Source organism: Rhincodon typus, chromosome 29 (genome assembly GCF_021869965.1).
Source record: "Rhincodon typus isolate 14 chromosome 29, sRhiTyp1.1, whole genome shotgun sequence".
NCBI lineage: Eukaryota > Metazoa > Chordata > Chondrichthyes > Orectolobiformes > Rhincodontidae > Rhincodon > Rhincodon typus.
The window spans coordinates 19,584,718-19,689,732 of record NC_063360.1 but is presented as its reverse complement, the minus strand read 5'-3'; the positions used below and the strand labels follow the sequence as shown (position 1 = coordinate 19,689,732).

Genomic DNA, 105,015 nt, shown 5'->3' with positions numbered 1-105,015 from the left:
CTGATATAACAAGGTGTGGAGCTGGATGAGCACAGCAGGCCAAGTAGCATCAGAGGAGTAGGAAGGCTGATGTTTCGGGCCTAGACCCTTCTTCAGAAAATCTGAAGAAGGGTCTAGGCCCGAAACGTCAGCCTTCCTGCTCCTCTGATGCTGCTTGGCCTGCTGTGTTCATCCAGCTCCACACCTTGTTATATCAGATTCTCCAGCATCTGCAGTTCCTACTATCTCTGATACAGATTCCCCTGATTCTTGAACTGCTGAGTAAAACAGATAACGTCTCAGAATTAGAGGAGGTTTGAGGTCATAATATTCTTTAACAAAATCCATCAACTCTTGAAAGGTTTTTAGTATCTGGTGCCTCAGGAAATTTTAGGCTCCGAATAACTGAAAATGCTGCAGGTCTACAAGCTGTCAGGAGAATTACTTGTTGCTTTTCATCTGCCCTAATGTCGTTTCCCAGAAAAAAATAATACATTCTTTCCACATTCAGGGCCCAGTGTTCAATGGCAAGATTGAACTAGTCAAGCTTCCCAAATAACAGCATAAGCCAGAAATGCATACCCCAAAGTCAACTGTTGCGTGCAAATTTCTTCAGTAGTATTTTTTTTTCTCTCATTGCCACTGAAATAACTCCAGAGAGGCTGGTACCCTGTTGCCAAGTCACTTTTTTTAAACATATGCATAGTACTTGATGCTGGTTCGGCTTCCTCAGAGCCAGCTCTCAGAATGAAACAGAACCTCTGACACTCCTGTTTATATCTGTCAGGCAGGGCTTCCTGATTGAACCAGGTTAATAGCCCTGACTAGGGAACTCATATTCTATGAGGTCCACTTGGCTAACCTCATTACAATCGCTAAATATCCCAGATGTTAAATTCCACTTGTAAAAGAATGTAACATGATCAGTGTGTCATGATGATTTAAATATGGACTATAGATTTTCAAATTCCATACTCTGACTTTGATGCCAAAGACTCTCATGGACTCAGGTGGTTTTAAAAAAGGACAAAATACTGACTTAATCTATTTACAGCAAGCACAAGGCCTTGCAATTAGCCAAGCTTTATGAAATCAATGTGGAATAAATAAAGCCATCTGAACTGAAATTAATATTTTTATCAAAAAACATAGAGACAAGTCAACCCTGTCACGTTTGTAAAGGCCCTCATCTCTTATTTTGATTTTCACTGATGTAAGAATTTTCACAGATTGGAGACAAGAAACGCCATCTGCAATTTTGGAGACAATTCAGACATGAACTACACAAACCTGCCTGTATTTCAGTGAGTTGCTTTTGGCAAAGCAAGAGAGGTGGATTTTAGACGGTAGAACAAGTACCACCTGGAGAAAGTGCTCTCTCAACTTCTCAAGGTGGGAAGGTGCCCATGGCAATATGGTTAGAAAGAAACATCAAAATACTCACAAAACTCAAAGACAACTGAAACATTCACTAACAAATGATGATTCATAGCACCAGTTAAACTGTAGTCTCAAGTTCAAGTTCAGCATAATGAAGTTCAACTATATATTCTTGTCCATTTCCTGTCATACTGGACACTCGACTTTTTTTTCCCCAAAAGAAAAGTTCGATCAACGTGCTATGCTCCTTCTCCTATCTACCTGTATGTAGCCTTGAAGGTTTTCTTTCTTGGTGTTGAAAACTTTGTAACTGTCACAACATTTTTAATTCCAGAGACATATAACAGGGTGCTAACATGAACATACGTCTTAGTTTGGTACGTTGGAAAGGGGGAGCTGATTGACCCCTTCCTCACCTGGTTGTAAACGGTGTAATAATATGGATTGAAAGCGGGTGTTAAAAATCTGTAAACTAAATAAAGAGATTGGTTACTTAATGGCACCATCAATAAGCCAAGATAGCCTGACTCATAATTCTTCTGGGGATCACAGATACCAAGAAAGGAACTGAAAACAAAAGAAACAACCTGCATTTGCAGTTTTCCAGGAGTCCCAAACAACTTCATAGCACTCACAAAAGAAAGCAGATCCTGTTTCATCAATTGTTGCCAAACTCAAAATTTTATTTCTACCTGGTGTGATTTGTCAGAAATTTTTACCTCTTTTCTACTCAATGGATTTTCCCAAAAAATTTGGTGGAGATTGAGAAATGTGTTCTATATGGAGCATTAGTTTCATATTAAATTGCCTCAGGCTATTGCATCTGAGCATTTTGGCTATTATTAGAAACTATCTTTATGAATATTTGAGACACATTTCAGTCTTTCTAAGTTATTTTATTGAGAAATCTGTGGAGAACAACAGAAGAAGAATAGGCTTATTCTATTTACTCATAGCGTAGCTGATGCCACCACCAAAAGTTCCAAACGATTACACATGCTTAACTCCCTTACATTTACCATCTCTCTGATCTTTCAGTGGCATTTGGCAGCCATGAGATTACTCACAAACTATGTAGCGAGTAATAGGTGATACCAGTTATTTTGACTAGAGGACAGCATGAAAAAAACTAATGTCACTTTTTTAACAAATTTGCCATGGAAAGTAAAAGAGCATTTGACAAGGCTTTGAACTGAAATTAGCATACAGCAAAGTTGGTAGAATATACTTGCACTATTTTTTGTGTGGAGAAAGCATTTGCAACTACTATGAGTGACGTAAACAGAATATATTTCTTTTCGTGTTGACAGGTTTGAACTTCAATTGATGTTTTCAATATGGATTTGTAAATTTTGGCAGCCTGCCATGCTTTTGGAATTATTCCCTCATTTGTTTGCTTGGTTTATTTTGGAGTAAGTTAAGAGCTGTTTGCACAGATCTGGATCATTTCCACAATCATAGTGAAACTATTTTCACAAGAACTGATTGATTTATAAAATATAGAATTACATAATAATTACAACATGGAAAAATGCCATTCAGTCCATCCAGTTCATGTTAATGTTTATCCTCCAATTGAGTAGTTGCTTGAATGCAAAAGTTTTGCCCTCCTTGTTTTATCCATCCATTCCTTCAACCATCTAATCTACACCAGCCAAGAGTGTACTTACTTATAACTTAGTGCAACTGAGTTTTTGATCATTTAAATCAGAGGTTTCAATCTAAAATTGGTTCCTGTGCCATCTGGAAAGATCAGGATTTGCCAGATTTAGAACACACGTTGGCGTTTAAAATTAGGAAATGCAACAGAGATAGCATTTTGTTAACCAAATGTTCCGATGCAAAACAAATCTCTATAAACAAAGGCGCATTGTAAACTTTCAAGAGTGCTCATGTACAATGTAACATTTATCTACTTACATAAGACATTTCATTAAAAGCAATCCCAATTTATATTTTTCAATCCAGTTTGGATCAGGATTTACTTTTTTCTTGTCTAAGTAGCTTAAAACTGTACCTGTGTATGTAACTGAGCCTAAAGAAAAGGTTTGAGTCTGCAGAATAAAAATTGGTGCACTTGATGCCAAGCGTCAATAGGCATTGGTCTTCAAGCCTCATCTGTGTACTTTGGACAAGCTGCCACCACAGGCAGTTTGCCAACAAGAGATATAGCCATAGCCCTGAGAGAAATCACATGCGAGTTGGGCATGTGAAATGGGCCATAGAGAAGAGTAGGAAAGCAATGCTTGCAGAGTTATGAGATCACTCGTGCACCACCTTAACCCACAGGAAAGGTGTTATAATAGAAAAGATTCAAGGCAGGAGATGCCTTGATGGTTGACATTTGCTCTACCCTCCAGAGGAGCTCATTTCTCCCTGAGTTTCTCAAGGAGTTAGATCCTAAGTAACGTATTCAGAGGGCCTAATGTCTGTTGCAGGTGTCCACCCAAGTGCCACTAATTTATTATTGGGACCCAATCCCACTCAATAACATGCAGGTCATCTAACTCCTATGCTGTTATGCTTTGCATCAGATTGATGCCAAAAATTGGGTACAATAGATACCAATTTTTAGCCTTATGTCTCTTCTATTCATGTCAAGTTTTCACAATCAATTACTATGGACAGTTAAAAAAAGGTTTTCGTATGAAAACTGAAAGATGTCATTTGCATACAAATTAAGCTCAACCCTGATCAGTTATTTTGAGCTCAGAAAGGAAGTATTCTATCTGTATAAACTTTGCAGATTATTTCTATTAGTGGGCAAAAATACAACCGTACCAAAGGCCATATGCAAATAGCAATTCAGTGCTTTATATACTCCTGTATTTCTCAGCCTCTTTCTCGTAAGACTATTTCCATCTTCCTCACTTTGCTTTATTGTCTTGAAGAACTGAAAATGTCAAAAAGTTCTGTCAATTTCTATACTCTACCCAACAGTATCATCCACATCGCATATTAGCCTGCATGCTTTTTTTACATGGGACAGGTGATGTGTTGGCTTCCTGCTTGCAAGTTGATTTCACAGACACTTCTGAAGTTTTCCAAGAAAAATAAAAATGTCTGATATCAGGTATGTGGTACTGCATTGTGAGATGCAGCATGAATCATGTACTTTTGGATAACGTATTTCAATTAAAACAGGGACTCGACTAATCGCCCCAATCAGGGAACTTATATTCCATAAGGTCCACCTGGCCAATCTGTTATAATCAATACATTCCTCCCACTCTGAGTCAGATGACATAGGCTGATTTTTTTTATTGTAGCCCCTCTTTGAGTGTTTTAGTACTGGGTCAGGGTCCTCCAAACCTGCCTCTGACACAGGCGGCATGTAATGCACAGTAGCGTGCTTCTTGCACCCAAAGATCTCAGAAGAAATTCATTCCCTTTTTCAGGTGGCAAATGTGTTGAGGTGGTGATGTCTGCCATACCATCACAGATTCTGATGTATCTTCAACGTTTGAGAGAGAGAACCCCAGAACAGTTGGAAAGGCAGTTGAGGAGCCAGGCAAATTTTGCTACCACACCATTTGCAAGTTTGCAGCTTTCATATGGTCCAAGTGCTTGTCCAGGACCGTCACACCTACCCGAACTTTATACGTCACTGGACCTGGCCTCGCTTCAACCATGCCTCTTACCCATGCAGGGCCATTCCCATGGTTTCTACACCAAAACTTCATACCTTGAAGTAAGCGGTCTCTCTTGCTTAGAGGAGTTTTGTGTCTGGCATTGGCATTCCTGATGCTGTTTCATCCTCCCCCACAGTTCGAGGAAGACCAGATTCAACCTGTTGTGGAGTCTTCTCCACATTAGTGACTCTGCTGGAGCTATCCCTGGAGTTGTATTAGGGATGGTCCTATAAACAAACAGGAACTGGGAGAGTTTGCTATCTAGTCAAGTTGTAGGCCATTTCTTTAAGACTGCCTTCAAAGTATGCTTTGCTCTGTCTGCCAGGCCATTGGACAATGGATGGTATGGAGTTGCCCTTACATGTCGAATGCCGTTCGACTTTGGGAAATGCTCAAATTCCCTGTTGGTAAAAAATGGCCCGTTATCTGTAACCAACACTACTGGGAGCACTTGTAATGTAGAAGATGCACGCAGCTTTTCTCTCATCGTTCCCATGTTTGATGAATGAACTCTATGAACGCCCAGCCACTTTGAGTGGTCGCCCACAATGACTAAGAACATTGAGCCCATGAAAGGACTTACATACTTGATGTGTAACTGAGTCCAGGGTTTACCCAGCCATTCACGCGAACGTGGAGAAGCTGTTGGTGGTCATTTTTTCCTTGTTGACATTCTAGGCACTGCCCCACCAAAGTGCATGTGTCTGCATCCAATCCTGGCCACCGGACATAACTTCTCACCAACGTCTTCATTTTGGTAACCCCTGGATGACCCTGGTGACATTTAGCCAGTATCTGGCGGCGACCTTTGCTTGAGACAATCACTTTTGCTCCCCATATTAATATACTGTCATCTACTATGATCTGGTTTCTCTGCGTCCAAAGAAGCTTTAACTTCCCCCATGACCACCAGCTGTTTCAGTTTTGCCAGCACCGGTTCTTTCCGTGTCCAAAGTCTGATATTGTCAGCTGTGACTGAAAGTGTCTCCAAAACATTTAAAACCATTATGGACTCTTCCAGCGGCGGTACCACCGGTAATGTATCTGCCAGCAGGAGGCAGTTCAATGCATCCACATTCACTACTTGGCCTCCCAGATGGTGTTTCAACCTATAATTATATGCACTTCGTATTACAGCCCACTGCTGAATTCAGCCTGAAGCTATGGGCGGCATTGCCTTGTCTACTTTAAGTAGACCAAGCAGGGGTTTGTGGTCCATTATTATCCTTATAAATTTACGCCCGTAAATGTATTGGTGGAACTTCCTGACTCCAAATATGACCACCAAATCTTCCTTCTCTATCTGGGCATATTTATGCTTTGTATTAGCCAAAGTCCTGGATGCATATGCTATTGGGTGTTCCTCTCCGTTGGGCTACCTATGAACTAATACTACTGAAATAAGTTCATGAAGGCCAGTATCCTGTCACCAAATCACCCTTTATTTACATGTGCATAGTACATGACACTGACCCAGCTAGCTCAGAGTCAGCTCCCAGAGTGAACAGAACCCCCGACACTCCTGTTTACATCTGCCAGCCATGATCTCCCAATTGGACCACGTTAACAGCCCCAATGAGGGAACTCATATTTTATGACATCCACCAGGCTGACATCATTCCAATCACTACATCCCTGCCCCTTTAATTCAAGGGATGTGGGCCCATTCTTTTTCCGGGAGCATCTCCTGGAGTGTTTTCGCACCAGGTCCGTTCCTACAACTTTGCCTCGGATACTGGTAGTGTATGACTGGTCTGTAGCCTGGAACATTGTGGGTGAAACTCATCTTCTTCTTCAGGCATTGAGGCTGTGACATCTGCCATCTCGTCCTGAGAGGTTTCTTTGACACTAGTCATGGGGGAGACCCTATGGGTTCTGACAGCCTTGCCAGATGTTCTGAGGGGCTGAGTATGTTTTGCTCAGGCCCTGTTTGCTAGGTGGTAACTTTCATGTATTCAATGGGCTTGTTCAGCACCGCTTCTCCTACACAAACTTTGTATGTCATGGGACCTGACCTCACGTCAGATATGATTCTTATCCATGCAGAGCCATTCCCATGGTTTTGACATCAAACTTTGTACCCTGAAGTAAACGGTCTCTCTCGCTTAGAGGAGTCTTGTGTCCAGCATTGGCATTCCTGATGCAGTTTCACCCTCACCCCCAGGTCCAGAAAGATCACATATAACTCAATGCAGAGTCTTGCCAACATTAGCAACTATGCTGGAGCTGGCCGTGTGGTTGTGTAAGGGGTGGTCCTAAATTAAACAGGAACTGAGATAGTTTGATGTCAAGTGAAGCTGTAGACTGTTCTTTAAGCCTATCTCCAAAGTTTGAACTGCTCTTTGTACCAGACCATTGGATGATGGATGGTGTAGAGTTGTCCTTACGTGCCAAATGTCATTTGACTTTAGGAAATACTTGAATTCTTGGTAAACGATGACCCATTGCCTGTGACCAACTCCTCCAGGAGTCCATGTATTGCAAAAGATGCTCGCAACTGTTCAATTCCTGTCCCAGTGCTTGACTATTGAAATCCCTGTACATCCAACCACTTTGAATGGGTGTCCACAATAAGTAAAAACATTGACCCCATGAAAGGATCAGAATAGTCAATGTGAGCCAAGTTCAAGGTATGCCTGGCCATTCCCACAAATGTGAGGAGCTGCTGGTGGTTAATCTTGTCCTTGTTGGCACTCTGGGCACCGCCTCACCAATGCGGCTATGTCTGCATTCAATCCTGGGCACCAGACACAACTTCTCACCAACACTTTCATTTTGGTAATCTCTGGATGAGCCTTGTGGCATTAAGCCAGCATCTGGTGGCAAACTTTACATGGGACAATAGTTCTTGCTCCCCATAATGATATGCCATCCTCCATAGTCATCTGGTCTCATTGAATCAAGAAAGGTTTCATTTCTGGTTGTGATGGTCCTTTTGCTTCCCCAGTCACCACCAGCTGTTTTGTTTTTGCTCGAATGGGATTTTTTTGTGTCTACAATCTGATATTGTCAGCAGTGACCGGAAGGGTGTCCAGAAAGTTTAAGACCAGAACAGACTCTTCTAGTGGCAGCACCAACAATGGGAAGTGGCTCAAGGCATTTGCCACTTGGCCTCCCGGATGGTGTTCCAACTTGTAATTGTACGCGCTCAAAATAAGAACACACTGTTGAATTCGACCTGAAGCAACAGGCAGCATGGCCCTGTCCTCTTTAAGTAGGCCTAGCAGTTGTTTGGGTCTATTACTATTACAAATTTATATCCATAAATGTGTTATTGGAACTTTCTCACACCAAAGATGACTGCCAAACCTTCTTTCTCTATCTGGGTATATCTTTGTTTGGCATTAGCCAAGAACTGGAAAGTGTAAGCTATCGGGCGTTCCTCTCTGCCGGGCCACCAGTGAGCCAATACTACTCTGATACCATACAGAAAAGCAAGGTATGTCTCACTTAGGATTGTAGTGTGCCAAAACCATCAAAGCTGATAGCTGCTTCTTCACTTCCCCGAAGGCTACATCTTGGCTACACAACCATTTCCTTTTTCAATTGCAAATGTAAGGGCGTCAGGATGGAGGCCAGCTTATGTATGAAGTTTCCATAATAATTCAGCAACCCAAGGAAAGACCTAAGCTCCAGTACAGATGTGAAAGCCAGGGCACCTTTAATCACGCTCACTTTATCTTCCCCAGGCGTAACCTGGTCTTTTGACTCGATAACCCAAGTAGGTCACGTGGGGGGCTTGGAACATAAATTTTTACTTTCCATGCCATACCCCTGCCTTGGAGAAACATTTAAGCACTACGTCCAAGTTCTCTAAATGCTGTTTACGGTCTTCCCGGTTCTTAGCACTCATTAATCTGACATACCAAACAGTCTCTCAGCATCTCATTAAAAGTTAAACCAAAATCACATCCCTCTGCAGTCATCTTAACCTTGTCAAAAACCCCGACACAGATTCCCCTAGTTCTCAAACTGCTGAGTAAAACTGATAACATCTCAGAATGAGAGGAGGCTTGTGTCATAATATTCCTTAACTAAATCCATCAACTCTTGAGAAGTTTCAGTATCTGGTCCCTCAGGAAACCTTAGGCTCATAATAACCAAAAATGCTGCAGGTCCACAAGCTGTCAAGAGAACTTATTGCTTTTCATCTGCCCAAATGTCATTTGCCCAGAAAAAAAAACATACTGGGCCCAATCTTTGACAGCAAGATCAAACAAATCAACCTTCCCAAATAATGGTACAATACCAGAAATACTTACTCGAACTCAAAACTGACTGTTGCGAATTTCTTCAGGAGTGTATTTTTTCTCTTGTTGCCACTGAAATAATTCTACAGAGATTGGTATCCTGTCACCAAATCACCCTTTATCTACACCCGCATAGTACTTGACAGTAGTCCAGCTTCCTCAGAGTCAGTTCTCAGAGTGAGCAAAACCCCTGACACTCCTGTTTTTATTTGTCAGCCAAGACTCCCTGGTTGGTCCAGGTTAACAGCTCCAACCTGTCCAGTTTGCAGAATGGGCAGCACTGGTCATACTGACTGTGAAGCCTAAAGGCACAGTTCACCTTTATAGGGATTTTAAACAAACTGTACAATGCTTTTCGCAACTGGATACATACCCAAACCCTTGCATAGAGGATTTATACGCAAAACATATTTGATGCCGTTCAGCTGGTTGACCTCATTCCAGTCATTACAACTACCCCGATGCTGTATGCAGAGGTGTCACATTTCATTACCATGTCTCACTTGGCATCGTAGTGTGCCAACATCTAAGAGGATGATAGCCATTTCTTCACTTCCCTCAAAGCTATGGATGGGCTACATGACCATTTCCAAGGCTGATCTGTTTTTAACATTTGATGTAAAGGTGCTAGGATTATGAATGAACTTTCCGTAATAATCTACCAGCCCAAGGAAATGCCTAAGCTCCAGTACAGACATGGCAGCCTGGCCACCTTTGATCGCCCTCACTTTATCTTCTAACTGCTGTAATCTGGTCTTGTCGACTCTGTAGCCCAAGTAAATCACCTGTGGTGCCAGGAACACACATTTTTCCCTTCTAAGGTGTATGCCTGCCTGGGAGAAACGTCTAAGGATTATTACCAAGTTCTCTAAGTGCTCTTTATTGGTCTTCCTTGTTACTGGCACACCATCTAGATACATGGCAACCTGGGGTAGCCCTCGTAAAATGTTCTCCATCATCTGCTGAAAAATTGCACAGGCTGATGATCCCCAAATGGATCTTGTATATTGGAACAAACCTTTATTGGTATTATTTGTAGCATATTTCTGGAAATCCTAATCTAACCACAATTGCAAGTACACATGGCTCAAGATTACTTCAGGAAGGACAACACCCCTGCCAGTTTTGCGTATAAATCCTCTATGTAAGGGTTTGGGTATGTATCCAGTTGCGAAAAGCATTGTACAGTTTGTTTAAAATCCCTATAAAGGTGAACTGAGCCGTCAGGCTTCACAATCAGTATGACCGGTGCTGCCCATTCTGCAAACTGGACAGGTTGATGATTCCTTCACTTTCCAACCTCTTGATATCTGCCTCTACTTTTGCCCCTGAGGCAAATGGCACTGGGCAAACCTTACAGAATTGTGGAATTGCTTCCTAGTCAACATACAAGGTTGCCTAGTCTACTTTGATTGTCCCTAGACCTTCCTGAAAAATATCCAAGTATTTCACTGGGACTTCACTCAGGTAGCCATTTTTTAATCGAAAAATGTTGAGCCAATCTAGGTGAATCTTTTTCAAACAATTTCACCTATTCAAGCTTGGGCCCGAGGCTTTTACTACAATCAGTGGGAACTGACCCAGCCGCTTCTCATCTGACACTGGAATCGAAGATATACCCTTAATATTTACGGGTTCACTGGTATAGGTTCTCAGAGTGAACAGGATGTCTGACACAACTGTTCTTATCTGTCAGCCAGGACTCCCTGATTGGACCAGGTTAATAGCCCTAACCACGGATCTCATATTCTATGAGGTGCACCTTGCTAACCTTGTTTCAATCACAACAAACATCTTCCTAGGGAGATCCTGCAGACCTTCCAGCCCCAGAAGGCCAACCTAGTCAAACTGTACTTTTTTCTCCCTCATCCCCATTACTTACGTATCTAACAAAGGAAAGTGATAAAATTATATAGTATACTTCATTTCTTTATGCCCCTCTGATTTTTCTCAATGGATTGATAGACACCAAGTCCAGAAAATATGTCTTTAATTCTGGACACCCCAAGGCAATCCTGGAGGGTTGGGAAACCTGCTCTTACACTGAATTTACCTTCCCATCTCTTTAAAAATACCTTCATGTTCACAACTGCATTTGTGTCGTGCCTTAAACAAAGTAAACATCCCGAGGTGCTTCACAGAGGTGTTGTTAAATTTTACTGCTGAACCACATAAAGATATGAGAACAGGTGACCAAAACCTTGCTCAAAGAGCCTGGTTTAAGGAGGCAATTAAAGAAGGATAGAGAAGATGAGAGATTCAGGAAGGGAATTTCAGAACTTTAGGCTTGCTGAAGGCCCAGGTCATGATGCAGAGGAAATCAATGATGCACAAAAGGCTAAAAATGGAGGAGCTCGGAAATCCCAGAAGGTTGTAGGGTTGGAGGAGATTAAAAAGATAGAGAGAAATGGATTTGAACGTAATGATAGCAAACCAGAAGTTAGTACAGGTCAGAAAGACACAAGATGACTGAGCAGAATTTGGAATGAGTTCTTCAATGAAAGGTCCAGGGCCCAACCATCTCCAGCTGTTCATCAATGACCTTCACTGCATCATAAGATTAAAAGTGGGAACGTTCAATGATCATAGCATTCATAATTCCTTGTAGAGTGAAGCAGTTCCTGCCTACATGCAGCAAAACCTAGACAGTATTCAGGTTTGGGATCAGAATTTTCAAGTAACATTCAGACAAGCCCCATTTCAAAAAACGGGAATGACCAGCCATGTACCCTTGATATTCAATGGTATTACTATCATTGAATTACCTACTAACAATATTCTGAACGTCTCTGCTAACTAGAAACTTCACTATGCTAGCGACATAAATACGGTGGAGACAAAAATGATAGAGACTGTTCTGCCTATTCTGTGGAGAGTAACTCACTTTTTGATTCCAAAAGTCTTTCCATCACTTACAAGACACAATTAAGGAACCTTATAAAATGCTCTCTATTGCCTGAATAAGTACAACTCCAATAACACTCAAGAAATTTGATTTGGAAGGGCCAGTGTTGGACTGGAGTGGACAAAGTCAGGAGTCAAACGACACCAAGTTATAGTCCACCTGACAAAGGAGCAGCACTCCAAAAAGCTTGTGATTTCAAATAAGCCTGTTGGACTATAACCTGGTGTCGTGTGATTTCTGACTCGAGAAATTTGACACCATCTAGGCTAAAGCAGTCCACTTAATCTGTCCAGTAATTCAAACATTTGTTCCATCCTCTACCAGTGCAATTGACTATCATCCACAAGATGCTTTGCAATAATTCACCAAGACATATTTGATAGCAGCTCCCAAACCTGGCACCTCTATCATCTAGAAAAACAAGAGCAGCAGAAACATGGGATCACGAACACTTATAATTTCACCTTGAATGTACAAAATGTCCCCTTTGTCATTCCCTCGTCATCATGAAGTTAAAATCTTGGATCTCCCTACCTAATTTACTGTGAGAGTACCATGGACTGCAGTAACTCAAGAGGGTGGTCAACTCCACTTTCTCAATTACACTTATGGTTGGGCAATAAATACTGGTCTCGATAGATTTGCCACATTCTGTGAACGATTAACAAGAGAAAAGCGACCTCATTCTTTCACAAGACCTCAAAACTACAGTCCCTTAATTATCTTAGTTATTCCTTCCATCTACAATCTTTGAGAATGCTTGCATCAACTATTCATTTTCTGCTAATTTACCTGTTCTTGCTCTTTCAATTTGGATTCTCTGCATATCAACCTGCACCTACTGGTAGATTTCTTAATTTAAAAGTTTTTGACACCACTTATCTAAAGGTAACAACATTCCTAGAAGGGTGAGTTTTCTGCCAAAATGTCCAATTTAAAGTCACATTCATTTTCAGACTTGAAATTGCCTTATCTTCAGATTCTATTAAAGAGTAGGTTTAATAGCTGTTATGCACACAAACATAAAATATTGCAATGTGTCATAAAAAAAACCCAAAAACTCATTTGGACTGTAATAACTCTGCTCTACAGATTTGTTAATACCGCATGATAACCCAGTGTCAGGCCTTGATCTGACTCCAGAGGGATGGAATGTGGGACCTAGTGAAGAAATCAATTTCACACAGCTTAGATTTGACAGTGCATGATATACATTGCCAGTCTTTTCTCAAACTTCGTTACAATTTTTTTAACCAAACCCTTTCACTCTAAACACAGTGTTTTTACTTTTGACCAGAGTTAAATTTAAATATTTGGAAAGCATGTATGACCCGCCAGTACTCTTACAACTTTAAAAACTTCATACAAAATACGTGCCACAAGAAAATTCAGTTCAAGAAGTGGAGCTTATTTCCTCCACCCCCCCCCCCCCCCCTGCCCTTCACCCCACCCCCCCCCACCCCGCACTCCCCCCAACTCCTGTTCCATCTTGCCTAACTACATTGTCACTGCATTCACCTTCTCAACCAAGAAAGAAGTTACAATTGTGTAGCATCTTTCGGGACCTTGGAACCTGTTAACGCACTTACAGATAAGACAGTAGTCACCATTCTAATGTAGGAAACATGACAGCCAATATGTACAAAACAAAATCCCATGAAGAGCTACGATATAAATGACTGGAGAGTCTGTTTTAGTGGTATTCACTGTAAAATAATTGTTAGTCAGGACTTTAAGGAGTCTCAGAATCAAATTGTCAAATTGTCCCTTCAAATCTGTTAAGTTCACCTGAGAGAGTAGATAGTCTTAGCTTGACAATTTACCTCTGATAATTACCACAACACTGTAATGCAGATTGAGTCTACAAATGTGTTATATCTCCAGAATGAGGCTTGAGCACATGACCTTCTGACTGAGACACAAGAATGCAGGCCTTAAGCTACAAGTATCAATTAATAGTTTCTGGGAGAGGCATTTTTTACCAAATTTTAAAACCTTCAAAAGTGTTATTAAAATGAATTCCCTTCACATATTCTTGAGTAACATAAATGATCCACATACTAATTTAATCACTCATGTCAAGATTTACTCATCTTCAATCCAACACCTTGCTTGATAATTACATCTTTTCTATATTAGCAGTAACTAATTTTCCTGGGAAACAATTCCACACAAAAAATTATTTCCAGCTTGTAGGAAACTTGAATCAATGTCTTCTGATCCCACACTCCAAAACAAAATTTTAAAACGTTACTAACCTGTTGTGTATGAACAATATTCTACTCAAATCTTTATGTATGCATGGACAAAAAGATTTTTCCTTGGGAGGGAGAATTCCTATTGGAATCAGGCATTTTAAACAAAGTGCTATGTATTAAAGCTGCTGCTACTAATCTCATACCAATAGTTGAGGTTTGAATGTACATTATGACAAAAAACACATTCTTAGTATTTGTAAACTATTTTTCAGTTAATAGAGTAATACAATTTTTTCCTGTCATACAAACGATCACAACTATTATGGAAAACGGTGTTCAACACTTCCCAAAGATCTCTTGAAGCATTCCATTGAAAAGGTGAAAAAAAAACCAAGAAGGCTAATGGAATCCTGGCCTTCATATCTAGAGGGCTGGAGCATAAGGACACAGAGGTTATGCTGCAACTACACAAAACCCTGGTTAGACCCCACTTGGAGCACTGTGAGCAGATCTGGACACAACACTTTAGGAAGGATGTATTGGCCTTGGAACGAATACAAGAATAATACCTGGACTTCAGGGGTTAAGTTATGAGGAGAGGTTATACAAATTACATCTGTTGTCTCTAGAATTTAGAAGGTTAAGGCATTATCTGATCGAAGTCTTCAAGATTTTAACAGAACAGGGTAGCTAAATATAAAGTATTTCCATTGGTTGGGGATTCTAGAACTTGGGGGCATAGTCTAGTACTAGTAATCCCAGAGGTCCACACTAATAGTCTAGTATGTCTTCAAGATTGCTATTTTGCATTTAAACAAGGACAATTTAAGAGCATGGAAACAGAACTAGTGAAAATGAATTGGTAGTTTAGGTTAAGGGATACATCAATAGAGATGCAGTGGCAAACATTTAACAGGATTTTCCAGAAAGTGCAAAATAGATACATTCCAACAAATAAGAAAAGTTCTAAGGGATGGACTCACCATCTGTGGTTAACTAAAAGAGTCAGTGATTGTACCAAACTCAAACAAAACACATATAATTGGAGAAAGATAAGTACAGATCAAAAGATTGGACAAAATATAAAAATTAGCAAAGAATTACTAAAAGATTAACAAAAAGGGAACGTTTAGAGTATGAGAGAAAGTTGACCAAAAATATAAAGACAGATCGGTAACATTTCTTCAGTTATTTAAAAAAATAAAGAGGCATGGTTTGTAAGTTTGCAGATGACACCAAAATCAGTGGTAGAGAGGATAGTGTAGAAGGTTATCCAAGTTTACAATGAGAACTTAATCTATTGGGTCAATGGGTTGAGGAGTGGCAGATGAGTTTAATTTGGATAAATGTTAGGTTTTGCATTTTGGTCATATAAATAAGCACAGGATTTATACAATTAATGGTAGGATCCTGAGTAGTGTTATAGAACAGAGACCTAGGTACATTATTCATTGAAATTTGTGAAACAGGTAAACAGGGTGGTTAAGAAAGCATTTGCTTTCATTGCTCAGACCTTTGAGTACAGGAGTTGGGATGTCATGTTGAGGTTGTATAGGATGTTGTTGAGGCCTCTTATGGAGGACTGTGTACAGTTCTGGTTGCCCTGTTTTAGGAAGAATGTTATTAAATTGGAGAAGGTTCAGAAAAGATTTACCAGGATGTTGCTGAGAAAGGAGGGTTTGAGGTATAAAAATAGACTGGAAAGGCTGGACTTTTTACACTGGAGCATAGGAGGTTGAGGGGTGATCTTATTGAGGTTTATAAAATCATGAAGGACATAGGTAAAGTGAATGACAAGGGTCTTTTCCCTAGTGTGGGGAAGTTCAAAACTAGGGAGCATATTTTTAAGGTAAGAGGAGAAAGATTTAAAAAGTACCATGAGGGGCAATGTTTTTACACAGTGTGATTTGTGTGTGGAATGAATTGTGAGGAAAAAGTGATGGATGCAGGCACAGTTACAATGTTTAAAAGATATTTGGATGAGCTCATGAATAGGAAAGGTTTAGAGGGATATAGGCTAAGCGCAGGCAGATGTAACTAGTTTAGTTTGGGAGCATGGTCAATCTGGACTGGTTGGACCAAAGGGTCTGCTTCCATTCTGTGTAACTCTACTCTAAAATAGGTAACAAAATAAGTGTTGGTCCTCTAAATATGAGTGTGGGAAATTAGTATGGAGGATGAGGAGATGGCAGACAAATTGAATCAATGTTTTGAGTTGGTCTTCACTATAAAGGATAGAAATTACATTCCGGCAATACCTGTAAATCAGGAATTGAAAGGGAGAGAATGACTCAAGAAAATTACAATTATGAAGGAAATAGTACTGAATAAGCTGTTGGAACTGAAAGTTGACAAGTTCCCAGGTTCTGAAGGATTTTATCCCGGGGTCCGGATGGAAACCTGGCAGACTAAGTGGTGAGCTGGAGTTGCTAGCTAACTGCTCAGTATTTCATGTCAAGAATTGTTGCCATATACTTTCTATATGGTGGTTAGAAGAAAATGAAACTGCACATCTATGAAGGGTGATTGATTAATTATAGATTGCCAATACATGCAAATGAATGCAAATAGGCCTGTTGCCACTCACTTGTGAGATTCTCATCTTTCAAAAATTGGTTGGAGAATTGGACTTCTTTTTCTCTTAACGTCAGTAATCTAATTTCGGCCGATCTCACAATATTTACCTAACTGATTGACAATGCCACTTGATCTGGGGGCTGGGAAAATTCCAGACAATGATTCTATGGCAATCTTTTGACTATATTCGAGAGTTCCAGTTTTGTATTTCTCTTTCTAGGTAGTATGTCAGTCCCTTCCATGGTATCTGAGTATCAACAGATTTTGTCCCCCAACTAAAAATGGCTGCTAGGTATTTTCCCACTGAATTCATCATAACTGGCAACCTAGTTTTCATTTTCTCATTTAATTGTTGTTTTGTTTCTTTGCTCTTTTGCCAAAATATATATGCTTACACAGGCACACAAGAATACTCTAAAATAATATGGTAAAAATTAGACAACTGAAAGATAAGTATGTTCCCTGCAAATTGCTTAAAGAAAACGTTATTGAATGTGTTGCACTCCAATTATAAGGCTCTTTGGGAGAGTATGAATATTTTTCTAATTGGAACAGAGCAAAGAATTAATCTTTCAATGTTTAAAATTGCTACATAGAGTTTTATAAAGGCTAGTTACAAGCATTCTTACATAGGCTAATACAGAGCGACAGTTCTGGAAATAAAAAATATATATATATTATATTCACTAATATCAATATTTGGCTAACTACGTATATTCCATTTGTCTAGCTAGTAAGTGTTCTGTTGATTGTTTATGAGCTTAACCTGTACTCAACAAAAGAATATCAAAAATTGATGTTCTTCTTCCCTCTAATGTTGAGAGAAAAAAATATAATAATATTTTTTAACAGCCAGCTAAAGGAACACTTTGATCTGGAACACAATGGTTATTATAATGTGAAAGGCACCACAGCACCAGTAAATTCTTCATAATCCTGCTCACTCTATCTGCTGAGGTTATGTTGATTAGCAATTAATACCTTTGTTGTGCTATCATTTTTGTGCCAAATTTCTGCCTGTAGTGATGTAAATTTGGCTCAAAAAACATGAACTATTTGGCTCAAAACCATGAATTCTATGTGGAAATTGTTTTAAAAAGCATGCCAAATCTTCCTCTGCTGTAACTATATTATTTTCACTAAGATTTAGTCTTAGAATTGTCTTGCACAGCTCCAATCATACAACAGAAGTCAACATAATATTGTAGAGTCTAATGCCTGTCTTGATATGCATTGAAACTACCCTAGACCTGCTTAGCAGAGTGAGCCAAGTCTCATTGTGTTGGCAGATGTAATGTATGTGCCAGATCTCATTTACTTCATATATTGGGCTCTCATTTCCTCTGTATTGATTGTGGCATTCTGAATTTTAGTTAGTAGCATATGCAGTACTACACCATGTAACTTAAATTAAAGTTTACATTAGCTTCTCATGGCTAAGCTCATGAAACATAAGAGCAATGCAATTGTGAAAAGCTACTGCTAACAGACAACTGAATTAATGAATTTGTACATGTCTGTATTTTGATCCTCTTAAAAATATGTTCCAACCATAATTTTTCTCAGACTTCCTTTGCAATAACATACAACAGCGGAATTTATATGGTGGTTTCGACAGTGTTGCGTATTCGTCATTCACTGGGTAAAGGGGCCGGTAATCTGCATTAGTGATGCTGAAGGTACCTTTCTTCCAAAATAATTAATCTTCAGAATTAACTCTGATCCCAGTTGACTACAAATATCGAGCACGTGACATAGATGCCATGGTTGATCCATAATCAACACAGTGTTGAAGGATAACATTCATAAGAGAAATTGTTCCCAGTCATATCAAAATACTGTACATTATATAACAACTGAAGTTGAAAATCAGAAACAAAAACCAAAATTGCAGAAGAAGCTCAGCAGTTTCTCTGACAACTTCTGTCTTTTGTTACTGTAAATTATACTTTTGCCTTACATCAAATTCATTTCTATACTGGATAACAGACAATTAGCAATGTATTTAAACAGCATTGTCCAATGAAATTTGTCAAATAGCCACAATGGTATAGTCATATCCCTAATTCAGTAGAAAACAGTTTACATTCACTCAGTACAAACAACTGTACCTAGCATGTGGTTATTAACTTAATTATCTGCCATTATTCTGTGACCAAGGAAATAAAACATTCTCAATGATACAATGAACTTCTGATGAAGAGTCACCAGACTTGAAACATTAACTCTGCTTTTTCCCTACAGATGCTCCTGGCCTGCATCATTTCACCAGCAATTCCTGTTTTTGTTTCAAATTTTCGTCATGTTGTTTTAGGTTAAAATACAGATACAACAGCATTTGAACAAATATTGAGATTGTAATCCCAATGATGTCTATTACTCATCTTTTAATTCCTAATCAGAGTTTCAATTTGCCACATCTGGATTCTCAATTAGCCACATGTGGCTAGTGGTTAACCTATTGGACAACACTGTGTTAAAAGACTGCAATTTAATTAACTGATTTAGATGGTGTTTAAGACTGCAAGAATAAAGCTCAAGTGGGTTATGAATGTCACAGTGCACCAAGATTGAATTATAGCCTTGAGCCCAATCCCGATTATGTGAAGCTTACTTGCAATTATCTGTTAGTTTTATTTATTGTAATCAGGATATTCACATCTAATTAGTGAAGAAGGTGGTATTACTTTTTCCAAGACTGTTCATAGATGGGCTATATCTTTTAGGTAATTAGGCTGTACAACACCCAACTTTACCTAATCTAAATCAGACTAAAAAGAACCTCAATGCATGTCAGTTCAGTATATTGGCTGTGTTTGTCTAAAATGCCAGCATCAATGTTTTTGGATACTCTTACAAAAGTTCATTACCAACTGATATTATGCTTTTTCATTCCATAGTGTCTGTCTTAGTCACTGTATCCATTGCCTTCCTAATAGCTTTTGTGCCATTGCAACATGAGGGCGATTTACCAGTCAAGCACAAACATCTTCAAGTGCTCCATGAATCTTACATGATTCATATGCGAAGAATCCCCTATTTAAAATTCTGTATCTAAATCCATAACATTGCCTTTGGCTTGTCACCAGTGGTACAAGTATCTCAAGGATTACTCTTTCTCTTCCCATTACCCACAGCAGAATCAAAGAGCAATTAAATAATTGATACAATTAAATTAAAAGATAAATTTACTTTGAAGACAGTTTAACAGGCACTTTAAGGTTCTCAATAATCACTGACATAGAAAAAGATTATAATTCAATAGATAACACTACAAGTCTATTCCCACTCTTCAAACTTGTCCTTATTAGAGCTATCTGCAATAAGACGTGTACAATTGAATCAGGTATCAACCAAACTTGTACTTATCAGCTACAGAAATAATTTAGCTTAACTTTACTTTTTATTCCAGTTTTTTGTTTGTCACCTTTCTCATACATCATATATTATCTAAAACAACTAATGGACGTATATTTATCACATTTCTGTTGGCCTCGATGAGGTGAAAATGAGTATTCAGGTGACTTGTCTTCTAATGGTCACTCTCTACATTAGGACGAGGACTGAATCTTACTCTTTCTTTCTTCCAATTACTTCCTCGATTTTTAAAAAATTTCATTCAGGAATGCAGGCATTGCTGGTTGAGCCAGCATATATTGCCCATCCCTAGCTGACCTTGAGAAGTTGGTGGTGAACTGCCTTCTTGAACCACAACAATCCATTTGGTGTAGATTAGGAAGTGTATCCCAGGATTTAAACCCACGAACGCTTGAAGAAATGATGATATATTTCTCAGTCAGGATGTTGTATGCCTAAGAGGGGAACTTGCACATGGCCGTGTTCTTATGTATCTGTTACCTTTGTTCATTTAGATGGCAGTAGTCATGGGTTTGGAACTCTTTATTTCTGAAGAAGCGTCATATCAGACATTAACTCTGATCCTCGCTCTATGGTTCTTCCAGATCTGTTGAGTTTCTTCAGCACTTTATATTTTTGTTTTAGATTTCCAGCTTTCACAGTATTTTGCTTTTATTTATGCAGCTAGTCAATGGTAAAGCCCCCAGAATGTTGATCATGGGGCTTTTAGCAGTGTTAATGCCTTTTAATGTGAAAAGGTGATGACTAGATTCTCTCTTTTTGGAGATGGTCATTGCACAACAAGTGTGTGGCTCAAATGTTAATTTCCACTTGTCAGCCAAACCTGGATACCATCCGAATCTTGCTGCATTTGAACACATACTAATTCAGTCTCTGCGAAGTCATGAAACATGCTGAATATTGTGCAAACATCCCCTCTTCTGACCTTATGGTGGAGGGAAGGTCACTAATGAAAATGTTAAATATGGTTTGGCACATGACACTTTGAAGAATTTCTGCAAAAATGTCCCAAAGCTGAGAGAACTGGCCTCAAACAATCACAACCATTTTTGTTTGTGCAGGGTATTATTCCAACCAACAGACAGCTGGTCCCTGATTCCCAGTGATTCTACTTTTGCTTAGCTCCTTGATGCCATAATTAGTCAAATGCAGCCTTAATGTCAAAAGAAGTCACTCTCACCTCCTCTCTGGAGATCAGCTCTTTTGTCCATATTTGAACTAAGGTTATCACCAAGAAAGTGCTGCTTGACAGCACTGTTGATGACACCTTCCATCACATTACTGATAACCAAGACCAGATGGGATGGTCGATGGCTAGGCTGGATTTGTCCTGTTTCTTGTGTATAGGATATACATGGGCAATTTTCTACATTGTTGGATAGATGACAGTGATATAGCTGTACTGGAACAGCTTGGCTTGGATTGCAGGAATTTCTACAGTACTAGACTTTATGACATTGTTAGAATGTTGTTAGGAACCTTTACAGTACCCAGTGCCTTCATCATTTCTTGAGATACCATATTAATAAATTGAATTGGCAGAAGACTGGCATCTGTGATGCCGGGGTCATCTGGAGGATGTTGAGTTGGATCTTCTACTCAGTATTACCTGCTGCTGGTGCCATATTTAAAACCGAGTTATGCACAAGGTCAAACACTGCAAGCCAGGAATACCCCTGTATAGTTCACATTGTAGGAGGGAAATGAAAAAAGAAAAGCTTCTGAGGGAAAATGTGTTTCATTGGAAAAGGAATATCACATTCACAAGTATCTTGGGACTTCCCCATTGCATGTCTGATCAACATTGTAGCTGTAGCTTGTCGTTGTTGAATGTGTTGACTGTAGCCCTCAAATAGTTGTTCAAGTTAATTTTTATGGAAGAACAGGAAAGCGAAGAAAGAATAAAGTAAGGTGCATCTACAGATGCATTATTGAAGCATACTGTCCAGATGCATAATGGCCTGGTGTGGCAACTGCTCTGCCTAGGACCATAAGAAATATAGAAGGTGGTGTGCATAGTCCAGACCATCACAGAAGCCAACCTTCCATCCATGGATTCTATTTACATGCCTCGCTGCCGCTGAAAGGTGGCCAACGTCATCAAAGACCCATCTCACTCTGGTAACGACCTCCTACAACCTCTTCCGTCAGGCAGAAGATACAGAAGCCTGAACTCACATACAAGCAGGTTCAGGAAAAGCTTCTTTCCAGATGTTATCAGACTGTTGAATGGACTCTAGCCTCAAATAATGTAACCTGTATGCCTCTAAGTCTTTTTCATCTGTACATCCTTTGCTAGCTGTGATCTGCCTGTAGCGCTCGTAAACAGGGGTCCCCACCATTGAGGATGAGGATATTTGTGAAGCTCAATCATTCAATTGCTTGTGATTAAGATAACATTTGTTGTTGAGCACAGCGATGCTTCCCAATATGTCTATGGTGCAGTATTTTGGAAAGATACAAACCAGCACTACTCTTCAGTAAGCTAATGATTTCAAAGATAATTTGATATATATTGCAATTTGACTAATGTAATAAACGGTCAAAGCTCATTTCAATGGCATTAATTGGTATTAAAGCAAGTTTGGCTTTAGTCAAATGTATACCATGCCTTTTGTGCCTCATCCTTCAAAAATGCATTATAGTCATAGTCATAGAGTCAGACAGCACAGAAATAGACCCTTCAGTACAACTCATGCTCATCAAGAACGAAAGGACAAAGTTGAGATGGATTCATGCCTTCACGGATGGGAAAGGAGAAGTTAGATTAAAAAAAACTTGTTTGATATTCAAGCTTGATCAAATCTCATTTGATTATTTTCATTTGCAAAGGCATGGTGTTCTAGGCTTAGTTGTAGTTATAAACATCTTGCAAATGAGATTTTCTTTCCCAATAATATTTACTTCCCCACTGGATTCTGCATGTGGACAAGAAAAGGCCGTTAAATTTTGTGCCTATGAGGTCCAAACCATTACAGACAGTGTTAAAACTTGTCTTATATACAATAAGATTAATCCGCAATAACCCTTTCATCATTGAAAAGAAAAAAACTAAACATGCTGAGCATTTCCCTGCTAATGGCAGTCACAAGATCTAGATACAAAAATGAATCAAAATTTTAGATAGAATCCTTATATTTTTCAAGCAATACCCTCAACAACCCATCTTAAAATGTGCACTTGGGAACACCAATCTTCCACTTCTATCAGCTTGCCTTTGTTTAAGATAATGTGTAGAGAGTACCAAATTACCCCACCATGAACAAATATGATCTGGGAATAACAAGCTCATATTTCAGCAGGAAAACTTCCATATTATGCCCTGAATGTTTATTCAATGCATAAGTGATGAATTGGGCGGTGGTGGACACTTTTTCTCCTTCTTAAGGGATGGATTCAGTCAGTTTACCATTTATCCTTACATAGATCTTGGTGTACGAGTACACATACTGGATGAAATCTCAAAATACCTTAAATTTCCTATTCCAGAGAATTGCATGACATACTAGTTCAGGATTGATGGGTACAGCATAAAGTGTATTCTCATTCCACAATCTCATAAAAAGCCACAAAGTTGGACCAAATGGGTCTGAGGTAGGGGATTTCATTTGAATGGATTGAAGTATAAACTAAACCCAAATTAAATTCAGCAACGTTTTTTGAAAATATATTTTATTGCATGCTAATAGCAACAAGCTGCACCAATTTTACAACCGTTACTAGTTGCAAGACACTAGTTTTCTAGAGCCTGTAGGTTTGTGGCGAAAACATCACAGGTGTATTTGCAATCTTTCCAATAGAACCTAAAGAACAAAGACACATAATGGAGCATAGTTAAGCTCCAGCTTAGATTCAGTTTTTTTTCTATGATTTCAAAAATATCATAAATACAGCACCATACATAAGCAACAGTGATGTCAGTGTCAAAACCCTATCAGTCGTGGTGATATAGCTTAGTTAGATTGGAGTCAAAATAACAAACAGCTTTATGCTTGGAAAAAGTGCAACGTACATTTGCTATTCACTATAAATTAAAGATTGTAGTTATGAAGTCAATTTTGCAAAGTTTAGAATATCTTTACCAGAGCTGAGAAGGTTAACAGATAGCCCAAAATAACTTAAAGAATAATCTGGAACAAATCTGTTTGGAGGCTGGTTAGAATCTAGAAAATATGCCAAAAATAGATACAGAGCTGCTATAGAATTTTAAATAGGAATTAGATAACTACTTACCAATGGAATATTACACCCTTTGGAAAGCAAACATTAGAATGGCATATTCAGAGCCAATCAATAGGGCAAACTGAATAAATTGAAATTTTTTGTACTGCAACTTTCTTTCATCGTTATATACTTTGTTTTCATATTATTCTGATCAGTAGCAATATTTTTTGTGATACACTGATTGCACAGTTAATCATGGCACCATCCATCTTTGAAAGGTGCAATTCCCAGTTGGCAAGGATAGAATTATGGTAAATTCCTATTTAATTTCACCAATTATATCACTAGACTATTTGGACATCAGACTGAGAGATGGAATCAAAGTGTTTGATATCAGGATACTCAATGAACTATTAATAGTTAAACTTTGGTTATTCTCAGACTGACTAAGGTGAACTATCTCACTATATCATGAGGAATGAGGTGAGATGCAACCTGACACACAAAATCAGTTTGAATTTCTTCTCTTTAGATGTCACTATTTTAGTTTTTGATACCATGTTGTATTTGTAAAGCATACGCCCAATATTTAATAGCTGTACCTTAATACTTTCCATTCATGAAACATCAGACGTTGTGAACATATCTATTGCACAGAACAATATAGAGTATAGAGTAGATACTTGGTTTCAGTATGAGTGTTTTCAAATCTGCCGCGGTGTCCCAATATACTAATGAATTTACTTTTTTGGTAAAGTATATTTTTGTGGGTGAATTTGTTCTTGCTAATACAGGGATGCCTATGTTAATATAAGGTAAGACCCTCCCTTTTAGACACCCATTTCTAGGCATTGAGCGTACCCATCTCAAGAATGTCAGAGTTACTTCGAACCACACTGCCGTTTCATGATTACAAGTTGATGCACAGCAAACCTCCACACAAGATGTACAATCACCACTTTTTTTAGGAAGAAGTGATCAAAATAGTGAGAAAATTACCTTTCTTTTTTAATAGTTTCAGATGATCCTTAACATTTAAATGCAATAATGTAGCACTCAAATCAGTGTTAGCACTGAGATCTTAGTGGCAGTAAAATTTTCATCTTGGGAGTAGAGTGTAAAACTCTACATATTTAGAACAGATCAAGGCAAGTAAGTGCTCCCAAATGCGTCAGACTGGCACAGCCATTTTTGTGGACTTCAATGCACTTTAGATCATCTTGAAAACCCTTCACAGCCTTATCCACCCAACACTTCCTCAGTCTAATATTATTCCTGCACTCTCTGGATGCTCAAATCTTCTTAGGTATTTTGTTGATTCGTCCATTACCATTACTAGCAATCAGATAAGTTGGCTCTACATTTCACGGACCCTCAAAACAAGCTGCCTCGCATCATCTCTCTGAACTTTGAAAGCCATCCCAATAAGCACTTCCCCAAATTATTTCTCCATGTCCTTTTAAAAATACTTTCTATTAATTCTCTTAAGGTGTTTTCTTCTAAGGTGCACGAGATGGGACGGCCACATTTTTGGCTGTTGTGCATTTAGTTTATCAACCCGGTTTCACAGCCTGGACAGACTTTTTTTTAAATCTCTGACGTCTGAGTTAGATTTGAAAGCGTAATTCAGTCATGTCACTATAATGCGTTTAATCCCTGACAATCCTCTATAAAAACTTGCTCATTTATACTTGCTTCTGTAAACATACATAATCTTGATAATCTACGCAGAATAAAAACCATACGTTGTGCACAGGCTGTATCACAGACCAAGGAAGTTTCGCCCACTGAAAAGGCAGAACAAAAAGTATTTACACGAACAAATAATCTTGCTTTTGGCAAACAGAGCTGTCCTCTTGGGCTGCAAAATCTCAACGTTTCGCTCGGTATTTTGGAGGTATTAAAGATTTGAACGGGGGTGGGGAGATACTTGATTCACAATTTGGATTTGGCTCAGTCTCTGGCTTTCTGTCGGATTTCTCAGTAGCAGGACATTTGAGGAGATCTGGAAGCCCTCCAGTAAAAAGATGACATCACTGCCATTCCAAAGTGCTGTTCCATCGAGCTTTTCCCGTGAAATATCTGCTCAGTTTTAGTTCAAATCGAGTCGCTCTATTCCACCTCCTCCCCCCAATTTGCAGCACACCTAGATTTAGAAATCCCCTACGCACTTCGGGTCAGAGGCGAGGCATTACGTCCTCTCAATTCATTTGTAGTGAAGGTTGTAATTTTTTGTCCTTTTAGTGTTAATAAGGGTCGGTGTTACTGCACTCCTCCCCAGCCTCTTTGCCCCCACTCTTAGTAGGAGCTTTCATAAGCACTAAAACAGAACCCTCGTGACCGTACCGGTCATCAAACATCCCTCCATTCATTCCAATTCTAATTCTAATCCCATTTTTCCAGCACTCTGGCAATGGCGTGCGCTCTCTACTTCCCTAAACTCGGTGGAAGTCAGCGACTGCGAGCAGCAAAACCTCCACTCGCTCTTACCCTCCCACCTCCCCAACAAACCTCCTGCCCATCCCCCTCCACTGCCAGGCCACGCCCCCTCGGCTCGGGAGGGTGAGACAATCGGAGCGGGGTTGTGGGGGGAGAGGACACGGCCCGCCCTGTCGAGCCAATCCGAGGGCGGCAGCGGCCATCGACAGGCCACGCCCCCTCCACCGCACCCTTCCCCCCCCTCCTCCTCCGCCACCGCCTCCTCCTCCTCCTCCTCCACCAGCCGGGGCCGCCACCAGAGGGGCGGGGCCGGGCCGCTGATAGGCCGAACGCCGCGCGCCGGCGTTGGCAGCTGTCAGTCAAAGAGAGGCCGCGAGCCGGGCTCGAGCCGCCCGCTGTCCACCTACGCGCGAGATTGTCCCGGCGAAGCTCGCAGCGCCTTTCGCCTGGAGCCCACCCACCCATCCTCTTCCTTTCCGCCCCTCTCCCCAACCCCCCCCTTCCCCATTTTCTGTCCCTTCATACCGTGGGGGTGGCCGCAGATTCGAGTCGCGGGAGGAGGGGAAATTAAAAAAAAAACAATTTTTTTTTCGATGTGTCTATATAATCCGCTTTATTCCGAAGTAGTTTTTTTTGGATGAGCCCCCGGATGTTGGCGCATGGATATCTCACCGCCTCTCCAATGTGCTAGTGTTGAAGAGAGTAAATATGTCGGCTGCTGGGAATGCATTTGTCACGGTGTAAGCAGGATCGGTGAAGGTTCGCCGTTGGCCCGATCGCTCTGAAGTTTCGCGGGGGGGATATCTAACTGCTGTGAAAGGGCGGAGAGATTTGCGGCGTCGGCAGTGGTGTTTTTTTTGAGTCTTGCTTCCCTTCCCTTGAATGTTGACTTTCGGATGCTCGGCGAAGAGGTAAACAAACGGCGTGTACTTTTATTGTTGCGGAGCAGAAAGTTGTGTGTGTGTGCGCGACCAGGGGTGCGGGTACAAATTCAAGTTTCCTTCCTTTCTTTCTTTCTGAAAGCAAAAATGTAATCTGGGCCAAACAGTCGGTCCGTTTTGGGAGCGATCGGTCTCCGGTCTGTAGAGCTCTTGGAAAGAAGTGAATTTGCTGCTTTTATCTCTTGCAAGTTGTTGCAGCCACTCTGAGCGAGGGGCGCACATGTACAAAATTTTGTTTGATTCGGATGGTTGGGATTGAATTAAGAAATGAATACAGTCTGCGAGAAGCTGAGGTAATTTTAGCAGTTAATGATTTTCCATGAACTTTTTCCCCCTCCAAAAATTGATATCTCGCCTCGAGCTGTCCTAGTCCATAGCTAATATGATCTCCTGGCAAGTGTTTTTTTTAAAGCGGTCTTGTTCTCGCACTTCTTGTTGTTTGGTGTGTTTTTTTTAAAGACCATGTCAAATCGGTTTTCTGTTCAAGTCGAAAGGATTGGTATATTTTGATTCTCGTGGTTAAGATTACGTCTAATCGAGGGTAGTAAGGCTTGCTTTCCATTTTTTAACCTTTCTTTAGGGGTGTTTTAATTTGTCAAAATGAATCCTCAGCAGCAGCGAATGGCAGCCATAGGGACGGACAAAGAACTCAGCGACTTGCTGGATTTCAGTGCGGTAAGGATTATGGCGGTGTATCATGTATTTGTGACCGATATTTTTCTTTGCAGGATCTCTAATGTAATTACGAAGTAAATAACCACTTGAGTAGCTAGTCGATGTCTCGGTGCTGTAGATTTTTAATTTTTAAAAATTCTTTTTATGTGCACAATGACTCGGATGTTGGGGAGTTTCATTAACAGCCACTAGCCAGTAGTGGTAGTGTCAAAGCTTCAGCAATGTATGTACTTGGCAATCTTTTGTTTGGGAGTATTTGGCTGTTTTGATCCTAAGAATTTGTGGTGCAAGATGGTAGTCCAAATGCAGTCTTTACGTGAAGCAAATGCTGCGCTTTGTGAGAGTAAGCAGACAAACCGTGTGGAACTAGTGTGTCGATTGCGAGTTTGGTTGTGGTTTTAATGAATTTAGATAACCAAAATATTCTGTTAATAAAAAGAAACAAAACAGTATTATTTTTCAGACTAATTGTTCTGGGAGGGAGGGAAGCAATGATTTGACAACTTGTAGTAAAATCTTTTTATTCAAGTGACACTTGTTCTATATTTCTTAGATGTTTTCCCCGCCTGCATCTAATGGAAAGAACCGACCAACCACATTAGGAAGCAACCAGTTTGGGGGCACAGGTACAGTATGTTCATGTTTTGTTGTGGGTAGGGTGTTGCATACATGAGTGTTGTATTATGATGCTTTCTATTTTCAAGCTCTAGATCTACATTTGTGTGGAGATTGTATGTAGTAAGAATAAGTCTGTTTTAGATCTTTAAATCCATAGTCTATATTGAAAATAATTTGCATAGTTATTAGTTATTCACAGTTGGGAAATCAGTGGGGAATATGAAATATTCCTGGAAAGCAGCCTGAAGGGTTTTACGGAAGCAATAAAAAGAAGCAGTGGTTTGTCAGACCAAAAAAGATAATCATAGGAATTATGTGATCTTTTCTGATGATTTTGCTATGTAATTGGATAAAATCTAACTCCAACAGAGATTTTAACTTGACCTAAATTCTGACATTTCAGGTAGCAGTCATAATGTTTTTATCAGAAACGGGTTTTTTTTTGTATAGCTGTGGATATCTTGTCTAGTGACTGTCATGTTAGATTTATTTGTCAATGTGTGCTTAATTGCTTGAGAAGCTATTATGTTTCTGTTAAATATGATGCAAGATGACTGACCTCCTTATGCATTTATAGTATGCGTAGGATTGATGTCTCATTTCTTAACGTATGGTGTTCTGATTGAGTTCTATCCAGTGATGAAAAACATGTAAGTTGATGGCAGTGTATATCTTGCAATCTGTTGCATGTAATCCTTAGAACCTAAACTGAAAACCCATCTTTAAAATAGCAAACTGCATGTGTACATGAACACTTTATTTAAACAGGTTAATAATTGAGTATTTGTTTCCACACCGTGCAAATTAATGTCATGATTTAGGTACAGAGTATTTTTTGTTTTTTTTTTAAGGAAAATTGCTCACTTTAGGTAGGACAGCTTTACTAAGTTTCCTTCCAAAAAGATGGCTTATGCAATATGTTTTGCAGCATTTGTATGATGTTACTTAGAGGAAAAAATAATGTGCGTGACAGAAATGTAAACAGTTGTCCTATAGATACAGACACAATTTTTTTTCTGCTGCAACTGATCGAATCTTTTACTTTACATGTAAATCAGGAATGTGATTATAGTTTATAAGCATGAGTGTAATTTCCTTGAACCTTTATTGAGGTCGTACAAACAGCTCCAGTTATATTATGTTGTGACAGATCAATTTGAAGAAAACAATTCACTTCATTAACTAAGAGGGTACCATGAGAAATCTCAAACCCTTGAATTTTGTAAAGTGACAAAAGTTTTTAAAAGTATATTGAACAAAATGTAACCCAACAGCAGTTATTGTATGTTAACTAGCGTACGCACTTAGTGAAACCCACCGTCTGTGTTCAATAAGTGATCTCTCACTCCTCTTATCCTCCAACCTTAATACTCCCAAGTTATTTCCTCCTGCTATCTAGTCAGAAACAAGCTGATGTTGCATTTTTAAAAAATGATAATGAAATAGATGTGATTCAATTAACTTTTGGCTGCTACGTCCAATCTCTGTCATCCCTGTGATGCATTAAATTGATTTGGGGATTGTGGAGTTGGTGGACATGTAAACAGGGCAGAGGGTGACAGGTGAACAATGGGGAACCCACCTCTATCCTGGTTAATCCTAAGGTGGAAAGTCCATATACTGCTTTCCCTCCACACATCCAATTCTGGCTATTCTGTAGGTTTGCTCTGTAAGGAGCAGGTAACTCATCCATGTGGAGTACTTATGGGCTCCTTTTAGGATGGTTTGGGCGTGAGAAAGATCCTGATCAATGAACCTGGTAAGGTGAGAGGTTTTCTGCTGAGAACCACCATCTTGCCCTTGCTGTTGACCCCACCTTGTGATCTTGCCTCCCTGGCCTAGTTCCCAGCAGTGATGCTGGGACGTGTGAACAGGTTTCCTACCTGCAACAGGCACCAGCTCCTCAGTGAAGCTCCTGGCCTCTGATTGGCAGCATCTCAGCAGATGGCAGTTTTGCCATTGGGGTCCCAGATTCTCAAGTCAGTGGCAGGTGGCAAGAGTTTGATAAGCAAGGTGCATCGAGCCATCCTGAAGTATGCAGTATGGGTCTTAAGACCTCCATCACCTCTGGGATTTCACCCAAACCATTGAAGGGGAAAGCTAGAGAAGTTTGAAAGCCTGTTGAACCTTGACAATGAGTTAGTCTTTAAATCCCAGCACAGTATCTCTTTATGTTAAGATACATGCACTTTGTAAATTTTAAATTATTTTGTTTTTAATATTGTAGCTGTGCTTTGAGATTCTCTGGGAAGGGAAATAGTTTGTGTTTTTACACTTTGTAAATAAAAGCAAAAAATGCAAGAAGGGTAAAATCAATCCATTAGGCAGTGTCAGGTTTGAATTGGTATATTTAGATATTCTTTTTAAGTCTATAAAATTGAGGAATAAATAGTGGTTTGCAACAGTTTTTCACACCAGAGCTTGACTCTTCAGTAACTTGTTTTTCTTTATGTAGCTTGCATTATCAAAAAAAACCTTGTGTTTGATTCGCATCTCCTCTGGCTAATTCCCTGATATAATGCTACTTTTCTTAATGGCATTTTTATAGGAGAGCCAATCATGGAAAGCTGAAAACCCTTGTATGTTCAATATTTTATAACTGACAATTGCTATTTTCTGATGGGCTGTGCATAATAAATCAATGCATAATTACTGATGTTAGTCGATTAGAGAAATATATTTTGGTAAATACGAATATTTCAGTAATGACTTTAAATGTTTTGTGGTCTTGATGACAACCAGGTTAAACTACAAGTCTGAGTAATACCCAAAGTCCCGTGCTTTCGGGAGGTGTTGCACTGTTTTCCATCTTGATAACGTTGCATGACTTCGCCCCTGTCTCTTGTCATCTGCTGTTGAACTCTCATCACTGCTTTTGTTACCTTCAGACTTGATTTATTCTGATTTATTTCTGGCCTGTCTCCTATCTTCCACACTTCATTAAATGAAACTCATGCCTATGTCCAAACTGTTCCGTTCACCTACCTTCACTTCTTTGCTTGCTGACCCACATTCGCCTCCATTTGAATAAAGCCTCATTTAAAGTTCTCATCCTTGCTTTTAAATCCTCCACAGCCTTGACCTCTTCAGTCTCTGCAATCTCCTCCAACTCTACAGCTTTCAGGTCACTGAAACCCTCTAATTCTAGCCTGTGGGCTATACCTGATTTTAAGTACTCCAGCAAGATAACTTTTTTCTTTCAAATGATGCAGTCATTGGCTGTAGATTTTTAACATCAGTGCTCTTTGCTGCTTTTTCCTTCTGTTTATAAGATGCTAATTAAAACTTACGACTTTGACCAGTCCTTGGGTCATCTGCTGTAATATCTTAGCTGGCTGCTCGTCAAATTTTTTGTTTGTTAATGCTCCTTGAGACATTTTTGCTACTTTAAAGGTGCTCGATGAATGCACTTTATTATAAGGTATATATTTTGTGTTTAAGATCATAAAACTGTTGTACACTTTTCTTGTCGTATAGCAATTGAGGATGCACTAAATAAGGCTTTGAAATGTCAAGCATGGAGTACGTAGGGCTTGAATATTTGTTTGTGCAGTAAAATTTTCTTGATTATATTTGCTTAGTTGGGCATCTTGTCTTGTTACCTGGTTATGACATGAATTAAGATTTTAATACCTGACTAACAACATGAGATTATTTGTGCCTATTTAATTTCAGAAAATGTTCATAATGTATTGTTCTCTTCAATCTGTATGGTATCAAATAAGAAATATTAAAGAATCAGAGAATGTAATGCTGCTGAAGTTTCTAAAAACAATTACAAAAGACATGAGGTTTTCAAGCAAAACTCACGGAAAATGTAACTTGAGGAAAACAAAAGTTTTGCAGGATTTAAGCCTTTCAGAATAAGCACCCAACTGGATCTTTCTGGACTGTTGGAACAGATGCTTTGAGTTTATGGTTAATTTTAATTGTAAGATCCTGACTTTGTACCACCAATTTTATACAGAAGGATTCATTTAACTTGGAAACTGAAAATACTTCAAAAATTGAATTGCAGCACCTGCAGTTTTTTAATCTGTCAAAAGCATGTTTTCAAGACCCAAAGCAGCTTTGTGTTGAACTTAAGCGTGAAAACAGGAATGCCTTTTGTTGTGGACTGCATAGAGGTTGATGAGGCATTAGCAATATGCCGTTGTATCCCATGATATTGCATGGATGTTTGTCCATGGATTCCAACAAGCATATGAGTGAAAGTCATTACAGTCTGTGAGGTTGAATCACTGGCCAGAAGACTGTTCTTGTACAGTGTATTTGTGTTATTTTAGTGGGAACATCTTTTAATCCTTCTGCAGTGACCAGTTTTGATCTTGCCCCATGCATTATCTGAGCTTGCTGTTATGGATGGATGAGCAATGACCAACATAAGTTAAATTGTGCAATGACTTCCCATGTAATGGGAAGAACGTGTTTTATGACAATGTCATATGACTAAGCAGTGAGTTGTTTACTAAATCTTCTGTCATTAGTTTACTATCATCAGTTGAGGATTGGGCACTTCTGTGTAATTTAGACAGTATCTAAAGGTTTACATTAGAGCAAACTTGAACTGTCCAACTTAAAAGTTGGCATAATCATTGCACAAGGTTCTTGTAAACATTCTAATTATTTAAAATAAAAGACAGAAGGTGTTTCAGCAGCACTTTCCTTTTGAAAGGGTGCTGCATTTAGTTTGTTGAACCAATTTGTTTATTTAAAAGAAATCGTTAAAAAATGTTGCTGTGATCTAACTGATGGTGTCTGGTTCCCTCCAATTTTAAAATGAGTTGTCATTTATGTAGTATCGTCCAAAATGAAAATACAACTGTGTGACAATATTTGTGTATCAAAATTCAGAGCTCTCTTTCCTTGCTATTAGCAGCATGTTTCTTTGTGCTTCGTCCCCATTTCCCATGACTGCCAATGACAACATGTTTGAATTTCTACCCCACGTGTTTCTCTTTTTGTTTATAAGGTTCACTTTAAACTGTACCTCTTTGGTTGTTGCATTCAGTCTCTCCTTTTGGCTTGACACATTTTTCTTTGTGCCTTTTGAAGTGCTTGTAAACTTTTTTGAAGTTGAAAGACATTACTGCATATAAATATATGGTTGAGCTTTTTAAGTCTTTTTGGTCCTTCTATCTTAATTACATTGGATACTTTTAAAATTTTAATGATATTTGGCAAGCAAGCTTTAATGTGGTGCACATTCTTCTGTAAACCATAGTTTAGGAGGAAATCACGAATGCAATATAGCAGCTTCAAACAGGGTACTTTCTGTAGTTGAGAAGAATTAACAGCTGATGGAGTACTGTGATCTCCAGTTTCTACAGAAACCATAGTTTGCTTTTGTGAATGGTTTGTTGAATTGTTTTATGAATTGTATGTTTAGCCTTCTGGCAAGAAGTATCCCTGGGTGAAGTTTCAGGGGTAATATGGGACACTCACCAGGGAATTCTTGGTGCAGGAAGTAACAGGCTGAGCTCTGGCAAAAAGGCTAATAGTTTCACACTTAGCTCATCTAATCACCAGTAACACCTCAAGTCAAAGCCTTTGACCCATTTTAATTGATTGTTTTAAGTTAACAGTTTTGGTGTGTCTCTCTTTGATTACTGTATCACCTCAGCAAATGTTGAACTTTCTTGTCTTTTTCAAACTGTGTTGTCAGGAAGGTATTGTGTGCTTTAATTATTTTTGGAATATGCGTACAGTTTTCTGATGCTTGGATTCTTTACAAGTAGTGCATATGTCCATAGGAATATTGTCATTCATACCTGCAGTAGAACTAAACTGGAATTTTTGATTTATGCCAAAACCAGAAGTCAGGTGTGGAGCTTTTCTTTTGTTATTGCAAAACAGCCTATCCTGTGTGAAGCTCCTGCAATGTTGCCTTTAATGTGCTTTAGTCCAATGGTTTATACTGAGGGACACATTTCAGGACATCAATGAGAAACAACTGCAGTTATTTAAATGTTGTGAGAGTCACTTACTTTTGTTTTCTAACTTCAACTGTTCAGTCTAGCATTACTGACCTGCTTTGGGTGGTTTGATGGCTCACCCCACCTGTAGATAGAAAATACTATTAGCAGTATCCTGTTACCTCGGCCTCACTTTTTTGTTTTTGAGTTCTGAAATGCAGAAATGACTGTATTATCTGCCGAAATTTGAAATATTTTTGTGCTTTAAAAATAACTGAATTAAGCAACTCTTTGAATCAAGAGCTGTTTTAATCCTGTTGCTGTTGTAAATTAGTAATTTTGTTATAGCTGTGGTGCATTTTATTTCTTCAAAGAAGCCTGCTCTATTCTACCTGGCAGTTAATTTTACTTGCTTTTGATGCTTTTAAGTTCAACGTAATACAAGCATGAAGCCTAAAATACAATGTTCAACTTGTCTTTTATTGGTGTTTTTGTTCCGAAAGCATCTGAACACTCGTTTTTGGAGAGGAACTTGGGGTCTTTATCTTATCCTGTTTTGGCAAATTTTTTACATTGTTTTTAGGTCTGGATTTATTACTTATTTGAACTGTATTAACTAAACTCATTCTAGTTATTGTTTATTCTGAATTTCTATGTTGAGCTGCTTTTAAAAATCAGATTTTCAAAAGACAGATGCAAAAGATACCGGAGTTTCTGCATTGCTGAATCATTTACTGCTTTACTGCAGCACAGTGCATTATGGAATACCGTAATACATTAGATACCATTAATGTGTTTATGTTGCAGTTATACATCAGCCACCATATGAGAGTCATACTTTCTTTTAGAACTTGCGTGAGCCAGCAGCACTGATTTATACTGCTGTCAGGAGAAAGCAGAACACAGCCAATGGCACCTCAATGCTGATGACAGTTTTAATGCTCTGTCCTGTTAGAAAATAACTAATAGTTAAAATCAAGAAAGTAGTTCATTGGGCCACCTGGGAATTTTGATAAACTTCAAAACATAATGTACTGATAAGTCATAGGTTTTCCTTGAGTTGCTGATTGAGAAATGTGGGTTTTTGTGCTAAAACTCTGAATTTCTTGTTTTCTGAACGGTATTGTAGAGGTTACTCTTAGCGTACAGAAAAATAAATCTATTTTGCACTGAGAAATTGGAGTAGATGGCTTCAGCCAGCTCAGAGTTTTAGTCATAGATCATGCACTTTTGAAACGCTTCATCCTGACTCTGAAGTTAATGTGCAGATCTTAATGCTTTAAATCATCACTGCTCAATGAAAAAAAAGCTAGTAATGTACTTCAACTGTATAACCTCCTTCATTTATAAATTTTGCATGTAAAATGGTGACTTGGAATAGTCAAGGCGTTTCAGCATGTTTGATCCAGTACTTCGTCCCTATTGTTAATGTTTTAAAATAGTCCCTTAGACTTCCTGATTTTTTTTAAAACAAAAGTATCTCCACAGAATTAATCTTCCTGACTACCCAAAATATTTGCTGAATTCTGAGTAAACAGGAACAATGGGATCTATTTGTCATTTATATGCTTTTTCCTGGTTTTATATTGGCTATAAATAGTTTTGCGAAAGTTCTTTAGTTTATAATATTTGCTTAGAAAAGTGAGTGATGTTCTCATAGATATGGAGAAATCAATGAAAAATCTGTCTAAATATGATCTGTGCAGTTTCCGAATGGATGTTTTGTATAGTATTTTGCAAATTTTTTTAGGTTGAAATGAGGTTGTTTACTTGAATAGCCCCATAATCTCACTGTTAGATTTACCCCAAAGTTAAGAATCAGTAAATTAAGAGGGAACAGTGTTTATTATTGAATAATAATACTTTTTGTTTTGCACATAAATGGATTCACAATGGTTTGAATATCTTAGCACCATTGGAGAAACTCATTTTAAGTAGCTTTTAGCACCTTTTCCCTGTCTTTTTTTTGAGACGTTGTTCAAAGTGAATTTTTAAAAACAAATTGGAAATATTGCCAATAAATGGCAACATCTAGGATTGTACCGTAATTTGATATTCCCAAGAATATGTTAAGAGATATGGTCAGACGAGGTTTATTGTACCACAGGCTCCTGATACATGGGTATCATACAGCTAGCCAGCAGTAATCTTAAAGGAAGTCTTCCCCATTCAGTTTAAGGTGGCTTGTATGGAAAACGTTTTATCCCCTCCTCACTTTGTCGCTCTCTCCTCCTCTTTCTGCTCCCCGCTGTTAATTAGTAACTGAGAGCTCACTTTTTAGTGTGTCTATCTTGTGTGTGAGAAGTGAAACAACCTAGGATGTCACAATGTTTATAACAAACACAAAACCACCAAGTAAATATCTAAGTCAATTAAACTTAGAAGCTCCTTTTATTGTAATAACTGGGACCAGGTGGACCACCTTGAATAAGAGGTTCTTGATTGGGGTTGTTAACCTGGGCCTATCAAGAAAGGCTTGGTCGACCAATATAACCAGAAGAATAGAATCTCCTCGATTGAGGACTGACTCCGAGCTGGCTGGCCACAGCTAGTGTACTGTGTATTAGTAAATAAAGGGTGACTGGACCTCGCCTTTGTAAGTTATTTTGGTAACGATGGGAGAAAACGGGACGTGCCTGAAAAGCTTGCATCTATCAGCTTGGAGTTGGGGGTAAGCATTTCTGACATGGTGCTTCTATTTGGGAAGCTTGACTAATTTGACCTTGCTGCTGAAGACTGGACCCAGTATGTGGAAAGAATGCGATATCTTTTCTAGGCAGATGAAAAACAAGTAATGCTCTGACTGCGTGTGGACCCACAGCATTTTCACTTATAAGGAGCTTAACTTTCCCAGACGCACCGGACACTAAAACCTTCCAAGAGCAATCCTGAGACGCTATCAGTTTTATTTGGATCTTAGACAACCAGGGGAATCTGTATCGGGATTTTTGACGAGGTTATGACAACTGGCAGAGGCATGTGATTTTGGGTTAATCCTGAATGAGATGCTGAGATATGTGGGATTAATGACATAACCATGTCGAAGTGCCTACTAGCTGAAGCCTAACTGGACATCAAATAGGCACTGCAGCTGGCTTTGTCATTAGAAAATGCGGAAATTGGAGCAAGGGAACTACAGGGCATCCAGAATGGGAGTGGATATCCTCACCTGCCCACTTGAGCTTGGGGAGTTTATCATCATCATCGTCATCATCATCTCCCTACAGTGTGGAAACGGGCCCGTTGGCCCAACAAGTCCACACCGAACCTTGGAGCACCCCACCCAGACCCATCCCCCTAAAACCCACCTAATCTACACATCCTTGAACACTACGGGTAATTTAGCATTGCCAATCCACGTAGCCTGCACATCTTTGGACTGTGGGAGGAAACCGGAGCACCTGGAGGAAACCCACACAGACACGGGGAGAGTGTGCTTTGTGTAGTCAATCACAGAGCCTCATGCAGGGCATGTCCTGAGCAGAGGGACCCTAGGCCAACCCACAGCAGACCCCCACAATAGAGCCAAGCTTCGACCAAGTGACTAAACAGTTCTTAAGGATCCGGGCCCGCGAGCCTTTGTAGTTGCTGCCGGTTTGCTGGCTCGACAGCACAGGAGTCCAAGGACTGACCTGAGTAGGAAAACTTGTAGGCCAGTACCCATGTGAGTGCACATCTTGGAAAGTTACCGTACATGTGGGTTGGGGCAATTAAATAGTTTAGTGACATCTAAATTAGAGCCAGTTAAAATTTAAGGTGTGGTTAAATGGTCACCCAGTTCCCACGGAAGTCGATACTGGCATAGCTGTATCTGTGGTTGCAGAGTCTGTCTTTAACAAGATTTGCTTGGGACTCCAACCTTTAAGCTTGTGCAAGATCTCAGCCAGACTGAGAATGTACATTGGGGAACCATTGCAAGTGAAGGGTGTGACTTCAGTTCCTGTCTCCTAATGAGAAGCAGTTGGTGCAGTTACTATTAATAGAAGTAAAAGGCTTGGGCCCAAGTCTATTTGGCCGGAATTGGTTCACCTAGATTGGCTCAATATTTTTCAGTTAGAAAATGGCTGCCTCAGTGATTTACCAGTGAAATACCCAGGAGTTTTCCCAGAAGGGCTTAGGACTGTCCAAAGGGGCTAAAGTCACTTTACATGCAGACAAAATTCCAGATTTTGTAAGGCCAGGTGGGCAAAAGTGAAGGTGGGAATCAAGAGGCTGGAGAGCAACGGAATCATCAAACCTGGGCAGTACCGGGCATACCAGTTGTGAAGCGTGACAGCTCAGTTCACCTTTTGTGGGGATTCCAAGCAAACAGTAAACCACTTCTCGCAGCTGGATAAATACCCGATCCCTCGCATTGAGGAATTGTATGCAAAGTTGGGGGTGTGGGGTGGGGGGCTGTCCTTTACGAAGCTGAACATAAACCATGCCTACCTGCAATTGTGACTGGATGAGGAGTCCCACTAGTATGCTACAATTAATACCCTTAAGGCTTTATATCAATATACAAGACTGCTATTTTGTGTATCATCAGCCTGCACTCTTTGCCAGCGGACCATGGAGAACATTTTACAAGGGTTACCCTAGGTGGCCATATCTGTATGACATACTAATAACAAGGAAACCAATAAAAAGCACTTTGACAACTAGGACATAGTGCTTAAATGTTTCTCCCAGGTGGGCCATACATCTTAGATGGGAAAAATGCATGTTCCAAGTGTCCCACGTGACCTCCTTGGGTTACTTAGAGTTGACACAGCCAGGTTACACCTGATTGAAGAGAAAATGAGGGTGATCAAAGGAGCTCTGGCTCTGTACATGTCTGTACTGGTGCTCGCGTCTTACCTTGGGTTAGTGAATTATTTCAGAAAATTCATACGTAACCTGGCCTCCATCTTGGCATCCTTACACCTACTGTTGAGAAAAGGTTAGCCTTGGAAATGGAAGTATTGGTCACGGGCAATGGGATGTCATTTACCAGCAAGGTATTTGAATATTTCCTGAAGTCCAATGGCATTTGGCACTTAAGGACAGCTCCATACCATCCATCGTCCAACAGTCTAGCAGAAAGAACGGTCCAAACATTGAAGGCAGGCACAAAAAAGCAGCCTGCAAAGTCAGTTGATAACAGACTGTCCCAGTCCCGGTTCCTGTTCGATTATAGGGACCGCCCCACGTACAACAATGGGGAGAAGACTCCGCACTAGGTTACCCCTGGTATTTCCAGACCTGGGGGTAAGAGTGAAATGCCAGCAGCAGGAACACCAATGCTGGCCAAATACCTTCTCTAAGCAAGGTGTATCCGTTTAATTCCAGGGATGAAGTTTGGTCCTGGAACCATGGAAATGGCCCTTTGTGGGTATGAGGCAAAGTTGATGCAAGTCACGGAACCTGGCCTTGCAAAGTTTGGGTAGGTGATACGGTCCTAAATAAACGTGTGGATCACCTGAAAGCTGTTACCTCAAAATGGGGCAGGAGCAAAACAAGCCTGACCCCTCCAAACAGCTGGAAGTCCTGGCAGCAACTGCAGGTGCCTCCACCCCTCCATCTAGTCTTGAGGAAACCTCAGTCTGAAATGGATGCAGCCTTGATAACGTTGCTGCTGGAAGAAGAGGAGGACACTCTCCCAAGATGTTCTGGCTGCAAGAGATTGTCACGGTTCGGTACGTGCCGCCTAGGTCTATGTCCATATCCAGGTCAGAGTCCGAGGAACCACATCTGCAGTGAAAATGTTGCAAGAGAAGCTACAAGCAAAAAACTAGGCCCGATTCCTGGACTTTTGGCGGGGGTGGTGGGAAGCTGATATGGAGAGAATGTAGTGATTCTTGACTGGGTTGGTTAACTTGGGCTAATCAGGAAAGCCTTGGCTGACCAATCTTCAGCAGTGATAGCAATTGGATTAGGAGAGTTTTTGTCCCGGTCTGTACACTCCCGATTCACCACTATTCATTCACTTGTCAAAATCCTAAATTGACGGATATGTTGGTTGGGAGCTTAGTATGGCATTTAAAGATCCCAACAAAGCACCTGTGAAATGGAAGATTGCAGTTCACCACATTAGAATTACTTTGACCAGCTGGATTGTAAAATCACTTGAGAGGTTTTTTTTGTTCTGATCTAATTCGTGGTGCTGAAGAAAATAACTTGAATGTCAAAGGGCCTGTTCGCATGCCCACGAACCTCTGCATATCACAACAAGAAAACTCCTTATGGTGAAGGTTCTAAAACCTGGAATTGCTTTCAAATGAGGATCCTCAAACGTCTAATTGATTTGCAGTCCATCTGAAATCGTGAAACAGATTATCTCCATCAGTATTGTGCCTGGTGTTGACGTAGAGGTTACAGTTGCTAATGCTTGAATGTCTATAGAAAATGCAAAATAAAATCCACTTTTTTAAATCCTTAAAAAAAAAACAGGAGTTTAGCATCTCCTCAGTTGAAGACTGACTCTGAGCTGGCTACCCATAGCCAGTGTACTGTGCACTAAGGGTGACTTGGTGATGGGATCTGACCCCTGTGTGCAGTTATTTCAGTTGTCACCCCCTCTTTGCTCCAGCATATCTACATTTCTTCATTTAATGTGTTATAGGGTTATGGTACATTTGATGGCAATAAAGATAATTGGATATAAGGGACTGCTTTGTTACTGCAGTGAAATTTTGGAGCTGAAAACTCTGGAGATGCTGGTGGCCTAGGAGTTCAATGAAACAGTGACAGATCTTTTATACTTTAAGATATTTCATTGCCTTTTAATGTTTGCAGTGATGTTCAAGCATATGACAGGAAAAGAATAGCTGGTTTATCATGTATTTTGCACACCACTGCATTACCTGTCTGTCCCAACATATACTAGCCCCACCCCACTTCAGAGCTGTATAATTTTCCAAGAGTGTGGAAAAATTCAGATTATTTGGGGGGTAAAATTTGAGTAATTCCCCTCTGACCACAAAAGTGGAACTATTTTCTAGCATTAAGTTCTAGAAACAAGTTATTGCTGTTTTTATCTGTCCATTTTGAAAACTTAATTGTAATCGTTGTGTGCAATGCTTGTGTAAATTTTCAAAAATACTTGTGCTAAATGTGGTTTTAAATTTTTTGTGACACTGTCTTTAGATGTAGCTGTCAACAGTGTGGTAATGCAGTTATAATGGAACCTAAGAGACTTTGCACACTCTGACCATTATCCATGATTTTCAACGTGGTGATTTTGGTGGAGCCCAAATGATAGTTCATTTTACTTTTCACTTTTCATCCTCTGGAATCACTTTAAAATCTTGTAATCTGTAACTACAGTGGGTATTATTGTTGAAAGTCCAACTTGCCATAGCACAGCTTGCTGACCATTTACTAAAGTTATTGTAGATTTGAGCTATTTTTCATTCTTTAATTATGCAGCCTGGAATAGACTGATCACAAATTACCTCTAAAGACCGGTTACCGTATCACTGAAGAATAAATTATAATCATGAAATTTAAAGTTCTGATGGATGCTTCTGAAGGTTTATTGTGATATAGCTAAAATATGTACAGGTAAAATGGAAAACTCTTCCCTTTTCAGGAAAACTTTTTAGCTACCTGCAGACTAAGCTCTTCTATCCCATAAAATTGTTCTATTCAGTTTGCAACGTGTAAGTTGATTTGAGGAAAGATGTTGGAGAGGTCACCAGTACCAGAAATTAGTGGATTTATAGTTACGTCCATGAAACTTATCTTTTGCAGCAGGAAGTGATGGGCAATTATTTGCGTCCCCTTACCCACCACTTTATAGTATTTAATCTATATAGTATGTTCACTTGTTTAATATTTAGACTGTTTAAATGACCATTCAACATTTTGAAAGTGGATTGTACACATGCAGGTTGGAAACTTCCTTTTAAAAATGTAGCTGGTCCCATTGGCAAGGTCTCTATAAATATGAACTTTTTTACTATTATAATGCAGGTTTTATCAAATAATGAATTTTAGTGTAAATCGAAAGATTGACTAACTTTCAAGATTAGTTTTCAGAATCATTCAGGTTTCTCCTTTGCTTCAGCTAAACTGTATATATAAATGGAATAGTGTAGACATAATTTTGTGTCCCTCATTCTGTGATGGACATCTTCAATTGTTGATCTTGCATAGAAAAATATCTGCAAAAACCTTTTTCTAAAATGTGTTTGTAGAAATGGTTCAGCTAGAAGTAAATGGTTTTCACACAGATCGTACATATCCCAGAATGAGCTTGATTAGTGCTATAAAACAAAACTTATCAAAGCAAAGCGAGGCTTTTAACATATTCTACGTGGTTTATTTAAGTAATCCTCCATTAAGTAGATATATTTCCCTTAAGTTCTGCATAAAGTAATTTGTGCTTTTTGTATTTGCATGGATGCATACTTAAACTGTTCTTTGTTTTGGAAAAAAACACACCTGTGTTTAAAATATATTTGACCCTGTATTGCCACCTCTCCATACATACACTAAAACTAGTCATAACATACAATGTAAGCTCTGACTGAAGGCAAACATTTTATAGTGTATTCATGTTGAGTTTAAACCGCCCCAAATGCACACGTAGATAAAATGTAGGGCATGCTTTTGAAAGTGGGCATTTAATAAAGTGAGAGTTTGAGTAAATTGTTACTAGGCAATTTCACTTTAAATATGCAATGTCCTGCATTATGGCAGATCAAGCTGTGGCTGAGAAAGACCTTTTGGGGGTTTAGTGGTGACAAATGTGCAGTCACCACTCCCTTATGTGGTTTGAACACTGGTGGTGTCAGAAAATGAATAAATGCTTTTTTCCATTTTGCTGGCTTTTATGTTGGGTTGGCTTGCAACTCAACTGCAAGAATTGGTTTAAGGATTTAATAGTTTCATTACTTAATGGGAAATGGAGCTTTTAAAAAAGAAGTCTGACTTTTTTTTTAAAAAAAGCCGTTGTCTTAATGGTGTTGTTTGACCAAGTGTGTTGAATGATGACTCTGAATTCCGAGTAAACTGCTTGTCTGCTTCAGAACTCTGAAAAATGATGTCATTATGGCATCATTGATGAGTTTCAGAATGGGTAAGAAAAGTTTTCTTTGGGCACAGTTTCAGGATTTTCAGTACAGATTTTGTACATTTAAATGATGCTGGCATCTGTTTTATAAGTTTAAAAATATCAAGTTGTGTTTTTCTTCTGAATGGAAATGAAAGTCATCAAATTTAAATACTGCCTCAAGTGTACATCTGAAAAGAATAAACAATGAAGAATATTCCCTTTAACTTCAAATTGAAGTTAATTTGAGTAAACACACTTATTACCAAGTTTTAGGCTGTTTCTTGGAACTAAGTGCTGGGATGGACTTTTGGGGTCTGTTCCATTGCTAGTATTGTTTCCATAGGGATGCAATGTACAGTTTCTGCGTATGCTCTTGTCAAGTCTCTTTTTTTTAATGCAACTTTCTGTAATCTATGTTAAAGTGAAGTAATTGCCATAGAAATGCAGATATAGGTAATATTCAGAATCTTCCACAAAGTAATACTCACCCTCTTTTAATCTGTTGCTTTTTTTAGATGCACATGTTGAATGGAATTACCAGTACTGTGCTTTCTCTTGGCTTTACTTTTTGTTTATAAAATATGTTAAATTGCATTGTAATATTTTGCTATTGTGGACATGTTCTCTTTTTCTTCCTTACACCATTGCCCTATGCTGTGTAACATGTTCAAATGGCATTAGAAAGCTGTAGACCTAGTCAACATCTGACCTGCTTATAAATGTGAACTGAAAAAAAAAATTTTGAGATCCAACAGTAAGTGTAAACAAGGAAGTGTTTCTCCAATTTATGCCAGTTGCAGAAGGGGTTTTTAATAATGAGTTTTCCTTGCACTGATTGACCTTATTTATTAAATGAAATCTTTTAAATTGAGAGTTTGGTATGAAGGCTTAACTACTTACTGGAAGTAATTGCTTGTGATATCTGTAGATTATAAGCAAGGAGCTATGCAGCTGTAGATAGCTGCAGCTGCCCATAGGAATCTAAATTTTTATTGACTGAGGTTGATTTTTAGATCAACTTTTTTTTTAGAAAACGGTGTTATCGTGGAGAATTGTGCTAAGTGTGAAATGTACCTTTTTAAGGTTGACTAGCCCTCATGCTCCTTAGGTTTTAATATCTTGATTAATCTAATGCTAACACCAATTCTAAGAATGCTGTTACTGATGCGGGGTAACTTTTATGAAATTCTTGTTTATTTTATTTATATATTAGTTGGTTGCAGATTGATCTCTTGCACTGCCTATATCGAGCACACTAGAAATAAGCATAAACAGAAACTAAATATGCATAAAACAGAATCCCAAAAATGTGACAATCTGGTTGTGAAATAATTGTTGTTGTAGACTAACTATGCATGACTGCCAGTTTAGTGCCCCATTAATACTGAGTTATGAATAGTTGTGCTGTGGACTCATGCCTGTTAGGATTTGACTTTTAGAATGCCAAAACTAGTTATTCTTGTGACCATTTACAGCTTATCGTTCACCATATCCCATCAATATCTGCAATACATTGAAACAATGGCTTAAACGTGGCAGACTATTGAAAAGAATTAAAGCCTATTTGATACAGGGGTATGTGGTGAGTTGGGTTCAGAATTGGCGCTATGACAGGCATCAAAGAGTAATAGTCAGTAGCTAATTTAAGAATTGAAAGTGGTTTCCAGTGGTGTTCATAGGGCTCTGCTTTTGGAGCCCTTGCTGTTTTTGGTATGTGTTAATGATTTGACTTGAATGTTGGAGGGATGACTGGCTAGTTTGCAGATGACACAAACATTGGCCACATATTTGATAGTGAAGATGGAGGCTGTCAGTTATAGGAAGATATCAGTGGTTTGGTTGAGTAGTCTCAAAAGTGGCAAATGAAATTCAGTCTGAAGACGTTCAGTGTTGTGCATTTGGCAAGGGCAAACAAAGCACAGGAATAGAAAATCAACTGGAGAGTATTGAGAGTTGTAGAGGAAGTAAGCCACGTTTCGAAGTGCACATCCATAGTCCCTCAAGGTAACAAAACTGGAAAATAGGTAGAACTATATAAAAACACTAGGTAGACCACAGCTGGAGTTGTGTATACAGTTCTGGTCACCACATTACATGAAGAATATGACATAATTGCTATCGAGAAAGCACTGAGGTGTTTCACGAGAAATTGCGGGTATGAGGAAAGTTTGGACAGGCTAGGGGTTGTTCCTCTTAGAACCGAGGCAGCCAAAGGGCCAAGTTGGTTGAGATGTACAAAATAATAACGGGCTTAGGTAGAGTGGACAGGAAAGACCTATATCACCTAACAGAAGTCAGTTACCAGAGAGCACAAGTTTTTAAAGTGGTTGGTAGAAGGATTAGACAGGACATGAGGGGAAAAATCTTTCACCCCAGGGGCAATGGTCATCTGGAATTCATTGTAATTTTGCAGTTCAGATGGGATCTCCATCTTTCTTGCCCCCCACCCCCCAGCCCCATTTTCTTTAAAAGAACCTGGATCTGCTTCTGAAGCAATGTAACCTTAAGGCTATGGACCAGGTTTCTGGTCTGTGGAATTGGGCAGCAGGTTAATCAACTAGCACAGAGATGATGACCTGAATGGCGTCGCTGTCTTTGCTCAACTTTTGGCTGCTGTTATATGGCTTCAAATGCATTGTTGCTAGCATAAAGCTTTTCTCCACTAAACTTGACCGTCCTAGGTGTTGACAGCTTCCAACTTTTCTTCTTGTGGGTGTTTGAGGAACTCTGCATTTATTGGTTAGGATCAAAATAACTGCAATGCCAATTCTACAGTCACAGTAAAAAAAATCCTGGAAAATAGCTTTGGAATATTGAAACAACTTTTTTCTTTAGGATGCACGGCACTGTGGGGGTGTCATTTCTGTGATGTTGAACCTAGAGGCTCCATCCGTTTGCTGAGGAGGTGTAAGAGATTCCAAGATACTGCTTTGTTTTTTTTTGCAAAAGTGTGTTATTCTGGTGTTCAGGCTAATATTTACCCATTGGTCAATACCACACAAAAAAAAAATTCTTGTTGCTGTCACACTGCTGTTTGAGTGTTTGTTGCATGCAGATTTGCTGCTGTGTTAACATTACAACAGTGACTACACGCATACTTTTATTGGCTGCGTGTGATCTGAGGAATCCAGGGTTTGTGAAAACTGCTGTGCAAATGCAAACTGATTCTGTGACCGTTCAATAGGATAATTGTTAAAAGGAGCTAGATTTGAAAAGATTTATTCTGCAGTCTTTTATGCTCTGAACTGATTTATCTCTATCAAAGCTTTTTGTTCAAAATTTTCATCCAGAATTGTTTGAAAGCACTTTTTTTAACTGAGTCACGTATTTGGTTGAGACCTGTTCCAGGAATTTGAACTTGTAACTCAAGCTGATGCTGTGTAGTGTCGTGCTGTGCCTACCTGTTTAGGAGGATGCAAATCTTCACGTGGAATTATTCGGAGTAGCCTGGCTAAAGACTTTGTACAATGTTAATCACCAAAACAAAATTGATTCATTTTGCTTATGGCACTTCTGCTATCCAAAGAAACAAGTTATTACCTTTGAATATAATTATAGTGATTTATAATCAAGTAATTATGCTTTAAAAATTTTTTATTTGTGGAATCGATCAGACTCCTAAGGATCTGCAAGTTTGTTCTCCTGTAGCTTCCTCCAGTTAGCCTTCTGTATATACTGTGTATAAGTGGGTCTTGTTAATATAATCTAGTTCATATAATAAATAGATAATGGGTGCCGGTACACTCTGTGCCTTTTACTTGACAGACCACTCCAACTACTATGGCTGAAGATATGTCCATATAATGTCTGGAGACACCTTGACAAAGCTACAATGTCATCCTTTGAATATTGGTCAGGATTTTTTTTTCTGATCTTGATGCATTGGGATGTGGGAGGGGATATGAGGAGATGAGAGATTATTCTGGCAGGTTTAGCTATGGTCTGGAGAGAGATCCCCACAATGCTTAGTCTGCCGGAAGGGTTGCTCTGGTATTTGTGTATACTGCAGCTACCTTGGAGAGGGATCTGTATCTTGATATATTTGAACCTTGTGTGACGGATGAGTACACGAAATATGATCACTGAATATATTTTTGGTTTTGTTCAAGCTGTTATGGTTTAAATGGGCACTATCGGAATTTTAAGGTCATTGGCTTAATCCTAGTACCACTTTACTGTCCTATCAAAAGGTTCTCAACTTGATTATTTTCAGGGGGAGGAAGAAGTTTCTGTTTAGCCTGGATGCCAAGGGATCTTCTAAGTCGATCACCTTCTTCAAGGTGAACTTGAGATCACCATGTCAAGGGTCAATATAAACAGTGCCATTACTCAGCTTCCCAAGGATGTTAGATGTTGAAAGACCTTTTAGCTACCCTGAGAAACTGTTCTTGTGGACTGAGCTGCGTTTCTTTTTGAAGTCCAATGCTCTAAACATGAGGGTTAATGTTAATTTGTGTTGTCATTTATGCGGGAATTTTACCTTCCATTATATGCTTCTTTGGGTACGTTAATAATCTGGATTTGGGCATTGAGGACATAATTTTAAAGTTTGCTGTAATATACAGCTTCATTCAAAAAACATTGAGAAACCAGAAACTAGTGAAATCGGAAACCATGGGACATGGGTAGCTGATTTAGGCTAGCATTTATTGCCCATCTCTAATTATCTTTTTGAAGATGGGACTGAACCACTGCCTTGAGCACGACCATTGTAACTTTCTAAGCCATTTCAGAGAGCAGTGAAGAATCAACCACAACACTTTTTGGGATCTAGAGTCATGGTCTGTTTAAGGAAAGCAGATGTTCTTTGCTTGACAACATCAGATTTTCATTTGCTCCAAACCAGTGTTTTCATGTTCATCACAATTGTCGTCTTATTTCAGATTATCTCCAATTCAAAATTGAATTCTCCAGCTACTCTGGAGGGATTTGAACTTTACTCCAGACCATAAATCCAGGTTGCTGAATTGCTACTTTAATCTGCAATATTTTGCTTTTGGATTAAAGTAGCAATTCAGCAAGTATGGAATAGATCTACTTCTACAGCTCTTTCAATGAGTCAGCAAAGATGACATGAGCTGAATTGCCCCATGCTGCATCGTTTTGTGGTTCTAGATAATTGTCTAGAAATTGGGTACAGAGCCAGCCTTTTAATACAGTATGACCTCCAATTTAGCCTTTAATTCAAATTTTTCAAATTAAAATATTTTCCTTTATGATTTTGATCTGAAAGTGTTGGTACATTAAATGTGATGGTGTCTGAAGAATTGTGCTACCTCAGTGACGACTCACTTTTTTGAATTCTTGCCAATCTTGATAGCGATTTCCTCTTCGTCTGCTTTACTTGTTAAGAAAGAACAGCCTACAAACGTTTTTGTTTATGTTTTTTGTAGCAGTCCTCCAAATCTCTTACCAGACACAACGGCCTTTGCTCCAGACATGTCCAACATCATTCCTGATTATGACCTAAACTTCAAATGTGCCATGTCTGTGATTTTTTTTATCAGATAATCTAAACAAAAGTTGGTGGCTCATATAATCAAGCTGCATAAAGCAATAATTTTGAGACGGCAACGCATTAAATATTTTATTAATGGACTTGTGCTTCAGGTTCTAATCACCAAAGATGAAGAAAATCCTGTTTCTATCCGTTAGTTTGACATTTTTTTAATGAACAAAATATTGAACACGAACTGTTTTTCTTTTGTGGTGTCTTTGGAAATAATGGACAAAATGCCTAGTTTAAGTTTATCTTAGAAGCTAGTTACAGACTAAACTGACTTAGATTTGCAACAGGTTTTAGCACCTGAACCAAATAAACTAAGTATGTTCTAGCTCAATCTCTACCTTGTGCTGAGTTACTCGTCCCAATTGTGGCCCTTTTTTAGGTGAGCTAGATTTCGTTTCACCATATTCCCATGTATTGGAAAAAAAACCTAAGACTGCTCAACAGTAATAGCTAGTGGTATTTGAGGACAGGTCAACTATGTTAATTTGTTCTTTCTTCATCCCCCAATCCACTACTCTTACCACTGCCACCACAGACACGCACACCGTTGTTGAACTCAATAACTCATTAGTCCCTCATCAAGCCTCCCAGATGATGAAGTGGATGAGGTGCAGATGGACGAATGGTAACTGGAACTGTAGTGACAAAGTGCAGAAGAGATTCAGTTTCACGTTTTTATCAACTTGGCTAACTAATTTGGAGATGCTTTACAAGCTAACAGATTAGCACCTTTTAAAAGGTATAAGTGCTTCAATTGGTAATCACTAGTTATGGTGAGAAAATGAATTTATTTTTGTGTGGAACAACTGTTGAATCTTTGAGCTAAGTTGAAATAAGGAATTGAAAATCTTGGAAATACATAAGAATTGAAAAAGGTTAGTTCTTGGTATATTCTTAAAAAGTGTTTTACATAATACTGAAAATGGAAGTGAGGATTCACAAAGGCTGCTGTGGTATTGAGTTTGTTTTTTTAAGTTTTTGGACACCACTGAATCTTTCCGTTCCTGTTGTGTATTTGTATAGGGTAGGCATAAGCAGTATTTGTGTGTGGTTTTTAAAAAAAAAAAAATGACTTAGTGCCTGTAAATTGAATACTTTAATCATAGTGCGACCTTGTATGTAATCCAGGCCCAACATTTCAAATTCTGGTGGTGGTCAGCCCCATGCAAACTTCTGTATTTCCTCCTTCTTCTCCTTCCCATTCCCGCCCCCTTTAATGTCCCTCTTCTGTTTTGATTTGGATTTGCAATTCTTTGAAGTGCATATTTGAGCGCAGACATACTATAAACATGTGTAAATATACAGTACAGTAAGGTCAAATGGTGACAGGGGATCAGATTGTGGGAGCACCGGGCAATTCATTTGTAGAATATATGAATATGTACTGAGTGTCCAGGCATCCAAGACCTTCTGGTAGAAATTTGTGCTACTTGTATCCCAGTTAGCGACATAAGCAGATTTACCAGTAATTGAAACCTGCATAAGATTTGCACACACTCGTATATCAACTCACACTTAAACCCAACGGCACTTGCGGAGCAAACATAAAGTTGCAGTTACATCATTAATCTAAACAAAGGTTGGTGGCTCATATAATCAAGCTGCATAAAACTTGACTATAAGATCTCCTCTTTTAAACTTTGATCTTTTCTCACTGCTCATACATTAGAAATGTGGGAAATGTGTGTGGGTTCTTGATCATTCCTTAAAAATGGTTATACCCAATTGTAAATGTATCTCTTAATTTGTGTAGTGGCAAGCCAGACATAGTGAGTGAAAGCTTTTCCAGGTCGGTCACTGCTACTTCTGCCAAAAAGTCATATAATCAAAGAGAACTGACAGTTTGTGAAGAAAAGAATATCCAGGTTGCTTATCCCACAATTGTCCTTTCAGCAGCATCCGTACAAATGGACATTTAGTTTTTGAGTGAGTGTTCGTCAGGCTAGATACACGGATAGGTAAAGTTGTTATACTCCTACAAGACCGTAGGGCTGTTCTCTGATTGGAGAGACAGTTGGTGGTTTTACCTGAGGGTGACCATGCATGGAAATGTATGTTTCCAAATACATATTAGGCACCAGAAGGGGAGTTCTTCATGGTGATGTCAGCTGGTGTGGGAATTGAATCCACACTGTTGGCATTACTCCTGTATGGCAAACCAGCCATCGAGTTAAATGAACCCACATGGTACCGCTTTTTAAAGGGTAGAGTGGAAGTTAACTTCCACTAATTGGGTGCCATCTTCCAGTATTGTTACACAGTGCTCTTGTTGGAGCCAGCAAAGTGCTCTCTGCATCTGATGAAGTTTGTCTAAGGGAGTATAGCTTTTGGGCACAAATGTTTTTTTTTCCTCCTGGCCATAACCTTGACTGATTTAGTTTTGTTTTTGTCAGTGCAGACCTTTCTTACCCCAACATTTGACGGTATTTTGGAAAAAATCTTTGCCATTATGTCTGATCACCTGCATGTTCCCAATTTTCAAACATGCTCATCTTTTTATCGAATCTCTTCTGGGTTATAATCAAGCACATTTGGCAACAACATAAACAAACTGATTTCTAATATATGGAAGGCATTTAAAAAGCTATGAAAATCATGGATTCCATGAATTTGTGCTTTGGTTTATTTTTTAAAGTTACAGTATCACTTATCTACAAGGCATAGGAGCACAAGTAAGCCTGTTGGCCATTGTTAACTCTGTCATTCAGTGACATCGTGGGTGATCTGAATCCTTAAGTCCACTTTCTTGCCTCTCCCCTTGACGCCTTTGCTCAATAAATATCTATCTTGGCTTTGAATATACTTATCGAACTAGCCTGTACAAACTTCTGAGGTACAGACTTCTACAGATTAACTAACCTCAAAAAATTCCACCTAATCTGTTTTAAATGGGTGACACTCTCTTTTATTGAGATGATGTGCTCTGGTCCTAGACTCCTCAAGTAGGGTGAGGGGGTAGGAGGACCTCCAGCATGCACTCTGTCAAGCCTAGGAATCTAAGATGCTTAGATAAGGTCTCCTCTTTTAAACTCTAAGGCACAATTCTCCTCAACCTCTTATCATAAGAAGTCCCTCTATACCTGAAATCAATCTAGTGAACCTTCTTTGGACTACCAGTGCATCTTTCCTTGGATAAGGGAACCAAAGATGTTCACAGTATTCAAAGTGTGGTCTGACTAGTGTTGTGTAATTTTTAACAAGACCTCCTATTTTCTCCATTTCATTCGAAATAAAGGTTAACAGTCCACTTGCCTTCCCCTTTGCCCATTAAACTTGGATGCTAGCTTTTTGTGACTCATGAATGAGAACCTCCAAATCCTTTTGAGCTGCAGTCTGTAAAACATAAGCTTTTGTCAAAACATTGTAACTTAAACACATACATGGGAATATTTACAAAATCAGTTAAATAATTCATTTGGGACCATTCTGTTGTTTGCACTCGCACATTCCTCCATGTATATTTGAGCAGCATTGCTGGAAGCTTGGCAAATTTAGTTTTTAATAGCGAAAGAATATTGTGCTTTTTCTTTCCTGAGGAGAAGGAGTGGGAATGTGACTCGCTGCTGTATATCTAAGCATTTTCATAAATGTACAGAAGCAACAGATTTTTGCAAGGACTTCACTTGATTTTTTTTTTAAAATTTACTTTTTTTTAGAAAAGCAAAAATATTGTCTCGAACATAATGACCTTCAAATAGAAAATTGCAGTTAATGGCAATGTAAACAATACAAGTCATTTTTATTAAATCTCCCTTTACTTGGAAGATTAATAGTAATTATTATCCAACATTTCTCAATCACGGCTGTATTTGTTTTTCTTTTGTCAATGTGATTTTGGCTGCAAGGGGACAGTACTGAGCTATACCGTGGAGTTACCATTGACATTTCTTCTGTTGGAAAAGAGCTAATGGGCTAATTCACTTGTTTCTAACAGAAGTTTAAAGCGGTCCAGGAAGTTGTTTAGCTCATATTGTTTGTCCAGTTGACTTCCCACAGTTTGAAACAGATCTGTAATTTGGTGCAGACTTTTTGGTTGGGGTTAGATTATGAAAGTAATCTCGCATCAAATGTAAAATACCAAGGTGCTGTTGATTTAGTTGCAGTTGTGTTGTGTTTAAAGACTAGCTTGTGGCGCTTGAGCAATTGTTTTAACCAAACGATGCCTGGGGATTGATTTATCACCCTCTTAATTGTATGACGCTCTATAGTAACTGGAATCTGAATTAGGTGGTATGGTACACCAGGAGGCAAATGTAGGTCTCTGTAATGTGATTGGACAAGAGATGGTAAACTCTTTGCTTAGCATATTAAAGACAGTGAAGGGTGTGTCTTTGTTATGAGGCAGTAATAAGCATTTGATGTTAACCTTTTCAAGAAATCTATTGTTGCTGTTTTTCAGTAGTGCAGTGGTATTTTTCACATCCATCCAAGGAGCCTTACTGCAGAGTGGAGGGACACTTTTTGACTGTGAAATGTCCATTTTGATTGCATGTTGAAAGCTGGAACAGAGTTTTTGAACCTCCAGCTTTCACTGAGCAAGTCTTTCTCCTGTATTTACAGAAGGGTATGATCATGGGAAAGCATGGGCACTTGAAGCAAGTGGAGTAGCCATATCACTACCCTCTTTCCTGTTTGTTTTTGATCAGATTTGACTTCAAATTTTGCACTAATTTGGAAAATTCTGAAAAATAACCAAAACAGCCTAGGGAAAAAAGAAAACCAGCTTACACTGAGATTGCTACTGGGATGAATTCTGTGTTCAAGGTAAGTATTCGAGCAATGAGTTCAGTATTTGGTTAAAGTAAACACTGCAGTTATGCTGGAATTGCTATAGATGTGTAATGTGCACTTTAAATGCCAAAGGCTCCCCTTGCTGTGATGAGGAAACTCATTTGGCAGTCTGACACCAGCCTTTAGCAAATCTGAAATGCTGAGAATTGGTTCTAGAACATTTTTACCTCTTGGGATCTTATTTGTGATAGGACAAATAGGGAATAAGAGGAAGAACCAATTCTGGCTGACAGTAATTGTGGGAGTAATACCAACATACTTGGGCTTTTTTTGCCTCAGACATGTGCAGCTTTAGACAGCAAGTAATCTTAGACTCAGCTAGAAGCACTTCTTAGGAAATTCTGCTCACCTAAGGTCTCAAATGGTTGATCACGAAGCCCCTGCTTTGTCAACAATTCAAATACATTTTTCTAAGTTGAAACTGCATGTGTCATTTTATGGATATGATTATGGAACTGAATTTTCCTCCTTGAGGTTGTATTTCTAAGCTTTGTGGAAAGGCAGTGTAGCTGTAAAATGTGCAATTGAATTTCCTCAGCAGTAAACAACTTTAAGTTGTGATGTGTTTCCCAGGCTTCAGTTTTTATTTAAAAATCCATTGTTGCTACGTAACTATACTGATTTTTAAAGCATTGATTTATCTACTGCTTTTGCACTAATAGAGCACAGTAGAACAGAACCTTGGGAAGTTGATGCCTCCATTTACAAAATAATTTCAACCCATGATTATTTACTGGAGCAGATATAGATATGGATTAAAGGGAATGATGCAGTCTGTTTTTGGCTGTTGTGCAAAACCTAAGAACAGAAACTCCATTTTTTTTTGCCTTTTCTGGAATCTTCTAATATCTCTTTACAATTTTCATCCACAATATACTAAAACTGTTTTTTGTGTAACCATATCTGGAATGTCCTCTTTGATAATTATGGATAAATTTACCTAATCTAGTGAAATGTCATTGAACAGATTTTTAATTGAAAGGGCTCTACTATTGATACACATTTGGAGTGGAAAATGCAGTTGTGCAGTGAAACTGCAAGGCAACTGTAAAAATCATTATGTAGTACTTAGCTGTGACTTCATTGCTAACTGGTCAGTCATCCTAAGCTGTTTGCTTCTGTATCTTCGTATCTTTGCCCTATGCCCTTACAAGATGCAAATTTTGCAATGCTGTGTAGGTGACGGAACTTAATCCAATTCTGCAGTGATGGTCCATTTGGTGTCAACTGATCAATATGCAATATTTACTATATATTCCTGAATTGAGCTCATTTCATTATCTTTGCTTGCACTGTTTTTTTTAATGTGCTCCTAATTTAAAATGTTCTCATCTGACACCCAGACTAGCAAGTTCAGTACGATAGAACTGTTGTACAGTTCTGTTGCCATAGTACAAACATGTTAGTGCACCTACCTTTTGGCCCAAGCCAATACATGATACCTAAAAATGAGATGTCAACCAATTGAAGCTACAGTACAGCACTAATTGTGTGCAAACCAATGGGTGTAACATGCAGTGGGCATTGCTAAGAAATCCCACAACCAGTACATCAGATGTAAAACTCCATAATGCTGCCACGTTCAGTTGCGAATGGCAGTGGGCAGTTAAACAACTCTCAGGATGCTGATAATCCACAGTATTCCTTGCTGATGGGGAAACTCAAGACATCAATGTAAAAGAGAAGCAAGGCTGAAATTTTTGTATCTTTCTTCAGCCAGAAGTACTAAGCTCTTTGCTTCCTCCTGAGACACTGGATATAGCAAACGCTGTGGGCCTTAACATTACTCCGGCAATTGTATTGAAAACTTGTCCTCTAGCGCTAGCCCCACCTCTAGCCAGGCATTCCATTAGTTCCATCACTGACATCTACTCAGTAATGTGGAAAATTGCCCACAAAAAGCAGGACAAATCCCAGTCTGTCCAGTTACCACCCCCTCAGTTATTTCTGTCATCGGCAAATGACCAGGGGGATTGTCAACCATGCTATCAAGCTGCACTCGCAAAGGAATAAACCATCTGACCCGCAGTGAACCAAAACTGTGCTCTTGACCTCATTGCAGCCTTGTTCCAAATGTGGACAAGAACGCTGAATTCCAGAAGTGAGTGACTGACGGCCTTTGACATCACTGCATCATTTGCCCAAATAGAGCATTAAGGAGCCCTAGTAAAACTGGAATTGGTGGAAATGGAAAACTTTTCAAGGCACAAGTCATGAGTGTGATTGAATACTGTCCACCCAAGGAGTACAATTCCATTGAAATTTGAAGTTTGACACCATCTAAGATAAAGCAACCAGCCAGACTGGCAGCCCATTCTCCACCTTCAGCATTCGCTCTGCGGTCCGATCAATGTATAGTAGAAGCAGTGTACACCATGTATAGGAGGTGCAATGCAGTAGCTTAGCAAGGCAGCTTTGACAGCACCATCCAAACTTGTGACCACCCTAGAAGGACAAGGGGAGCACTGCATGGGTACACCACCATCAAGTTCCCCTCCAAGCTACACACCAGTGCTGACTTGGAACTTTGCCACTGTTCCTTCATTGCTGGTTTAAAATTTTGGAACTCCCTTTCTACCGTTTGTGTGTCTCTGTGTGCGTACAAACTCCAAGGACTGCAGTGGTCTGAGATGGTAGCTCACTGCTGCCTCCTTGAGGGCAGCAAGGGATTGACACTAAATTCTGGTATTGCTAGTGATGAACAATTGTTCTTTTAAAATCACTGTGACCATTGTTGCTTTGCCTTTAGAATTTAGATAATGAAAATGAATAAGATAAATACACATCAGCTGAGAATAAATTGGCAAATTTAACTCTATAGGACTTGTGTAAATGCTCAAGATGAGCCTCCATATTGATACAATACAGTACTTCTAATGTTATGGTCAAGATTTTGAATGAATGATTCAATTAAATCTTTAATCTGTCGACTGCACCACTGTCCCCTGTTGATGTGGAACCAAGTGAATCTGAATGCTCTTGCATGTGCCAGAGTAGTTTTACCATTTTGTGTAATTGTGCAATTGTATCATCAGCCAGTGACATCACTCATATGCCTCATTGCCTCAAGCCCTAGACTTGCCTCCATACTAATTTTCATTGATATGTGGTCTGCCAAGTTGCAGTATTGTTTTAAATAAAGTTGCTTTTGCCAGCTTTAAAGTCCTGTTGTAGAGTTATTAAGAGAAAACAGCTAGACATAGTCTAGTGTCATGGAGTCATTGGCAAGTATACTTAAAAGATAAACAGTGAATAATTCTGCTGGTTGCAATGAAACTAGCAACCAGTTCTAAGAGTTATGCAGAACTGGGTCATCTTGCTACCAATTTTTAAGAAAAATATAGCAATTCTCTGTTCACTTTACTTCTCGCTACAGCCTTCCTCCAAACAAGAACAGCTTGTGTAATCATGAAGTATTATAGCTTAGTTATAGCAAAGATCAGGTGCAGAGTAAATCTTCCTGTTCTGTGACATGGCAATTTTGATTAACCTCCTATTTGGAACTCCTTCATATTTATGCATGTTTCTGTGCCACTTTTTTGTTCCTGTTTTTGGAAACAGGACTTCCTAAACACTTTGATGTGATTCAGTCAGGAGGCCTGGGTTCAAGTCCCACTTGCTCCAGAGGTGTGTAATAACATTGCTGAACAGATTGATTGGAAAAATACCTTCCGTTGAGTTGTTCTTCTGAAACCCAATTCAGGGGTACTTGCCAGAAAAATATCACAGCTTTCTAAACAGAAGCACAAAGCAACTAGAATCTAATAGGTTACTGTATCAGCTTTAGAGTGTAAATGGTTAGTGACACAAGTTGCTAAACATTAAACCTGGCAGTAATTTATGGAACATGAACAGCAACTTTTTATGCAAGGTTTGCACATACAAATTTATTCCAAGGTCTTGTGATTTCAAATTAGCTGTGAATTTGTAGTGTGTAACAGTCACTCATGCTCTTGATACTGTGCTGTTATGTTCTCTGTATAGGTAGGAACAGGAATAAACCATTCAGCTCCTTGAGCTTATTCCACCATTCAATGAGATCATGGTTCGTCTGTGGTCTAACTCCAATATACCTGCCTTTGGCCCATATCCCTCAATAGCTTTGCTTAACAAATAGGTATCTATTGCAGATTTCAAATTAGTAACTGATCCAGCATTCACTGCCGTTTGTGGAAGAGTTCCAAACATCCTCCCTTTTGTGTATAGAAGTGCTTTGTAATATCTTTCCTGAATGGTCTGGTCTGGCCCTAATTCTCAGACCATGCCCCCTAATTCTAGAATAACCAACCAGTCTGTCTTTATCTACCCTGTCTTTTCCTGTTAATCTCTTGAAGACTTTGATCAGATCACCCCTTAACCTTGTAAATTCTGGGGAAAACAGGTCTAATTTGTATAACAAAAACAAATTGCTAGCAAAGCTCTGCCGGTCCAGCAGCATCTGTGGGAGAAAGCAAATTTTAATGTTTAGAGTCCAGTGATTCTTCAGAACTCAAAACTTTAACTCTGATTTCTGTCAGAGATGCTGCCAGACCTGCTGAGTTTTGCCAGCAAGTTCTGTTCATGTTCTAGATCTCCAGCATCTGGCTTTTTTTTAAGTTTTAGCCTAATTTGTATAATCTATCCTCATATAATCTCTCCTGGACCTGAAGTCCAGGTATCGTTCTTGTAAATACAAGTTCTGCTTCGTTTAAGCCAATATATCCTTCCTAAGATGTGCTATCCAGATCTGTCAGTACTCCAGGGTTTTGTTTAACTGCAGCATAATGTCTGCAGACACTCTAATCCAGTCCTCTAGATAGAAAGGCCAGAATTTCATTAACTTTCTTGTTTATTATCTGCAATAACATTTTTAATTTTTTAAGTTCAAAATTTCTTTTAAAAGCTGAAATGATTGCTCAAGATTTCATATTCTAGACTTTTACTATAGGAAAAAGACTAAACATTGTTATTGTAGACAACCTGTGTTTTAAATTAACAACAATCAGGTATATGTTAATTTGCCATTTTAAAATGGATTTTCAGTTCTCCCAGTTTCAGACCAAAATAATTCTTGGCTCTGGAGGGTTACTTTTTACTTTTTTTTTCTCGAGCCCTGAAATTTTTAACTCCACAACTATGTTTTGCAGGTGGGCTTTTCTGGAGCCACCTCCCTGAAACCTAAGCTAAACAAACCTTCCAGCATCTAACTCCTTTGAATTTTGACTTTACAATGAATGCAAGCTGCCACCTGCAATTCCTATGAGATGAGCCCTAAAAACATTTTTTAATCTTTGACTTCTCCACTGGGCAATTGTAACAATGTTGAGTAGACCAAGAATGGTAAAATTGTATTGCTGTCCATTTCAGATGGGCAGAAAGCTTATCCTGCTTTGTGACTAAACTAGAAGTTTGTGTCCACGTTGTGACAGTGGTAATGGTGTTTAATTACTGATTTAAGCAGCCAGGAAACAATGTTGGTGCTATATACAGTACAACATGAGTGAGTTAGTTATAATGTTTCCTCTGGTACCATATTAATCTTTGGCTGGTGGCTGTCTGAACAAATGACTAATATTTATAAGATTGACTGACTACTAGGAAGATGTTTTTGTATCTGTTCCAGCTTTAGCTTTTCAATGTAATGAAATGTCTGAAACCAAAATATGACACCTACAGTATTAGATCAGAAGATCTCTGTGAAAGAGGTAGACTTTAAGCCGATCTTTTTGAAGAGGTGATAAAGACAGGGATGAATGGGAAGATATCTAGAGTTTGAGGCATAGGCAACTTGAACATCAATCAATAGTGAAATAATTAAACTCAGCAATGCATTTGAGGAGTGCAGATATTGAAAAGGATTGTAAGACTTTGTTGCTTGATGAGGTGCCACACTCTTCCCACTATTTAATTGAAGACAATTTTGCCCGTAATTCTGCATGTTAAGGTAGAAGTATTGTAAGTTAGCAATAGAAATTGGAATTGAGCGGGGGCTTTCTGTCATCAGCATATAGGTGAATACTCACTGCCCTTTGGTGCTATCATAAAGTAGAGTATGTGAATCTTTTAAAAGGGAGGCAAGAATAAACCCTTCAGGAGCACCAAAAGTATTGGTGCAAGAACAGGAGCAGAAGCTATTATAAGTGATTGATTGTCTACTTACAAGTAAATAGATGAGAATAGAATTGAGAGCAAGTTCTAGGTAGCTGGTTGATTCTGAAGATGTGTTGGCGAAGAATGATTTGGTGAGCCACAAAGACTGCAGAAAGGTAAATAAGGAAATGGACAAATGTTTACTTTCTTGTCACAGTCACGTTAGATATCTTTTGCATTTTAAGAGCTGTTTCAGTACTATGGGGAGGTGGGGGGGGGGGGGGGGGGTGGTGGTGCGCAGTGGTGGGAGTGGAGAATGCCCTGTAGAAACTAGGGTAAAGCCCTCGACAGTGGCAGTGGATTATTTGACCAGTGCACAATGCTATTTTTGATCACATAGGTAACTCTCATTGCTGGGATACTGAAGTTTGCTGAATTCTGTAGAATTCTATATCCTGCAGAAAGGTGGGAGAAAATTGCAGAAGAAAATAATTCTGTAATAAGAGGCTATTTCGTGTTCTTTTATCGTAAGATTGAAACGAAAATGATGTGTGTGCTATGTACTGATGGACGTTCCCTATAATGGTAAATTTTAAATTGCTTCAAATTTTCATTTGGTTTATAGAAACCATCAAAATCCTACCTTTTAAACCAATCAGCATTTCATAGTTAGTGATTGGGAAAAGCGATCCACTCAGACTCACTGTTAATGTCAGTATTTGGTGACTCATCGTGCATGTGGTTGTCATGACGGCCTCTATCTTTTTCCCTTCTCCTACCACACCCTTGCATACCCCACACCCTTAGTGTGCTTGATCTCCATTTTATCCTGTTGGCAGCTTGAGTAGAACTAAATTTTAACTTTATTGTGAGGGCCACATATGGTGTTCTCCAATTTTTTTATTATCCTTTTGGCGGAAGAATTATTCTCAGTGTGTAGTTCACACTTCAGAGACCATTCTGTCCCTTGACTTGGATTCTACACATTCCATTTGCCTTTCTTTAGCAAGATTTTGCAATATCGTAGCAAATTTGGGAACTGTCATGTTCCACAGTATTAGATACATGTAATTAATATCTGGTTTATGATGGGTTTTTTATTTAAACGAGTGTGGGAAATGTGGCATGATTGTGCGAAAGGAGTAAACTTGGACTAATTTTTAGTTTCTTGATTTTTTTTTTCTTTGAAATTATTACCTGATGTCTGACAAATATATGATATTAAATAGCTGAAGGCACTAGATACTGCAAACTTCCCAGAATACATTCTGGCAATAGTACAGAAGACTATTGCTCCCAGATTTGCCAACTAGTCTGCTGACATCATCCTGACAATGTAAAATAAAAATTGCCCAGATATGCTCTGTCCATAAAATAGGACAAAAAACCTAGCCAATTACTGCTCCATCAATCTGAATATCTTCTAATCAGCCTGTTCAGAAAAGTCATTACACACTCTGGACAAGTGGAACTCGAAACCAGGTCGCCTGGCTCAGAGAGATCTTACTACTGTGCCACAAGAGCTCCACCCCCATCAGTAAAGTGTTTTACATGAGTACAGTAATGGAAAGTGTTCCCAATAGTGCTCTGGAACCACACTTGCTTAGCAATATCCTGCTCACTGATGCTTGGTTTTAGGTTTTACCAGAGCCACTCCTGATCACCTTTATAGCCTTGATCGAAACATGGACAAAAGAGCTGAACTCCAGGGGTGAGATAAGTGATTTGCACTTGACAACAATGCCAGATTTGATCATGACATCAAGAGTCCTTAACTAAACTTGAGTCAATAGTAATTGGAGGGAAAACTCTGCTTGGTGTCATACCTGGCATAAAGAAGGATGGAGGCAAGGTATTTCAGCTGGAGGACATCTTCTGAAGGAGTTCCTCAGGGTAGTGTCCTAGACACAAGCATCTTCATCTGCTTCATCAACTCAGAAGTGGGGGTATGCGCTAATGGTTGCACTCTGTTTAGTGCCATTCGTGACACCTTGCATATTGAAGCAGTCCATGTCCAAATGTAGAAATACCTCAACAATATCCAGGCTTGAGCTGACAAGTGACCAGTAACATTCGTGCTACATAGTGCCAGGTAATAACCATCTCCAGCAAGAGAGCCTAACCTTTGAATGTCTAGGAACAATAATGTTATAATCACTGAATCCCTCACTGTCAACATTTTGGGGTTACCATTGACCAGAAACTAAACTGGACAAGCAATGTAAATACTGTGGCTACAAGTATAGGTCAGAGGCTAGGAATCCTGTAGCAACCAACTCACCACTTTACTCGTCAAAGCTTGTTCACTACCAACTAGCATAAGCTAAGAATGTGATGGAATACTCCCAGTTGCCTGGCTGAGTGCAGCTGTGAAAACACTGACAAATCTTGACACCTCCAAAGCAGCCCGTTTGATTGTGAATGTTGTACCACTCATTTCCTCCACCAGTCTTCAGAAGCAGCAGGGTGTGCTACGTATAAGATGCACTGCAGAAATTCGGCAACGCTTCTTAGCCAGCACCTTCCAAATCAGTTACCATCTAGAAGAACAAAGGTGACAGATACATGGGTACACCAGCACTTGCAAACTTCCCCTCCAAGTCACTCTCAATCAAACTTGGGAATACATCACTTTTTTACTGACTGGGCTGAAGTCTCTAATGGTGTTGTGGATCTACCTAACTCAAATCGTCTGCAGCAAAAAGCAGCTTACCACCATCTTGTTTCAAGTATATCTAGGAGCAAGCAATAAATACTGGCTCAGTCCATGATGCCAACGTTCTATGAAAGGAATTTTTTTTTAAATCAGAGTTTCTATACATGGCTTTCCTTCAGTATTTTGGTTTCTCTTAAGAGTCATGCTTAACTGACTTTTGTTTTAACCTGTAGGTTTGGATGAGAGAACAGGCCCTGGTCAATGGGCAACAGGCACACAGAGCAGTAGTCCATCGACATATGAACAGCCAAGGGTAAGAACAAATTATTTTCCTCCTCTTTTTCAGCTTTCTTTAGTTCTGATTCCATATGTGACTTCCCACTTCATTTTCTGTTTGTTTTCTTTTCTATTTCTTCCTGAAAATACCAAGTTGAACAAGACTATATTGGGCAATTATCTGTTTCGATTTTTCTTCTATAATGTTCCTTTATATGTCAACAGAATTCCAGTTGCTTTTAGGGTATGTTTTACAGTACAATGAAAACAGACGTACAAAATGGTTTGGATTCATCCTGCCATAATAGTTCTGGAGAACGGTCTAAAACGTGAAGCGATGGTGTCTTTGAGCCATATTGGGCTTTGACTACAGATTAACAATCTATTCAGTGCAGGCTGTTGGTGTAAATTATCTGATGTCAGCTCTGTTATTCTGGTTATTTATTCTTGCTTAGTGATTATAGTGACTTGAACTATGTATCAGCCTATTTTATACACATTTGATTCCTAACTGGCTCAAATTAGCAAGAAATGTAGTTGTTCCTAACTTTCTTTCTCCACCCCCCCCCCCCCCCCAGTTCCCTCAATTGGGAGATGAATTCTGACATATCTGTGTAGCAGGAGTTTTTGTCTTACAGCCTTGTAACCAAGGCTTTTCTGGCATCGTACAAGTTCCACACACACACTCTCTCGGTCTCCAACAGGTCTCACTGGCAAATAATTGGGAAAAGGTTTTATGGCTTAAGTCTGTCCCAACTCAATCAAGTTAAGGAAAACTATTTGATCCTTGCAATTGATCAACTTATTCACCAAGCCAAGAGTTTAGCCTTGTTCATCTGATTTGGTTGCCCTCGTTTAGCACCGGAGTCATTTGGTGTTTGACTTTCTATTTTTTTGTTCATGTGTCAGTGAAGGTAAAAAATACAGCAGAATTACAGTTCCTGATCACTACTCTGTATTTTAATATTAGATGCTGCCAGGATTGTGTATATCTCTGCCAGCCAATGGTTGAATGGTTTGCTGACACACTCCAAGCTCCTGTATTAAATGGTCACTTCAGTGAAATACACAAGGACGATCAGTGTCTGTGGAAAGAGTTAACGTTACAGGAGAACAGGGAGTGTTCAGTAAGAGCAGGGACCATCAACTAAGCATGTTTATCAAATCTGAGGTAGCTTGATTTATAAATGTTTTGTGTGCATCTTGTGCGTCGTTAAGCAATGTAAGAATTTGGAGGTCTAATGCAGATAAGAACTCCTAATTTTTTGGTTAATAGCTTTGTAGTAATATTTTGAATGTTCCATACCAGTAGTGTCAAAACTCAGTTTCGGCTTCATTACTGCCTTTGAGTTTTATGACACAAAATCCCATTCTAGAGCCCCAGTCAGGGAGCAGGACCTACAGTTTGGGAATCTATGCTGTATACATATGGTCATTTCTGCTAGTTTTGGGGATATTTGTTCTTGCTGATCTGTTGCAATCACTTTACAAATTAAGGTAATTTATTTTTTCCTCTCTGGACAGATGGTGGAAAGCCCATGAATGTTTTTTGAGGTTCTGAGCCAGATTATGCCAACAAAATAATGGTGGCAGAGTAATGCTTGACTTTATCAATATACAAAATGTCTAGCATCATAGATTGAAGAAAAGAAACCCCATGAATTGTTAAGTCTCTGCCTGGTTAATGAGATTCACTGTCTGCTCCATTATTCACTAGGGTCCCAGAAGCCCTGTTACACTCACTGTCAACTTGCACTCCCAGCATTGTATTGAGTGAAAGTTTTAAAGCCGAAATGTGGATAAGGAAGCCTAACAAAGGGGACATTTTGGGATGCTCATGCACTAATATTCAACTCTTGGATTTACTGCTCTCAATCTAAGTTAAGTTGTATAGCTAAGCTGGCTTTGTTTTATTTACAGGGCTATGGCGAAGGTTCTCACTATGGTGATCATGTATCCAACAGAGAATTGTCGTCACATGATGGCATATCATCTTCGTCTTTCATAAACCCCGGTCTTGTTGGTAAGTAGAGTTTGTTTTTAGTTGCTGAACGTTCTGAGTCTCTTGCATGTAGCTATAATGCTGTTGATTGCATTGTCCCAGTCGTTGAGCTCTACAATTGGCATTAAGAACCAGGAAATATTCTAGTACAAGGGGTCCCTAATTACGAATGTCCAAATTATGAATGCTTGGACTTGATGAACATAATCCCACACAGGGTGTGTAAATTTAAAGATTTAACGTACAAACATTTCCTGTACTTACAAACAGCTGTGTTCTGTTGTCCTGCATTGTGTTCCGACTTGTGTACAAATTGACTTGTGAATAGACTGTAGAATGGAACCATTGGCAACCTGAGCTGCCTGGAACTGTGTCTTAGTGGCAAGTGGCTGAGAGAGGCATTGTTGAAAGGTTTCTGAATAAACTAACTAAAAGACAATGGGGTAGGGGATTAAAAAATCTAGTCTCCGTGTAGTTGCTTTGTAGGTGTGCAAGTTATAAGGAGTTTGTTTTCATCCCCCCTCTTTTTAAAATTCTGCTACCTTCTACCTTAGGTTGATGTGTGGGAACCTAGTGAATGCAGATGGCTTATAGCTGAATGAAGTGGTAATTTGTGTGGTAGCTATATACATACTAAGAGGTTGGGAACTGATACTAAAATGTTGCATGGGTAACCCAAGGGCTGAAATCTGTACTAGATTTATTTTTTCCATTTGGGTCATGTAGTAATTGTCTTCTAATTTATCTGTTACTTGTTCTTTCATTTAGGTAGTTTAGCTGATTAATTGTATTTGAAAATGTTTAACATTTTCATGGTGATTACTTTCAGTAGTTCTTTCCAAAATGGGCAAGTCTAAAGATGTAAGGATATGAGAATTATCTAGTTATTTTAGTGCTGAAGAAAATCAGTGAGTCACAGAACAGCAAGGTACATATCTTGGTGGATCTTTTGTAATTTCAGCCACCAACCAAGAAAAAGTTCAGATTTCAATTGTAGATTTGATGTGATAGGACATGCCAAAGGCATACATTCCCCTTGCTCATATTGATATGAAAATGCATTCTAATTTGGGAATGGAAACGTAGTTTGGTTTCTCTTGGAAAAGTTCCTCAAAGGTATATCGTTGCAATTTTCTACTTGAATTGGCTCTGATACCATTGTATATGAAGCATAACTAATAAAGCATCTCTGCTGACAGCCGTAAGCTGCTTTCTGCAATCGCTATTTTGGTTCTGATGTGTTCTTGAGAGATCCCCAATGTTTTATATTTTGATTTTTTTTTTCCTCTCTAGTAAGTTGTTTTTTTTAAATGAATCTCTTGCTTGCTATTTATTGTGAAATTTCCTGCCTACCACCTTAATTCCAGTCTGCCCTGAGTTGGCATCTGCATTTCTGCTAACTCTCTCTAATAAAACCATCTTTGTGCCTCCCCAGTATGTTTTTCTGTGATCTCATTTCTGCTGTGCATTGAGTCTCCACTCACCCCTGTCTTGAGTCTGCTGCCTTTTTAAATACGCAAAAGCTTTCTCTAATGAGCTTCTGTTCTGCTTTCCAACTCCTTTGAAACCTACTGCTGCCTCCTGGGACTCTCTTTTTCCAACTGAGTTTACAGTGCTTTGGGATCAGTTCCTTGCTTAACCATCTTAATGTTCAAGGAGCTTGCTGAGAATGCTATTTATGCCATTTTACTGCATTAAATAAATTGAACAATTAATACATTATTTGTTAGTTGGCTTTATTTTTGTTTAATTAAAACAAAATGAACTCCTGAGAGTGTAGTAGAAAGCACTTTATGACCAGGTTGCAGGTAGAATCTTTTGAAGCTGCTGATCTATCGTGATCATGTCTATTTATTATTGATGTGCAGTTGTACTCTAATGGACCTGTAAGCTTGTTTTGTGGTGTTTATATATGCATAAAGTCTCACTTGTCATTAGTGCAATCGGAAAATATTATTAAGTTGATGGTGGTTTGAAGATGTGGATGTCAAATGTTGTGTGTCACCTTTCAGTAGTGGAGATGTTTTTAATGAGAAAACTAATTGCAATATGTTAACTTTTAACTTGGATCAAACCACTATGCAGTATAATTCAGTTTTTCCTACTGGCGTTTTGTGAAATCAGTGTGAATTGCTGGTAATGGTGGAAACAATTTGAGATTTGTGCAGAATGTGCTGCGAAAAGATGTGCCACATCATTAGAGCATATTGTTATAAATTATTTTTCTATTTATATCGTTCTGGTGGTAAAACATTAAATAGTTCAGAATATCCACTAACCATACTTTGTACTGTGGATCACTTATGCAGTTTCTCAGATTTGGCCTGAAAATATTTTTGCAACAGTTATGTATACTGTTTGGAACAGTATTTTGACTAATTTTTATATCTCAAATATCTGACCTATACATGAATTCTGTGCTTTTTTCTTGGCTACAATTTAATCATTCAACAGCAATTTGATGTGCAGTGTACTAGGTAGACTAGAGAGTTACACATTTTGATAATTTAACTATGCAAGGGCCTTTAGAAGCTGAATGGAAAGGTGTGTATGTATTGTATCGTAATAAAGGAAGGATTTTTTTCTTGAGTTGAAAGCAACTTTGAAGGAAATTTGATACAATTACATCAAGGGACCATCAATTTGTCAAATTGACCATGTTGCTATTCAGTGCTTTATAGTACTGTTGGAACTGGACTGTTGTTTCATATTTTCTCATTAAATTTTTACAGTGCTTACAGTTGTATGCATTCTGAAGATTTAATTGACTACTGAAGATATACTTAACTTTTTCAGCTGAAGCTAAGTCTTTCACAGTTGCAGGAAAATGTTAAAATGGGAAAAAGATGTCACTCAAACGTAACAGTCTAATTCTGGAATGACAAGGCAGTAGAGATACTGGTTTGTTAAATATGTAATTTGATGGTAATCCATAATTATGGATGGGATTTTAAAGTTGTGCTGATTGAAATAATCCAGCACTCTTCAGTGAATTATTTACAAAGCAAAAAAGGTGCCTTTTGGTGTTGCTAGGGAGTTTGATTGAACTGCTTCAAAAATAGAATAAACATTTTTTTCTTTGTTCAAGTTGGAGAGGTTTTATCTCCAGTTTATGATTAGAAGCAAAGATCTTGCAGTGACAGTGTAGGATATGTGAATGATGTTTGTCCTGTAGGATTTGCCAAGATCAATTCGTAGGCACCCATGTGTGAATTCCCTGTGGTTCAGGAAAACGGTAGTGACATGTGGTTGTTTTGCACCTGCACCCCTTGAGTGATTATAGAGTCATACAGCACAAAAACAGATCCTCCAACTTGTCCACACTGACCAGACATCAAATCTGACCTAGTCCTATTTGTCAGCATTTGGTCCATATCCCTCTAAACCCTTCCTATTAATGTACCCATCCAGATGCCTTTGAAATGTTGTAATTGTACCAGCCTCCACCACTTCCTCTGGCAGCTCTTTCCATATACATGCCATTCTGTGCATGAAAAAGTCTGTATGATTAATTTGTTATGCCAAGGGTAAACATTTTATTTTAAAAAATCTTGATTGTCTAATATTTGCATTGATAAAAGAAAATCTTTATTGACTCTCCATGAACGGGATTTTGTTTATTTCAGTTTGTAATCTCGAATTTTCTGGCAGCTCCTTTTTTTTTTTAATGAATACGATACCAATTTAGCAAAGAGATTTTTAAATACAGTCAGAAAAATCTTCAGCTTTTTATTTTGCAGATCAGTTTTATTTCTGTTTTCTATAGTTATGCTACAATTTTCCTCTTGACCCATTGGAAAACAGATGAAAAGTTGCATCTTAGTGTGCAGCAAAAAATCAGAACTTAGTGACGATCCAAATAAATTGCAGAACTTTTGTCATATTTTTTCTCAGTTTAGTTGATTTTCCACTAAGAGAAGAATTTAAATTTTTTTTTTAAAACTAACTCGTGTGTTTTTTATAAAATATCTGAAACCCACCTTGTTGCCTTCAGATTCAAGCTCTAGTGATTTCCTAGCCTGCCTCTACCATCCAAACTTTAAACTTGTATTGCTGTGAAATTCTGCTGTTCATCACAAAACTTTCACCAAGTCCCAGTTCCTTTCAACTACAATAGCTCATGGTCCAGCAATAATTTAAATTTCTTGAACTTGGATTGTTTCGTGTTTTCCTCTCTCAATAGCTTTGACCTTCTTCATCTCTGTAACCCACCATGATCTCTGCATTTCTCCAATTCTGGCTTCTTGTACATGCCCAAATTTTGATTTCACTGCAGTCAACCATATCCTCATCTGCCTTGACACAAACTTTGGAATTTGCTCCCTAAACTTGTCCACTCTTCTTAATTTATTTTAAGATGATCAAAGAGGCAAAACTTTATTGCGCATTGTTTTATTCGTCTGACCTGATATTTTCTGATGTGGCTCTGTGTCACACTTTGCCTGATTGTTGCTATGAAGTTTTACGGTGTTTTGAGGCACTGACAATGTCAAGTTGGTGATATGTGGAAATGTCATTTTGCCACAAGGAAATATTTAGCTGGTATTACAAACAATGGGCTGTGAAAAACCTGGATCTTCAACTGTATTTTGTTCTTGGAATTGTAATTTTGTTTTTCTCATAACTTTTCAGTTCAATTTCGGTATGTGTTCTCAGGCTCTTGCTTTCTGTCTTGTATGCTTTCACTTTCTCTCCCTGTTTCATGTTCCTGCTTTCTCCATCTCCCTGTCTGTCTTGTGTGCTTTCCCTCTTTCTCACTTTCTCACTGTCTCGCACATTCTTACCTTCTGTATTCTTGCCAGCTCCTTCTGTCACATTCTTCTTCCCCCACATCCACCTGTATTTCTTTTTCCTTAGCACAGCTTTTAGAATTTACCCATTTTTCTAGAGGATTTATGACAAACCAGTTCACTTTCCTTCTTGTACCATTTGGAAAATAAACTTGGTTTTGCAACCTAGAAAAAGTGACTTCAACAAATTGTGATTACATTCTATTCAAGCCAGTAAAGCCTAGCTCTTGCTTATTTGGACATGCAGCCTAGAAGAATATGTTGGATGTGATCTGTCTCTTGTTAATCCATTTACTTTGAATCTATTGTCTTTCCTGTTGATAAGTGAGCTTCAATCACTTCCTCTCAAAAGTCTCTCTAATATTTCTGTCCTGCCTAAACCTTACTTCCTGGAATTCTGATCTTCATTGCATAATTTTGGAATATTACTTCATTTTCTTTTAGTATTTAGTTAATGAACTGACTACACCCAGAGTTGTGATTAGGGTTAGGATTAGCTATCTGTAGTCCCCTACAGAAAGGGGATATTGTGATTTGTATGCAGTTAAAACTTGCTTTCTCTTCTATTTCAGTGCCAGTTATTTTAAGATGACACCTCCCATTCCCCAAGTGTATAGCCATTTGCCTGACCTATAATAATTGTTTGCAGAGTTAATCATTTTGGTTATTTGTGGAAGGTATATTGAGAAATAGAGTAGTTTGGCTAATGGTGACCGTTCTGCGATTAGATTCATGCTTAGTTTCCCTCAGCACTTCAAATTTCTACTTTCTACAGCAGCCATCTTCAGTATCAGATCAAGGATGCTACATAATGGATAGTCCCATGCTAGTATTATTGCATAAGCTCATCTAACATTGAGCTCTGGCAGCTCTCAAGGATGAGAAACTATTCCATCAATGTAGGCTGTTTCATTCTGGTTCCTGTCATTAGAATTGTATTGGATTATATTTTGTCTTCAATTCCACACCTATGTAAATTGATAAAATAGAAGCCTCCTTCCCCATGTCTCTGTTTGTTGTGGGTTTCTGTTTTCGTGTAGAAAGTACTAGTAATCTAAACATTGGAATGAAAATTGTTCTGAGATTGATTATGACCAATTGATTACCATATGAAATTACACTCTCAAATTAACACCAATCAGTAAAGTGTTAATTTTATTGGTGCAATATTTTAATGTCTAGATTTTAAAATTTTTGAGTCGTACTGAAAGAGCATTTTGAAGTATTAGCTTTCAGATTTGAACTAGTATTGAAAACTCATCTGACCAAAAAAGAACCAAAGGCCAAATAAAATCTTTTCAGTTCAATGTAGATGACTGACTTGGGAAGTTGTATCAGTCAAATTGGCAATTCCGAGTCAGGCAAGAAAATGCTAGTTTTCACTTTGTTTATTGCTGGTGATGCTGCTTAATCTCTGATTAATCAACCTGTGCTATGATAAAGAACTTCACTGTTGCCTTTTAGTACAAAAATAATACAAATTATTTTGAAAACAAGTGAAGAAAATGAGTTTGTATAGTTTTCACCCTGGAAACAGCGACTAGAATTTGCAGTTTCGTGTCCACAAGTGTTTGCATGCTAAACTGAAACTCTGTCTTAAGGTATCCTTGAATGCAATGGAAAACAAAGAAAATAGATGAAGTATTGATAGTGGTTGAATAAATAGAACTAATTACACCAAATAGTATCCCGTGTAATTAATGGAAGAGTTGTGTAATCCTTTAATCTGGAGTAGAAATCTTCTGGCTAATGTGAAAGAGGCTACTAATGTAACTTGTTTTCAGTTGTTCATAGATCATAAACAAAATGTGAATAGGGTGATCAGTGGACTACAGCAGTTCAAGAAGGCAGCTCACTACAACCTTTGAAAGGCAACTAGGGATTGGCAGTAATGTCCATACCAAAAATTGCACTGTAGTGTCCAGGGATGTGCAACTTAGATGGGTTAAAAGCCCCATGCGGGGTTATGGGGATGGGATTTGATGCTGTTCAGAGAGTCAGTGCAGACTTGATGGGCGGAAGCCTCCTTCTGCACATCTGACTTCTGTGATAAATGCTGGCCAGGCAGCAATGCCCATGTCCTTTGAGTGAATTTTAAGAAATTAAGCTGTTATGCTGCAGATGTGAGTAACTGTTTGAAAGATTGTTAGCATTAAAATCTGACTAGACTGACATGGCTTGGAAAAATACAGTTGACATTGATTTCAAAAGACCTTTGCTAAATTTCTGCATCAGCGGCTTATTGGTTCAGATTAGGATTTGTGCAAAAATAGATAAATTGTGCCACTTTTTTTTGAAAATGGTTCAAGTTGAAGTACACCAGAATTCAGAATATAAAGAGATTACTTTCATCACCATATGAGAACAGTGGTCAGAATAGCAGCACAGTGCATCACTTGGCTATTCATTCTTTTGTGTCAAGTCTGTTGTTTTGTAGAGGTCCTTCTTTAAATGTGTGATTTGAGCGCTGTATCAAACAGATAACATAAAATACATAGGCTGATAAGCCCATATGCTCTCAAAGGTCTCTCAATTTCATGGGGAAATTCGCTCACAGAGGCAATCAATCAGAGAAAAGTTATCCCTTAAATAGAATGAAACGAAACAATGAAGAACCTTTCCAATCACAGAGCTAGCAAGAACTGCAGATGCTAGAGTCAGAGACGACACAGCATGGAGCTGGAGGAACACAGCAGGTCAGGCAGCATCAGAGGAGCAGGAAAGTTGACGTTTCGTTTCGGGACCCTACTTCAGAAATTTCCAATCACTTGCTGGTTCTCTCTCTCATTGGTGGGTGCAGTCGAGGAGAAGGATTATGCTACAAAGTCTGGAGGAGGGGTTAGGGATGGAAAATGGAGAGCTGCAAAAGTGAAAAACATTTCAACAAAGAAAAGGCCACCTAACTGCAAACAGGGCAATTGAAATAATGAAATTCCTTGCAAATCAATGTACAGTTTCTAGACTAAAGCTGCAGGAGTTCAGAAGCCATTATACTGGGGAGAAATGAAGCCAGTGCTATTGTAATGGATATTCAATTGTGTATTTAATTTTGAACAGTTTTATTTCCTAAAGATTTGGATTTTTCTGCTATCAGAACTGTCGTTCCAACAATGAACTACTTGAGGTGAAATGGTTGTGCTAAAGACAAACTGTTCAGCTGTGACCTCATCAGTCACGGAAAGCCTATTTAGGGTGGTGATATTTTTGTGTTTAAAGCCTGTAATTTATTTGGAACAAAATAAGTTTGAGTCCTGTCTTAATGTGTGGGAGTAGACGGAGAGTTAGTGAAAGAATAGAGATCCTGCTTTTTAAGCAACAGAAGTATTGTGGAGTAGAAGGAAGCCTTTCTGCCCAACCTGCATGCACTGTCTTATTAAATGAACATTACCTAGTGCCAGTCTCCTTTTTCTCCCCATACCCTTGTGCATTATTTTTATCCAAATAATCATCCAACTTGTTTGAGCGACAGAAAACCATTTCATAAGGTATTGCAACTAACCCTTTATTCCATGATGTCTAACTTAGCCGTCAAGTCTGCCTGGCACTAAATCAAATGCCAGTTGGAAGCTGATGACTACCATATCAAAGGTGTTCACTTATCAAAAAAACTCATGTTGTTTATACACAACTTGCTCATAACAAAAATCTGTGCTGGCTTACTATAATTTTTGTCCAGGATTAATTGTCAATTATGGATTCTCCCTCAACATCAAGCTTACAGCTGCTGGTGGGGGAGAGAACAGTTGGCTTTTCTATTTTACTGGAGTGAGTGATAGTGACACACCACCTTCCTTTCAGGGCTTTTCACTATTATTCACACAGCTGTTTAAACTACCCAGGAACCAATCAACATTGTCAGATGTGATGACTTTTGGTACCCACAGTTGGCTTGTGCAACTGCGATTTAATTAGCTACTTGTTGCACGCTGAATCTCAATTTGTACATGCAATATGGTATCATGCTTTCTCCCCACAAATCCCATCTTCTCTTCATATTCCTTCCTCCCTCCCACTTTCTGTATCTTTCTCGCCTCCTTTCTTGAGACCCCCCCTTCCCCCCCACAACTCTTGCACTGTCCATCCATCTGTCATAACACTTGCCACAAACTGAAATGTTTGACTGCTTTAGGGATGCTGTGGAGACATCTAGTACGTTTCTGATGTTCTCCTAGAACAGAGATCAGTAGACCAGTTCTTCAGAAGTCTTATTGGGCAGACAAACAGCATGCCCTGTCAAGTGGGGCTGAATTTTCAGTGATTACCACCTGCGTGCTGGTCAAGTTGCTTTGGGAGCGGACACAGCTTTTTGACCATGTATAGTTCTTTTTTGTGGGAGCTTAATCGAATAGAACAGAAAGACCAGAATGATTGTCCTCTTAAAAACTTCAAGCTAACCTATGATTGCAGAAAAACAACATGTGTGATAAATGGAGAGGGGAAAGCTACAAATGCTGGGTCTTGAAAGAAAAGCAAAGATCTGAAAATGCACAATAAATTGATCAGAATTCTGTTAGGAAATTGACTCTGACTCTGTTCTTCAGGCTGAAGACACCCTGGCCATTTTTGCCAACTGCCATTAACAATAAATGGAAGATGCTCAGCAGATGTATGAACTTGTAGCACAGTCTAGGTACTAAATAAATACAATTGTCTTGAAGGAGGATAGAGTTTTAAAGAGGCTTAGGAAAGGAACTTCAGAGATTCAGGCCTCAGCAGCTGAAGTTACCAATGATGAGTTTGAGTGTTCAAGAATCCCAGGATTAGAGAGCATATTGAGGCAGTTAAGAGATTGTAATCCATAATTTGAATAATGGAATTCAAAACTGAAAGGACAGAAGAAATGGCAGATAGTGAACAAGCAAGAGGCCCACGCGGGTAGTCGTACAGCACGGAAACAGACCCTTCAGTCCAATGTTCCCAATCGAACTAGTCTATCTTGCCTGTGTTTGGCCCATATCCATCTAAACCTTTCCTAGTCATGTCTTTTAAGTATTGTAGATGTACTTGCATCCACCAGTTCATGGCACATATGAGCCACTCTGCTTTTTTTCCTTTTAAAAAAAAAGTTGCCCCTCATGTTCTTTTTAAATCTTTCTCCTCTCCTCTTAAAAGTATGCCCCCTAATTTTGAACTCCCCATCATAGGGTAAAGGACCATTGCTATTCATCTTATCTGTGCCCCACAATGCTCAAACATCATGTGGAGGAGTAGGAAAGAAAATCACCTATAAATGCAGTAGATCTAAAATCAACACAAGAAAGAATGGAAGATCTACAAATTGTGAAAGAGAACGGATAAATTTGTCCACACCTGCTCAAACTCTGCCACTGCTGTACCTCTGACAGTATTTCTGTATCAGTTGGATTGTTGACACCCTGTTTGTGGTTAGACGGAGTTCTCGTGTTCTATTCTGCACATCCTTTTTATTTTATTTCCTCTGTCTACTGTTGGGGTCCCCACCTTTTAGATATCTTTTTAAATACTAATTTGTGTTTTCCAGCATTGTCAGGGATGTTTTGTTAGGTTGAACAGAGATATAAGTTTGCACTGAATGTATTAATATAATTGAATATTATCATATAAGAACAATTTAGACACTTGAACATTTCAAGTAGTAATGCATGAACTCTGTAGCTTGATGAATGAGAATTCTTAATCTTAACCCAATTCTGCTGTGACCAGTAAGAAATATTACACTGCTATACACACTTCAACAAATTCTGCAGTCCCACCATTTGGTCTGCGCACTATTCTTTTACTGGGCTAAGTGGCTTCATTGGAGGCTCAAGTGCCTGAGCAGGACAACCCAGTGTAATGTGGTTTCTAACCTGGCATGTTCAACTTTCATTGCAACTTGAAAAAGAAGCTGCTTCCTAAGCTTGTGCTGTTTTTGAGGTTAGGCCTGTTGGAACTAGATTTCATTCCCTATGGCAGTAAAAGATGGAAAATAATAGTTGCATTTCAATGATAATTACTTGATGTATGCAAGTGTGTAGTATTATTTACTGGAAAGTTTTGCATTACTGCACATGGGTAAGAATTCTTTGTCATGGATGTTTCTAATGTGTAGCATATCCCCTATAGATGAGAACTGCAGCAATCGGAGTAATTTCCCACATTAAAATGTATAATAAATTGACTGGATTAATTTCCAAGTGTCTTTCTGGGATCTTCATATAATTTGGCTTTATTGCTTTGGATTTTAAATTGGTACAGATAGTTCTTTTCTAACTCGATAGTTGTGTTCTTGAGCGACCTCAGTCTATAGAAAATTGAGTTGTAGAAAACTGCCATAGAAAATCACGTTATAGGGAAATCGCTACACCTCTGCAGCAGAAAGTTCATGTTATTCAAACAGTGTCCACTATTCATCAATTGCATTATAGACAATTCGCGTTAATAAAACACGTGTTATAGCAGAACTATCTGTATTCTAGTTTTAAATTATCGTATGCTTTTACAACTTTAAACATTATAAATGTGTTATACAGTTATGTTAAAATCACTCGAATCTTATGCCAGGTTTAAAATTCAAGATGGTTTGCCTAAAGTATGATTAATGGTGAGTGCTTAAAATTGGTCACAAAAGGGGCAGTCATGGTTCTGGCTGAAAGGGGATTTTTTTTGTGTGGTTTTAGATGAGGACTCTAACTAAATTGTTAAATTTCAAGTATTAAACATGGGGATAGTGCATTTTTTTTTAAAAATAACTTTATAAAGGTCATCTATTACTTATGATGAAATTGATTCAGTGGGATCATTGTTGCATTGCTGTCTTTGATGCGTAGTAGAATATATAAACTAGAGCATATTTTAGTGAGGACAAAAATGAATGAATGTGAACTGATCAGTTCGAAGTTAGGAAGAGTATGACAAAAGGTCTGCATGCATCTACATTCACTGTATGTAGGCCATGAAAGTGGTGTTTTTTTTTGTCGTTGGAGTATTCATTGAATAGCATGTTTGCCTCAAATTTAAAACTAAAGTGTCTCATCTGGTTTACATATCACGGAAATGTTCTACACAGCATCATTAAGCCGTGGTTCCTCTTGCAATACCCAACAAAATTGTTACTCATCAGTTTTGTCCTAATCATGTGGTGCAGAAGAGAAGCTAATCTTTATTTGGTGACACACCCATTGGTGTTGGAAGGGAAGAGAAAGAGAAACTAATTATATGAAGAAAGAATTTGCTGTAGGAAGCTCAAAGCTTTATCAAATTGTCTAACATAATCTTGGGATGCATTACCTTTTTCTCTACATTCATTGACTTAATTCAGTTCTTTAATTATTGAAGTCTAACTGAAGTTGATTTTAAACTGAGTACAATGAAAAATACAATAATCCCTTGCCTCTTAGTTTTGCTCATTAGTGTAGCAAACTCTTTTGTAACTCTACCTTGTGAAAGTTGACCTTAACTGCACTCTGAAGGTAGTAACAATGAGCATGCAATAAATGCAAATCTTTGTCAGTAATGTTTAAAATGTTGGCAATAACAACAACTTTACTTGGTGGATAAATGCAAGACCAGAGTATGTTAATTTGACATTGGAAGGAATCTTTGAAACAATATTCTAAAACCCAACCAAGCAGAAATTTGAGTCATTCATTCCTTTTCTCTCTCAAAGCTTTCAATGTTGAAAAGTTTAAAATCATCAAAATATTTTCTTTTTTAAAAAAAATAGGTAGAATCTTCGCAGGAACTCAATGATATGGACATTGACAACAAAGTTAGGAGAATCGTGTGAACTAAGGGAATTCCTGATCAAGTTTAAGAATTCCTGCTTTCTAACAAAGTGTGTTGGGTGACAAGCCAAAACTTATGCTAGTGAGTGGCAAGACACGTATTAGCATGTGTTAGCATCCTCATTGTTATGTGACCTTGCATCTTTGATATGCAATTTACCATTCTCCCACCTGCCAGATAGCAATTAGACAGTGATAACACGGTGTAGAGCTGGATGAACACAGCAGGCCAAGCAGCATCAGACGAGCTGGAAGACTGACGTTTTGGACCTAGACCCTCCTTCAGAAAGGTCAAAGATGCAAGGTCACATAACAGTGAGGATGCTAACACATGCTAATACGTGTCTTGCCTCTCACTAGCAAAAGTTTTGGCTTGTCATCCAACACTTTGGAAAGCAGGAAGTCTCTTAGTTCACACGATTCTCCTAACTTTGTTGTCAATGTCCACATCATTGAGTTCCTGTGAAGATTCTATCCATTTTCTGAAGAAGGGTCTAGGCCTGAAACGTCAGCCTTCCTGCTCCTCTGATGCTGCTTGGCCTGCTGTGTTCATCCAGCTCTATACCTTGTTATCTCTGTTTCTCCAGCATCTGCAATTCCTACTATCTCTGAAGCAATTAGACAGTGACTGCTTCCAACATAAAAGTTTTTGAGCAGTAACCTGGTGACTGTCAGCTCACTACTTGCTCCTGCAGCTCTCATCTTGGGCATCAGGCACCAGAATCTTGGATCACAGGGGTTGCAAACAATGGACTACCCATGGACTGTCTACCAGGCCGCTATTAGCAAGGCAAGGTGCTAATTTCCTTTTGTGTCTGGGGCACTTGATAGGCAACTGTGGACTGAAAGCTCTTGACCAAGTGAATCTGTAGGCTTCAAAGATGGTGGTGGCACCAGGAATCCCATTAACTCCCAGTAAGGGCATGATGCATAAGTTTATTAGGCACAGTTGGGAGGATAGTGTAAGAAAACCCAGCAGGAAACTGTCTGTCTGTGAAAACTACCAAAATTAACACTCGGGGCTGAACTTTACCAGAAAATTAGCTACATCTAATAGTTGGAGCTGCATCATACTTTGATGTACCAAGTAAACATTGTTTAATCGATTTATAGTAGCCGAATCATTGCTGCTAGTCATATTTGTCATACATTCTGAAACTTTTGAATCTTGCATGCTGTTCAAAAATCTTTGTAGTGATTGCATTTCCATTTAAAGGAGGTAGTAATTACTTTAATTAGTTTGAAAACTGAATAAGTGAAAGGTGTATTTTTCATTTTAGCAAACCAATGCATTTAGCAATTCCTATATAAACATTGCCTGTACTTGCCATGGCTGGAAATGTGCTTTTGTGCATAGTGGGTGACTTTGTGGTACAGTGGTAGTGGTCTAATGCTGAGCCAAGAGATCCAGGTTCAAGTCCCATCTGCTCCTGAGGCGTGTCGTAAAATGTCTGACCAAGCTGATTAAGAGGTCTTTTACTTATTGCTGGGCTGTCTGTCATGTATAGATGGCCCCTCCTGCTCTATGCACCTGACAAAGAGGGGCATTCTGGCTCAGTAGCTCACCTGTCATGCCTTGAAAATCTTGAGGTTAAATGTTAAGGAATTCACTGTTGTCCTGACTCTTCTGTCTCACCAACTGGTGCTTCAACTTGCTGTAATTTCATCTTGAACGTGATTGTTAAAAATAAACCTCCATTCACAACTTGTCACAACCTCATGATGGCCAAAATTATTAAGTCAATTGTCAGTTTCAGATGCATACATATTTACCACAAACTTTGTAAAACATGTTTAGTCATTTTAGTCTAAAGATGGTGATGAAGCTGTTCTTTTCATCTTAATATATTATGAGAGATGTTGAATTAAATATATTGTAGTGATCATTGATATACAACGTAGCGAGTCATCTGCTTTTGCACAGGACAAAGATAAGTGAGTATTTCAGTCCAAAAATTTTCATTTAAAATGATTTAGTCACATAGTCCTTAAACTTGGAAATGCTTGGATATCCTATTTGATTGAGTTCATCTGCTGAAATACCTTAGTGAGAGCATTTTGTATTGTCTGAGTGCTTAACTACGATGTTAAAATGTTGCACAACACTTCACACTGTAGGTTACCTTTGGAAACTACTGGATATAGCTGTGGCTCGGTGGTAGCAGTCTGCTTCTGAGATGTTTTGGGACTTGAGTCCCACTTCTGAGACCAGAGCATAGAATTTGTGCTGAGTGCTACCCTGTTAGGGATGCCATTGTTAGGATGAAATAGTAAACCAAGGTGTTGGCTGCTCTTTCAGGTGCAGTTAAAAGATTTCATTGTACTGTTTGGAAGAATGGCAAATTTTCAGTTGCCCTGACCAGTACTTTTTGTTCAATCAATGTCACTAAAGAGGGAAAACAGATTAACTGTACTTAGCTCACTGCTGTTTTTAGAACCTTCCTGTGCATAGATTGGCTGCTTTATTTTCTACATTATGGCAATGGTTGTGCTTTAAAGTACCTAAGAATAAACTGCTTCAGGACATCCTGTGGTGAGAAAATGCACCTCACACTTGCAAGTCTCTGATTTGCTAGTTATGGGAGAGAAATTGGTCAGAGTACCGAAGGAACATCTCTTGATCCTGTTGCAGTATTCAGATAGTTTAAAATTTTCAAATGTGGTCGATGTTTAATATCTCATTTGAACAGTGAAACCTCTGATAGTGCAGAACTCTTAATGCCGCATTGGAGTATTGACATTGCTTAAGGGTTCAAGTCCTGATTGGAACTTGATTTTGCACTTTCTGACCAAGGGCTCAGTCAAATAAACTATGCGTGTAATGGTGGCAACTAATGTTGGTGAGGCACTAAAAGACACTGCAGTCTCTTTTAATGCCTAGTTTGAGGTGGGGCTAAATTTTAGGTAATTTTAATAGAATTATGGAGCTTTTGATCTTGAACTAGGAGCAATTAGCTCTTTACCTCCCCTTGGTTACTAGTTTTCAGATTTCTGCTGAACACAAATTGCATTTCAGAAGCTGTTATAGGAGAATGATGTAAACATCTATAAGCATGATACAGTGTCTGGTACAATTGATACAATTTGTAATAAATTTAAATTTGTGTGAGATAAAACAAAAACTCTTGTCGACCAGTATGCATAAAAAGTTGCAGTAATATTTAACACCTGGGTTACTTAAAGACAACAATAATGTAATAATTTGCTAAGTTTTTTTTTCATTTTTTATATAAATTAACCTTGTTATCTTACTATGATAGCAAATGGGTTGTCTTTTGTAATTTGACTAGATTGCAAATATATTCTGGAGTGAGGGGGTTAGGTTAGTTGTGTGCAGTCATCATTAACTTTATTTAATCAATGTGGAAATTATGTAATTACTCAACACTGCACAAATCATAGTTATGTCCTGTTATCTGGGTGGGAATTGCACCCTTGATGCCAGGACGGAGTTGTGAACATGCATACATAAACGTTCCAGTTCCACAGGTCAGTTTTTGTTTTGAAGTGCTTTGAATGTAGGAGGGAGTATCCAAAGACATTAAGACTGTATCTGCAATTACAAAATGCCCAGGTGAAGTACGCTGCCTAAGCACTTTTAAACTAGACTTCCCACAGTTCTAGTGTTGAATTCCAGTGTGTCAAGTCCGCGTCTTTTGAGCTAGTTTACCTGGAAAAGTCTTAACCGGATGACCGAGCTGGCTTGTTTTTGTTCAGACGTTTCGTCACCATGCTAGGTAACCTCATCAGTGAGGCGACTGCTTGGAATTTATACTGTCCTGTCCGTTATGGTGAGTAGTGTCATTTCCAGTTTTATTTTCCTGCGCAGGAAAGAGGAAGAGCACCTATACAAAATCTTTGCTATGAGCGGATATTCCCGCAACTTCATCCGCAGGTGCCTACTAAATAGGCAACAATAAGAGGATACAGTACGCCCTAACATGCTGGCCACACTACCCTACATCAAGAACATTATCCGAACAGCCAACCAGACTCCTATGACCACTAGGAATCTTGGTAGCCCACAGCCACTCCACGACAAACACTTACAAGGATTAAAGACCCCATTCCCACAACATGCAGAAACAACGTGGTTTACAAAATACCACGCAATGACTGCCACAAACATTACATTGGACAGACAGGAATGAAACTAGCCATCAGAATATATGAACATCAACTAGCAGCAAAACAATGCAATAAACTCTCCTTTTTATATCACTACACTCTGCCAATGAAGGCCATCAGTTCAACTGGGACGATGTAACTATAGTAGCCCAAGTGAAACATTGACATGCATGGGAATTCCTAGAAGCATGGTTCTCAACCCATAATGTAATCAGCAAACATATAGAATTGGACCCCATATACAAAGCCATACAGAACAAAACCAGAAATGACACTACTCACCATAACGGACCAGACAGTATAAATTCCAAGCAAAGTAGAACAACAGCATCTCCTTATCGGAAGCCTTGCTGATGATGTTACCCAGCATGATGAAACGTCTGAACGAAAACAAGCCAGCTCAGCAAGCAAGTCAACAACCTCCCGCACAACCCGAGCTACCAGTCTTCGCTAAAATCTTAACCAGATGAGTTCCAGAATTGTGCTGCTGTTATTTCTTTGCACTAAAGTACAGCAGTATTAAAGTTGGATATGGCTTCTAAAAATAGTGATGTAAGTAGATCTTGACCGTCGGCTAGAAAAAGCCCAGGCCGTTCTAGACACTTGAACATGCTGAAATGGTTAATTGTGAAACTGGGCTTTGCATACAAGTTTTCAATTTGGCTTAAAGGCCAATACGTGAATGCCCAATTGGCACAACTACATGCAAAGAGAGGTATTCTACTTATGTATTCCTGGCATACATAGGGGAAACTTCACAACCTTATGATTGTGGGACTGAATACACGATTTTCAGATAAAAGCTCCTGTTGTGTAAATAACTGCTGAATTGGGAAATATTACTGTAGTGCTTAATGATCAAATGGATACTTAGGTGCCACTTTTTTTTAATACAGTCAAAAACACTGAGAGAGTTCCTTTCCCACCATTTGGAAGAGATTCCGCCATGCCAGGTTTAAATCAGGTAGGTGGACTTCTGTATAATTTAAGTTTCCTTTCTTAGCCCAGGTTGTTCTACTTCATCTGCAATTGTTAACAAACTTCATTTTGTCCAGGCACAGATTTGACATGGTTGAAAATAAGAAATTTGTTTAAATATATTCAAATTAATGGTAAAAGCTTAGAGTTAAATTTTAATTTTCATAATTCTTCCAAAATTCTTACTAGTATGTTAAGTAGCTAAGCATATTTGCTGAAAGTTTTTGCACTGATTAATTAACCTAGTGACAAGTTTGAGCTTTTCATGATAGTAATCTTTTACATTTAGGTTAGTGATTTTTTTTTTTCTTTGGTACGGGTTCATCCCCATGGATACCACTGCCTGGGAAAGATGATTATATGGACTGTTTTCAACCTGTCTTTTTGGTTTTTCAGACTACGTGCTGTACACCACTGGATTTTTCTTAAATCTTGCTATTTATGGTCAGAAACTGGTTTAAATATTTGGTTGGAAAATCCGGATTGGCATTGAATTTTTAAATGATTTCTTGTTCAAATCTTATTAGTTAAAATAACTGCTAAACTGATAGTTAAGTTTGAGGCCACTCTCAAATAAGTAAAGTTTTAGTGACTAATTTTGTTATTTCTTTAGAATTTCATCTGCGGCAGATATAAGTAGGACATGAGTAAAATGGTACACATGCTGAAAATTTGATTTTAAAAACTGGAAATATTCAGCAGTTTGGGCAGCATCTGGAGAGAGTTGATGTTTCAGGTCAATGATTTTTCATCAGAACAGCTTACCAACATGTCTGACGTCCACACTAGTGCCTCAGGCAGATGACTTTACAGAGGAAATGGTTTTAATCCGGTATGCTTCAAATGGCTGGCTTGAGCTTCCAATTAAATTAGCCTCGGAACAATAGAGAAAGAAAATCCAGTTGCTTTTCTCATGCAGCCCATTTAACAGAGATGCACTTTTTTCATTTCCATTTGGTTGTAACAGTTATTACTGGCTAAATTATCAATCTGTGCTATTTACTCTGAAAACTCTAACAAAAAAGTTCATTCCTTCTAAAGAAGGGTCACTGGACCCGAAAAGTTAACTCTGCTTTGTCTTCGCAGATACTGCCAGACCTAAGTTTTTTTCCAGTAATTTGCTTTTGTTTCTGATTTCCAGCATCTGCAATTCTTTTTGCGGATTTTTTGTTAAAGAAGTTCTTGTAATTGCTGAGAATTTACTTACTGAACTCAGTAGTTCAGAGGAGTAACTACTGTGTTCTCAAAGACCAAATGGATTTGGAATTATCAATCGAAAATATAATTGGTACAGTCAGCCTTTTCATTTTTTATAACTTATTGTATAGTTCCAAAACTTAGTGGTGGGATACTTCTTGAATAATTTCCTTTTGGGTGTGACGTAAATTTTGAGACCTCAAACGGTAGAAGGAACAAGTTGTGCTTACGTGTTCATTTTTAATTACTGTTGCTGAATTCCATCTCTCCTTCCCCACCCCGATCCCCAGCACCCCACCCTTGCATTTCTCTTCTATCAGAATTTACAGATCACTTGCCTGTTACTGTAAGATTGATCTTTGAGAAATGCTTTAGATATTTTGTATTAACATCAACGTTGTGAATGAACATCAGAGTCTTAAATCTTATTTCATCAGGTCATTTAAGAGACCAGTAACTACATCCTGTATTTCATTTGCCACTGCTTCCAGTGGCTTGAAGAGAGAGTGTATCATTTGTGGTTTATTTTCTGTGCAACTATATAGTTTTAACCATCAACGGTTTATTCCATTGAATTATTAAGGTGTATTTGGAAAGTTTTTTTAATTACTTTTTATTTTACGGTTTATTCATTGACTGGAGTTATCATGTAGCCTCATTGGCATTGTGGATTTTTTAGTTCAATTTAACGGTTATCTTTTTTGCAATGTTTGGTAAACAAAAATGCAACGAGCGTTTGCACCAATTTAACAATACTGTGGAATTCAGCTGTAGTTGTGCAGTAGTCAGCCAAGAAGCTGTGAAATCATAAAAGCACTTATTATCTGTGGCAGGGAAGTTTTCTGAATTCTGAAATGGGAATGGCCAATTCAGGAGCAATATCGCCAACTGGAGTCAAACCAGGATCTCAGTATTACCCCTACACCAGCAATCCTCGAAGACGACCCGTGCAAGAAGCAAGTAATTTAGGTAAATGTCACATAGCTATACTCTATTATAGTAAGCAGTATTAACCATTTATTGTCTAATCATTTCTATAATTCTTACTTTAAATGTCACTTCCAATCCTTATTAAAGTAAATAGTTGACATATTTGAGAAAGGAATATACTTTCTTGATCTGTGGTTATAAGTGGGAAAGCTGTTTTGACTGTTTGGGTACGCTCGTTCTGATCACCTTTATATCTTCCCTATTCTTTGGGTCCACAAACGTATGTTACATGGCTGTCCATTTGTCTATGTTGCTGTCTATGGCTTTCTCTCTTTCTTTCTCAAGTTTTCTTTTCTGCTCTCTAATTGCCTTACTCTGAATTTCTTATTTTTGATGCTGGACATGGCATTTGTTAATGAAGCTAACTTGCCTTTCAGTATAGGTCCCTTGGCTGAAAGCCTAGGACTGCAATCCCCAATGTGAGTCTTTTTCAATGCAAAGTGGGTGGCATTGTTTCCAGTCTGTGTTCAAACATTTTAAAAAATCAGTCATCAGGAATGCTTTGGTGTGGCAAGGAAAGCAGCAAACACAGGACCCAGTAGAGACTCTGCTAAACAGAGAACCAGAAGAGGAGGTGGTAGGAAAGTACCTGATCCTGAGAGAGAAGCTCATCAGAAACCCAGTAGAAGTGAAGATTGCAGGCAAAGGAGTTAAGAAAGAAGCTCCAGGCATGGGTCAGCACACCACATTACTGTTGAAGTAAGACTGTTAAAAAGCCACAAGAGAGATCAGAAGGAGCTTGGGTTGGTTTGGAATGCAGACTTGGAACACCAGATTAATTACAGGAAGTGTGCAGATATTCACACGTTCCAAGTTGGTGGGAGTTCAGAAGCAAGATCTTCAAGAATGAAGAGTAGAAATCCCTCTGGATGAAGACTGAGTGTTAACAAGATTGTTGTAACTCGATTTCTGATGTCTGGATCATTTACTCACAAATGCATGGGATCAGTCTAGGTTGCATATGCCATTAAATGTGCAGGGTATTGTTTGACTATGCTGTGTCTGTTAATTCATGTTTGCTTCATATTTAATTTTGAATGTTGAGTATGAAATCAATATTGAATTGTTTTACTTTATTGACTTGAGATAGTAACGTTTGTGCTTTTTGTTTTAAGCCTGTTGAATCTTGTGGCTTTATTGTGTTCATCAGATTTGAGATTCCCAAACTTCATCTTTTTAAACAAAAAAGTTACACATTCTCAACAGGTCATACCTTTTGTGTGTCTGGTCCAAGATTAAAAACAATAAGAGTAATTAATTTTAATTCCATTTGTTTATTAGCTTTCTAACTTTAGATGTTAATCCATATTTCCCTCTCCAGAATCCCAACCCAAAAAAGTACGAAAGGTACCTCCTGGCCTTCCATCTTCGGTAAGCATTTTGTTTCCTGATAATGTAAATTTTAGTAAAATTAGCTGAAGGTATCTTGACTAATTTATAAATAAGATTATTTCTCTGTCAGCTTGTTCAACACTAGTACCAGATAAGCAGAAAAATCCTCTAGCTGTGTATCAGGAGGAACGAAGCCATTGTCTTCACTCTCCACCACAAACTCTGTTCCCTAGTTTTGATACCAGCCTTAACTGTGACTACCATCTTAAGGCTGGAAAATGTTTTTAAACAAGCTTAGTGTCATTTGAATCTGAGATGAGCTTCCAACCATACATCTGTTTATCACTATGATCGCCCTCTACAGTAATATCGCACCCCTGCCTCCGTTGCTGTTGTATTGGAAATCTCACCCATGCTTTTAGTACCTCCTTCCTGACTGGCCTGGTGACTTCAGTCTTGTGTAAACTTAGGACCAGCCAAAAGCTGGTTTTCCCTTTTGCTCTAATTGTACCACATTTCATTGATCATTATAATTACTGACATACATTGGCCCTGGTTAGTTAATGTTTCAAACCTCCACCACCACCATCTGATTTGTGACCCTCTGAGATATCTGCATTACTCAGTTTCTATCTCTTCAATGTAATGCCCCCACCCCTCCGTCCTGATTATTAGTTGCTTCACTGTGCACTGCCTTTAGTGGCTTTAATTCCTTTCCGAAACTTCTCCAACCCTGTTTCTTCCTTTCCTCCTTTAAGATGTTCCTCAAACTTTTGGTCATTCCTCTGATATCTTGTGGCATTGTCACAGTTTTCTGAAGATGCTTCTGAGTGTGCTCTCAGAATGCTTAGTATGAATGCAAGCTGCAGTCAGTTGTTCAACATTTTGTTGGGTTGCTAAGAATACAAAACTTAATAGTTATGTGAAGTGTTTTTTCTTTTTGTATGTTTATTGTCAGAACCTCTTATCCTGAATGCATCATAGCTCTTGCTTCCTGAATTAAAGAATCAGTTGTTAAAATGTCATTACAATGTCTGCAAGCAGAAACCATTTAGAGCAGCCTGCATGAATAGTATTGTTTGACTTGAGATGCATTAGTAAGCTTAGGCTGCTCTCCATGTGATGATTATGGCTGGACTCTAAAATTGACAATCTTCAATGTGTGGATGTACCTACTAGAGAAGGAGCAATACTTGTCCTTCTTTTGAGAAATAAAGCAGGGTGTCAGGGGAGCACTTTGGGGCAAGTGATCATAGTTTTGTTGGTTTTAAAATAGTTATGAAAAAGGATGGAACTGATCATAAAGTTGAAGTTCTAAATGTAAGACCAATTTTAATAGTATTAGACAAGAACTTTCAAAAGTTGATTGGCAGAGGGTGTTCACAAGTAAAGGGACGGTTGGGAAGTGGTTGGGGGGGGCTTCAAAAATGAGGTGATGAGAGTTCAGAGACATTATGTTCCTATTAGTGTGAGGGGAAAGGCTGGTATGTGTAGGGAATATTGGATAACTAGACAAATTGAGGCTCTGGTCAAGAAGAACGAGGAGGCATATATCAGGTATGGACAGCTGGGATCGAGTGAATCCCTAGAAGGGTATAAGGACAGGAGGAGTATACTCGAGTGAAATCAGGAGGGCAAAAAGGCGGCATGAGGTATCTTTTTGACAAATCGAGGTAAGGAGAATCTGGAGAGATTCTATAAATAAATTAAGGGTAAAAGAGTAACTAGGAGAGAACAGGACCCCTTTGAAAATCAGCGTGGCCGTCTGTGTGGAACCACAGAAGATGGATGAGATACTAAACAAATATTTTGTCAGTATTTACTGTGGAGAAGGACATGGGAGCTAGGGAAATAAATAGTGAAGTCTTGAAAAGAGTTCACATCACAGAAGAAGGGGTGGAGGTCTTAAAACGCATAAAGGTAGATAAATCCCTGGGATCTGACGAGAAATTTGTGGGAAGCTAGGAAAGAGATTGCTGGGTCCCTTGCTGAGGTATTTGTATCCTCAATAGCCACGGGTGAGATGCCAGAAGACTGGAGGTTGGCTAACGTGTACCATTATTTAAGAAAGGCCAGGGAGCTACAGTCTGGTGAGCCTTGCGCGAGCAGTGGCTAAGTTGTTGGAGGGGATTCTGAAGGACAGGATTTACATGTATTTGGAAAGGCAAAGACTGATTTAGGAAAGTCAGCATAGCTTTGTGCATGGGAAAATATGTTTCACTAACTTGATTGTCTACCATTCTCTTCATCTATCTTTGTCACCTCTTCAAACAACTCATTGTTTATATGGACTTAAGCAAAGCGTTTGACAAGGTTCTGCATGGTAGACTGTTAGTGAGGTTAGATCACGTGGAATCCAAGGGGAACTAGCCAATTGGATATAAAATTGGTTTGAAGGTAGGAGCAGGGTGGTGGTGGAGGGTTGTTTTTCGGACTGGAGGCCTGTGACTAGTGGTGTGCCACAAGCATCCATGCTGGATCCACTGCTTTTCGTAATTTATGTAAGATGATTTGCACGTGCATATCGGAGGTATGGTTAGTAAGGTCACAGATGACACCAAATTAGGTGGTGTACTGGAGAATGAAGATTTATCTCTGAATACAACAGGACCTTGATCAGATGGGTGAATGTTCTAAGGATTGACAGATGGAGTTTAATGTAGATAAATGTGAGGTGTTGCATTTTGGTAAGGCAAGCCAGGACAGGACTTACACAGTTAATAGTAGAGTCCTAGGAAGAGTTGCCGAACAGAGACCCAGGGGTGCAGGTGCTAGTTCCTTGAAAGTAGAGTCGAAGGTAAATGGGGGATGAAGAAGGCATTTGGCACGCTTGCCTTTGTTCAGCATATTAAGTATAGGAGTTGGGATGTCATGTTGCAATTGTACAGGACATTGGTTAGGCCACTTTTGGGATACGGTGTACAATTCTGATTGATTGCCCTTCGATAGGAAGGATGTTGCTAAACTTGAGGGTGCAGAAAAGATTTACAAAGATGTTGCTGGGACTGGAGAGTTTGAGCTGTAGGGAGATGCTGAGTAGGCAGGGGCTATTTTCCCTGGAGCATTGGAGGCTGAGGGGGTGACCTCATAGAGGTTAATAAGATCATGAGGGGCATGGATAGGGTGAAGAGCCAAAGTTGTTTCCCTAGAATGGGGGAATCCAAAATTAGAGGTTATAGGTTTAAGGTGAGAGGAGAAAAAGGACCTGATGGGTAACATTTTCGTGCAGATGGTGGTGTGTGTATGGAACGAGCTGCCAGAGGAAGTGGTGGAGACAGCTACAGTTACAACATTTTAAAAAGCACCTGGAATGGGTATATGAATAGGAAGGGTTTAGAGGGATATGGGCCAAATGTTAGCAAATGGGACTAGGTCAGATTGGGATGTCTGATCAGCATGGAGGAGTTGGGATGAAGGGTCTATTTCCACGCTGTATGACTCCAACTCTTAAGTCACAGATGGTTGTTTTCAAAGTGAGCAAGCTCGTACTGATATAGTCTGGTACTTTCTGAAGGTTGTGTCAGATCTTCAACAAAAAAAGTATTCAACTAATTGTTCCACCTTTTCCTCATAGCCCTGCAACAGTTTCCCTTTGAAATATTTCTCCAACTGCCTTCTGAAACAATTGTTGAATCTGTTTCTGTTATTCAGTGTGACAATGCATTCTAAATCAAATGCATTATTGAATTTTGGAGGAGAAGATACTGGGAATTCTTGATGAATTAAGATAGATGGCCACTTCTTAGTGTAAGATATGCATTGGGGTACGTGTTTATTAAAACTCTACTACCCTGAAGTGTGGTTATTCAAGTGCACTCTTGGGAGCTTAACTGCTGATAGCAGCATTAGCAGTTTGACTCTGGAGGCTGAGACTACAACCGATTTATGATGGGTATGTGTCTCAGGGGACAAGTAAAGTTTTTTTTTATATGCTTGTTTACATGCCCTTGGGCATGTTGAAACTAGAATTCAATATGCTGAGTAAAACAATTATGCTTCTAGGCCACCTTACATTTTACGTATACAGAGCATGCTTGTAATTCAACACAATGAGTCAGAAACTCTGTATTCTGAAATGATAAGGCCATGATGGAAGATGTCAACATGGAGGATAATGGGAATTGGTAGGTAAGACCAACTCCAAACTCATTCGGGCAGGTGTTTTAAATGAATAAATTGGTAGGTATTATCATAGAATGGTAATAGTCTTGGGACTAATGATTCAGTGGATCAGAATTCGAATCGCACATTGTAGTTCATGTTAAAGTAATTGGCACAAGAACTGGAATTTTTTTTAAAAATTCACTAATGCATTTGATTTAGAATGCATTGTCACACTGAATAACAGAAACAGATTCAACAATTGTTTCAGAAGGCAGTTGGAGAAATATTTCAAAGGGAAACTGTTGCAGGGCTATGAGGAAAAGGTGGAACTATTAGTTGAATACTTTTTCTGTTGAAGATCTGATACAAACCTTCTATTCTGGGCATTCCGTGCCACAAGAAAGTGCTCCTAAAAAACTTTCATCATACTGCTGCTTTTCAATCTTAAGGAATTTATCAGTCATACTGAAACATTGTAAAGGAAATTATTTGTAGCCTTTGATTGTTAGACCCCAACAGAATAGCATACAGTGACAATGCGCAATATCTTTAGTCTGGACAATATTGATTTTGGTTTTTTTCCCAACCATCCCCAACCATTAAGCCAGTAGTCACTTATCTTTGTCACTGTCTTAGTTGCCAATTGCTTTCACCTTACTTGCATAGAAGTCGTCTTTTTCTTTAAATTCTGCCTGCTTCTTGTCTCTTATCCTCATTGGAGGGTAGAGTCTGCTAAGCAAATTCCAATCGCTCCAATTCAACTTGGTTCATTAAACTGTTAATTAGAATATGTTACTCTGTGAAAAGTGCATACACAGATTTCTTATCATCTGATTCTTTTAAACATAATTGCTGTGAATCTTCATGAACAAAACATTTTGGTATGGTAAGTGCTCTACTTGAAACAAAATCGTGCTTTTCGTGGGTAATAGTAGTAATTTATGGTTACATGTATTCATGAAAATACAGTAAAATATTTAGAAATTTCCATAAGCTGGCACCATTTTAATTACATAAATTAAAAGAAAGAAATCGTACAAAATTAGGACAAATTACATTTCTTGTTCCATACATGACTTCTTGATTTCCTAAGTGGCGACGGGACACCGCCACACTCTACAGCCGCCAAACCATTCCCTGAGGACGCAACATCCAAGGGGGAAGCATGCTAAAGCTGCTACTGACCAGACCCAGAATGTTACCTTTGCCAAAGCCACCTCATCGCCAATACTCCAGCCGCAGCCATAGCCAGGAGACTGTCCCAACTTTCAAGGGCCAGGGCCGTCTCAACTTCTGAGAACTAACTGTCCAAATTAACTCCCGAGGACTGAGAGGTTATTCATTCTACTGCCATCATAGACACTGCAAACGCATCAGAGGAAAAGAACGAATCCCAATTCATTGTTGGTTGCTCAAGCCGCAGCCACCGTGGCCACAAGGAATGGACCTGATCTGGTGCTCGGTAGTTCCTGCAACCTCTTTTCACTATCGTAGCTGCAAAAAGAAGAAAAAACGAATTTGATTCAAAAGTTAAATGAAGAAAAATAATTTTTTTTTTCAGTTATGCGCTTGGTCTTGCGAGAGGGAGCAGATGGGCTGGCGACCAGAACACCATCCACCCTGCTGCTCCCACTGTCTTGAAGTGAGATTCACACCTAAGCTTTTAATGCTGATCAGTTGTGGATGAAGTGTATTTAACCTGAAAATCTAATTCAACTAATTCCTTTTTGGATGTGAATTAGAGAAATTAGTTTCTACTCATTTGCAAAAGAACAGTCTTTTTTTTTAATTTTGCACTCTTGTCAGTGGTGTAAAAGCCCATCTGTAAATTATATCTTAATTCCTGCCGATCTGCACTTGTTGGACACCTAGAAGTTCCATTTCAGCCAGTCCATTCAATGTGAGCTTTGATTATGCCACCTGAATGGCAATGCTGATGCCTTCTTGGGACCATGTTTCTATTTTTTTTTTTTTTTTTTTTTTGAGACTCTCATTTGAACCCAGCAGGGTGTTTACTTTAGAAGTAGATGAAATTACAATTAAGATGGACTGACATGTAGTTACAGTTTAAATATTCATAGATCATAGAGATTATAGATCATAGAATCCCTACAGTGTGGAAACAGGCCCTTCGGCCCAACAAGTCCACACTGACCCTCGGAGTACCCACCTAAAACCCATTCCCCTATAACCCACCTAATCTACACATCCCTGAACACTACGGCCAACTTAACATGGCCAATCCACCTAGCCTGCACATCTTCTGACTGTGGGAGGAAATTGGAGAACCCGGAGGAAACCCACGCAGATAGGGGGAGAATGTGCAAACTCCACACAGACAGTCGCCCGAGGGTGGAATTGAACCCAGGTCCCTGGCGCTGTGAGGCAGCAGTGCTTACCATTGTGCCACCGTGCTGCCCCTATTATTTTATGTAGTTCTCTAGTAATGCAGTTGAGTAGGGTAGAAGCAAAATTATATTTCATTCAGTCCCTTGAGTACATTAATATGATATGTGGAACTGAAGCATGCTGGTGCTTCACATACACAGCATTTATAATCACTGGCCTTTTGTTAAAAGTAGTGTCACATTTCTGATCTATTAGCTTGAAATATCATCCCCAGGCGTAGTTGTGTATGGTTGGAAATCTGAAAAGTACTGAAAGTTTACATCTGTATGATGTCATTTGCCTTGTTATGAGGAGTCTACAGGCTTGCTCATATTACTTAGCTAAGTGTCATTTTCAGACTTTTCTGCTTGAGCTCCCCCTGCAAATATTGACTAATTTTCACAGACCTCTGCAAAGTAGAATTGCTGTCACCATATAAAATATTTTTATCCATCATATTTCCATGGTGCTAAATGAAACTAGTCAAAGCCAACTGTACTCACTAGGTCAACTGAAGTTTGAATAGGGAATAGCTGAATCAAATCAAGGAAAATAATTTGGTCTCTTATGTCACATAATTTGCTCATTTTTTAATTAATGCTTTTTGCTGTTTCTCTTAATTTGAGTTAAATAGCAAAATTCATGACAATTTTGAAAGCAGAAGAGTGGAGTTATGTGAAAGACTGGTATTTCAGTGCTCTACAAATATGAGTTGGGAATACGATAGTGCTTGCACTGGAATAATTATAGCATACAGTGCACAGCTACTTAAAATATGGAAAAAACAATGGTATTTAGAAGAAAATGTTGCAAGTATGACAAAAAAACAGCAGCTTGAAATCTTTGTATGCAAGAAGTCAATGCTTGTCCACAACTTCTGATGTATTGACACAGCAGTGGATCTACTACTGAAGTAGATTATAGAATTCATACATAGAACAGTACAGCACAGTACAGGCCCTTCGGCCCATGATGTGCCGACCTATTGTCCTACTAAGATCAATCTCCCTGCATACCCTACATTTTACTATCCTCCATGTGCCTATCTAAGAGTCACTTAAAAGTCTCTAAAGTATCTGACTCCACTACCACTGCCGGCAGCGAATTCCACACACCCACCCCTCTGTGTGAAGAACCTACCTCTGACATCTCCCCTATATCTTCCTCCAATCACCTTAAAATTATGCCCCCTCGTAATAGTCATTTCCAACCTGGGAAAAAGTCTCTGGGTATCCGTTCTATCCATGCCTCTCATCATCTTGTACACCTCTATCAAGTCACCCCTCATCCTTCTTTGCTCCAATGAAAAAAGTCCTAGCTCCCTCAACCTTTCCTCATAAGACCTGCCCTCCAGTCCAGGCAGCATCCTGGTAAATCTCCTCTGCACCCTCTCTAAAGCTTCCACATCTTTCCTATAATGAGGTGACCAGAACTGAACACAATATTCCAAGTGTGGTCTAACCAGAGTGTTATAGAGCTGCAGCATAACCTCACGGCTCTTAAACTCAGTTCCCCTGCCAATGAAAGCCAACACGCCATATGCCTTCTTTACAACCCTATCAACTTTGGGTTTTCAAATTCAAATAGTATAAACATAAATACAATGATCTTGCTGACCCCAGTTTAAAAAGCTATCATTGCAGATTTAATGAAACTTGGCCCACAGCCTCATAAGTAAATTTTGTTATGTTTTTAACTTCTATCTTGTACAATGACCTTTTCATGTCATTCCTTTTTGAATGCCTTCTAGATATCCAAATACACTGCATTTACCAGTTCTCCTTCATCAACTCAGTTGACTATCTCACCAAATATTTCTAGCAAATTTGTCCAGCATGATTTCCCTCCAGCATGATTTCCCTTTGGCAAAGGAAGGAGATCCACCAGGATGTTGCCTAGGATGGAGTATTTCACCTATAGAGACTAGATTGTCTGGAATTGTTTACCTCAGAGCAGCAAAAGCTAAAGGGGTTGGGGGAAGCTGACTTTAGTAAACCGTCCCAACACTTAAATGTTTATATGAGCAGTTGAAATGCCGTTGTGTGCAAGGCTAAGGGTCTAGAGTAGATAGGTGCTTAATGACTGGTGCAGGTACAATGGGCCAAGAGCCTCATTCCATGCAGTAAAACGATTCTGTGAAAACCATGTTGATACTGTTTGATTGCATTAAGTTTTTCTAAATGTTCCGCTATTTCTTCCTTCATGAATTCTAGCATTTCTGGCCTGTGGCCTTTTGCTTTCTATGTGTCTGTTTTTGAACACGGACATCAGATTGGGTGTTTCAACTGCTGGAACCCGCTGGAATCCAGGGTGTGTGAAATTTTTGTTTTGATGTTTGCAGTCACTTGCTTTAAAACCTTTGGATTAAGGTCATCAGATCCTAACAACTTATTTAATGTCAGTCCATTAGTTTGTCAGAGAAAAGAGTGAATTAGTTAATGACAAAAAATTAGAGCTTGTGTAGAAAAAGAGTTGGCACTGATAGCTATCAGAGGGCACCAAAGTGTAGTAGAGCTTACTGATTTGATTGTTCATGTTATGGACCAGACCAAACCTCCTCAAAATACATTAAGAAAATAGCCTCAACTGCAACATTTTCTTATTTTAAAGGTAAGTGTAAGGCGTCGTGTTCCAGATGCCATTCAGTTGGTCAAACTACTCAACTTTAAGCAAAATACGTTTGTCTATTTTTACACTACAGTTAAAATGCAAAGAAAAGACTTAGATTAACTGTCTCTCAATGCTTACCAAAGTCTTGTGTACATATTCTTACCTTTTAAAGTTTTGGCAAAGATCTGTAGCTCGGGTTGTGGGTGAAAGAAACAGTGGCCACATTACTAGAGGAAGCAGCAATGCAGACCAGCAGCTCCATCAGCAGTGACAACATACTCAAACTACTAGACCTCTGCCTCACCCCACACTTTATCTTTAATGGTCAAGTCTTCAAATAGATCAACAGTATATCAATGGGGTCACCCATCTCAGGACTCATTTGCAGAAGCATTCATGCAAAGACTAGAACACACCACCCTCCCCTGCATTCAGCCTAAACTGTGGATCCAGTACATAGATGACACATTTGTCATTTAGTAAATACAACAAATTAGAAGAGACCCACCACACCCATCAACAGCATATTCGCAGGAGTTAAATTCACAAGGGAAGAAGAAAACAACAATCAACTTCTGTTTCTAGATGTTCAAGTTGAGCGAATGATCAATGAGGAGTTCCAAATCTCAGTATACAGAAAAGCAACCTATTTTGATCAAATCCTCAACTCCACAGCAACCAAACAAAGCTGCATTAAAACATTAGTTAAATGCAGGACACACTGCAACCCTCCATAACTACGCAGAAAAGAGGAAAAGAGCCTATACAAAATCCTCACTATAAACTATAGGTGGAGAATCATGCCTCACTATAAATGGATATCTCAGCAACTTCATCCACAGATGCCTACTAAACAGACAGCAAAAGGAGGACACAGTATGCCCTAACACACTGGCAACACTACCCTACATTAAGAACATTATCAGAACAGACAACAAGACTCCTACGACCATTAGGAATCTTGATAGCCCACAGCCACTCCACGACAAACACTTACAAGGATTAAAGACCCCATCCCACAACATGCAGAACCAACGTGGTTTACAAAATACCATGCAATGACTGCCACAAATATTACATCGACAGACAGGAAGGAAACTAGCCATCAGAATATATGAACATCAACTTGCAGCAAAATGGCACGACAAGCTCTCCTTCATATCAGTAGACTTGGACAATGAAGGCCATCAGTTTAACTGGGACAAGGTAACCCTAGTAGCCCAAGCCAAACATAGACACACACAGGAATTCCTAGAGGCATGATTCTCCACCCATAATGCAATCAACAAACATGTAGAATTGGACCCCATATACAAACCCATACAGATCCAAACCGGAAATGACACTACTCACCATAATGGACCAGACTGTATAAATTCCAAGCGAATTAGAATAACATCGCTTCATCAGAGGCTCCACTGATGATGTCACCTAGCATGCTGAAAAAACATCTGAACGAGAACAAGCCAGCTTGGCAAGCAAGTCAGCAACCTCGTATATATTTAACTATTCCAGTATAGCAACATCCCATAAACACACTCTCGGCAAAAGCAAATTTAGTGAAATAGATTGTCTCACATGTAATTATAGCAGCAGGAAGAGAACCTTAGCTTTTAGATGTAACAGAGGAATAAGAACTTCCTCATCCAGCTTCAAGATACCAGCAACTGCAGAAAGCTAAAACCAAAAAATCCTGGTTCTAGGGGAGCTTGACCCCAACCATTCGAGCTGCTTCTATTGTTCCAACTTTTATAAAAAAAATCTAAGGCCTCATAAACTATTTGCTCTATAGGCTTTGAGCAGACTGCTCCGTACCTCTGACTCAACCTTCATTCATTTTTTAAGAAAAAACTAAGGTGTTTCTTTTGTCCTAAAGCCAATAGTATTGTCACACCTCGCCCCTTTAAACAAAAAGGAACCATCAATATACAAAGATCACTTTATTTTAAAAACCTTTAGTCTTTTGTTATTTGTTACACTACAAATACATACGCTTTACTTTGACTCTAAGCATGCAAGCATTCACTACTCCCGTCCATTTCCATCTTTCTTTCCCTGCCGTTGAGAGGCTCTGTCTTCCTTCATCAAAGTCGCAACAATGTATCAAGCACTGTCTAAACAGTCTAGAATTTTTATCCTTAATTTTTGATCCTGTTGATAGACCCAATAGGTCTTTCTATCTTCTGCAAGAGTACAGCACTGACACCCACATCGTTACCTTGAATGGCTTTGCGTAATTAGGTCTGGCTAACATTGGGGCAATGGTTAACACAGCTTTCAGGCTGTCAAATGCCTTCTGACATTTTCTGCACTTTTCAATAAGTCAGTCAGTGGAGCAACCACACTGCTAACGTTCTGTACTTCTGATTTTAAAAACCCCTCAATCCCAGGAATCATACTTTTCTCTTCGATGCTGTGGGAAACTCCCTAGTAACCTTTGCTTTCAAATCCTGTGGGGCCATCTGTCTATGTCCAACAACATGGCCCAGGAACATGACTTGGGTTTTCACAAACTCCCTCTTAGCCAGGTTTATCACCAAGCCTGCCTCCCAGAGTCAATCAAACAGTTCCAGTAGATGCTCCAAATGTTCATTCCATGTGTGACTAAAAATCACCAGGTCATCTATGTACACCACACAATTAGATAATTCCAAAATGACTATTGGTTAGTTTTTGAAATGTGGCTGTTGTGTTTTTCATATCAAATGGCATGACTTTAAACTGGTACAGTCCATTTGAGGTCACCAAAGCTGAAATTTCCTTCGCTGCTTCAGATAAAGGTACCTGCCAGTATCCTCTGAGTAAGTCCAACTTAGACATATAAGGTGCTTGTCCCACTTTTTGAGTACAGTCTTCTAAAGGAATAGAACATGAGTCGGATTTTATAACTGCATTGACTTTGCGATAGTCCACGCACAATTGTTTGGTGCCATCTGGTTTTGGCACCGTTACCATGAGAGACTTCCATTTGCTGCAGCTCATTTCAATTATATTGTCTTTGAGCGTGCTTTCAATCTTTTTTTGAACCTGTGCCAACTTAAGGGGGTTAAGTCTATAAGGATGTTGCTTAATTGGAACAGCATTTCCTATATCTGCATCATGCACAATCAGATTAGAATTTCCCATCCTATCCCAAATATCTCCCCATTTGATTATAATAACTCTTCAGTCATTTCGATTTTCCTATGGAAGGTAATGCAATTTATCCAAATTTTTGAGAACTTGCTCATCGTTCAATTTAATTTGAGGAATGTCCAATTCAGAATCATCTGAAGTTGGTTCTTTGCTTATATTGTAACGAGTTGCACATTCTCCAAGCTGGTTTGTTGTTCCACAAACGTTTCATTACCCTGCTGGGTAACATTATCAGTGCAGTTTCCAATGAAGCGCTGTTGTGTTTTCCCGCCTGTTGTTTAAACTCTGGTGTCCATTGAGCTGGGTTACCTCACTTACGGTTTTCTTTCACAGTAGAGTGTATATGGGGCCCAGCTTTGTGTTTATTGATGGCTTTCTTAGGCTTCTAGGAATTCCCGTGCTCGTCTCTGCTTTTGTCTGTCCCAGGATTCTGGTGTTGTCCCAATCGAATTGGTGCTTTTCCTTATCCATGTGGATGGAAATGAGTGAGTATTGGTCGTGTCCTTTTGTTGCCAGTTGATGTTAGTGTGCCCTTGTAGTTAGTTTCCTTCCTGTTTATCCAATGTAATGTTTGTCGCAGTTTCTGCAGGGAATCTTGTATATGACATTGGTCCTGCCTGTAGTGCGTCTTTGGTTCGGGTGAGCAGTTGGCATAGGGTTGATGTGGATTTGTGTGCTACTGTGATGCCCAGCGGTCGTAGGAGTCTTGTGGTTCTACGCCAACTGCTCACCCGGACACTATGGACAGGACCAATGTCACATACAAGATTCTCTGCAGAGACTGCGACATGCATTACATTGGACAAACAGGAAGGAAATTTAACTACAAGGGTGCATGAACATCAACTGGCAACAAAAGGACACGACCAATACTCACTCATCTTCATCCACATGGATAAGGAAAAGTCCCAATCGAATTGGTGCAACACCAGGATCCTGGAACAGGCAAAGTAGAGACAAGCATGGGAATTCCTAGAAGCCTGGTTCTCCACTGAGAAAGTCATCAATAAACACAGAGCTGGACCCCATATACACTCCACTGCGAAGGAAAACTGGAAGTGTGCTAATCCAGCCCAACAGACACCAGAGTTTAAATGACAGGCGGGAAAACACAACAGCGCTTCGTCGGAGGCTGTACTGATGTTACCCAGCAGTGTAATGAAACATCTGCGAAACAACAAACCAGCTCGGTGAGCCAATCAACCACAACATCTACAACCAAGCTGCAAATCTACTCTAAAACCTTACACGTTCTCCTTTTGTTTTCCTTCCCTATCAAAATACCTTTTTGAGCATATTCACATGACACACAGAGATTTTTGTATCTGGCATTCTTATCAAATAATTCACTTCTCTCAATTTCCTTTTGATTTGAAAAGGCTCACTAAACCTTACCTCTTAAAAGTTCACCTACCACTGGGAGTAACAGTAACGTTTTTATTTACATTGGCAAAATTACCGATTTCAGATCTCTTGTCTGTTTCCTCTTTCATCACGGGCTCTGCTCCTTTCAAATGCTTTCTAGCCAACTCACCTGCTATATTTAGCATCCCCTAAAATTTGATTCCAAGTCCAAATATTTGGTCACTGAACTCTGATTTACCAATTTCTCCTCAATTAATTTCAGTGGTCGTCTCACCTCATGCCCAAAAACTAATTCAAATGGACTGAATTTGGTTGATTTCATTTTTGCATCCCTAATTGCAAAAAGTACAAGTGGAATTCCTTTATCCCCATCTTCTGGATAGTCTTGACTGGACACCTTCAACATGGTCTTTATAAAGTTTCATGCCACTGTTGTAATTCCCCCTGCGATTGTGGATGTTATGGAGTGGATTTGAATTGTTTTATTCCTAAGCTATCCGTAACTTGAATGATTTTGATGTAAAATTTGACCTTTAATCCAATTCGTATTTCTGGGTAGTCCGTATTTTTTTTGTTACAAAAAAACATTGAGCAACTCCTCTACAATCCTTTTAGCTGTGATACTGTGGAATGAAATGGCTGCTGGAAATCTAGTAGGCACATCTGTTACGGTCAACAAATACTTTTTGTTTTAGGTAGGAGTCCGACACAATCAATTAAGACTCTTTTAAAAGGTTACTCAAATGTGGGAATAGGTATTAACGGCACTGGTTTTATCACCGCCTGTGCTTTGTCAATTACCTGATGTATATGACATCTGACAAAATTCAACAACATCCTTAAGCAGTCCAACCCAATAAAAATTGCTGTGTTTTGTGTTGCGTTTTCTTTTACTCCCAAATGACCACTTATTGGTAATTCACGTGCTATCCGCAACACCTTTCTGTAACTCACCTGTCAAAGAACTTGATGAATGTCTGCCCATTTGACATTCGTCTGGAGATGAGGAGATGGAGACCATCACATAAAGACTTCATTCTTAAGATAGTAGTATCCTGGGGTACACTCGGATTATTCTTCTCTGTATACTTCTTGATGCAACTGTGCCAATTTTTCCTTTCTGTTGTAATTTAGCTAATTTCCCTGAACTAAACATATACATTTTTTTCCTCCACCTGTTCTCTTTTTTTCTCAACTATTTGTTCAAACATAGTTTCTGATAATTGAATTTCAACATCCTTATCTTTATTCCTTGATTTCTCCTGCTTCAATCTGTTGCTTTGTTACCTTTTTACCATAGTCGGGAGAAGTCCCAGGATATACCTCCTGTTACACCTCATTTGTCTGACTTTCCACTGGCCTTTAAACCTCATGGTGCATCACTCCTACCTGTGATCCAGCTATATCATTAGCAAGGATAAACTGTATTTATTGAACTTTGAATTTCTCCCTTACTCTTACCACCACCACTTCTCCACTTTTCACTGGATTCTCCAACCTCATTTTATATATTGGGCCAATGCTTTTCTCACCAGGAATTCCACACATTGCCACTTTTTCTGCCAATATTGCTTCTGAATTATGTATCTCCTCAACTCCCACCATCAAAGATTGACTTGCTCCTGTATCTCTCAATCTTGATTTCTTTATCTGCTCCTCCTGGCATACATGAGTAAGCCTTACCCATGCAAGTAAATTATTTAAAGAAATCTGGTACTTCTTTCTCAACTAACCCATGACCATGTTGTACATTCTTGCAGCTTTTTATCTTTCCTTTACCACTTCAACAAAACTCACTGGCTTATCTTGTTTGCTAAATCTGTCTTCCCAGTGCTTTTTCTAAACCGCCAACACTGTCGTGTGGTCTACTTTTATCACAGTTAAAATACCTGAGCTTTTTTTTTTTGAAACTTCTTCCCTTTCATGGGTTTTCTTTTTACTGTGGTAAACTATCTTCAATGAGATCACTTTTTCCCTTACCACCTGAGGATTTCTCTTTTCCCCAATTTCTATCCCCCTCAGATTGAAATTGATGTTGGAAACCAAACTTTGATTTATGAATCAACTCATCATTGTCTGCCATTTCCACTATTAATCCTACAGTCTTAACACTGCTGATTTGATTTATTTATTGTCACATCTACCAAAATACAGTGAAAAACTTTGTTTATGAGCAGTACAGGCAGATCATAGTAAGCAAAGGACATATAGGTCAAAAAGACTTAAAGACATACAGGTTACATTGTACAGGGCATGCGCTAGGCAAGATCAACGTTAGCAAGATCAGTGTTATTTGAGGCTAGAGAGTCCATTCATCAGTTTGGTAACAGCCAGGAAGAAGCTGTTCCTGAACCTGCTCATACGTGTGTTCAGTCTTCTGTTTCTACTGCCTGATGGAAGAGGTTGTAGATCATTACTAGGGTGTGATGGGTTTTTGATGTTGGCAGCCTGTCCATGGCAGCGAGCCGTGTAAATGGAGTCCATGGATGGAAAGTTGGCTTCTGTGATGGCCTGGGCTGTGCATACCACCTTCTGTAGTTTCTTACGGTCCTGGGCAGAGCAGTTGCCACGCCAGGCCGTTATACACCCAGACAGAATGCTTTCAGTGGTGCATCTGTGGAAGTTGGTGAGGGACCTTTATCGACTTGACAAATTTCCTGAGCTGTCTGAGGAAGAAGGGGTGGTGTTGTGCCTTCTTGACTGTCGCACCTACATGGGAAGTCCAGGACAGGAGGTCAGTTATTGTTCGTCTTCAAGAGGTGAATTTTTGAACTCCTGCAAAGTAATCGTCTCTGTCACATGTTTGATCTATTTTCAATGCCCTTATCTACTTATCAAAATTACTTTGATCCTTTCAAATTCAACGTACGTTTAACCAGTATCTCTCCTTAGATTCCTAAAATGTTGTCTGTAGGCTTCTAATACGATTTTCACTTCTTCATACTCCCCAGATACCACCTCTGATAGTGATGCAAATACCTCATTAGCTGTACCCACCAACTTTGGTTGGATCACCAATCCCACATGGTCACCAGGCATTTCATTTGGTTCAGCCACTTGCTCAAATGAAATGAAACAGTCTATTGCTGTGTTCTCTTCAGCTCATAAATGACCCTGGTCTTTCTGGTCAGCTCCACTCCTCATAGGGAGTGAAGAATCTGTCATTTCTTCCCTCACCCTTCTCTGCTGTGGACCTCTCTGCCTCATTTATGGGTCAATTCTTCCTGCAGTGAGACAAAAGGAGGGAAAGAAACTAATGCAAGAGCAGTTAGTCAACATGTGTAAGTGGGAACCTAGCTTATTTTTTTTGTGAGGGGTAGTAGGAACTGCAGATGCTGGAGAATCTGAGACAACAAGGTGTAGAGCTGGATGAACACAGCAGGCCAGGCAGCATCATAGCAGCAGGAAGGCTGACGTTTTGGGCCTAGACCCTTACGTCAGTCTTCCTGCTCCTATGATGCTGCTGCTTGGCCTGCTGTGTTCATCCAGCTCTACACTTTGTTGTCTCTTACTTCTTTCTGTGCCTTCTGGTCAGTATTATAAGATGAGCAGCACAGTGTGAGGGGTAGTTCCTGGCTTGTAGTGTCTGAAGAGGTGTCCAGCTAGACTTGAAATGTGACACCAGAGCCTTGGAAGCCAGTAGGTCCTAGCAGTGATAGTAGGAACTGCAGATGCTGGAGAATCTGAGATAACCAGGTGTAGAGCTGGATGAACACAGCAGGCCAAGTTCCTGCTCCTCTGCTGCTTGGCCTGCTGTGTTCATCCAGCTCTACACCTTGTTATCTCAGGTCCTGGCAGTGGGACATAACTTCTGTCTGTCTCATTATGAAGTTGACCAAGAAATGTGCTCAATTTCTTTATTGCATTAAAAAAAATGAGAAAGCATGTGTTTGTGAGAACTCCACTCTGGCTCATGACGAATGATACCATGAAACTTGCTTGCCACCACTGTTTAAGTTCAGATTGGAAAACCATAGTCCCTGGTTTGCCGCCACCATCTCACTGCTTCCTGTTCCAGTTTTGAATCTTGATGGGATCATTTGCTATGAACTTTGAATACAGTAAGGTGAAGGACCAATCCATATGGAGATTAAAATCACCCATGACGAAATTGTAGTGTCCTTCTGATTTGCCTCCTCTATTTCTTGATTTATGCTTTGTCCTACAGTGAGAACTCTTTCGGGGTTGATAGATGACTCCCACTCATGATTTCTTTCCCTTGCTATTCCTTCTTTCCACCCAAATTGATTCTACATCATGATCAATTGCACTTATACCGTGACCGCGCCCCCCCCCCCCCCCCCCCCAAAGCACACTGATGCATCCCTTTAACAATGCTACCCCACCTCCTTTTCCTTTTTTGCCTATTTTTCCTGAATGACAAATTTCCTTAACTTCCCATTTGCATTCACCCTGCAAACTATGTATCTGTAATAGCTAATCAAGTCATGTGCATTTCTTTCTTTTGTGTGTCAATTAATCTATCTTGTTACAGATACTGTATACATTCCAATGATTTTTATTGATTTTTTTAATCATTAATAGCCATTCTAGTTATAATTTCTGCTGCATTGTGCTACTCGTGTTCTGCACCTTCATGTTGCACTTTGGTGTTTGCCTCCTCACTGCCTTGTATTTCTCTTTTTTTTTCTTTTTGGATTTTCTTGAAACTTTCCTTCAATTGAAGCCCCTCGCCTCAAACTAATTGTTTTAAGCTCTATTTATAACCCTAGTTATTCACCAGGACACCAGGCTCGGCATGCTTCAAATGAAGCCCATCTCAACAGAACAATTCTCTTACCCCTGTACTGTGACCCATGAATCATAATCTATTTCTCACAATAATCTTTGAGCAATACATTTACCTCTGATTTTTT

General features: G+C 39.0%; 1 protein-coding gene and 1 pseudogene across 1 annotated transcript; both read left to right on the top strand.

Annotated features, from left to right (window-relative positions):
- Positions 1 to 27,230: 27,230 nt before the first annotated feature.
- On the top strand, positions 27,231 to 91,796 carry LOC125486425 (transcription factor E2-alpha-like). Its single transcript, XM_048613865.1, has 9 exons — positions 27,231 to 27,813; positions 28,424 to 28,518; positions 29,072 to 29,144; positions 63,332 to 63,411; positions 65,295 to 65,397; positions 82,936 to 83,003; positions 85,048 to 85,183; positions 86,526 to 86,575; positions 91,734 to 91,796. The coding sequence occupies exons 2-9, from the start codon at positions 28,444 to 28,446 to the stop codon at positions 91,779 to 91,781; spliced, it is 633 nt and encodes a 210-aa protein (XP_048469822.1). The 5' UTR covers positions 27,231 to 27,813; positions 28,424 to 28,443; the 3' UTR covers positions 91,782 to 91,796.
- Positions 41,048 to 41,407, top strand: LOC109914582 (annotated as a pseudogene).
- Positions 91,797 to 105,015: the final 13,219 nt, after the last annotated feature.

Bases quoted from the DNA above. Each gene is read 5' to 3' on its own strand.
- LOC125486425 (XM_048613865.1), top strand. From the start codon at position 28,444: ATGAATCCTCAGCAGCAGCGAATGGCAGCCATAGGGACGGACAAAGAA. The intron at 28,519-29,071 runs GTAAGGATTATG...TATATTTCTTAG, and splicing joins ACTTGCTGGATTTCAGTGCG to ATGTTTTCCCCGCCTGCATC. The intron at 85,184-86,525 runs GTAAATGTCACA...TTCCCTCTCCAG, and splicing joins GCAAGAAGCAAGTAATTTAG to AATCCCAACCCAAAAAAGTA.